This window comes from Triturus cristatus, chromosome 8 (genome assembly GCF_964204655.1).
Source record: "Triturus cristatus chromosome 8, aTriCri1.1, whole genome shotgun sequence".
Classification (NCBI taxonomy): Eukaryota; Metazoa; Chordata; class Amphibia; order Caudata; family Salamandridae; genus Triturus; species Triturus cristatus.
The window spans coordinates 37,513,394-37,657,572 of NC_140591.1; the positions used below are offsets into that span (position 1 = coordinate 37,513,394).

Sequence of the window (144,179 nt, forward strand, 5' to 3'; positions counted from 1 at the left end):
CGAGCTGTCCCACGCAGGCTCTCGCTGTCGGCGGTGTCGGCGACTTGGTCGAAGCAAACAAGCCTTGGCAAAAGCAATTGTTGTGGAAAACGAAATAAGCTGATGGCTCTGACCAGCAAGGTCAGAGGGATTGCTCCTTTGGAGGGGAGCAAGGGCCAGTCTGGAGCAACCAGACCAGTGGTGTAGTTTTGGAAGTTCGTCGCCAAGATGGCCACTAGCCAGCGGGCCAGCAACCGGTTAGGCGCGTCGAGTGGCAAAATGCAGAAGGGCCCCACGCAGATCGTGGAGATGCTGGAGGGCTCACCTTTGGTGCAGATGCTGCTCGGGTGTTGGTCTTCTCTGATCCCAAAGCACAACTTGGAGGGGGCCTCGGTTGTTGCGCTTGCAGCTTGTCGTGGTCTTTTCAAGATGGCTGGCTCCACGTGTCTCGGTGCCTCCACGGGTCTCCTCTTCTCAGGGACTGTGGATCGGGCTGTGAGAGGTCTGGAGGTCCAGGTCTTGTCAGTCTCTGGGCTCGGGCTCCGGCGGGAGGCGGCGGCAAAGCAGACGTTGATTCGCTGGATGGTGCTTGCGTTAGCAAGGTGGTCACTCCCTGACCACAGGGGAGATTGGCTTCAGTCCTCTGTGCGGCAGAGCGTCGAAGTTCCCGTCTTCTTCTTAGTTTCAAGTTGATTCCAGGATGTCTGAAGTCTTAGGACACAGCTCCTACCTTTAAGCGGATTCTAGGGGCCGGACTACCTGCTAGGTCCCTCCCTAAGGGTGGGACCAGGAAGGGGGGTGGTTACACCCCCAATCCTTTGTCCAGCTCGCCCCAGGCCCGGGACTGGTGTGCCCCAGGACCGGATTGAACTGCCATATGCACCGAGGCTCCTTGTGAGCCTCAGGCATGTCTGGTTTCTTTCAAGCCCTACCTGACCAATACACAAAATCCTGTCTGGGGTGGTGCATGCACCTCCCCTGGCAGGAAACCCTTTGTCCACACCTCCCAAGCTGGAAGGACTCCCAGCAGCAGGAGGGCAGACTTGTGTCTGTGGTGGCAGCATCCATTTTGTGGAGCTGAGGCTATGTCTGATTTTACCCGGGTTTCAGGTACTGTACATGTCGTGTCCCTCTAGAAGGGTGGAATGCTAACCCCGTCGCCAGAATTGGCGAGGGGTTAGTATTCCAATTCGTATGACACCTTACTCGACATGTTTTGATAAAGCCAAACCAAAGATAGCATTTAACCGCGAGGTTCATAATGCACTTAAGAGTATATGGTATGACGATATCTGGAAACAGTAGGAGGAAGTTGTTCCGACCACTGCAGACAGGCTCAGCTCATGCCAGAGCACCATCTCACATGGAACCAAGCACTCTGCCTTCAGGATTGTTAAGGCCTGCCATAGGAGTGACTTATAGGTTACCATGTGTCCCATTTAAGGTTAGGTATAGGTATACTACACCTAAGTAAGAGGTGGTTACACCAACTTACCCCAGCTGAGTGATCAGCCAGTTGTGTCAAATTTGTTAGGCCAAGCCTGGGGTGGCATAATACATGCTTCAGCCCCTGGCAGGCCTTGGATACACCAATGCCCTGGGTACCTAGTGTACACTGGTACAGGGGCTGACAGGGTGATCCACTTCCAATTGGTTATGCACCTAGGGTGCATAGTTTTAATTTAGTAGAGAGAACAGCAGGCTGGGGGTCTGATTGGCAGGCCCACAGCCTCAATATGTCAAAAACCAGTGAAGCAAAAAGCAAAATTTGGGGTGACCATAGGATAGCAGACCCTACTCTCCTACAAGGAGAAAAACCATACACTTGCAGTGAATGTGGAAAGAGCTTTGCTTGTTTATCAAATGTAAAGAAACACCAGCGTATGCACACAGGAGAAAGTTTTTACACTTGTAGTGAATGTGGACAGAGCTTTAGTAGATCCACAAATCTAAAGAGACACCATTGGACACACACAGTGGAAACACCATACACATGCAGTGAATGTGGAAATAGCTTTAGTAGATCTACGTATCTAAAGAGCCACCATCTAACACATTCAGGGGAAAAAGCATACACATGCAGCGCATGCAGTGAATATGGCAAGAGCTTTACTCACGCATCACACCTAACCATCCAACTGCAAAGACATACAGAAGGAAAACCATACACATGCAGTGAATATGGAAAGAGCTTTAGTGGATCTACGTATCTAAATAGCCACCATCTCACACACACAGGGGAAAAAGCATACACATGCATTGAATGTGGAAAGAGCTTTACTCACGCATCACACCTAACCATCCATCTGCGATGGCATACAGGAGAAAACCCATACACATGTAGTGAATGTGCAAAGAGCTTTACTCAAGCAGCAAACCTAACCACCCATCTGCGAAGGCATACAGGAGAAAAGCCATACACATGCAGTGAATGTGGAAAGAGCTTTAGTAGATCTGCACATCTAAAGACCCATCTGCGAACACACACAGGGGAAAAACCATACACATGCAGTGAATGTGGAAAGATATTTACTCATGCATCAGACCTAACCATCCGTCTGCGTTGGCATACAGAAGAAAAAACATAAAAATGCGGCAAATGTTGAAGGAGCTTTGGTAAATCCATGCATCTAAAGGGTCAGCAGCTAACACACAAACAGAAATAAAACACACATGCAGTGGATGTTGAAAGAGCTTTACACAAGCATCAGTCCTAACCATCCATCTGTGAAGGCATACAGAAGAAACACCATATCAATGCAGTGAAGGTGGAATGGACTTTGCTAGTTCAACATACCTAAAATGCCACCAGCAATCTCACATAGGAAAACCAAGATGAAATATGTATGATGTTTCAGTCATTTTTAAACCGAAATACACCCTCTGCAAACCCACAGATGTAGTAAATGAGGGAAGAGCTTACATGATGTATTATTCCTAGTTACAATTAGTGAATACACAAAGTGGAAATAACATTGTGTTGTAATGGATGTGAGAAAAGCTTCCATCCTTTTTTGCAATTACGTATGCATCGGCAAATGTACGCACACGTCGTCATAAAATTATAAGTCACTGTCAGCAACACATCCAAGAAAATAATTTTGGCTACAGTATATGTAGGAGGGTTTCATTCACTTTTCAGCATGTAGAGTTGTAAGGTGAATGAAGAAACAGCACCTAGACCATGCCAATGTCAGGTAAGGTTCAATTATTGCACTTTCTAGCTTTGGAAAAATGCAATATGTTGAAACTACTCTCCCACTGTGGAAGTTGCATTGTGCATGCTTGAAGGGGAGATAGTGCTTTGATCCTGTTACATAATATATTGGTAACCTTTGACATTGTTGACAATTCCATTTATGCACATGGGGATGGTGGATACCTTAATGAATTATGTAAACATTAAGGCCCAGGTATATCTCCAATGTATAATCTTTTAAAAATAAATTGTTTATTGAAGTAAAACTTCAGTTACGCAGAAAAACCAGTCAACATAGCAAATTGTACAAGTGGAGGCTGTACATCGATATTATGCAACATGCCTCGGAGTTGATAATGCTCCAGGAAACACATCTTGTGGGGAACATGTGCAAGGCCCTGGCTAGATGGGGCTATCAACTGGTGGCACACTCAGGGCTCACCACAGGTTCCAGGGGTGTGGGTATTATGAAGAAGCGATCTTTCCCAATGTCAATAGAACAACCATGCGCAGATAACTTAGCGAGATACACGGCAGCGTCGGGTGTATGGGAGGGCGAAAACTTGATTGTAATATCAGTGTATGCACCACCAGGCTTGCAGGAGGTCACATTAAGAGAACTGGGGAAAGCGATCCTATCGTTCCCAATGGGGAAATTGGTAACAGGGGGAGACTTTAATTCTGTGATGTCGGGGAGGTTGGATCGACTTCCCCCATGAGATCTAGTACCATCGCATGTGATACTCCCACACTTCCTGGAGGCAATGGGGCTAGGGGATGTGTGAAGGGTCCGTCATCCGTCGGATATGCAATTCACATTTCATTCTGGGGCTCATGGTAGTCTCTCCTCTATTGATTATGTCTTGACCCCGGCAGATCAGGTACGATATGTTAAGGAGATCCATCACTTAGCGAGGGGCATTTCTGATCATTCCCCAGTATGGATGCACATTGAAGTTGATAATGGAAGTGGGACCAAAATAGTGCCAATAAACCCCTGACATCTCCAGATCCCAAAGATTAAAAAGAAGCTCATTCAGGAACTAGACAATTATTTTAGAGAAAATGAGGGATTGGTAGATTCGGCCCAGATCCTCTGGTAAGCTTTCAAAACAGTAATATATTTTGGCATGCGGTGTCTCAGATAGCAGGAGCTAAAAAGGAAAAAATGCAGAACTAGTTAGATTAGAAGAAGAAATCCTAGCATTTGAGAGTGCCCTTACCACAACAAAAGATCGGGACAGCGTACACCTGCTCAACATTGAAAAAAGAAGAGTATAGAAGTGAGGCGCTAAACAAGGTGAAAACCCTATATGGACACACATTAGGAAGAATATAAGAGCAAGGAGATAAGGCAGGGGAAATTGTTGGCCTGGCTAGTTAGGAGGGAGCAGGCTAGTCGACTAGTTACAGAACTATTATCAGAATCGGGTGACAAACTGACAGACACACAGGAAATTGTAGATGAATTTGCTAGATAGTATGAACTATTTTATGGTTCTAAGACCACTAGGGAGGAAGTAGAAATGAAGGCATTATTGTCTGAAATGTATCTACCAATGGTAGCGGAGAAAGATAAAATTCTGTTAGATGCAGACCTAACGAAGGAAGAAATTGCACAGGCTATACGAACCCTTCAGTCAGGGAAAGCAATGGGCCCGAACGGCCTCCCGGTAGAACTCTACAAACTGAGGCCTGATGGTATAGCCCTTCACCTTTAGAGAATGTATGAAGAAAGTTTAGATAGAGGATGCCTCCTGCAAGATCAGAGAGTGGTGACTCTGGTGGTAATACACAAAGATGGTAAACCCAAAAATCAATGTTCATCCTACCGGCCATTGTTAAACTGGGAGGCCAATATACTGGCTAAGTTATTGGCCACCCAGCTGGTCCGGGTCATGATGTGGTTAGTCCACCCAGATCAATTGGGATTTATGCCACCTGAAACACATCATTGAATCTGCGACGGCTGCACGGAGTCATGGGGTGATTAGACACTATTAGGGAAGATGCGGTGGTGGTGTCTCTGGACGCTGCCATGGCGTTTGATACCATGGAGTGGGCATATCTTTTTGCCGTTCTGGAGGCAATGGGGTTTGGTCCACAATTCATCGACTGAATACATCTCCTCTATACCGACTCTCTTGCACAAGTGGTAGTTAATAACAAAAAGTCTGCCAGCTTTACCTTACACAGAGGGACAGGGGTGTTCCCTGTCCCCACTTTTATTTGCACTGATGTTAGAGCCTCTTGCGTACTGGATCTGTAAAGACCCTTTAATAAGGGGTTTGCGTTGGGCGGAGGAGTGGGAGGACCGGATCTCACTCTACGCAACAATATTTTATTGTACCTGGCCTCACCAGAGAGATCTCTACATATTTTTATGAATTTTGGTACCTACTCTGGTTACAACATCAACTGGTCAAAATCACTTGTGTTTGAGCTACACAGGAGCCACAGAGGGATTTAAGTATCTAGGGTCGTTTATTACACGGAACCCCAAATTGTATTATATGTCTAATTTGATGCCACCACTGCAGAGACTCAGACAGGATGTAGAGTATTGGAAGAATCTGACGCTGTCACTACTAGGAAGTAAAAGACACACAATTGATGGACGGAATGCAGAACAAATCAAAACATTCACCCCCAGTCAAGCGATCTGGGTTAAATCCATCATTCTTTTGCACACCATGCCACTCCAGTTTAGACCTGGCCATATGCAAATCAGTCTTGACCCTGTGCCTCATGGGAACAGTCCAGCCTGAACTGCCAAGCCAGGTCCTCCCTGGACCGGAAACAAGCATCCTAGGACGGGTTCCAGGTTTTCACCTTTTTAGGCCATGATCTCTGTACTGGGGAGAATGTATGACATTGTTCTGCATTCTGTCCATCAACTGTTGTTTTTGCATTTGTCACCCCGAGTTGGACGAATATGCTCAGACGTGGGTCCCCTGGTCTCCATGCCACTGGAATCAAGCTATCCTGGCTGAAGAGGGGTGATACCCCGAAACCGGTCCTAGGATGCTTGTTTCCAGTCCAGGGAGGACCTGGCTTGGCATTTCGGGCTGGACTGTTCCCATGAGGCACAGGGTCATGACTGATTTGCATATGGCTGGGTTCAAACTGGAATGGCATGGTGAGCAAAAAAACAATGGATTTAGGCCCAAATCTCTGTACTGGGGTGAATGTATGACATTGTTCTGCATTCTGTCCATCAACTGTTGTTTTTGCATTTGTCACCCCGAGTGGGACGGGAATGCCTAGACGTGGGTCCCGTGCTCTCCATGCCACTGGAATCAAGCTATCCTGGCTGAAGAGGGGTGAAACCCCGAAACTGGTCCTAGGATGCTTGTTTCTAGTCCAGGCAGGACCTGGCTTGGCAGTTCGGACTAGACTGTTCCAATGAGGCACAGGGTCAAGACTGATTTGCATATGGCTGGGTTCAAACTGGAATGGCATGGTGAGCAAAAAAATTATGGATTTAGGCCCAGATCTCTGTCCTGGGGTGAATGTATGACAGTGTTCTGCATTCTGTCTATCAACTGTTGTTTTAGCATTTGTCACCCCGAGTGGGACAGGTATGCCCAGACGTGGGTCCTGTGCTCTCTATGCCACTAGAATCAAGCTATCCTGGCTGAAGAGGGGTGAAACCCCAAAACCGGTCCTAGGATGCTTGTTTGCAGTCCAGGGAGGACCTGGGTTGGCAGTTCAGGCTGGACTGTTCCCACGAGGCACAGGGTCAAGACTGATTTGCATATGGCTGGGGTCAAAGTGGAATGGCATGGTGAGTAGGGTGACCAACTGGCATGGGTGCAAATTCAGGACAGTGAGTGTAAAAATTCAGGACAAAGGGTCAAAATTCAGGACAAAAATTCAGGACGGAAGGTGAGAATTCAGGACAAAAATTCAGGACATAGGGTACGTTTTGCAGACACATCAGAGGAGGTCGCGCAATAAAACATAAGTAAATAGAAAACCAACACAAGCACAAGTCAAAATAAGTTTATATTTGGTTGAGAGAACTTAGCACTGCATCTGTTGTGTGTGCAAGTGAAATTAAACACCTGTGTTTGCATATTAAAAAAAGAAAATTAAGAAAATTATCAAAGCTGAAGGTTTCTCAGATTTTACATGCACCCTCTCCCCAACTGGAAAAAAAAACACCTGATCTGATCAATCATCCCAAGGGGATTTGATGTGAAACCCTAATGGGGTTCGGAGGGCCAGGATAGACATGAAAATAATAACAGCACAAAAGCAGAAACTTTGCACTATTGGAGAAAAATAATTAATATTTGTACCGTTATCACTTTCTTGTGTGGCAATTTAAGAGGCTAACAGTGGATGCACCTGGGTAACACGCGCCAAAATGAAACCTCCACCCCCGAGAGCTTGGCCCCTAGTGACGTAACAGGAGCCCATAAACAAAAGCAGTTTGCCAGGGCCTGGGCTATGGCAGGAAGAGGCCCAGCAAATGCTGTCACTGATCTGGCTCTCACAATACGTGCACACTCTCATTACAATGTTTCCCCCTTTCCAGGGTGTCCAACCTCATACCTGCACCGGCCTTTTGCGGCCCTGCAGAGATGCTTGTACCAACAGATGCCACCGGGACTGTACAGCATGTGTGATCTTGGGCACAAGGCGCTCACGATCCCAGGCTGGTTCTCTCCATGGTCAGGCAGATTCATTGTCGTGTTTCTGAGCTGCGAGATAACAATGTCCTCCCAAACCACCTGCCCTGTCAGGTGACCTCTGACCTTCCGCTCCTTTCTCTAGGAGCAGGCACGCTCCAAGACTTTGACTCTGTGAGGGCCATGAAGAAGCATGGGTGGACCAAGAGGATGGCTGTGGTGGAGGCAAAAAATAAAAGCATTCAGGAAGATTGTGAGCATTGGGGCGAGAATGTAGCCATACGGCTAGGATGGTCGACCTCTGAGCTGGGGAACCGGGTTCGAGTCTCTGCAGGGACGCTCAACATTCTGTGATTCCGGGCAAATCACTTAATCTCCCTGTGCCTACTAAAGTGAATGTGTCCATCTGTAACGTAACTGGTGCTCATGTAAAGCGCTCTAAAACCTCCGGGCCTAGTTCGCGCTATATAAAACTCCACAAAAATAAAGATCGGCTGTTTTAGACACTGACAATATAGGCCCACTTTTCACAAGTCTGCGAAGCGAAAGATGCATATGTATTCTAATGTTTGGCCTAATTGAACAGAACATTGGCCCTTCTCAGTACCCAACTTGTACTGTTTGCAGCAGTACTGGGCATAAGGCATGGCTGCAAACCGTGCCCTCTGAGCACTGCTGCAGGAAGGGCCAGTTTGGATGCTCATGGCACTTGTTAGAGGGCATGGGTAGTGACCGTGCTCAAGGTCAACTAAGCATAGCCATGCCTAGACATAATAGTAGGGAAGAGATGTTTGGTTAAAGTGCATGACTAAAATGTATGGGTTGGTGGAGGCGCTCTGTTACCATAACTGATCATACTCTTTGTGAAAGGCCGTGTTTTTAGGTTGTGGATCATTAGTTGAATATCCTTTCAGCAGCAATTTCAAATCTCATATTTCACAGGAATAATGCCATACTGATTAATTCATTATTTTTATTATCTATATTAATATTTATTACAGTATCAACCAATAATAAGACCAGAAATGAGTGTAATGTAGTATACTAAAGTGGCAAAATGTAGTGTTTTCTACGCATATTTTAATGTTTCAAAAACATATGATGTTAAAAGTACATAACGTAAAGTTATAGAGTTCTAGTGAGATTTACAAATCACTCATAGTTGAATATCATGTAAGTATGTATAGAAATGAGGCTATACAAATTAGGATCTTGCCGTTCCTTTTGCGTCACACCCATCCTTTGCCCGAAGACGTGCAGGACATCCAACAGCAGGGAGCTCTATTTCCTGCGGCCATTAAGTGCTGAGAGCCAGCAGGGAAATGAATAGCATATCTCACCTTGACTTCCACTGCAGGGCAAGGCCTGCCCGGGACCACCAGGACTGGAGAAAGGGAAGTAAGCATCTCATCAGGACCAGTAAGATAGGGTTGCCTAATGAGGGGATTACCGCCCCGTACATCAAAGGGATCATTTTGAAATGCGTTGTCAGCTTCATACTTCACAAATCTCGAGAGGTTTAAAAAACATATATGCAAAGAACTGAGATTTCCAACTCTATAGATCCCTTTATGGAACCATAATACCTAACTGTCGAGTATTTATCCTCTGTACATAAACTTATAGGGCTGTATTCTCAAAAGATACATTCGGTCATAAACTGTCAAGAATTCCTGTCATACAAGGGAAACACGCCCTTATGTAAACAGGAGAGCTGTTACATAACTCAAGGAAAACACGCCCTTATGTAAACAGGAGAGCTGTTACATAACTCAAGGGAAACACGCCCTTATGTAAACAGGAGAGCTGTTACATAACTCAAGGGAAACACGCCCTTATGTAAACAGGAGAGCTGTTACATAACTCAAGGAAACACGCCCTTATGTAAACAGGAGAGCTGTTACATAACTCAAGGAAAACACGCCCTATAAAGGGAGGAACCGGGAGGTACAACGCTGTCGGATATTGTGTTCACACCGACGTACCTGCTTCGTGAAGAGCAGTGTTCCGGAGTGGTGCTCCAGTAAGGCAAGAACGGAGGTAGGTCGAGTCGTTACTCCCTGGGCCGTGTCTTGCCCCATCGTCACCTGTGAAGGACCCGGAAGCTCTACCGGTCAACCATTGAGCTTCGCTTTTTGACTCGGCTGAGTCCAAGCGCAGTGGCGCTTTTGCTGGTTGGAGTCGTAACTCCCAGCCCGACCAGAGACACAGGGACTGCCAGCTGTAACGCACACCAGGAGGTGTTTGCCGCGTTACAGACTCGGAAGTCCACAGGATCGATCGAGCGGCTGCTCTCGGTTCAGTCTTCTTGCTTGTGATTGGGGTATCGGTGACGCATCACCAGGAGGTGACTCCGCGTCCCGGTGCAGTCTGAGGAAGAGGTTGAGCGGCTGCTCCCTTCAGGTAGAGACCCCGGCTGGGTGTTTCCCTGACTCCTCGATTCTCCCCAACACTCTTCGTGCCCCTCACAGCCTACCGATTGGCATTGTCGGCCATTTCATTTCTGCCCTCTGTTGGCATACGCCGGGACCGGCGTATATGCAGAGGACGGTTAGGACCATCCGTGCTGTGGGCTGGTAACGTACTTAGCCTGGAGGATTCCAGTGACTATAACTTGTTTATTCTTTGTATTATATTTGCCTTCATTAAAACAACTAACCCTTCACTAGTGGTTGCGTCCTCATTGTCGTGTCTGTTAAACGATCCTGAGACGTTCAGGGCGTTACATCAACATAGGTTTATGACTAAATGTACCTTTTTTACACCTGCAAGGAATTCATAAAGGAACTCCTGACAGGTGGCTGTGCATTTATTACTGTGAATTATTTCTCCACCAAGAGTGCAGAGAAATCCCCTATAGTAAATCCCACTTAAGTTGTGAGAATTGAGTGTTGTAAGGTGTGAGTCACCTTAGTACTTTTTAGGTACACCCACAAGCATATACATTTGTGGGCACCCTCAAATTCTTCATGGTAGCCTTTCCACTCTGGAGATATTGGGAGTAACTCTACAACACGCCAAATGTGTGTTCAACGATGCCCCTGGTATGTATGTGGGCCGCATTGTACTGTCTCTGGGCGGGTGTGTTCAGGTCCCGCAGGGGTGTCATCATCCATGGGCAGAGTGCATATCCTTGATCACCTGTGACAGTGCAGGGAGAAAAGAGTCAATACTTGGTTCGGCAGGATGTGATGGCAGGCCTACCAACTCAGTGACGACTGTGCTGGCTGAGTATGGGGTGAGTGTAAGCCAGCCCTCAGGGAGTAGCCCCGGATGACCATGGAGTGGTGTAGTCATGTCTGGCAGGTGGTCGTGTAGTCTGACATGTCGAATGGGGCTTGGTCACGTGTGCATCCCCACTGATGTGCTTTGTGTGTTGTTGGCTGTGGGATGTGTGGTGTGTTGATTTGGTACTTACCAATGAGCAGTCCAGTTCCATATGTGCCATCCTGGAAGTGCTGGTTGATGATGGACTGTTGGAAGATGAAGGAATCGTGCACACTGCCTGGGTAGTTGGCGGCGACATTGGTGAAGAGTCGCCGGTGGTCCACTATTGCCTGCACATTGATGGAATGCGTGTGCTTTCTGTTGCAGTAGTGGTGTGCAGTATCCACAAGGGGTACAAGTGGAACATTTGTGCAGTCAATTGCCCCTAACATGGCCAGGAATCTGGCTATGGCGTAGAAGCCTTGCTTTGTCTCCAGCTGTTCCTGCGCAGTGTTGGGGAAGTGAAGGTATTGAGGTATGAAGCGGAGGTTGGCATCCAGGACAGGTGTGATGAACTTTGATAGGGCTGGCTGTGAGACACCTACGACTATGGCAGTTGTTGGTTGGAATGTCCCAGAGGCCAACAGGTGCAGCACAGCCAGCAGCTTTGTCTGAGGTGGGATGTTGGTTCTCCGCTGTGTTTGTACCATTAGCCTGTGGGCGATGTGTGTCATGATGCGGAGAATGGTTGTCCTTTTGAGCCTGCAGTGGGCAATGACATCCGCGGGCGTTAGGACTGTGAGGGTAGTGCGTTTTCGGTAGGTCCGCTATCTTACTCTACGCTGCCTCTGTGGTGATCCGGGGGGGTGCGGGTCCGGGTCCTGTGGGTGGTGGTGGTGGGTGTTGTGGCCCTGTTGGGGCTCCGAGCTGCATGATGAGTAGCTCCATGGTGTCATTTGTTCTTCAGGTATGGTTGTGTGCAGGGCTCCGTAGCCAACTGCAGTTAGGCGTCCGTCTTTACACCTGCTTGAGGCAGGTGTTAAATACCTACGGCCACTGCGGCTTATCGCCAGTTTTTGGTTTGCTCCGCAGTTCTGTAACTTCGTTGTGAAAGTGGTGTTGTTGTTTTTCATGTGTTTTTGCACGGGTACGCCTACTCTGCATCTCATTAGAGTTAGTTGGTGATGTCCGCCGTGGTGTTAGATTTTGGGGCAGTTATTGCGGGAATACTGGCGATGTCTGCGGTTTGCACCTGCTTGTGAATGGGGTGATAAATATATATCCACTTTTGTTGCGTTAAGGTGGAGATAAATCGGAGATAAGTCCTTGTAAATATGCCCCCAAGTGTCCCTGGTATAACCAGGATTGCAGGAAGGCTAAGGGGGTGCTTATCGGTACATTAAAACATAAGGTGTGTGCGAAGATTGCATCCTGCAGAGCTGAGTATAAAACTGCCATTGGCAGAGCTAAAAAGGAGAAGGAGGGTTCTCTCTGGGCTTCCTCACATATTGCACTGATGGATAAAGACCCCATGGCCTTCTGGAGACAGGCAGCATAATGGCTAAAGGGGACAAGGCAAACCCTGAAATACACTGTCCAGCCCGAGTGGGCTGCCCATTTTGGCCTTCTTTATGGTAATGGTACAAACAAAGGTATTGAGATGAGGGTTGAGTCTCTGGGAGAGGAAGGTGAAACTTTGGTCATCTCCATGTTGGAAACTCTAATAGCAATCTCATCTTGTGTGCCAGTGCGAGCCCCTGGTCCAGACAGAATACCTAATGACCTGTTCAGAGAGGATAAAATGCTCAAGGGTTCGTACATAAACTTGGTAACAAATCTGATCCTGTCTGGTGCCCCTATTACACCATCATGGCAGACTGCAGAAATAGTGCCCATTTACAAAAAAGAATGCTCACGTAATAAGAAAGCGTGGTGTGAAATAGTGATAGTGGTTTTAAAAAGGCATCACATTGACAACAATATAGTAGTTGAACTCCATAAATGATTTTTACAAGTTATGAGGAATTCATGTTGTGGGATGGTCGATGGCATTTCGAACCCAATTATTGGGGTTCATCTTCAGGACAGTGGTGAGCAAGTTGATATGAAATTAAAACTGCCCGGAAGGTTACTGTGTAGTTCCTCGAGGCTCCAATGTGGGAGACAGGGGCTTCAAGTAGGCTGTATCGATTGAGAGCCAGATGAAATAGTATTAAACAAACAGTTGTTGGGTAGCGCAGCTGGGCAGTACATAGATCCGCCTGGAGAATATAGATTTCTTTTGAAGGGCGACAGGGCAATGAATGGGTGCCTGAGGCCGAGCAGTCAGAGACGTCCTGCTGCAGCTGGGGCTGGCCATTAAATGCTTTGTAAACAGGTCTTAGGAAGGATACAGGACTGGATGATGGAGTCCCAAATCCTGAGTGATTTCCAGGCAGGGTTTAGTACGAAAGTCAGTACCCTGGATCATGCCTTCCGTCTTGTCTATATTTACTGGAAGGAAGTAGTCGTTAAATTATATGTGGCCTTTGTCGATTTGTGACTGCATTCGATCTAGTCCCCCAGGCTAGGCTTTTAAAAGAGATGGGCCTCCCTGCTAATCTTTTAAACATTTTAATTAGACTCCATTCATCCAACAGCGCACAGGTCAGGTGGAGTGTGAAAAACCAAGTAACAGAAACTTTACCTGTCCAACGTGGAGTGAGTGAGACAGGGTGTGTGTTGACGCCCACCCTTTTTACTCTTTTTATTAATGGAGTTGTTGATTACGTAGACAGGGACGGCTGTGATGCCCCAAAAATTGGTGTGAGAAGAGTGGCTGCACTGTTGTTTGCAGAAGACACGCTTCTAATATCTAAATCGCCACATGGTCTCCAACAACTCCTGAATGATTTTATAAGGTTTTGTGATGAAAGGGGCCTGATTTTAAATGAGACAAAAACCAAGTACATGATTCTTAATAGAGGAAAAATAAACCAACAACTAGATCTGTGTGGGCTGGTAGCGCCAAGTTGGAACAAGTAGAAGTCTTTGATTACTTGGGCATCCGCCTAACTCCATCGATCGACTGGGGGGCACATATGGAAAAAGTAAAGTTACAATTAATCTACCAATGTGCCCACCGCTTCCTAAGATCGCTGGTCGATCTTCCTGTTAGCTCCTCTTTGAAACCTCTGTACTTGGACCTTGCCCATAGGCAGCTGCAACATAAGTCGAATTGCAAATTGCTAATGTTCTGGTTTAGGCTATGGACAGTGGAAGAGCTGGAAACTTATTGAGAGACTCTGAAGGATCTCCTGAAATTCTCCAAGACATCATCGATTAGGTGGTTCATCTCCTTACGCGATCTACTGGGGAGGCTGGGGATGGAGACCTTCTGGACTAATCCGGAAAGTATGGTTCAAATCTCGGGAGCGAAGCTGAAAGAAATGTATTGGGAAAAGACACTGGCAATGGCCTTGACAGAACCAGCGAATAGTTTGACAAAAGATTTACTGCTTTTTAAATCCGTCCCATTGTTTGAGTCAACTATAGATGAAATCATTCCTACGATGGCAAGCAAATGTTTTTTACAGTTCCGTTATAAGACTGTACCCACCAGACAATTTTGCTTTAAGTGGCGTTCTAGTGCTTCTTTTGATGTCTTGTGCCCTGCATGCAAAGCCTGCCCAGAATCAATTGTCCATTTACTTTTCTTCTGCCCCCATTGTTTATCCCTGAGGAAAAAACTGATTTTTCCATTGTGAAGACTTGTTGGTCCGGGACACTATCTTGAGGTAATGAGAACATTGTGCATTGATACCCGTAGACCAATAGTCTTTGGCCTCTCAAGATTCTGGTACGCACTGTGGATCAGGGGTGGGAAGCTACTTGCATGAAGCACTTTATTCTACTAGGAATTGCTGCATTTTGCTCTTTGCACATCAACCTAATGAAATTGTTTTTAATATATTTATTCTCAAATGTTTATGTTCCTGCTTTTATACTTGTGCTGTGTACTTTTTAGGATCCTGGTGATCGTAATAATGTTTTTGATGATGATGATATGGCATTTAAGACAATTCTTGTGTTGCGGCTAACTGATAGAAATGGGAGTGTCCCTCCCCTCTACTGCTAGAGAGCCCGTGATCATCGCAATTATGAATCCTGGAAAAGATGCCCAGGAATGTCCATCCTGCAGACTGCTAACGCTATTGAATCTTGATAAAATTCAAGCTTAGATCATTGCAAACTGACTCAACACACCGATGAGGGGCTTAGTGTTGCCAATGGACATACTTCCATGTCATTTCCAGTGTATATCAATGGCTGTCAGAGTTGCTTTGATTAAAATGCTAGCACTGCACAGATGTTTGTACCTATTCAACAACATTCCTGTTAGACCTGGCTTTTCAGCAGGTTTATCCCCAGACTTTTTGCTTCATGGCCTCCTATTGTTTGACCCTGTTTTTGTTGCTATAAGACTCTGAGCACTTTACCACTGTTAATGAGTGCTAAAGTGCATATGCTCCCAATGTAAATTATGTTTTACTGGTAAGTCCCTAGTAAAGTGCAGTGAGAGTGCCAGGGCTTGTAAATCAAATGCTACTAAGTGGACCTGCAGCACTGATTGTGCTACCCACAGAAGTAGCACTGTAAAGGTATCTCAAATCTGCCACTGCAGAGTCTGCATGCAAAATTTTACTGCCATGTCGACTTGGCAAGTGCACTCATTTGCAAAGCCCCAAACTTCCCTTTTATTACATGTGAGTCACCCCTACGGTAGGCCCAACGTACCCCTGTGGGCAGGGTGCAGTGTATGTGAAAGGTAGGACATGTACCTGAGTGTGTGATATGTACTGATAGTGAAATATAGTGTATTTCGTTTTTCACTATGGAAAGGCTATCTGTCCCACTGGATAGAATGGAAGTTTATTTATAACATCTTATAAGTATAACTTCCCATTGGGACAAGGTAGAAAGATGGGAGTTTGGTATGCCTGAACTAAGAATATAAAAATGCATCTTTTAGTAAAGATTATTTCAATATTGTGTTTTGAAAATATCACTTTTACAAAGTGGGTGTTTTCTTGCTTAGCCACCCAATGTGCCTCAGCTGGGTTGTGAATTGACTCTCTGGCTTTGGAGTGACAGGGGCTAGGGATGTGCATTCTCTTCAGACAGACACTGAGGGGGGGGGGGGGGGGGGTGAGGTGTGTCTTGACTTTCCTGGATGAGTCAGGGCTGGGTTGAATAGACCTGAGCTGCATTTAGAGTAGTGGGAGCTTTCCTTGCACCTGAATGTGCCAGGTTTGCCTTGGACAATGCTGTCTCCACCTCCTGCCAGGAAGCTGGGCCAGAGAGAACAGAACTGCTTTGGACAGAGCACAGACACTCTGCCACAAGAGAACAAAGGGAAAGGTGGTATAAATATTGGGGCCCAGACCCCAGAACTCGTTTGGATCAAGGAACCTGCCAAGAAGAAGAGCTGGTGAAGCTGTGAGGAGAGACTACCACTTTGCTGTGTGCTTTACTGTGTTGGCCTGCAGTAGCTGCTCCTGTCTTGGGCAGAGAAAGGACTGGACTGACCTTTCTGCAACTTCTTTGTTTGAGTTTCTCCAAGGGAATGAGGTAGAGCTTGCCCCCTGGTCAAGAAGTCTCAGGAACAGCAAAGACTTGACCTTACTCTGGCTACCGCCTCTGGGACCGCGTGTCTCAGTAGCCACAGAGGGAAACCTCAACCATACGCCACCACCAAGACCGCCGGAGGTTCCGTGACGTGAAGGCACCGCAGAGGGCACTGCCGCACCGCAACCCTGGTCTAACCTACAACAACTGCCGCCGCCACAGAGCTGCTGCTTGCAATGCACTCCGTACCACCTTGATTCACTCCGCCACCCTGGTCTTACCGACAACGCCATTGCCAGCTGACAACGCAGCCGTAGTCTACACTGTGGTCTGGGGGCATCGCTCATAAGCTACATGAAGCATCGCCTCGTTCCACACTGCAGCCGTGGCCCACCGCCGCCAGCTCCTATTGACCGGCACCACCGCCTGCACTGTGACCTGTCAGCACCGCAACAAGCATCACCCCACTTTGCACCGCCGCCCCTGGACGACCGCCACCGAGCCACTACGTGCAACGCAACCTCAGGGCACTGCACGCTGCACTTTGCGCCGCAACCGGCCCACACTGACACGGTCGGCCAGAACCAAAGGTACTGTTTACAAGGCTTCTGACACAGACGCTGGTCCGCACCGACACAGTTGACCGAAACTGTTGGATTTGGTTGTTTTCAGCACCACAGTAGCACCGGACAGACCTGCCAACTTTAAGGAACTGCATTTTAATGTTATTCTTGCAAAGTGCATTTTTTGATTATTGTATGTTGGATTTTTGTTGCTTTGGTCTTGTGTGGTTTAGATAAAGATTAACTATTTTTCTAAACTGGTGTGCTGACCATTTGTAGTGTTTTCACTGTCTTACTGTACCTGTGCACAAATGCTTTACACACTGCCTCTGAGAAAAGCCTGTCTGCTGGTACCAAGCTACCAAGGGGGTGAGCAGGGGTTGTCTAAGGGCATAACTCCCTTACCCTGACTAGAATTAAACCATTGCCAACTAGAGACCCCCATTTCTAACAATTCCCATTCCTTTTAGTTAAATGCTTTTTTGTTAGACTAAGGTTGGTATGGGGAGAAAAAAGCCCTAGACTGAACTGGAGATAGCTCACAATGCCATATGATAAAGAGGGGTTTGCGGTCCCTAACTTCCGAGAGATAATATCATGCAGCACAGTCCTGGTGTGTGTGCCTTGACCACAATTACTGTGCGCCCCATCTTCTGATAAAAGATAACCAGGTAGAAGTGGGAGATGCACTTAAGCTTCCTAAACCATTATAGCTCATACAAACCGTTCACTGTACTAACTGATTGTGTGGGTCATTATAGAGGGACTGGTGTGTTACAAGTTTACTCCCTGACCAACCCGATCCTTTACAGTCCTGCAGTCTCTTTAACACTGGATTAGGGGCTTAAATCTAGACTAGAGAAGGCTGGTCTGGTGAGACTGGGTCAGCTGTACATAAACAAAACATTTATAACACTAGAAAAATTTAAAGGAACCAGGTAGACGACTGACATATGTTTAATTATCTGCAACTGTGGCATGCTGAGTCAACTAGGTGGCCCTTTTTCCCAGACAAACCTATAGAGTTTCTCTCATTCACTTGAATGATCATGAATCCTGGAGGTAGAAGTTGCATTTCTAAACTGTATGAATGATGTGCTACAGCTATTATCAATGCCCTTAAAACATGGGAATTGGATTTATGGAGGATATTAAATCTGAAGTGTGGAAATAATGCAGAGCTCAAACTAAATCAGTTAACAATAGCTATAAACTGCTCCATTTAAACTTTTTGAAGAGACTATAATGTTCCCCCAGATTCTTACACAGAATAGACCCAGGTAGGCCTTCCTAGTGAGCGACACAGTTGGGAGCATCGCCCCAGTTGGCTCATACTCTGTGAAGGTATCACAGACTATCATGAAGATAGTAAGTGCAACGGTAGATTGCGCTCCTTTAATAATTCTTTGAGAATATGTTAAACCCTTCCCTAAATCCATTGATGGCGGTGTTGATTCTACTAGCTAAGCAGAGACTGCTTTGATTTTGGATGATACAGTCTACCCCCAAAGTAGTGGATTGGTTACCAGTGGATACACACCAGTAGAGTACGCGTCGATGCAGATCTCACAGGTGCGACAAAGGAAACCTGAACCCGCTCACACACTACTTAGCCCTCCAGTCTGAAGGAATTTTGACACTTAGTGAGTGATGCATAGCTGTCAAGCTTTCAGTTCGCTTGTGTGTGACATTTCTATGGTTTCAGTGTGGGCTAAGCGTGACATGCAACTGTCCAATGTATGACTGTTTGAGTGACAGTTTCTTGCCAGTGAATCAATTAAAGACCAGTATTTGAGTGTCTCTGGGCGTTTTCAGTAACTGTATCCAGACAGATCACAGAGTAATGAACATATGCCTAAAACAAGCTAGACCTATTGGTGTCACCAATGCTTATTAGCAGAATAAGATCAACGAATAGCAACGATTTTGTTAACAATGACAATTTTAATGTTTCAATTGTAGAAGTATTAGACTGTAAACTGAACAATTCTAGGTCTCTGGAAGGGGTTGTTTTATTTGAAGTGTCACAATTATATCGCTTCTCCCCTTCACACCATTTTCTTCTACAGTTTCCCACTCTATTAGCCAATTATTTTGCTGCAGACTGTGGTGTACCACACGATGCTGATTGTATACAGCCTGAGCCTTGTGCTTGCCGGGGAAGAAACCTGCTCTTGGACTTAACTTCTGGTCCGGCTGTAGCCTAGTGTCACAATACTGCTTCACCAGAAGACCATCTCTCCCTGGCTTTTAGCTGCTGGTGGCATTATTGCGCTAGTAGGCAGGCAGGCACACTTTTCTCCCTGTGCCTATCTCATACTCAGGATCATCGACATGGCAAAGGCTAGCCGGTCAGCCACTGCTGCTGTGATCAGACAAAGTGAACTGATGGGGGGTGAGTTCTTGACTAATTTCACTAGTATTTATTCATTAGAGGTGAGCAAGTCAACAAATAAACAGGTTATGCCAAGCCAAGGGTTGGCTCGGACTCTGGGAACCTGTACCTAAGCCGAGCCTTAACATTATTTAGCATATAAATCATGCAACAAATATCATGTTAGAATATGATACATTGGCTTCAAAATCCCAAAAAGTGTATTTCTTTAACATGCAGAAGTGTTTCAACTTATTATGTCAGATTATATCTCTGCATTGAGAAGTATTTATTAAAAAGTAAGAGTTTTTAAACATGAACTGAGAAACAATCCTGCCCCGACCTGATGGCAATTCCATTAGTGGACTAAGAGGGAAGTTTGTTGTCATGTGTACCCTATATGTGGAATAGATTCTTATTATAGGTGGAGTAACATGATAGTCTTTTACATCAAACACAAGTGCAGTCTTTTGTACAGTGCACATCTGAGGGTGACTTATTTGAAGGCTTTATCATACAGGATAATGAAAAAAGAAGGAGGCTCAGTAAAATAAACCATTTGTCTAGGATCACACACAATGTGGTTAACCAGGGAAGCTGCACAGGTCCCAGATTTTCCAGTTTCACACTGTGCAATTAAGCCACAAAATGGGTATCTGAGGGTGACAGGCAGAATTGCAAATGTTATTTTTGCCGGTTTTACATAGCGTGAACTCAGCACAAGGACATACGAGCACTTCATAACCGGTACAGATAACCTTACACAGTGTTTTACGGCGCAAGAATATTTGAAAGGAATTTACAGGCTAAATCAACTGATTTAACTCAGCACCACGTGGTCTGCCTAGACAAACTGAGGCGGGCATTAAAGCCAGGCCTTTTGCCTCTATTTAACTACATGAAGAACAAAAACAACAGCAGAAAACTCATGACTCCTCCCTGCCCAGCTCACAGTGTTAATAATACCCCACTTCATTTGCCTCTAGCAGGCTGTGGGACCACCTCAGGCACTGCTAGCCAGCCGATTTAAAGCCTGCTGACTGCATTTATTAGTTGCATCTGCAACAAAGTCCAAGACGGCATCATTAAATATAAACAACTTTTATATTCATACAATACTTCAGGCAATTGTATTGTGTAGGCAAAGGAATTACAGAAAGATATGGCCAATGATATTCCAAAATGATGATGTATTTTTTATCTTCTTATAACCCATTAACAGCCGCATCAATATAAATTAAAGAATAAGTGCTTGATGCGCTGGGTAAACACATAGTGCTCGTGAAACTCATGAGGATATCACACGGTGATACACATAAATAAAATTTAAAAAAGCAGCGAAAAGAAATATTAATCCTGTAATGAGCATGGATAAGGGTTCATGTGTATTCCATTGCACAACATACATTAAGAAGTGTCTTTTTCAGCCGGGATCTTGTTGATGGTGTATCAACCTTCTGTGATTTATCAGGTCATCATCAGGAGAAAGAGCACAACAAATCTAACTGCTGCTGAGAAGAGACAATGAAAGAGGAGGAAGGGGCAACAAGAGTGAGGGGGGGAAGAAATGAATCCAGGGAAATGTATATATGATTTTGGTAACTTAGTAAAAGACCATTTCACTAGTACCTGTGTGAGTTGCAGCGGGAACAGTAAAAAAAGATGTACGAAAAGAATGGTAAAAAGAAATCATTTTGTTGGTACTGAAATTGAATAATTAATGTGAAATGTGAGCAACCAGTGTCATACTAGAGTGAGAAGTGCATAAAAAGTCATGATTAAGGTAATGGAACGCCAGCTATTGTACAAACAATAATGTCAGGAAATGAATACTTCAGCAAAAAAGGTTCATTATAAAGTTGAGAAAAGCCTCACTGGTACACATTAATGGTGGAGGGAGCAAAGCGTCCGTAAGTGGGACAGCGCTAAACAGTCAGTGTGGTTAATAGGAGACCTAGCCTACGGAATAAGGAAACAATTATTCAAGGCATCTGATTAATTATAATGGCTTGTGAAGAAAAACTAAACCTGTAAGGAAGAAATTCCTCTATCGGGAACAGTACCATGTCGAAAGAGGAGAAATTGTGTTCTTTGGATGAGCGTGCCGATTGTGTATAAACATGGCAGACACGCCAGCATTTAGAGGGTGACGCATGAGACTAAAACACGAACTGTGCCATACAAAGTGTACCGATTATATCCGGTCAGTCACAAAGTTGGGTATCTTACAGCCTGAGGAAAATTGACAAGAACTCTGACCAAGAAATCAAAACAACCCTATGATATATACATTGGATGGTAACAGTTTTTGTTATACAGACTTGTTAGCGCTTCGTGGAGGGTCCAGGAGCTATAATGCATGACTAATGCATTTTAGTGTGGTGATACAGACACCAGCAGTAGAAGGCGTTAGTCTGACCCCTGATACGTGGTACAGGGCAGGGGTGCAGTCATGTCGATGTACAGGGGTCAGTGATGCACTGTATGAAGTCCAAAACTCCTTGCAGCGGTGCTATTGTCATTCCCCTCCCACCTCCAATGCCCTCTGTCCATGATTCTACATTCCCTTCTGCCTCACTCGTCCCCTCATCAGAGTCCGGGGTCTACTGCGGCCACCAATGCTGCTAAGCTTTGCTGTTCCCCTCAAAGCTGCTTTGAAAGGCCGGGAGGCTTAGGACGGACACACATCTCCTTCCCCGGACATACACAGGGGTGAGTGTTGGGGGGCTTAGGACAGACATACATCTCCTTTCACTGAGATACACAGGGTGAGTGTTGAGGGGCTTAGGACAGACACACATCTCCTTCCCTCTGACATACACAGGGGTGAGTGTTGGGGGGCTTAAGACAGCCACACATCTCATTTCCCCTGACATACACAGGGGTGAGTGTTGGGGGCTTAGGACAGACACACATCTCCTTCCCCGGACATACACAGGGGTGAGTGTTGGGGGGGCTTAGGACAGACACACATCTCCTTCCCTCTGACATACACAGGGGTGTGTTGGCGGGGCTTAGGACACACACACATCTCCTTTCCTTTCACATACACAGGGGTGAGTGTTGGGAGCTTAGGACAGACACACATCTCCTTTCACTGGTATACACAGGGGTGAGTGTTGGGGGGGGGGGGTGTTAAACTCGACCCCCCAGCATCCTTTCCATTCGGGTTTCGGTTTCTTCTCCTCCGTCGGCCGCAGCTGGTTTCAGCCTCGAGACCTGGTCAGAGTCACTGCAGTCTGTGTTACTGCTTAGTCCGTTGTCTCTTTCAGTTACTCTCAGCCGAGCAGGCACGTGATTTCCTCTTCCGGCACAGCGAGGGCAGAGACAGCACCAGCAGTGAATGCAGTCACTTCCGGCCTCTTCCTCCGGCTCCTGCAGCTGTTGGGGTGGAAGGATCCTCTGTCTGTGCGGTGACCTTCACCCTCTGACCCCAGACATCACCCACGGCCTCGGATTATCATCTTCACCGTCCCAGGCCGAGGGAGAGAGGGCTCTTAGCAGGTGTCTGCGCAGGTAGGAGTCTTCCTGTCCACCTCTCCCCACCCCTCTTCTGGACAACCTTAACTCTCCACTCCCCCACTTCAAGCTATGGCCTCTCCCCGCCTGGAGCCACTTCACCTCTGCCCTTCCCACCTCACCTGTGCAGCCTCTCCCCTTCACACCTCTCCTGTGCAGCCGCTCCTCCTTTCCCCTTCCCACCTCTCTTCTCCTTTCCCCTTCCCACCTCTCTTCTCCTTTCCCCGTCTCACCTCTCTTCTCCCCGTCTCACCTCTCTTCTCCCCGCCTCACCTCTCTTCTCCCCGCCTCACCTCTCCCTGTCCCATATCTCATGTCCCCCTCTTTGCCTAACATCTCGGCCCAGAGAGACCTTACCTCTCAGCATGGACTCACTGAGGAGATGCCTGGGGAGCAGAGAGAGTGAGGCCCTCAGGCCTCCTCGGGGTCAGGGGCTGCTGTAGTTTGAAGAGGCCTCAGTCCTGCTTTAGTTGATTCGGTATCTTTCACCCTGACCTTCCCGGTCCTGCCAAGTACCAGGCATCAGGGTTCATAGCTGGCAAGTTTCCAGTTTGATTATGTCTGATATTTCAATGTTCGTAGTGTACTTATGCATGACATTTAAACATCTTAGGTGTGACACTTTATTGTGAGGTGAACAAAGCAATTATTGCCATGTAATGGGCCTAATTGCAATAAGCATTTGCAAAGCCAATAGCTTTCGCCTATGCGAGAGTTATTGACTGTCAATGTTTTTTTAGACATGTTGCACAGCAGCGTGGGCTGCTGTGCAACATTGGCCTAAAGGAAAGAAAATAATATGACGTGGCCAGTGTCGACCGTATCATAGCCCTATTATTTTCTTTACTTTCAGGCACTTTGCACTGCAGTGTGGTTGCTGCTGTGCAACTTCATGTCATAAAACCACGTTGACAAAGCGACTTTAGCTCGCATTGGCGAAAGCTATTGGTGTTGCCAATGCTTGTTTTGTTTCTGTGTAGGTTGGTCTGCCTATCTCAAGCTGGCCTTTCTCACCTCCTGTCATTGAGACCTTGCATGGGTGCTACAGTTCGAGCAGACTGACATTTTTCCTGGAGATGGGAGATAGCTGCACAAAAACAAACCTGGTGGAAGTGTGTTGAGGAGGGGAGTCTAATTGGTGAGTGCCTGAGTAACTCTTTAAGGGTGAAAAAACACTTGTCTGGAAGGTGAGAAAGTTGTCACTTGGATATAGAAAGACAAGCTCTGCTGCTCAGATAACAGTCACTGCTGTCAGGCGCCAGAAAGCCTTGCCCCTGGGGAACACTGCTCCTCCCAGTGCTGAGGTGACATGGAGAGCAGAGGAATGTGATACTTGACCTCCAGTGTGCACCTCAATGATTAATACATGTTATAAAAGAATACCTCCTTGTGAGGAAAATAAAACAGCCTGTCATGTAAGCAAGCTCTGCAGAACAGCCAACATCAGTGGATACGTGCAAACTATTGCTGTTGTCATTATTTATTTAATAAAAAGGTGACACAATGAAAATTACATCATTACATTGCTGTCCAATTCAAAGACAGCCAAATAGTGGTAACATTTCACGACGAACGCCATTTATCTTCCAGCAGGAATTCTTTTTTTAATCAGTCTTTAATTAGCTCCTTTCTATTTTCAGATGGTTACGTCTGCTGTCACCCTTAAGGATAGTTAAAATATGCCCGAGCAGTGCTGGTGTTCAGATCATCGGATAAGATTTTGCACATGGGTGTTTGTATTTATGTAGCGCCTACTAGCAGTGACGAGGCGCTAAGTGCAGATATTTTTCCTATGCTATGTTTCTTCGGTACATTGTCTCCGTCATAACGGCGCACCGCAAAAGCAAGCCAGGCGCGAGCCCGGCCTCTATAATTCTGCTCATTTTCTATAATTTATTTCTGGAAAAAAAAAATTGTGACGCCCCAGGCATCATGTCATATGGTATGTCATTATGTGACCGCAGCGTCATTATGGCGAGTCATTATGTGACCTCAGCGTTGTAGCGTCATTATGATGAGTCATTACCTCCTCCTTTGCCTGTGAGCGCCCTGTCTAGACAGGGTCTCTGCAATTGCACCACAGCCCACCCGTGAAGCAAGACTGCAAGCAGTCATCAGGAAACATTGACCGGTAAAACAACCACACTATCGTCTTGTTCATTTCTAAACGTGCAGTGCACTGGTGACTTACAGCACTACTTAGTAATTTCATTTATCACTCCTCGGGTCCTGCCCCCGCAACTCCTTGTTCGCTGTCCACAGCCCGCAATCATTTCAATCCCAAATGTGCAGTCCATCTGGAAGGTTCACGGCCTCATGCTAGAGTGAGGGGTCAGGAGGTCATACAACATATGGTACTGTGGAACCAAGTTTAAATACTGCCCCATCATTGGTTAGCAGCTGACCCATGATACTCGGCAACTCCAATATAAAAGTAGGCAGTGTGCAGTGATTAGAAGGACACTATGGAAGCAGGAGGTGCACACTGCTTTGACTTGAGCCGTCCTGTTGAGCTTGTCATCTAGGGTGATCCCTAGATTACTTGCATGGTCTGTGGGTGTGAGTGTTTGTCCTATCTCCGACCACCAAGTGGAGTCCACTGGGGAGGTCTTGATGCCAAAGACCAGTACGTCTGTCTCGTCAGAGTTGAGCTGCAGGCAGTTGGTTTGCATCCAGTCTGATACCATGGTCATGCAGTTGGTGAAGTTGGTTCTGGCGGTGGCTGTTTTGTCCGTCAGGGAGAGGATAAGTTGGTTGTGATTGGCGTAGCAGATGACGGTGATGATGTTGGCAAGCTGTGTGATGTATATGTTGTTTTGTTTGTTTTAGTTCGGTAACACAGACCAAATACACCGGTCTCTGAGTAATTCAATGTTTCATTGTTCTCCATTCATCATATAGGCTCACATTCTTTAGAAAGTCCTTAAAGATCTCACAGGATTGTTTCTTCTACTTTCCCTTGGCTTAGGCCCTGCAGACTCCTCCTTAGCTCCAGAGACCAACTGGGGCTCCACCTCCAGTGTCCACAGATTAAAGGAAAAGGTAAGTGTTATTTTAACACGGGTCAAATAAAACTAAATTTCAAAATGATTGAATAGCCCATTCCTCCCAACTTCTCATCTATTGCTGTTCTTCACAACTTTTCCCAACCATGTTCTGCTTTCTATGGTACGCTTGTATTTCTTTGCTTTTATTTCTCCTGTCTGCATCATCCTTTCTTCTGCTTTGTTTCTTATTCCTTCACACTCTCTTCTTCTTCCCTCCCCATCACACGAATAAGGCCCTTAGGCCATCAAGACTGCCTTCTGAAAGAAAAGAAACCCATGTGATTATAGGACACACCCTGTAAGCAGGATTCTATGCATGAGTGTCGTGGTTTCTCCCTCAGTTGTTCTCCAAGGGCTCAGTGCCAGTCTCTATGTCCATACTCTCCCCTGCCTTTTGATTCCCCAGAGTACCCCTATCATGCACCGGGTCAGCCATGGTCCTCCAATGAACCATGGCTGGGCACAGCGTTTCCAGGTGGAGTGCAGGCTTCCTTCTCTATCATTTGTCTGTATTTCAAGGTCTGCCTCTTGGCTCTGTGGTCCTCCTCCCTCCAACAGTAGCTCCTTGGTTTCTATTCCTCCTGGCTTTCATCCATGCTGTAGCTCCTCATTGTGTTCCTTGTGCAGCAGGGTATTCTCCTTCATGAGTCGACCCCTCGTTGGTGGTCCTCCGCTTCCCAGATATGGGTGTCAAAGATTGTCAGAATGAGAGAACCTTTTATAATCCTTTGTTGGTTTTCCCTTTGTAAAACTTTCCTCTGTATTGCTCTTTCTGTCTTCTAATTTTTCCTTCTTTTCCTCTTTGCCCGTCTTTCTTCTCTTTCCACGCTTTCCTCCTCTTCTTCTTTCGGATGTCCTCGTCCACTCTCAGTATCCCGAGGGCGTTGTTGGGACTCCTCCTGCTTAGGTAAGTACCCCCACCCACTGCGGAATTGAAAATAGCTGATTTTCTCCTAATTACCAAAACGGATAAATCATGCATTCTTCTGTTAGCTCTCTGTAACCAAAAATACAACACTGTACTTTACTCTGCACGCTACTACCAAGACATAATTAAAACCACACGTTGAAAAACTAGCACATATTCCACCCATAAGCTGGGGGCTAGTTTTGCATATGTTTTACTCTTGACACACAAACATGAAACCAATATATAGGCATTTTCATTAACACTGAGACTAATGCCTACATATTTCAGACCCTGACCACACTACAAATGGGTTACTTTGCCTGGACACACATGTACCTTTCTTTCTGCAAGGCTATGGCAAAAGTTAATTGACAACAAATGACTGCCCACAGCTCAGAAGCCCTCTCAAGGCCACAAAAGCTATATTTTTGTCTAGATTACCGTACTGTCCTTTATCAGTTCCTCATACTCAAAAATATGATGCTCTGCTTTACTATCCACGCTGTGTGTTAGCAAGACATAATTAAACCCAAAATTCATACTGAAATCACACTTTAAATCAACAAGAGGTTTAATGTCAAAAACAAAACCTGAGGTGCACCTATACATCTTTTATATGCGACAGTCATTTCATGCCACCAGTTCTGGTCTCTTAAACAACACGTACGCTCCATCAGCTAGGCCGCAGAATATTTGGTGCTGGGCTTCGGTTTCACTCTGGCAATGCCGTCTGCAAGGAATCCGGCCAGATACTTGGGCAGTGGATTGTCAGCTGGGGGTCATTAGTCTCTATGTGGATGCTGTGTTCGGAATGTTCATCAGGCAGATACTTAGGCTGTAGATTGTCAGCTGGAGGTCCTTTGTCTCTATGTGGATGCTGTGTTCGGAATGTTCATCAGGCAGATACTTAGGCATTGGATTGTCAGCTGGGGGTCATTTGTCTCTATGTGGATGCTGTGCTTGGAATGTTCATCAGGCAGATACCTAGACAGTGGATTTATCAATTGAGGTTCTTTTGTCTCTGTGTGGATGCTGTACTTGGAATGTTCCATCATGCTGCTTGTATCTGGAAGCCACATTACACTTTAACCACTTGTAGCCCGCGGGTAAAGCAGCTGAGATATCCAGGGGATTAGTGTTGTTTAACCAGGTGGTATGATAGCTGTTATGATGAGCTCGTGCCAACGGGAGCTCGAGGACGCCTCGCGCCCTCGAGGTCTCGTGGTCACTCATAACGTGGAATGCGGGGTTTGAACGGGGAGTTGAGAGACGGTTGGGGCTAACGGCGGAGCAATGTTGCCTGCCAAGTGTTGGTTCGCTGTCACCTGTGTTTCCTGCAGTAAAAGTCACTTTTTCTCACTCACGACTTGAGTGCTACTTACGTTCACAACAGTTCTGGCAACGATCGCGGCTGGTCACCCTGCGGACGTGCAGCAACCATTTGAAACGCGGTGGTATAAGGTTTTGCAGTGAGCCAACTGACCCTGTCTGATCGTGGTCTTGGCGCATCTCAACACAGTTACGAGCCTGTTCCTCATGTGCATGAGCGGATGCAATTTCACTTGTGGGAGATCTTCGCAACGTGACGCGGAGAAACAACGGATTTGTTAGTACACGCCCTTCCCTCATCGACGTGGTATTGGTTGGCAATGCTGTAAGAGATTGTGTCAGTTAACCCTCTGTATCCTATTTTCTCAAGAGTGACACAGCTTCTGCTTTGCGTTGAGCCTGCTAAACCTCAAGGGAATAAGCGTCGGCAGAAGGAATACTACATCTGCCATTTTGTTTCTCTCAGCTGAAGTGCCGACACGCCCATAAGGTCACGCCCTGTGGTCATACTCTGAAAGTTTGTTTCTTCACAGCCTTGTTCAACAGTGGATCGATGTAAACGCGTCCTACGGTGATATGCACACCTGGTAAGATTGTTCTTAGTGCATACACAAGTTTTGACGGTGATATGCACACCTCAATTTCATTCTCTCCTTAGTGCCTATTGTAACTTTTACGGTGATATGAACACCTTTGTAACTCTCTTTTGCTTGCTTGTGGGAGACAACCTTGGTACTACCACTGTGGTAATAGGAGGTGCATTGCTCATTATTGGTATTTATATTCTAATATTTATTATCACTGTTGTAATGTGAGGTGCACATCTCTTTACTTCCACCACTTATTTTTTTAATCCGTTTTTTTTTTTTTTTTATTATTATGGCACACTCCCTTTGTCACGCTTTGATATTAATCGCTGTTATTTATGGAAGGTGATAATTTAGTGCAAGTTCCTGCTGCTTCACCCCATGTCTCAGTAATTCCACCATCCTGTTTTTTGATGCAACCTGGCACACCACAAATGCCTTGGGATGATTGGGTCCTTATGTTTAATAATTATTTAGAAGCACTGAACGGAAGTGAGTTTAAGCCACCTCGGAAAAAAGCCTTACTGTTGAGTGTTGTTGGTAAGGAGGGTCAGAGAGTTTTTAGATACCTCACTCAAGCGACTGATACTAATGGAGAAATTGTTCAAGATGTGTATGTTGAGGCTAGACGGAGACTTGAATTACGTTATGCTAAGGAGGAAAACTTAGTTATGTCTTGATACAAGTTCTATACTCAACATCAGAAGGTAGGAGAGAGCATTGACAAATTTGTGGCTAGACTACACGAATTATCCACCAAATGTAAGTTTGGAGCTATGACAGAGGAAATCATTAGAGGCCAACTTATTGTTCAATGTGCCAATAAGAAAATTGCGATTCTCCTATTAACATGACCAGAGAATCTGGATTTCATTAAAGACACGGAGGCTATCATTATGCATTAATCCTTTAATGCAGTCACAGACAGCCGCACTACATCACAAAGAAACAAACAGTTCTAGAATGTAGTGACCAGGATACAAGTAGCATGAGACGCAAACAGACTGCCTCTTTTAAATGCAGTAAGTAAACAAAGTTCAGAAGTAATATCCAACTTGGTCTTGAAATTGAAGGAAGTGACGAGTCCGAAGAGAGGTAGGATGAAGGATAGATGATCATGTAGAATTATCTGAAAGGAAAAGGAGAGTGAAGGTATATCAAAAGGTAATATAAAAGTAAGGACATAACTTGATGTGCAATACAAGTAAACATCATCAAAGTACAAGGCTTCAATTATAAACATATTATAAAGGTACATAGCCTCAAGTACATAGTTCAGGAAATATAACAACCAAGGGAGTGGAGCAAAAGGGTGGGATAATGATAGCCTCCGTGTCTTTAATGAAATCCAGATTCTCTGGTCATGTTAATAGGAGAATCGCAATTTCATTATAAGACCGGAGGCTACATTATGCATGTTGGTAGCCATGAAGTACTACATCCGACATGTGTTCAATAGTTTTACAGTAATGGTGAGCGAAAGTTGAGGCATTAGACCAATCGGCCGCTTTAAGAATATCGTCTAACTTTCCTCCGGACCAGAAGGATTTGCTTGCCATAGCACCTCTGAGAGAATGAGCTTGGAACTTAGAAAGATCAATTCCAGCTAGATTCATTACATCTAGAGATGGAGGAGGAAGCAACTGGTTTAAAGGGTTTAACAAATGAGATAAGGAGTTGTTTGGCATCTGGAGGGCGAAGGTCCTTTGTTCTCAAGTCATATTCTCTCATACAGTCTAAGACGCACAATTTCTTGCAAAGGTCAAAACGAGGATAAAAAATAGAGTCTGACATGGTTTTAGTTCTTCTAAAAATATCAAATTTAACTCCAAACATATCGTAAGATCTATGAGAAATATCCAGGCATTTCACATCTGAAACTCTACGACAAGAGATAAGGCATAGGAGTGTAGCAAGTTTGAAAGAAAGGTATTTTCTGTTGAGGTAAGCGTTATCTGGCCAAGAACAGAAAAGGTCTAGGATAGTTTTAACATCCCACATGGATTGGTATTTGGGTCTGGGAGGTCTTTTTAGTCTCATACTTTTCATCACTCTACAAATAATATTGTTCTTACCTACCGTTTTACCATTGACTAGGGAGTGTCCGGCGGAGATTGCAGATCTATAACAATTAATAGATCTATAAGATAAACCCCTGTCGAATTGTTCGAGGAAGTTAACTATATTGACGATAGCAGCCTCCAAGGGATCCAAGTTCCTCTCCATGCACCAACAAACCCATTTTTTCCAAATGTTGTTGTATCTATAATGAGTTCCGGGTGCCCATGATTCTCCAAGGAGGGAAAGAGCTGATGACGAAAGGCCAGACAGTTCGTTGGATTGCCTGACACTTTCCAAGCAAGAAGGTTCAAATTCCCTGAAGAGATTAGGTGGTGATCTTGTCCGTCTGCGTTGGTGACCAGACCTTTGTCCGCTGGAATGAGGAAGGGGATGTCGCAAGGAAGTTCGAGTGTGGTGGGGAGCCAGGCCTGAGAGGGCCAAAATGGGGTTATCAGGATCAAGGAACATTGGTCTATTCTGACTTTTTGAAGGACCCTTTGTATCGTGGCAAAGGGAGGGAAAGCGTAACCTCGGAGGTTTGACCAGGGTTGAAGAAAGGCATTCACCGCTAGAGCTCCCGGGTCTGGCATCCAGCTGAAATATTTTGGGAGTTGGAAAGTTAATCTGCTTGCAAACAAATCCACATCTAGTGGACCCCAAAAGAGAGAGAGGGTGTTGAAAACCTTCACATTGAGTTTCCAAACCGTACGGTCTGAGAGGAATCTTGAGTTCCAATCTGCAGAGAGATTTGACTTCCCTGGAAGGTATTCCGCCTTCAGGGAAATCTTGTGTTCTAGACAGAACATCCAGAGTTTTTTCGCTAAAGCGGATAAATCTGCTGATTTGGTACCGCCAAGGCGGTTGATATACGATACTGCGGAGATTTTGTCCATCTTGAGAAGGACAGATCTGCCTTGGAGAGAGTGTCTGAAGCTCATTAGAGCGTATAGTCCGGCTGTAAGCTCTAAGAAGTTTATGTGGTGGGAAGATTCCGCAGAGGACCAAGCGCCACCAGTGTTTTGATCGAGGAAGCGAGCGCCCCAGCCGTGGAGGCTCGCATCTGATTCCAAGACAAATTCCGGGACAGAGCCGAAAATTGCTTTGCCATTCCAGGCATCCAGGTTCTCTAGCCACCATGAGAGTTCCAATTTCCCTTCTTGGTCAAGAGTCACAGAGTCCTCGTACCAGAGTCCAGATTTGAGAGCTTTCCCCTTTATTCTCTGAAGGGCGCGGTAGTTGAGTGGCCCAGGAAAGATGGCTTGGATGCTGGATGAGAGGAGACCTAGAAGGCGGGCCAACTCTCGTAGGGTTATAGAGTCTTTTTTTAGGACATACCTGATTTCCTTGCGAATTTTGGCGATCTTCTTGGTAGGGAGAAGGAGGAGACAGTTCGTGGTATCTACGGTGAAGCCGAGGAATTCTAAAGATTGGGAAGGAGTAAGGATAGATTTCTCTCTGTTTATAATGAAACTGAGACTTTCGATAAGGTGGATGGTGGTAGTGAGGTCTTTTTGAATTTGGGAGTAGATTTGAGACATGATCAGAATGTCGTCTAGGTAAATGATGAGGCGGATACCCCTCTCTCTCAGAATCGAGACGATAGTTCTCATCATTTTCGTAAAGCACCAGGGAGCGGATGAGAGACCGAAGGGGAGAGCTTTGAATTGGTACAGACGTTCTTTCCAAGTAAACTGGAGAAAGGGTTGGTGTTCTAGTGCCATCGGAATGGTAAAGTAGGCGTCTTTGAGGTCTAATTTCACCAACCAGTCTCCTTTCAGTAGAAGGTCCATGAGAAGGTGAATACCTTCCATTTTGAAATGTCTGTCAGTTAAATATTTGTTCACCTCTTGAAGATTTATCACTGGTCTCCATCCTTTGTCCTTTTTTTGAACTAAGAAAAGGGTGCTTATAAATGTTTTGGAGGACCAGGGAACCTGTATGATAGCTCCTTTTTGAGCATTGAAGAGATTTCCTCTTCGACGATCTTCTGGTGGTCGACTGAAAGGGTTAAAGGATTCGGGGGATGGGACTGAAAGGGGATTTCTAGAAAGTCTATTTTGAAACCCTGAACGGTCTCTAGAACCCAAGGATCTTGAGTTAGGGACTCCCAAATGTGGTAGAATAGTTTTAATCTGCCCCCTACTTGGGAAGAAGAGGGAAGAGGAGGAAGACTTACTTGCGGGACTTGAGAAGTTTGGTTTTCCACGGGCTCTGTAGCCTCTATTACGAGGTCCTCCTCTGGCTCGACGGGTGTAGAATTGTTGATTTGAGGGGTAGAAGCCTCTACCAGAACCTCTGAAGGACGAGAAGGGCCGCTGGGAATTGCGGCCGGAAAAACGGCCCCTTCTTCCGGCCTGTCCAAAAAGGTTTGTGCTGAAGACACGCTTCATATTTGATTGAGCCCTATCTAGGGCGGTAAAGGTGGCGACATATTGGCCGATTGACTTGATCATGTCTTGTCCGAAGAGAAGACCCTTAGGGTTGTCAGAAGGTTCTTTCTCTGCCAGGTCGCTGAGTTTGGGATTGATCTTTGTCAGGATAGTTCTCCTCCTTTCGATGTTCAGACTCGAGTTCGCATTACCAAGGAGAACAATAGCTCTTTGGCTCCATCCACGAATGAGGTTGGTATCGAGAGGCGTATTTGAAATGTGTGACTCCTCTGCTAGGTCTAGGATCCTGGTGAGGGGGCCGAGCACGTCAAGGAGGTGGTCTTGGCAGCCCTTGAGTGCTCTCTCCAGGCCTCTTCTAGGGTATTTTCCCAGTTTAAATAGGAATTTTATTAGGTCGGGGTAGAGGTTGGGGGTTTGAGAGACCTTGTCATGAATTGTGGGTCTCGGGCACTCTGATCTGAGAGTATTTCTAGTTTCTCTTTCCAGAGAGTTCCTTAGCCATCTCCTAATAAATTTAGAGACGTGTTCCTGAGGGAACCACTTTGAGCTGTTAGGGTGGGAAATAGTTAGGGGAGAGAACATTTCTTCTCCTAACGGATTGAGTATGATGTTATCGGAAGAAGAGGGGGATTCTCCTTTGCCAAAATTATCAAGATCTTGGTTTGGGTCGTCAAGATCCAAAACAAATTCATCGTAGGGGTTGTGGAAATTTTCTTCCTCTGAATCAGAGTCTGCATCATTCTTCCCGTCATAACGGGTTGTGCCGCTAGGGGCACCCATCAAATTTATGCCGCGAGGGGCACCGTTCTCATTTGAGGCGCGAAGGCCTCCCAACATAGATGAGGTGCTAGGACCTGCTAGGTCGACTGAGGTGCTACGACCTCTTGTGCTGTAATCATCAGGATGTTCGCAGTATTTTGATTTTTTATTCTTTTTTCCTTGAGTTAAGGTGTCGTAGGTGGAGTCATCGTGACCAGAGGGGAGAGGTCTTTTGGAAGACCTCACTTCTTTAAAGGTAGATAGCATGCAGTATCGCATTTCATTTTGTAGGAATTTTTTGAAGGAATCATTATTGTGGAGGGGTGAACTGGCGGTAGCATCGTCCGATTCAAGGTCTGACATTGCTAGTAAGGGGTAAGGTAAGTTGAATACTAAAGAATTATTATTATTTTTAAGTTTTATCTATGTAATTAAATAATTGGATTGATATTGAATCTCCCCTTTTTTTTTTTTTTTATATATTTTTTTGTTTTGGAGGAGGCAAAGTTGGAGAAATAATAGTTAATAATTATTGCTGGAATTTGAATTGATTTCCTTGTTATTTGCGAGTGTTTCCCTTGAACTGGGTAAAGATCGTTTTTTGGCAGCAGCTGATCTGAGCGGAGTAACTGAACCTCTCGCTCGAGATCAGCTGTTGCCAGGGGAGTCGACGGAATTAGATGAAAGAGCCTAAGATACAGGCTTGTGAGCGTGCACCGTCCTTAAGGTGCATTCCTCAAAGTAGCGACGCGCTCGCTTTGGTGTGCGCGAGCGCGTCGTTTCATCGTGCTCCGGTCAAAAAATAGGGAATAAATATCCAAAAGTGCTCCCTTAGGATATACGCGATCGAGCGCGTTGCAGCGGGTAAAGAAAGGGAAAGACAAGCAAGGTAACGGAGACAGGCTTATCTATTTAAAATAAATAAGTGTAATAAAGTACAAATGCGGGTGCAGGAAGGACGACAACCTCAATAGGAAGTCGATGGGAGGGGGGTTAGGGGAAAAAGGGGGGGTAGAGCCCCTAATCGGTTGCGCAAGCGGTGTGGTATTTGGGACGAACATAAAACATGAGAGAAATTGGCACAATGTTCCGCATCGAAAACGGAGGGCACATAAGATGAAGGAAGGTCTTTCCTTTTCTTCTTTAAGAGCAAACAAAGTCTTAAGGGCAATAGTAATAAGAAAGGTATAAATGTTACTTATCTGTCTGTGAGCCGCATTTAAAAGAGGCAGTCTGTTTGCGTCTCATGCTACTTGTATCCTGGTCACTACATTCTAGAACTGTTTGTTTCTTTGTGATGTAGTGCGGCTGTCTGTGACTGCATTAAAGGATTAATGCATAATGTAGCCTCCGGTCTTGTAATGAAATCCAAGACAGGTTATGGGCTGCCAAAAATCCCAGTCTCAAATATGCTATAAGTATAGCCACAGTTTTAGAACAGTCCAATTTGTGCATGAAGGAATTAGGGGCATATGTATCAAACTCCCCTTTAGCGAATCTCAAATTGCGAGAATTTGCGATTCGCAAAATCAGATTCGCTAAACGGGATGTATAAAATTAATCGCTAATCATTTGCGATTCCTTAAATATCGCAAATAATTCGCAGAATCCCGTATTGCGATTTCTTAATAGCGAAATTCGCTAAATAAGAAATCGCAAAAACGGGAATCTGCAAGCCTGGTGCAGGCTGATGACATCACAAACAGGAAACTGTAGTGATTGCCTGCACCTGCTCACCTGAGCCACACCCAGAGGCTGCTTGTGGAGTGTGAGGAGGCTTTCCTGGAGACAGCAACCAGCAATGGATCCCAAACAAAACCAGCAGGGCAAAGATGCAGAAAAAAGAAAGAGAAAACACAAGTTTTCAGAAAAGGAGCAGGAGGTCCTCATTGAGGAGATGGTCTGCAGCCATGAGCTCCTGTTTGGGAAGAAGGCACTCAAAGTCCCAGAGGCCAGGAAGAGGAAAATCTGGCTGGAAATACAGAGCAAGGTGAATGCTGTTGGAGTCACCACACGCACCATCGAGGAGCTGCGCAAGCGGTGGTATGATATGCGCCAGAGGTCCAAGGAGAGGGTGGCAGCCAGACTCAAGGATGCCAGTCAGACTGGAGGAGGACCATCCACTGCAGAGCAGCCAACCCCCCATGAGGAGCTTGTGGAGTCAACCCTCCTGCCTGAGAGCGTTGGTGGTGTGGCTGCAATCGACAGCTCCGACCCCTCATCCAGCAGACAAGGTAAGATGCATGCCAAATCACCCTGCACTCCTCCCCATCCCTTGCACACTCCCCCAAATGCGCATAGTTAACTCCCAACATGCCAATCCAGCCCAGGTCTTACAGCACACCCAGCAATGCATCATGGTACTCGTAGTACTGTGTCTGACTGTGTGTCCATGACACCATCACAAGTAAATGCAACATATGTGTTTTGGGGATCATTGAATAGAAATGTGTCAGAGATTAGCCGTCAAAGATTTGTAACTTTATTGAGTGCCACATGCAGACAGTAACACAAACTCATATAGTCCCCTTTACATCCACAGCACACGCCATGCCACAAGAAGACAGCGCTGAGGGAGAGGAGCCTGCAGACCCTGCGGACTCCAGCGATGAGACAGAGCAGCAGCCAATTCAGCGCAGGAAGCGCGCACATGTGCCCCCACTGCCTCCATTTGAGGATGAAGTCCCAGCAACAGGCGATGACACCGACAGGAGAGAGGGGAGTCAGGGTGTGACAGACATGCCCCGTCATGACGCACCAACACCAAGGCAAAGGGAACAGGCCATTTCCAGGTCAAGGCCCAGGAGCAGCACTGCAACAGAAGGAGAAGGCACCGTGTTCTCCGGCTTGGAACAGTGCATGTTGCAGGAACAGCGCCTGCAAAGCAAGGCAATGCGGTCAATTAATCGCCAGCTAGGCCGCCTACATCAGGACAATCGCAACATGGTAGCGGCAATACGAGAGCTCTGTGCCACTTTGAGGGACACCCAAGCTGCCAATGACAGGGCTGGACGACGTGCCAATGCACGGCTACACAATTATACCAAGGCAGTCAACCGCCTCTGCACTACCACCAGCGCACTCACACGCAGAAGCGTAACCATGCAGGTGGACATGGCACATTGCTGCCAGGACATAGCGCGAGGGCTGGCGCAGGTGACCACTGCTGTGGAACAGCTGCAGACAGCCAATGCAGGTGGCAGCGCACTAATGGCCTCTGCTGAGAGTGAGGACACATCGAGTCGCAGCAGCATCACTCCAACCTTGCCAGGTGAAAGACGCCGCAGTGGCAGACAGGTAGCAGGCCAAGGGCGCACCATGGGGGTCAACCACCCTGGACGTCACCGACGGAGGTGATCATCTGCGGGGACACTGACTGCAACACGGGTGCATTAACCCGCAAAAGGCTGTTTGCCCTATTTCTTGTGCCTTCTCTGCACTGTGTGTACAACATGTGCTGGGGACAATTACTATTTCTTGCATGTGAAGTGTGATTAAACACTTGACACATCATCAGGCTTTGTCGTCTCATTTCCTCCATACTCACCTAAAAGTAGTTTTGTGTGATCTCAGTCCGTCTCTGGCGTCCAGCAGCTGCCCCAACTCCTGGTGCTGGTCTGGCAGGGGGAGCAGGGCGCTCGTCATCCGAAGTGTCTGTATCGGTCACATCAATTGTGGTGCCTTTCCTCATTGCCATGTTATGTAGCATTGCACAGCTTGACACGATTTTACAGCAGGTCTCAGGGCTGTATTGCAGTGCGCCTCCACTCTTATGCAGGCACCGGAAGCGGCTCTTCAGGATTCCGAAGGTTCGCTCAATTACACAGCGTGTAGATCTGTGTGCCCTGTTGTAGCTCCTCTCACTTGCATTTGCAGGATCCAGGTATGGGGTCAGGATGAAGTCGCGCACTGCATAGGCACTGTCACCTGCATGGTAAAAAACACAATAGGTGAGTCAATGTCCCCCCCCTCAACTGATGTAGTGGATGTATTGATGTGTGCAATGTATTTACCGAGCAGGTACCCCTCCCCAAACTCTCCAGCACTCAGACGTCTGTGTATTCCGCTGTGTCGGAAGATGAAGGAGTCATGTGTACTGCCGGGGTATTTGGCTACGATGTCGGTGATGTGATACTTAGCGTTGCACACAATCTGTATGTTGAGGGAATGGTAGCATTTCCGATTCCTGTAGACATATTCAGTTTCTGCTGGGGGTGTGATGGCCACATGGGTCCCGTCAATGCAGCCGATGACGTGGGGGAAACGTGCAATCTGGTAGAAGTCCAGTATCGTTTGTTGTAATGCCTGTTGGGTGGTGGGGAAGTAAATGTGATGTGGGAGCCTCAGTAGCATTGCATCTAGGAAGGCATGGAAGAAGCGCGAAAGTGCACTCTGTGACACACCACCAACCTCCGCTATGACCCGTTGAAAACTCCCTGACGCGAGGAGGTGCAGGGAGCACAGGACCTGCACATGTGTGGGAATTGTTTGTGTCCTGCGAGTAGGGTGCTCCAAGTGGGGTTTCAGCTCCTCAATCAGGTCCATTATGGTCTGTGGGTGCAGTCTGTACTTGTCATAGATCTCCTCGTCAGTGTTCTGTAACAGGGTGATGCGCAGCCTGAAGATACGTTCCTGTCTCATTCTCCTGTGTGCAAGGGCCCGAATACGCAGCCTCCTGGCTATCACGTACATTGCAGCCATTGTGGGTGTGTTTGTTGCATTGTGGGCTGGTTTTTGTACCTTGCACCAGTTTACCACCTGCAAGCAATTGGTGTTAATAGCGATTTCTTAATTAGCGAATTTCGTGAAATCGCAATTTGCGATTTTTTCATACATGTGTTTGCGATTTCTTAGCTAGCGATTTCTTGTTAGCGATATTCGCAACGCTAAGGAATCGCAAATTAGGTATTCGCTAGGAAATTCGCAGTTTTCTTGTTTCGCAGCCTAAGAAATCGCTAATTTAGCGATTTCTTATTTTTCAGTTTGGAAGTGTGTCATACATATGAAATAGCGAAAAATCAGTCGCAAACGCTGTTTTTTGCGATTCGCAGCGTTTGCGACTAATTTTTGCTTTCATACATATGCCCCTTAGAGAAGACTGATCAGAAAGTGGATGTTTCTGAGGTGGGTGCTGTGAATAAATCCTCTCAACCCAGTAACTCTCAAGGTAAACATTTTGTTCAAAGGGGAAGTCCCTACCTCCTCCTGTTTCCAACAAGTGTTGCAATCGTTGTGGCAGGGTCAGCCATAGTTCAGATTCTAAGTTTTGTTTTGCACAGAATAAGGCATGTTTGAGGTGTGGTCTTTTTGGTCACTTCGCAAAGATGTGTAGGTTGACTCAAAGGGGTAAAGTGGCTTGTGTAACTGAAGATGATGCTCAACTGATTGAAATTCCTGACAGGCTTTTATGTGTTGATGGATGTGTGCCTGAAGATGGTGAGGATGATCCACCCAGACACAACAGACCCAAGGCGTTGTTTAAGGTCAATGGTAAAGAAGTGTCACTCATGAGAGACACTGGTTCCAAATACACGATTGTCCACAAAACATTATTCACACGCTTGTGTGGAGGTAACGTTTTGTAACCCAAGGATATCACACCCTCTGGATATCAAGGGGAAACAATTGACATCTTGGGGTTTATGTTATCTCAGATTGAGTTTGGAGGGAGATCGGTTTCTGGGAAAGTCTATGTTTCAGAAAGTGGACCTGCCATTCTCGGTTGGGTTCACCAATTTGATTTACACATTAAAATTGATCCAAGGGCTCCCATACAAGTCATGGTTGTTGATGATGATTCTCTTGAGAATATTTTGAATTCCTTCAAGCATGTGTTTAATGAGAAACTAGGGGCCAGACGTACGACCAATTTGCGAGGAGCTAATTCCTATGTACAACAGTGTATTTCACACTGTTATCGATTCCCAAGGGGGTTGCAAATTGAGAGGCTCATGAATATTAATGAGCCTCTCCCAATTTGCGACCCCCATTTGGAATCGCAGGTCCTCCCAGGTATGGTGGCCTGCTGGGCTCAGCAGACCACCATGTCTGGGACTGCTTTTAAATAAAGCATTTAAAAAAAAAAATGCAGGCCGTTTTCCCTAAAAGAAAACGGGCGGCATTTAAAAAAGAAAAAAATGAAACGTTTTTGTTTCATTTTTTAAGGGCAGGTAGTGGTCCCTGGGACCACTGACTGCCCTTAAAAAATATTTTCCCCTGCATATGTACAGGGGAAGGGGTCCCTTGGGGACCCCTTCCCTTTTGCGACCCCATTACCACCCTCTTGAAGAGGGTGGTAATTTGCGAGTGTTTTGCGACCGCAATGCAAAACATTTGTACATGGGATTGCGCTCGCTATTAGGAAGGGAACGCCCCTTACTAATAGTGTCTCGCAATTCCAAAATTGCGAGTCACAAATAAATTGCGACTCGCTATTTTGGAATGGTACATACCCCTATTGGTTTTTGCATGCATAAATGGGTTCGCAAACCCGTTTGCGCATGCAAAGACCGTGGTACATCTGGCCCTAGGTCTCCTTAAAGGTTAGGTACACAAGATTGTGTTAAAGAAAAATGCTAACTCTGTACAGCACAAACTTAGAAGGGTTCCTGTTGTTGTAAGAGAAGGTGTTAAAGCATTATTGGAGGATATGCTTAAAGAGGGAATTATTGAACCAGTTGAGGCCTCTGAGTTGTTATCGCACGCAAGGCAGATGGCCGCCTGAGATTGTGCTTGGACTTGAGGTCGCTCAATCCGAATATCGTGGCAGACACCTTCCCACTGCCAAATATCAATGAACTTGTCATGTTATTAAAGGGTGGTACATTTTTTTCAAAATCGGACCTTAAGAGTGCATGCCATCAAATCAAGCTCCACCCGGACCCAAAACCACTCACAGTTTTCATCACTCTAGAGGGGACTTTTCAATTTACCCGCATGCCATTTAGGATAGGATAGTATTTGTAAAGCGCACTATACCCGAAGGTGTCAAGGCGCTAGGCAGACACAGTAAGGGAGAGAAGCGCAACAGCAGATTAAGAGGGGAATAACCATTTTTTCAGGAGTTTCCTGAAAGTAGGAAGAGAGCTTGCATTGGCAATGGCGGAGGGTAGTGAAACAGAGCTTGGCAGCAGCCACCGAAAAGGAGCGGCCACCCCATCTGGATCTTCGAAATCAGGGCAAGACCAGTTTGTACCATATGGATGATCTCAAAGTCCTCCCTGGAGTATACCGTTGAAACAAGGATTTAAGCTGAGGTAAGCCATTGCTATGCATGGCCTTATAGACTGTACTTAGGACCTTGAATGAAATACGCTCCCTGATAGGGAGCCAATGTAAGGAACGGATCCCTTCTCTGACAGACTGATGTTTGGGAATGTTTAGAATCAGTCTTGCTGCTGCGTTCTGTACCACCTTGAGCTTGTTCAAAGATGCAGCTGTGATATTAAGGCATAGGGCGTTACAGTAATCAAGACGAAAGGTAATCCGAGCGATGATAGTGGGCCGATGTAGTTCAGAGGGAATGAGTAGAAGAGCCTTTCTGAGGGTTCTTAGAATATAGAAACATGTGCCAACTGTACGATTGACTTGGGCATCAAAAGTCAGACCCTCATCAAAGATTATCTCCAGATTTGTAGCTGTTTTTACCGGGGCTGGAAGAGGCCCGCATTCTGTTGGCCACTAGGCCTTAGACCAGGTGGAGTTCTGTGGTCCAAAAATTAGTACCTCAGTCTTGTCTGTATTAATCTTTAGAGAATTGCCCTTCATCCAGCACATGATGTTTGACGTACATGTATTGAACTTCTCTGCAACTAAATGCAGGTCATTGGTGATAAAGACAATGATTTGGGTGTCGTCCGCGTAGGAGAGCACCTGAAATCCGTAGGTTGTCACCAGTTCGGCCAGAGGGGTCACATATAGATTGAAAAGAGTAGGGCTGAGCGAAGAGCCCTGAGGTACCCCACATAGGAAAGCAAAAGCTTTTATTCTGAAACCTCCAAAACTAACTGTGTGCTTTCTATCAGTTAGAAAGGACTGGAGAAGCTGCAAGGCTTTTCCTGTGACCCCCACTTCCTGCAAGCGTTGGACCATGCTCACTGGAGAGACAGTGTTGAATGCTGCCGATAAATCGACCTTGGTCTACCTGCAACCGAATGCGGTCAGTAGCTGCAATGAGGGTAGATTCTGTACGGAATCCATTCTGGGAGCAATCTAAGATTTCCTGTGAGTCAATATACTTAATCAGTTCAGTATTAATGAATTTCTCCAGGATTTTTGCCGGGGCAGGAAGGAGGGAAATAGGATGGACTTCTTAAGCTCCAGGGGATCGGCATTAGGTTTCTTAAGGAGCGGGAGAACAATTGCTTCCTTTCGGAGAGCTGGGTAGCAGCCGGACGCGAGTATTCCATTGAATACCTCGCACAGGAAATTAGCTGCTAAATCTGGGGCCAGTTTAAGAATGGAGGGCATGCAAGGATCGGAGGGCGCTCCGGATTTAAGGCCGAGGAGGAGATCTTTAATTTGTTGACTTGAGATAGGGGAGAAGGAAACATTCTTCCTGATGACCGGTGGGGGTTTCACCGTTCTCAGTTCAACACTGTCCTCCTTGGTTTCCTCACTGACAGACACATTGTCAATCGAAGGAGCAAACTCGTGGAAGATCTGCAGGACTTTCTCTTGAAAATAGCTTGCTACGTTTTCGCAGAAATCTTGGGAGGGAATCGTGCGTTGTTGCTGGGGAGGTTCGGAAATTTCCTTATCTACCTTGAAGAGCATACTGGAGGAGTTGTCTGCTGACATAATCTTGCCAGTTAGGAAACGGGATTTAGCCTGGAAGATGGCGTCCTTGTAGTTCCGTAGCAGTAAGCGCTGCTTAGCTTTCTCCCGGGGGCAGGGGTTAATGCGCCATTTGCGTTCTTGTCTACGGCATTCATGCCTCAGGGCCGTGAGTTCATCCGAGAACCATGGGGCGGAGGCTTTAGTTCTTTTAATAATACAGTTTTTGAAAGGGGCAACTGTGTCCAGAGCCCTGTTGATCCAGTCCTAGAGGCCCTCTGCTGTGTAGTGGGGAGTGTTGTGCCACCCGCCAGGGGTCAAGGCCAAGGCAGCCTCCCAGCTGGTGGCTGTGATCTTATTCAGTTTCCTGCAGCGACGGTACCTAGAGGGGGGACCCTCATTCCTTCTGTAGGTAGCAGGGGGGGAGATTTTAAATTCAACCAGGCAGTGGTCTACCCAGCTGAGGGGTTGGACTGTCTCAATCACCAGGTCATTGTGATTATGAAAAATGCCATCCAGAGTGTGGTCGGCTGTGTGAATGGGAGAACGAACCTGCTGCACAAACCCCATGGAAGACAGAAGATCTACAAGGTGGACTGTGTCTTTGTCTAGGTGGCAGTGGTAGCGGAAAGTTCAAAGATTTTACGCCAGGTCTCCATAAATTTGGCTCGCAGGCCCGGAGGCCGATAAACTAAAATGCCCGAAAAACAAAAGTTCTCGGTCAGTTTGATCCTAAAAGAGGCAGCTTCCAGTGTGGAGCCCGGAGCTGCCTCCACAGCGTTGAGTGTACATCTGAGGGAGTCCCTGGCCACCAAGGCTAGGCAGCCTCCTCTTCTATCCGGGTGGTCTTGTCTAAATATAGTATAGCCCGGAGGGACAGCATCTACCAGGTCAGGGCCTGAATAGTTCCTGGCCCATGTCTCAGTATTCAATAGACAGTCTAGATTATGAGATTGAATTGTCAAGGCAGCTTTAGTTTTATGTTTAATCATAGAGCGAGCGTTCAGCAACGCACCACAAAGTGGATTAGGCCTGCTCTCCGCTATTATCTTGGTCTGCATCTTGTCTTCCACCCCCTGCGTCGTTTTAAGGCACTCAAGATGGGAAGCCCTACTGTTAAACGGCCTTAATTTACACTGGTAACAGGGTGAAGCATCCCCCTTATTGAGATCCCACTTCTCTTTGCACCTCATGATGTGGATTGGGGCGCAGCTCAAGCAATTGTAACGTAGAGTAAGTTTTAGCCTGTGAGTCCTCAATCCTCAGGAAAAAATGGGTAGCATGCCTGGCCCCTGGCGCCGGCCAGGCGCAGACGGGCTTGCCTTTGGCGCACCAGCGGCGCACCCGCTTCGCTTGTCAGCTGCACGCTTGTGGTCTCATGGATTTAAATGCCCCCAGACCCAGAAGTGCAAGACTACCTCCGCAAGGTGTCCGGCTCGAAAAAGCACTAAAAAGAGAAGAGAGACTCTCTCTGCACAAACAGGAAACCCATGGTGGACCAGAGAGCCCAGGAAAGAGCAGAGTGCGTCCCCAGAGCAGGGGTGCTCACCAAGTAAAGTGCAAAGTGGAGCGCAGCATATACAGGTAAAAATAATTAAAACAGCTCTAGAGCACAGAGATTAAAACTCTAGAAACTTTGGTCTCTCGTCAGCAGCCAGCGTGTTTCAACGTATGATGTCTCACATTTTTAGGGTGTACCCAACATATTGTATTTCCATGATGACATCCTGGTCTTTGGTGCAACTGTTCAAGAACACAATTCAATATTTAAATCAGACCCTACAGAGAATTGCTGATGTTTGAATAACCCTGCGCAAGGATAAGTGTTCATTTCTATCTGAAAGTGTTGAACATTTAGGTCACACACTGTCATTCGAAGGTGTTAAACCCAAATTAAGCCTTCTCGGAGCCATTGAACAAGCCCCAAGGCCCATTGACAAAGATCAGATAAGAGCCTTTATGGGTCTCATTGAATACTACGTCAAGTTTGTAAAGGTTTTGCTGGCAAGACTGAGAATCTCCAAGCCCTTTTGAGAAAAGGTCAAAGTTTTGTGTGGGGAACTGAACAACAAGATTGTTTTGATAGCATCAAGAAAGAGATCTGCAATGCTGGCATCTTATCGCCTTTTGATGTCAAATTACAGCCAATAGTAGCTGTTAACCCCTTCCATGCTGCGCAGATTCCGCCGCTGTGCTGACGGAATCTTGCGCGGGCGTGGTCATGACGGAACGGTTCCGTCATGAGCACAGCTCAACCGTGGCTCATGACGGAACCGTTCCGTCATGAGCACCGAAGGGGTTAATGCAAGTGATACAGGTTTGGGTGCTGTCCTCTCTCAAAAGCATTGCGGAACGGAGAGGACAGTACCCTTTGCTTCCAGGACACTGTTCAAGTCGGAAACGAACTACTCAGTAATTGAGAGGGAGGCCTTGGCCGCTGCTTGGAGGGGAGGGGGTGGGGGGTGGGGGGTGGAAAACGTTTTTTTGCGATTTTGTATGGGGTGCTAAATTCTCATTACATTCTGATCATAAACCTCTCATCACTATACTTTCTCCTGGATGGGCTGGCAAACGTTTAGCATGCTTAGCCAGGTTGGCGGCCAGGCTACAAGAATATCGTTACGTTCTTGAGTACATTCCTGGCTGGCAGAATAAACAAGCTGACTGTTTATCTAGGTTGTCTACAGATAGTGCTCAGGCGGAAAACCAACATGATGGTTCTGTTGCTTCTGTGGAGGATGTGGTGTCTGATGGGTCAGGTGCATTTTCCCAGGAGGATTGGAATGCAGAAATGTCTAGAGATGATACTCTTGGTGAAGTAATGTGCCTTGTTTCTTCTGGCAGAAGAAGAGACAGTTGTGTCTCTATACCTGTGCTACCTTTTCTTAAATTGTTGGATGAATTGTCTTCTTGTGGAAAAAAAATACTCATGAGGTGTGACAGGTTTGATCCTCCTTTTGGTGTGAGAAGCAAAATTATTCAAATGGCACATGAGGGCCATCTTGGCCAGGGTCTGACACAACGCCGTGTCAAGGCTCAATTTCGGTGGCCGGGCATGGATAGTCATATTATGAATTTTGTTGTCAATTGCAAAGTTTGCAAGGAAGCTGAGAAGAGACTCAAGGTAGGCAAGGAAGTGGCCATGGGTCGCCTCTCCAATCCTGGCAAACCCTGGCATAGTGTTTGCATAGACTTCATAGGCCCAATGTCTGACCTGGATGAAGATTGTAAATTTGCCCTGGTTTTGGTGGATGTGTTTTCCAAGTTGCTTTCGGTTGTGTTTTTGAGGGGAATCGCCACTATTTCCACCATTGTAAGTCTTAACAAAATTTTTCAGGAGGAAGGTACCCCTTCTCTCCTTATCACTGACAATGGTACTCAGCTTTTTTCCCAGGATATGGTATTTTTCTCAAAAAACATGGCATCATTCACCATCGCACCACTTTATACAATCCCCAGGGCAATGGCATGCTCAAGAGGGCCAAAAGAACTGTGAAGGGTACCATACAAATGGCAATATCTTCAGGTTTGGATGTCAAGAAAGCTGTGCAAGACCTAGTGTGGGCCCATCGCACAACCATACAGGAAGCTACTTCCAAACCACCTTTTGAGATTGAGAGGCAAGCCTCCTGGAAGCAAGATGATTTTTTCCTGGTTGAAAGAGCTGGTACTTGGAGATGGTTTTCTTAATCCTGAGGAATTGAGGTGTGCGTGCTCCAAGGCATGTGTGTTAGAAGGTGACTGGGTTAAGATCAAATCTGGGCGCACGGCTAGGGGTCTATCGAAATTCAAAGGACCGTACAAAGTTCTACGTGCTTTTGACTTATATGTCATTCTTGAGAATGGCGAATGCTGGAATCGGCGTAGAGTTGCTTTGTACCAAAGAGGTGTTGTTTGTTCAAGAGAGGAAAGAGAGAGAGTTGTGGTGGCTACTTGTTCATGGATGATATGGTGTTTGGCCAGCGTGGACAAAGTCAACAAGTCCCTGCTGCATCAGGGGGATTGGTCTTTTCAAGTTGTATCAATGAAAGAAGCACCACTGATGTTAATTTTGGGAATGGTGCAACCTCAAGGGTTGGTAGAGTTTGTAGACCACCCAAGTATCTAAAGGATTATTTTCCTAATCTTTAATGTGCTTGTCTTTCTTCATCTTGTTTCTCTTCAAACTTTTATTTTGGTTCCTCTTCTTTCCTTGGCTTACCTGCTCTTTCGCTTCTCTTGTTCCTGGTTCTTTCTTTTTTTTTCCTCTTTAATTTTCTGTTTTGTAATTGAACGGGATGTGTTATGATGAGCTCGTGCCCACAGGAGCTTGAGGACACCTCACGCCCTTGAGGTCTCGTGGTCACTCATAACGTGGAATGGTTTGAACGGGGAGTTGGGAGACGGTTAGGGGCTAACGGCGGAGCGGTGTTGCCCGCCAAGTGTTGATTCTCTGTCACCTGTGACACTGTTTCTCACTCACAGCGTCTTGAGTGCTACTTACGTTCACAACAAAGGCCAAATTGGGCTTGGTTTCTACTATAAAGTACCAGATTTCCAAACAAAGGTTGGGATCTTGCATTAAAATAGATACATTTCAGTGAAGATCCTGCCAAACAGCACTCTTCCTCTACATACAGCTCCTTCATCACCCAGCTTCCCCCACTCACAGTTGAGGCATGAGAATGGGCCCTCAGTAAATCCTGGTAGCACCTTACAACAAAATGCATGTTTATGCATAAGGATCTTACCCATAACCAGCAGTGCTTCCCTTGAGACTGACAGGGGTCCTGGCCCCTGGTCCTTTTCGGGCACGGACGAGCGCAGACTGGCTTGTCTTAGGCACTCCTGCACCCACATTTTTAAACCCCCTTGTCAATAAAGTTTAGACTGCTTATCTGCATTTGATCCACACTGATTCCTTTTTGACCTCCGTAGGTCTGTTTAAATAAATGGGCACATGTACCGCTTTTTCCTGTCTTTCTCTTAACAAAAAAAATTACATTGTGTCCTTTGTCGATGCCTGTGAACACCTCTCGGCCTTGTCCATAACACACACAACGTGATGCACGAGTAGACACTTTGTAGAGGACGTTTCCTTATTGGCACATGCCAACCGAACCTCCTTAAAACTTCTGTGGCTGTGTTAAAAACTTTAATATGAAGGGCTTGGTGGTACCCACAGGTTGGACAATTGGGCTGGTACCCTTGACAAAGTAAGTGACTACATCTCGGGAGGCGGGAGGGGGGTTGGACGCTACCCTCTTTAGGTCAAGGATATATTTGGTCAATTTTCCCTTCATATTTGCTCAACTTGCCTTATGTCTGTTTCATTACATTTGCCCGCAGTGTGTGACTAAAGGATCTGCCCTCTTACATTGCTACCCTATGGGGCAATTTCGAGCCCCCTATTGAGGTACTGACATTTCCTCAGTTTTTGCCACCTTCATCGTACCCTTGTTCATCATCTGCATGAACAACACTTTATTTACAGGGCTCGAAAAATCCGAAAAATTGTACTAGTCCTGCAGGTCTAGTCCCTTGGAAAATCCCCTTGACCTCACTGCAACCTACTTGACCTCCGTCTCTGAAAACGGAGCAAAAGTGACAAGATAACAAGATTTAAAGGCATCTTTATTGCTCATTCCCTTTGTGAGCAATAAAAATGCCTTTAAATCTTGTTATCTTGTCACTTTTGCTCCGTTTTCAAAGACGGAGGACAAAAGTTAGTTTGTATTCCTACTCGCCAGAAAGGGCGAGTAGGACCTAAAAATAGCCCGTCCTCATCAATTCTCCCTCGCAAATGCGAGCGGGCGAGTGGATTTGTCGAGCCCTGATTTAGGGATAACATATCCTTTCCGCGTGTTTGCATTTAGTCAGACATTCTTTGATATGCATGCTGTCCCTGTTTTACAGGTGTCTTGGTATCATTCCCTCTTGTAGGGTAAAATTCTGTCTATACACAGTCATGGTTAATAAGATTGCGATGTGCACTTAAGATTGTTTGAACACACCGCTTTGGCATTTATGACCTTGAATAAGGTCATTTGTGTGGTTTTTTTCATATTTTGTTCCAGAATTCTGACTATTCTCCTAGCGAAAGCCACGCAACACTCCAGGGCCAAGATGGCTGAAACCTGTAGACTGTTATTTAAGGGTAAAGTGTTTAAGTCCCAGTTTATATCCTTTGTTTTTTATTTTTCCTGGATTGCCGAGGAATTTATTAAAGTCAGTGGGGAACCGAAAGTATTCTTAATGATATCACACACCCTTTAAGCTTCACATTTAGAAGTGCTCACTCCTTCTGGAGGTTGAGCCCACTCTGACACACTAAGGGGTCCATTAGGATGGAGGGCGGATGTCCTCCGCCGGGCAGGCGGTAGCAACCACCGGACCGGCGGCGGACATCCACCCGCCATCGAAGCACTGAACACCGCTGGTCCGATTAGCGTTGTGGTTGTGACCGCAGCGGTGTGATTTTCCGGCCGCCACTTTTCCGCCGGTTGCAGTTTGCCTGCTTGCCTGGTGTGCGGAGCTGGACCGCTACAATTGTGGGGGATCAGGGCCAAGCACCGCCGGCACGATTATGATGCCGGCGGTAGCCAGCTTTCTGCGGCGGTGGAACCGCCATGGAAAGGCATGCGGAGAATGTCTCCGGGGGTCCATTGCGGACCCCCAATGTGTTGGTGGGGTGTGTGGGTGCATTGGGGGGGTACCCATGGTATCCCCTACATGTCCCAGTACCAGGTGGCAGGCACTGTGCAGTGCCTTCAACACACTGTAGGGACATGCAGGACATGCTTGTTTGGACATCGTGGCGGTGCTGCTGGCAGCACCGCCCACCACAATGTTAACCGCCGCCATCCCACCGCCGTGGTCAGATTTCCACTGTGGAGCATAATAATTGGACCAGCGGTTTTCCCGCTGTCCTGGCGGGCGGTGTTTTCCCGCTACCATGGCGGTCAGAGTGATTTTCCGACCGCCATGCTAATAGACCCCTAGGTGTCTAGAGATCCAGCCTGAGGATGAAGCATGTCATTAGTTGATTCTAGTGACCTCTGATTGATTTAGGCTTTTTAGACTCCACTCTTTTGTGATTGTTCATTTAAAGACTCACCTATCTAGAGAAGTGTAATTCGACCCTATGTTATTCGGTGATTTTTCTGGTTAGTTAGCGAAATTAGGACTTTGCACCCTATATCAGCACAGCCCGGGATGCTCCACTTTGGTGCAGCAGCTGCGCTTTATAAGGTTTGGTTCCTTCATTCATTCATATATTAAGTAATTTTGTCTTTAAAAAGGAAAATTCCAGTTAAGATGTATTCATACATGTATCACACAGTCATTCAACCCTCACTCCTATGGTTGATATATATGATCTACTACATAGATCAGAAAGTGTATAGCTGCCAGCAAACCTATGCTAAACCCAAGCTCTAGTAGTATGTTACCTGACTCTTGTATTGAGAAGCGACCACTGCCCACCTGTCCATGCTCTACGAGATCCACAACACGCATTAAAAATGCAATAGGTCTTGTCTTTGATTATGTTAAAGCCATTTGCTTTGCAAATGGTATTGTATAGCAAAGCAAATGGCTTTAACTTAATGAAAGGCGAGACCTATTGCATTTTTAATGTTTTCTTTTTTTTTACAAACTGACAGCTGCCAGAAGATGAGCTTTGAAGAAACAAACTGTTCAGTGGAGCTGATCTGGTGTCTTTGGTTTATGTACTTTAAGTTATACTTTGATCCGTTGTCATGGGCCCCTAAAAGAAGAGGAAAAGACACACAATTGGTGGACGGAATGCAAAACAAATCAAAACATTCACCCCCAATCAAGAGATCTGGGTTAAATCCATCATTCTTTTGCTCACCATGCCACCCCAGTTTACACCTGGCCATATGCAAATCAGTCTTGACCCTGTGCCTCATGGGAACAGTCCAGCCCGAACTGCCAAGCCAGGTCCTCCCTGGATCAGAAACAAGCATCCTAGGACCGGTTTCAGGGTTTCACCCCTCTTCAGCCAGTATAGCTTGATTCCAGTGGCACAGTGAGCCCAGGACCCACGTCTGGGCATACCTGGCACACTTAGTGCGAGAAAGCAAAAGACACACAATTGATGAACGGAATACAAAACAAATCAAAACATTCACCCCAATCAAGAGATCTGGGTTAAATCCATCATTCTTTTGCTCACCATGCCACCCCAGGTTAGACCTGGCCATATGCAAATCAGTCTTGACCCTGTGCCTCATGGGAACAGTCCAGCCTGAACTGCCAAGCCAGGTCCTCCCTGGACCGGAAACAAGCATCCTAGGACCGGTTTCGGGGTTTCACCCCTCTTCAGCCAGGGAAGCTTGATTCCAGTGGCACAGTGAGCCCAGGACCCACGCCTGGGCATACCTGGCGCACGTAGGGCGAGAAAGCAAAAGACACACAATTGATGGACGGAATGCAAAACAAATCAAAACATTCACCTCCGATCAAGAGATCTGGGTTAAATCCATCATTCTTTTGCTCACCATGCCACCCCAGTATAGACCTGGCCATATGCAAATCAGTCTTCACCCTGTGCCTCATGGGAACAGTCCAGCCCAAACTGCCAAGCCAGGTCCTCCCTGGACCGGAAACAAGCATCCTAGGACCGGTTTCGGGGTTTCACCCCTCTTCAGCCAGGATAGCTTGATTCCAGTGGCACAGTGAGCCCAGGACCCAGGACAAGTTTGGACCGAGCCATATGCATAAAAGTCTTGATCCTGCTCCAATGAGAATAGTCCATCCCGAACTGGAACACAAGCAACCCAGGACCAGAGGAGGTGAACAGGCTTCCCTGGTGACAGACCAAATACTTCCAGCAATAAAGACCAACATATTTTCAGTCGTCTGATTTCTGGAGGAGGCAGAGGGATTGGAACCAGTGGATTTCTTGAGAACCCGGCTCTTCTTTACTGAGCCTGAACATTTCCCTCCTGATTTTTTATAGAAAGGGTACATAGGACAATAACTTGTAAGCCTCCTCCCTCTGAGGCCGGTGAAAGCATGATTCCCCAACTAATTGGACGGAGAGCTATTTGACACACCTAGAATAATGGTACTCCTGAATTATACCCCACTGTGTCAGAAACAACAAACAACCTAGGCTGCAGAACGACACCGCTTGTAACAGAGTGCAGGTCTCCTCTGCCACCCAAACTGTGGCCCAAAGAGCGTCAACTGTCCCCCAATGACAGACAAAGACCTGAGGATGAGTGGAGAGATCTGTCCCACTGCACTCTCATGCCCATGAACTACCGAGAAAAGACAACAGGAGACGGTAAGAAAAGCAGAGAAAAGATGGATGCCACAAAGTTAAGAGACAAGAGGGAAAGATCACATGACATGATTACAGGCCAACCATACCACACCAAGAGATGACTAGTCCCGAACATAAATGTAACACAACTGAACGGTGTACACAACGTGCTAACAATTCAAGCGAGTTGATTCGGGGGAGTACTTGAAAGAAGAGCCCTCCTGGCTCTTAAGAAGCTGGCCAAAACCATAGTGAGCCACCAAAAAAGATGGGTCACTTAGTATTGGTTGAAACAACCTCTTCTCCCCCATCACCTGTAAGGAGCGTAGAGGAGGAAGGTCTGGAAAGAGTTGCACCTGAGTGGAACATTATCCGATTATTGTTGGGGTAGTTAAATAGGTTTAGTTTAGATGAGTGTATTAGGGAGGAATAGGACACGTTGGAACGTAAACTTTTACAACGCATTACAAGGCAATGCATTTTTAGAAACTACACTTACAACGCATTCCATTACAACGCATACCATTACAACGCATAATACTTTTAGGGCAACAATAGTGTAAGTGTTGGGGTAAAAAATACTATTCCCACTCCAGTGAGTGCAACATTAGGGTATGTGTTGGATAGTGTAGCGGTAAAAATTACTATTTCCCATTACTTACCTTATAATGCATTTTTGTGGCATGCATTGTAGTGACATGAGTTGTAATGTCTGCGTTGTAATGGCATGCGATGCAAAGGATGTTGCGTTTATAATGGTTGTTTCCCATTAGGGAGGGGATTGGGCAACAGGCCTTTTCACATGTTGAGGTGGGAGTGGTTCTATGCTTAGTAAGTACTGGAAATGTGGTGAAGGGGGTTGTTACAAATAGGAAAATATTGATTTTAAGTCAAACCTTCTCTTCACCTCAGAGGATTCAAGACATTCAGGCTATGAATCTGATGTTTCTGAATGGAGCGATCATTCCAGTTCTGACTGTCTTGTTAGGTCTGCATTCTCTTGGGTACACATGCATGCTGACGCATGGCAGCCCTCCGGTGGAGCCTCCTCCGGCAGTGATTTCAATGCGTTGGAGATCTGTAGGCATGCATAAAGATCTCAAGGGACACAGCAGCTGGAACACAATGGTGGAGCGTAAACTACAACTTGCATCAAGGAAAACAGTTTCACCCTCTTCCTCCAGTGGCCACAGTTTTCACAGATGCCTCTACAGTTGGGTGGGGAGCTCATCTGGAGCAACTGGAGATCAGAGGCTTGCATATCAATCTGTTGGAATTTCAGGCAATATGTATAGCTCTCAATGCTTTGCTTCTTTGCCTTCACAGTCTGTCGGTCCAAATTTTTACTGACAACACAACAGCGATGTTGTACACCAACAAACTAGGAGGAGTGGTGTCGTCTCTTCTTTGCAGAAGCTCTGCGACTTCGATCCTAGGTTCAGGACCTCCAGATTTGCGTAGTAAGAAATCGCCTGGTCGGAGTTCTGAACGTTCATGCAGACCATCTCGGCCAACATCATCTGGCAGACAACGAGTGGCATCTTCACCTTGAGGTGATCAAAGTCCTCTTTACGCTATGGGGACTGCTCTTGTGGGTCTATTTGGCATTTGCACACCAGGTAACGCTCACTGCCCAAAATTCTGTGCCCTCCAGTATCCGAAGCAAGGCACCTTGGGCGGTGCATTTCACCTTTTGCACTGCTCCACTCCTGTACGCATTTCCTCTCATACCTTTAATTCCTCGAGTGTTGAGGAAGATTCACTTATACCGGTCCAAGTAATCCTAATCGCCCTGGACTGACCGAGAAGGCTGTGGTATGCGGACCTTGTTTACCTCTCTCTGTGCCTTCTGCTCTGTCTCCCTCACAGGTTAGACCTCCTGACGCAGTCACAGGGGCAGGTTCTACACTTCAACCTCCAGAGCCTCCACCTGCATGCCCGGAGATTGAGCACAGGAAACTGATTTCTTTCTCTACAGCCTGAGTTGGTGGACATCATTCTCTCTTCCTGCCCACCAAATCTGTGTACTCTGGTAAATGGCGTAAATTTGTACAATGATGTTCTGATAAATAAATCCATAGATCCCATTAATCTGACATTCTTTCTTTTGCCCTCCACTTCAGTTGGAACAGTTAAAGGTTACATGTCCGCCTGAACGGCTTTCCTACACTTACCAGATCAATCATCACTGTTTAAATACCTAATTGTTTTGCGATTTCTAAAGGGTCTTACAAATAAATACTCTCCTTCTCTTTTGATTATGCTTCAACGGGACCTACATTTTGTTCTTACTTTCTTAATGTGTTCTCCCATTGTACTCCTTCACAGCTGTCCCTTGAGGCTGTTAACCTTCAAAACGTTTTTTCTGATTGGCATTTCATCAGCAAGGTATGTCATCGAACTACAAGCGGGGAGTATAAAACCACCCTCTACTACCTTCTTTCCTAACAAACTCGTATTACGGACCAGGACTGTCTTTCTCCCTAAATTGGTTACTCCATATCACTTAGGTCAATCTATTACACTTTTCACCTTCTATCCTCTTCCCCATTCTATGAAGGAAGAAGAAAAACTACATACACATGACCCCTAAAGGGTGATCAGCTCTATATTGACAGAACCAGAGATATCACACTTGATGATCAACTTTTCATAGGATACATAAGGAAAGTGAAAAGGAAAGCGATTCACAAACCAACATTCTCAAGATGGATCATCCTGTGTATCAAAATATGCTTCTCTGTGGCTCAAAAGGAGCCACCTGAAGGTATTCATGCTCTTTCTACTAGAGCTACATCACTAGTCTGCCCCAGCTAGAGGTGTTCCTATAGCAGATATATGCAAAGCAGCATCTTGGTCCTCCCTTCACATATTTGCAAAACACTACTGTTTGGATTCAGGAGTGAGAAGGGAAAGTCACTTAGCTCACTCAGTTTCACAGGACATCTTGGTATAGTTAGTAATGGTCCCACTATATGGATCAACATCTGTAAGATTTGATTGAAGGCAATTACATGAGAACGTTTCCAGTTTACGAATCGAATAATAATTAGGTAGACTACATCTTTGTTTCTTAAGTATTGTCATTTTTATGTTTATAACTATAAACAGAAATGTTAAAAAAAATAATAATAAATAACTAGACTACAGATGTAATATTAATACTGTTGAGAACCATACTTTAGGCAAAATACCTACGAATTACAGGAAAGATTAAGGACTATGGAAGATAAAGTGCTGGGGAGATTGGGATAAGGGGATGTGTCGGCAATATGCAGAACCCTCATTAATAATATGCCAGATGGGTTGTAGAAATCCAGGGTCAGAAGGGAGACTCGCTTAGGCACGATGGAATATGTTGCCGCATCTTGCGTTAATCTGACGTCTTCATAGTCGACAACATTACTGGTGGCTCTATTGATAGCACCTATGATGTTGTCGTAGTGCTCCATCTGGAATGTAAGCTCATGCTCAGTTTCCCCAATGTTAACATCCTCAGATACAAAAGTGTCCCAGTGCCCTTGTAGGTCGATAGACTGTGCTAGTGTTGCCATACAATTTAAAATTTGGTCATTATGGCACATGTACATGCATGCTACTGGAGAGAATTTGATAAAATTGTGCTTCAAAAGGAACCTAAACCCTTATATTGTATGCTGTAGACTTTTTATATCCTTCATTATGCAGAAACCCAACTATTACATTTATCGGGACACCCTACTGTTTAATTAGACACTGTCTTTGCTGCCCTTAACCCTTCACAAATAGTTTCTCCATATGGTACCGTCAATCTTGATCTGGTTTTATTTTGTATACCTCCTCACTGTAAAAAAAATCCTTTGACTTCCTCCCGTGCATGGTCTTAGGTTACCGATGTGAGGACTTTTTCTAACAATACATACATTGTATTGAGTTTTTAACAATAGATTCAGATGACATTGCTTATATAATCTGTCATCGTGTATACATACCATCTCTTCAAACAATGGCCAGCTCTGTCATCCATAAAAACCCTCTCTAGATGGGCTCCCTACATTCCAAGACCCTGCCCCCTCGGCCATCATAGAAGTCTACTGGTTCCATAGGGCATTATTTAACTATACTATTCATAGTCCAGTACTGCCCACAACAAGAGTCAAGGAGGATACCCCTGTACAGGCGCCAACCCAACCATATTTTATAATTCATGCGTTGGTTCAGCCACTTCCTCCAGCTAAGGGAGATCAACATCTTTCCATGTCTTGACGACACCACTTGGCCATCACCAGGGCGAACCATAGCAAAGCCCGTTTGTATCTGTTGCTGTGTCAGTTGTAATGTGCAGGAGGACTAGCTTGGGATCTCTAGGGAGCTGCCAGCCCATCACCGTCCCTGGGCACAGGAGCACCCCTTCCCAAAAAGGAACCAACTTTTCACAGGTCAATATGGTATGCATAAGGTCTCCTCTCTGAATGGAGCATCTCAGACAGTTCGGTCATGAGACCAATCCCATCTTCCACAGCCTAGCCCTATGCAGTTATTTCAGCTGTATGGCCCTAAACTGGGATGCAGTCACAGCTTCCTGGGGGAGTGCCCGTGCCTCCCTCCAGTTGTATTCCATCAGGCGGCCCATGTCCTGTATCCACACCTCCCGTAATTGGCCAAAAGAGTCAGGTGAACAATTTGCCATACAGCTATATACAGCTGAGATCTTATGACCTCAATTTCTTCAGTAAAACCTTGGCCTCCCTCATGTTATAGTCCGGGAGCTCCTCCAGGTCTTTTATGTGAGGGTAAGAGTGCACAGGAGCTACAGATATCACAATGGAGGTTTGCACTATTGAGCTCTAAAATTATTTCAGTGTAACTCTGGACATGACATCCCCCAACTTCGAGATTGCATCTCACCACCAGAGTCCATGTAAGCCCAGACGTCTGCCCCAGCCAATGCCCCGACTACAGGGCTTTCTCCCTCATCAAATGACTCATCCAGAGACCTAACAGCTTCATTCCAAACCCAAAGCCACTCTCGTGGCCAGAGGGAGAGAAGAGGGGGTCTCTCCCCCATAAAGTAGGTGAGATACCTCTGTTCTCCACATTACCCATTTGTTAGTAGCAAAGGCTGGGTCGCCCCGGGTATGAAACCATCATCCGCTGCACATCCTCTATAATGTATACCCTGAGGAATTTAAATCCGTCAAGTCTGAGAGCCCCCTGCCCTTACTAACAATGAAGGGGGCATCCAATGAGAGAAACTGAGGATTTACCTTTGTTGATGAGGACAATGAGGATTTTCCAAAGATCTAGAGGACCCGGGGTGCTGACTGCTGAGGTTTATCAAGGAATGTCAGGACCTCATCAGCATATAATGCTAGTCTGTCTGACACCCCTGAGGCCCATTCAAGACTCCTAATAAGTGCGTCAACACTTAGCTAATTGGCCATCCACCATGATATCGCTGTTATTTTATTTCCTGCTAATTAATTACATGGGGCAATCAGCCACCCAGTGCAGCATGCACTCCCCTACCCACCGACTTATGTATGCATGTATGAGATTTATAAAGCACTGGATTCACCCCCCATAGGGGTATCTCCGTGCTGCGAAAAAGAGAGGGTACAGGATGAGCACAAATCAGTCCCGGAATAGTTCAGTTTTCAGGAGTTTCCTGAAACAAAGAAGACTGGGGTATTTGCGCAGGACCTCCGGCAGAGTATTCCAATATTTCGGGGCAAAGTATGCAACAGTTCTGCCACCTGTTCGTAATTTCCTGTAGCGGGGGACCACAATCAGCCCTTTACCTTCAGATCTAAGCAGTCTGCTTGGACAGTAAACTTTAAACTTGTCTGCCAAATAGCTAGGACTTCTACCATAAAGCGCTTTATGGGCGAGGCAGCAAAGTTTGAATTTGATTCTCTGGCCTATAGGAAGCCAGTGAAGCTGTTTCAGCAACGGCCTAGAGGAGGTACGAGACGGCATTTTGAGAGCCAAGCGCGCGGCAACATACTGGACTATCTGTAGTCTACTCAGAAGAGATTTGTTTGCTGATACTAACAGAGCGTTGCAGTACTCAAGGCGACCAATGACCAGTGCCTAAATCAAAGTACTTCAGACCGATAGGGGCAGCCACTGGAACACTCTGCACAGAAGCCTCAGGGTGTGGTAGCAGGTCCCTGAGGTGGTCATGACTTGATCCCTCATAGATAACAAGACATCCAAACGTACACCAAGATGTTTTGCAACAGATGAAGGGGGCAGGGCCCAAAACAGCCGGTCACCAATTAGGGGACCAGGTTGTTTTAGCCGAGTCAAACAGCAGGATTTCGGTCTTGGCTGCATTTAACTGGAGAAAGGTCTCTGTCATCCAGGCTGATAAGGCTAGCATGCCCTTAGCAAAATGGTGTTCAACTAGCTCTGTATCCTTATGAAAGGACAGGAGCAGTTGCGTGTCGTCAGCATAAGAATAGGGAGTAAATCCGTACTCCCTAATAATCTTGGCATGGGGGCCACATAAACATAAAACAAGGTTGGACTCAGACATGAGCCCTGTGGCACCCGCTTAGTAAGCTTCAAGGTTTTGGAGCGAAAAGGGCCTAGATTGGTTGTCTGGGTGCCCTGATCTAGAAAGCTAGTAAGCCATTTAAGTGCCTGTCCCTGCACTCCAGACTCTCTCAATTGATAAATCAATTTCTGATGAGAGACAGTATCGAAGGCTGCTGTCAGATCCAATAAAAACAGCAGCACAGCCTTGTTGTTATCCAACACTACTTTTATATAATCTGTGACACCAATGAGGGTATTCTCTGTAGAATGATTGGGTCTAAACCCAGACTGGGAAGGATCGAGGGTACCTTGAGATTCAAGATAACCCATCAGCTGAGTGTTGACCTACCCTTCCACCATTTTGCTCATTAGCGGCAGAAGCGAGATGGGGCGATAGTTGGCAATCACTTTGGTGCGTAACTGAGCTTTCTTCTTGATTGGTAGTACTTAAGTGGCCTTCCAATCAAGAGGGAGTACTCCTTCACGCAGAGAAGTGTTAAGGATGTCACAGATGTAGGGGGCCAGGAGAGCTAATAGGGCAAATACATGTGCTGGCAAAACGTCTAGTGGGGATCCAGATGTTGCTGCTCTTAGCATGGCTTCAGTCTGAGGTGTCTGTATCGCATTAAAATGCTGAAGGCCTTCATCATCACTTCTTAGGGCAGGGGGTCACGAGTTGGGAAGATCCCCGGGATGGGGGCGCTGAGGAAATTGATTGTAGATTAGGTTTATATTTTCATCGAAATATGCCATTGCCTTTGAAGACTTTTTTGTGAGTGCAAAGGAATTTGATTTCTAAAACAGCTATTAATCTGGAACGGAATAAAAGCGTTATCTGACCACATCACTAGACAAGGGGGATCATAAGATATGAGGGGTGAATTAGTGAGTATGATTTCCAGGGTATGCCCTGCCGAATGGGTTGGGCCAGTATTGATCTTCACAAGGCCCAAAGAGGCCATATCGGCCAGAAAATTAGCAGCCTCTGTGTTCTCACTATCTTCACTATTAATATTAAAGTCCCCTGGTAATAGAAAGTGTTTGGAGGTGATAGTGTGAGGGCCAATTTTCTCCATCAGTTTTACATTCAAGTCTTTAAGTGGCCCTGTAGGGGCGATATAAGAGGGCGCCCTTAAGACTGTCCTGGGGGCTCAAGTCAATTTTAAATGTACAAATCTCCATATCATTATCAGAGGTGGAGTCAATGACTGCGACTTTCAGCACCTCTTTGTAAATTATGGCAATGCCACCTCCCACTTTTCTTTCTCTGCCTAATCTCATAATCCGGTATTTGTCAGGAAGGGCAAAGGCAAAATCTGGTAATGAGGTGAGTTTAAACCAAGTCTCCGTTAGGAAGCCTAGATCTGGGGAATCAGAGCTCAGCAGATCCCACAGTTCTGTGGCATGTTTAGGTAAAGAGCACACATTCGTTAAAAAACCACTCCAAGAAGAAGTCAGGTTTGTAGTATTGGGTCTCACTTGACTGTGAGGGGACGCACCCACCCCTACCAGTGTATCAGAGCTAGTATTGCTGTCCCGACTCGGGAGACACATGTATCATCACGGCTGTGAAAATGGCAGTGTAAACAGGCAAAAGGTCCTTCGAGATTAGCAAAAGTGGAGGTTAAAGGGCATGGTGTAATACATTGTTTGACCTGAAAAGGTTGGGAGGCCGTATAACAGCGCCTAGAATCGTTATCTGGAGCAAAACGGGCAGGGGTCCTGGCGACGTCCAAGTGCGGATGGGCGCAGACGGGCTTGCCTTATGCGCGCCTTTGGCGCTCCAGCAGCGCACCCGCTGCACATCGGCGCCATCAGCTGCTTAAATGTGAGAGGCTGGGGAGAACCGTGAAAAAGACTGGAGCGTCACCTCTCCAAAATGGGCGTTAGAGAATGGCCACAAGCGGAAGTGAACTAAAAAACTATCCGGTCCTCCCTCCACTCAACCAGCCTGGAATGCTGTGGTGCAACAGGGAGGAGCGGACTTAAACACACAGGTAAGCAGCACAAAATAGTGTCGGTTAACACCCAAGTTAAAATACCCTACACATCCTAGTCGAGCAGTAAGACCGCGTTTTGTCTAAAAACAAACGTGCAAAAGCTGTGTTGTGCAATTAGTAAAGGGAGGTCCCCCACAGCAGAAGTCTGCCACCAAGGAAAACACGGGTACCTTATCTATCTTATCCAGAGTGGGGCGATCTGCCCTCCATCTGGTTTGCATAATGAAATCCTGGCACAAGGCATTTTGGTGGTATTTATTTGATGAAAATTAGCACTGTGTCCTACACACCGTACAAAGTGGGTAAAATATTAAAGCATCGTTTTTTAAATGGAAAGCTCTCCTATCAGTATAAAGAGTACGAGAGAACGAAGGCTGATGTTTGGGAACACCGCCAACGCCGTGCAGGCCGGGAGGCTCGCGGCAGTTTACAGCAGCTCAGTTGCAGACCACTGCCCCTCCATGCTTCACGGTCACAAAACTCCCTAGCCCACCAGCGGCCCGCTACCCGCATTCCAATTCGCCTACCACTAGCGTGATTCAGCGGGGGAAGAGAAAAGCGGGTGAAAAGCGGTGAGAAGCTGTGAGAGGAAACATCAAGGGGGTGCTTAGAGACCTCCAGCTCCGGTGCCTAGTGCCCCAGTACGGACCTCAGTCCTGCCCCAAGCCCACGTAGAGGAGGTAAGCGAGCTGGTGAGCTCGTAGGCTCGGGCAGCCGTTCGGCTGGGGGACCCCTGTGGCCCTCTGCTCAGGGGGTGGCCAATGGGGCGGCCGGTGGGCTAACAAGTGGGCCAACTAACAAGTGGGCAAATATGTTGTGATAGTCGCAGAAGCCGAGAAGGGAGGTCCCAGGAGCTCTGCAGAGGCAGACCGGTTACCCACGGGGTCGCATCCTCTATCACCAAACAGGCTTGGCTGTGGGACACATCAGCCGCTCTTGCCTCCGCTCTTGCTAATTATTGTACACCTCCAGCACCCCACACCAACAGCAACTGCAATAGTGGCAGACCAGATAGGCTCCAAGCGGCCTTGAGCGCCGACTTCTGAGACCACGTCTGAGACTACTTCAGAGTAGTTCCTACAATGTCACACATAGGGCCATGTGGGACAACAATCTAACATTTTTAAGACTTTAAAACTACATGCATCACAACCAGCAGCATCTGAGTAACACAGAGTAGGCTAAGAACGGAGAACAGAGGGCAGGGGGCAGTGAGACCCTAGGTGGTTTGTGTCTGTAGGTACAGGAGCAGAAGCGGTCCAAGTTAGTCCAGTGTAGCTTGCCCCTACTCCACAGCCTGTTACCTCGCTTAGCCCACAGAGTTTCTCCACGTCATACAATCTCCCTTCCTATAGTCTTTTCACAGGGCTGTATGCCTGTTTTTTTTTAATCCCATGTGCTTTCTCCAGCTCAGAATTAAACCTGAGGCTGAAGGCAAAAGAGATGGAGAGCTGAGGCATCTGGTGCGGCAGAATAAGGGGAACATTGATCGGCTGTAGAAGAGACAAGGCAAAAAAACTTGGAAGACTAGCGCCCAAGACCGTAATGAGATCAGGGAAAGTAAGGCAGCAGGTGGTAACGAAGCCTAACAAAAGGATACGTAAAACAACTATCAAGGCAACTACCAAAGTAAGCAAAGGGGAACAGTCGAGGAAGGAGGAAGACTGCTCCCTCATCGCACCACTTCATTCCAGCCAACAGGCTCCTATAACCACTCCAACAGCTAGTGCGACTACTTCGACTAAATCTAGTTGCCAACCAAAAATATACACCAAATTCTCTTTTATAAAAGATGATGGAGCAGTGCTGTGCTCGATCAATGATAAAATAATCGGCCTCGCTTCCCCCCTCCAACCAATGATAGTACAACAGAATATGGAATGCGGAGAGATTGCAATTACCAGTAATGGTCAAAGTATAAGGAAACAAGAAGAATTAAGGGAAGAAGAGATGGTGAAAGGAATTGAGGAAAAGGGGCAAACAAGCCAGGAACCCTTGCACCAGCAAGAGCCGGTAAATCCCAAAACTCACGTAAAAGTCAAAGGGAGTGAGAATGAGGCTCTAGGATAGGCTATGAGCCACGGAGCAGCTACGATAGAGAGTGGAAAAATGAAAAACCACGATCCCAAAAGGCATATTCAGGATGAAAGTTCGGATAAATGGCTTGCATATTTCAAGGAAAAGGAGGAGGAGGTGCAAGCGAGCAAACACCTTCATAAAACCATCACCCCAAAGGGAGAAGTAGGACACCTTGAGATCTCCCAACAACATCAGTCAATTGGGGTACAGGTAGAATTTAAACCGGAGAGGCAACTAGCCCACTCATCCATACCCAAGGTCATTGAGGGTATCAATGACCCCAATAATTCAACAGTTAGAAAAGAAGGAATACAATCGCCTGACGAGCTCCAAACAACAATAACAGAGCCACAGGATCGACCATCTCAGGAACAGCTGCGCCGCCAATTCTTGCAAAGTTCTATTCAAACTCAATTCAACCAAAATTCGCAAGGGCCACAAGCATCAAAAATACAAGATTTGGACTTCGAGACATCTTATCTTACATCGGAAGAACGGGCGCAGCTGGTAGCTTGGTACACCCAGGTCTCTCGAGATGAATCACAAGGAAAAATTAGGAAATCACCAGAATATAATACTAAACAAGCCAAATTGCAGGAAAAGGAAGACATCTGGACCTCACTGTTGCATACTATGCAAATGTCTGTAAATGCCATGCAATATCAAACCGACAAGATGGACATCCAACTGTCAGTCCTAAACTCACTCTTTATCTTTGTCGCAAACATTGACACCAAACTGGCAGACTGTAACAATTTGATTAGGAGGGCCCAATCAGAGTCCCAGTTTACCCAGGCCAGCTGCACCTGTAACAATTGTAGATACATTTTCAACTTTATGAACAGCAATGCCAATCTCTTAGCTGACATAAGAGGCTACGACAGTCCCTGCCATGAATAATTATCTACTAGCCACAAATTCAATAAACCGGGACCAGGGCCAACTCAGTTATAGTTTAAAACTAGAAGCAGGGCAGTCCCACGAGGATTTGCAGCTAAAAGAAAAATATACTAACACACCATTGTTTCAAAGGGTTTCAACTCCCCCAAAGGGGGATTTCTCCCTGGTAAGCAAATCTCCGCAGGAAATTGATTTATCAGCAAACACACAAACCTCCAAACAGAGGAGAAAACAGAAGAGGAAGGGTCGGAAATGAAAGATGACCCAACCAGTACCTCCCACCCGTGAGCGAAGCCGAAGCCTTGGCAATCTACCAGAGGTAGATTTACGGGACGCCTCAATTTTGGAGAGGGAACCGCATGATTACAATCATGAGGCAGTAGAGAATACCACTCAGGAAGGGCAGCTAGACGCTAAAGAAAGTGTTCTCTTAAATAACACAATAAGCAACAAAATAGACACTAAGAACGAGCCCTGTGATGGAAGCGGAAACAGATACGGGGACCCAGCCACAACATCAGTTCCTTGCATAGATATAACATGGGCAGGCTAAACGAGCTCACAAAACCCTGCATTAAAACGCCAACCTATAGAATCACTCGGCAAACAAGCAGCTCAACAGGATTTATCAACCATTATGTTTCATCCTGAAAATAAATCAAAGGGCCAGGCTGACATTTTAAATAGGGGAAATATCTTGCGTCTCCTGAAGTCCATCAGTAGTTTGAAGAACCTAAACTCCAATGACTTTGAGTCAATAGAATTTGTGGAGGCAATAGATCAACTGGGAATTGAAACAGTCTGGCCTCGCCAGACTTAGCCGAGAAAGTCTCGAATGAGCCTGCCCAACTGAATGCCTGGGGCATGAAATTGCGGCCCTTCATCAAACCAAATACCCAGGGCTCCTACTAGTTGAACTAAAGAACGAACCAAAATTCCGCCAGGACCAACTTAGCATTTGATCACACTCAGTATTGCGAGGAGCCCCCAGCAAAGCCCCCAGGAGTACAGAATCCACTAAGCAGCTGAACCTTAGGATAAATAAATCCGGAATCACAGCCCCACAAGAGTGGGGATGGCTATCCAGGACTATAAATACCAAAAGTCATAATCTTTGACATAATATGTCTACTACATCAGACACGAAAATACTCTGGAACTTTGCTCCTGGAATATTAAAGGCATGGGAGACAAGACCTCGGACCAGGAGCTGCAACTATATTTTCAAAAATTTGACATAATTTTGTTGCAAGAAAATTGCTGTGAATTACCAATTGAACTGCAAGGATTTAAATTACATCATTTACCAGCCACGAAGAGTGCTAAATTTGGCCATCACAAGGGGGTCTTGCCACTTCTAGCTCTATAAGGAGCATTTATGCAGTGAAACCCCTGCCCTTCAATCTAGTACCCCCCAACGCAATGCAAGTGCTTAGAATAATGACAAAGGGGGCGAAGAAAAACCAATATGTGTTACTAATAAAGGTGTACCTACACCCCCCTGATAAAACCAAGGGCACCAATCAGTTGGGGGATGAATTGACGAAAATACTTACAGCGGAGCAAACAAGCAATTTGATTATTATCGGGGACTTTAACCTACACCTGCTGAGCTCAACAGTCAATGATAATTTATTTATTTAGAAGTTTTATATAGCGCTGGCCAGACCCGAAGGTATTGAAGCGCTTTACAACATTTGTAACGGCAAAATCACACAATATAGCAGTAGTATACATATTGACTCATGGCGCATCAGAAGTTTCGGTGCGCTGTAACAACATTAAGAGCAAGGAAGTCACACAAAATCGCAGTGGTGTGCATCTTGACTCGAGCCGAGCCTCCTTTATGGAGGGGGGATAGAGGGAGGAGTCGGGATGGGAATGAGGTAGAAGTCTTAATGTCAAAGTGTTTCTGTGCTGCCATGTGCACGCTTGTGCACTAGGGCGGCATCTATCCATTCGGGAGGGAGCGATTGAGGAAGATGTCTTTGAGCTGTCTTTTGAATTTCGGAAAGGAGGGGGGTAGTCCTGATGTGGACTGGGATGGAGTTCCAGATTTAGGGCGCATTGCCCGAGAAAGATCGAGATGCAGTTTTTTGTTTGCGAGTTTTCGGAGGGATGAGGAGTAGAATGTTGGAGCTCCTGAGGCTCCTTGTCTGACCGGCCTTCTTGAGTTTGGAGGCCAGGTAGGCGGGTTTCCCTGTGTGCAGGGCTTTGTGCGTGAGGCAGGCAGTTCTGAAGTTGGCACGCATTTCGATTGGGAGCCATTTTAGCTCTCTGAGTGCGGGCGAGATGTGCTCATATTTCTTTTCTCCGGTGACCATTCTGGCTGCAGAGTTGATCTGAGGGGAGCTAAGTGAGATTTAGCTGTACCTGTGAGGGCTGTATTCCCGTTGTCTAGTCTGGACAGCACCAGGGATTGAGTAGATTGTTTGAGTAGATTGTTTGAGGTCATTAGGCGGGATGAAGGGTTTTATTCTGTTGAGTAGTTTCAGGATGATAAATGCGCTCTTTGTGGTGTTCTTGATGTGTTTGGCCATGTCTAATTTTGGGTCCAGGGTGATTCCCATCGATTTTACGGAGTCAGCCAGGGTGAGATTGCCATTGAGAGCATCGATAGCTTGTAGACATTCTGCGATTTGGGGGTTCTCCTCTTTGTTGGAAATTAGGAGGATTTCCGTTTTCTCTTGGTCGAGTTTCAGATGGTTTATTGTTAGCCAGTGTTGGACTTCTCCTAGAGTGTCGTTGAGTCTCTGAATGTCATCAGTGGAGGAGGTTTCAAGGTAGATCTGGGTGTCGTCTGCATAGAGGTGGAAGGGGATGTTGGTTTTTTTGAGTATGGTGGTGAGGGGTTCCATGTAGATGTTGAAAAGTTGCGGGGAAAGAACTGAACCTTAGGGGACACCCCTGCTGATGGGGCATAGGTCAGACAAGAGGTTTTTGATTTATATTCTTTGGGTGCGGTTCTGGAGAAAGGAGGTGAACCAGTGTCTGACCACCTCTACTACACCTACCCTTTCTTGAAGTACCTTAATGCATAGCATATGGTCAACCGTGTCAAAGGCTGTCGATAGGTCCAGGAGTATGAGAAGGCAACATTGGTCTGTATCGAGTGACTTGTGTACATCGTCTACGACATTAAGGATCGCTGTCTATGTGCTGCAGCCTTTCCTGAAACCCGATAGATGGGGGTCTAGAAGGTTGGTGCTGTCCATGCATTGAGTCAGTTGGAGGAGAACACATCTTTCCAGGATTTTGGCTAGGAGAGGGGGATTGGAGATGGGTCTAAAGTTGTTTAGAACGTTGGTGTCCAGGCCTGGTTTTTTCAGTAATGGCGTGACTTGGCTGACTTTGAGGCAGTCAGGTATGATTCCGGTTCTCAGGTAGCTGTTTATGATCTTGGTCCAGAGCAGGGCTCGGGAGAGTTTGAGCTTTTTTGCCAGTTGGGCAGGTATAGGATCCAAGGCGTGTGATGAGGGTTTGGAGGTGGAGATCAGTTTGACTATCTCTGCTTCGGAGATGGGGTTGAAGGATTTCCAGTGCTTTGGGGGGTGCTTGGATGTGATATTTTCTGTCCCTGGGGCGAGCTACTGTGGGGGAGACTGCGATTATCGTCCAAGGAGAGCTCAATCTTGGTGATTTTGTCATTAAAGAAGTTGGTGAAGTTATCACACAGGTCTTTGGAGGCCTGATCTGGGGATGTCAGGGGCTTGGAAGTTTGTTGCCTAATGAGGTTGAAGAGTTCTTTAGGCCTGTTTTTTGCTTTGTCTAGAGCATTGCAGAAGAAGGAAGTTTTTTCGTTCTTGCTGAGTTTTTTCTATTTTCTGTGTGCTGATTTGAGTTGATCACGGAGGATTGTGGACGGGTTTTTTCGCCAGAGTCTTGCAGCTCTTAGTTGTCTTCTTTCTGAGTTGATATCTGTGTTAAACCAGGATCTAGAAGGAGTGTTCCTGACTCTTTTTTGTTTCAAGGGGTCGATTTGGTCCAGAATTGAAGTCATAGTTGTGTTGTAGTGAGAGGTGAGTTCTGATGAGGAGAGACCACCCGTGGGGATGGGAAGGAGAGAGCTTACCCTTTCCTCCAGTTCGGCCTGGGGAATCTGAGTTAGATTTCTCGCCCAGTGTGGGGGATCCTGCCTCGGGGGCTGGCTTAGGGTCATTTGGTTGAGGTGGAATAGGATGAAGTGGTGGTTGGACCAATCAGCGGGCAGGATGTGGTCTCTCATGACTGTATCGGGTTAAGCAATAATGGCATCCAGGATTGATCCTTCGTTATGGGTTTCTTCTGAGCAGTGTTGGGTAAGATTGCTGATAATTACACAGAAGATGACCCATTTGCATGGAACATACCAGCACAAGAAAGCAATACTTGCGGAAGATGCACTAAGCGCAGAAGCTTCTTGTGATCCTAGAGCAGCTTGGCTTCCGCGCACTAAACGGTAGATTCCCAGGAGATCGTCCACAGACGGCAACATTCCACAATGCACTAGCAAGTACAACAATTGATTATACTTTTATCTCTCTTCCTATGTAAAAGTAGAGGACTACCACATTGGAACCTTGGACCATAGCGATCACTTGCCACAAGAAATCACAATAAAAACGTTGGCAACAACTCCATCATTGCCAGTAAAAGTACAATGTCCAGCATATACAAGTAATGACAAAAGAGTAAAATGCAAAACTAATGCCCCGAAAGGCCTTCTTGCCCTTGCAAAACAACTTCTTGAAGAAGTCCAAGATGCAGAGCCTAATACAATAAAAAACTGGGAGACATTCACTAAAATCTAGGAAACATACATGGAGGTAAAAAGGAACAACAACAAAACTGTAGAGCAGTCTGTCCTCAAAACCTTCACCTTTGGAAAAAATGCACAATTAAAACATCTCAAGGCATCCATAAATCGTGCACTTCAGAAATTAAAAAGATGTGGTCAAGACCTCAGAGCCCTGAACAAACTGAGGCAATTAAAAGCCACACGTAAAAAGCTAACTTGGCACCTCAAAAAAGAAGCAGAAGAGCCTCTGTGGGCAAAACTCATGTTCGATATTAAGACCAACAACAACTAACGATTCTGGTGAACAATCCATTCTTTGTCCCAGGCATCAATTCACATTTGACAGAAGAGGCCTTGACAACTTTCTTCAACTTCACTTTAACAGAGATCTAGGGACTCAAACCGGCACAGACACACCTTCGATTAATTTAGAAGTATTATCGTCCCAAACTGATCTCATCCCCACACTGGAACAGTTATTAACCATTACGGACAATCAAATTTGTAAAAGAATTTCGAAGGGCAAGGGAGAGGGCGCACCAGGCCCTAATGAGATCCCACCAATTCTGTTCAAACTTGACCAAGAGTACTGGGCAAAAGCTCTAAAACCGATCTTTGAAGCAATCCTGCATACATCGATGATTCCAGCATCATGGAGGGGTTCTTTTATCTCCCCAGTCTATAAAAAGGGTAATAGGAATGACCCAAAAAACTACCGGTTAGTAGCTTTACTGGACAGTGATGCCAAATATTATGCTGGCCTAATGCTACAAGAACTAACGTCTTGGGCTGCAGAAAATGCAGTTCTACCAAATCAAATAGGCTTCTGTAAGAACATGGGAACCACTACTAATATCTTAACCCTCATATTGATGATAGACGCCACAATAGCACTCAAATAACCCATGTACAAATGCTTGATCGACTACAGCTCAGCATTTGACCACATAAAGAGAAACATACCATGGCAAAAGTTACAAAAGCTGAACCTTCCACCATTACTCTTAAAACAGTTAATCCTCCTACACTCCAACCCGCGGGTGCAAGTAAAATTAGGCGTAGGAGATTACTTAACAAGGAAGATCCCTACGACCTCCAGATTGAAGCAGGGCTGCCTGCTAGGCCCAACACTTTTTAACCTTTTTATGGCAGATTTATCAGCCAGGCTGGACGAATGTAACGCACATGCCCCAAAGCTGGGAGGCTTGGCCTTATCAAATCTATTTTACACGGATGATCTTGTGCTCATTAGCCGGACCCCAATTGGCCTGCAGCGCCTACACGATGTAAAATCCTGTTACTCAGAAGATAATGGACTGAGCATTAACCGAGAAAAAACAAAGATCATCTGCGTGAATACACATCGAGCAAAGTAATTCCATCACTGATACCTGGCAACATACTAGCTGGAAGCTGTATAAGAGTATATTATTGACAGCAAAGGGAATTTTGCCACACAACGGGGGGCCATAAAAAAGAGGGGGATAGCGACAGCTGTGGCACCAAGAAATCCGAAATATAAGATATCTGGCACAAGTTTCTCCTCACTGACTCGGGTGATACAGGCGAAACTCATACCGTCTATCACCTACGGAAGTGAGGCCATGAGAGGGACAGATGCAGAAATACTGGATGGAACTATAGCAAGAGCACTACGAATGATTTATGGTTTGCTGCGATGCACATCCCCTGCACAATTGAGATTAGAGTTTGGGATTCAAAGACAAGAGCTGGCCCTCAAAGGCGCATACATTAAATGCTTGTATAAAATTCGAAAGGGGAAACTAGAAGCCCTAAATGCCCACTTATGGAAAGAACTGCAAGCTAAGGAGACAGGCCCAGCCAGATGCTACTTGGAAGACTCACTCGGTAACTAGGCCTATGCGGCCTCTGGGAGACATCTGGGATTTACGTAAGTCTCAAAAAGCTAGTCGACAAAACCACCAAAAGAGTGTCCCTTATACAGGATAAAGCCATCCTGTCAGAGAGAGCACACGGCTGGTTCACTATTCAGAGTTATACCAAAGCTATGCCTCAAACGTACGTTCATATCTGCTTGTCCAAGGCCACCAAAGAGAAGTTCCTGCAATACCGCCTAGGTACATTACCATTTGCGTTCCACTTGCCACTGTGGCTTGCCCCCCCGATGCCAGCAAGGGAAGGAGCGAACAAAGCAAACACAAGGAGATGATGGACGGAGCGCTGAAACGTTTCACTCACCCCAGTCACAGATCTGGGTTTAATCCATCATCATTCTTTAGCTAATTTTGCCCCCTCAGTTCAGACTAAGCTATATGCAAATCAGTCTTGACCCTGTGCCTCATGGAAACAGTTCAGCCCGAACTGCCAAGCGAGGCTAGCTTAAATCCAGTGGCAAAGTGAGCAAGGGACCCCCGTCTGGGCATACCCTGCCAACTTAGGGCGAACAAAGCAAATACAAGGAGATGATGGACGGAGCGCTGAAACTATTCAGACCCTTACCCCCAGTCACAGATCTGGGTTGAATCCATCATCATTCTTTAGCTCACTTCGCCACCTCAGTTCAGATCCAGCTATATGCAAATCAGTCTTGACCCTGTGCCTCATAGGAACAGTCCTGCCCGAACTGCCAAGCCAGGTCCTCCCTGAACCGGAAACAAGCATCCTGGGACCGGTTTCTGGGTAACACCCTTCTTCAGCCAGGCTAGCTTAAATCCAGCGGTAACGTGAGCAAGGTACCCACGTCTGGGCATACACTGGCAACTTAGGGCGGAAGAGTACGTCACACACCTCCTAACTATGTGCAGGGAGCTACTAAGGGAGCGTCAAGTATTACTCAGACCACTTTTTAACAGAAAAAACATACGGTCTTGTAGACCAGCAGTGATAGCAAGTTTCACTAGCGAGGACGTTCAGCTGAGTTGCCTCTGGTAAAATTCCTGACTATCATGGACACAAAGATAAAAGACAAATTAATCAACACACGACAACAGAGTGGCACCTCAGGTGGAAGAGGCTCTTATCAAAAGTGCAGTAGATGAGCCAACCTAGCTAAAAATTAACTGTTGCTGCTAATATCGTTTTTTAATTGAACAAGATGGCTCTTGAAATCCCGCTATTGCTACTTTTGCTTACAAAACACACCCATTTTGACTGTATTCTGTGGGCTCGGGCCACAATATCCTAGTGACGCTATATTCTTTACATTTTAACACATTTTTTATCAATTTAAAAAATGTTTTTTTTTTTAAATTTAGGCGAAACTATATTAATGTATATTAATGTAAAATCGCGGGAATTTGACTCCTTTTCTTATTCATTCTACTTTTATGTAAATTATTGCAATGGTAATCAATCAATCAATCAATATAGTCTTTATTTCGATTGTTCAATCATAAAAGACAAGATATTACAATTTTTAAAATGTATAAAAAAGATAATTCATCGCTTGACAATTTTTCCACTTAGCATTAAACAATAAAATCGACAGTGATCATAGTTCTTCATAAAATATTCAATAAATATATATCCATTATTAAAACTCGTGATTGTACATAATCAATACTAAAATTGGTTATTAAAATACAACATGGCGTTCAACAATTATCATTTCACATAAGCTGAAACCACCATTTATACATAGCCCTTTTTTTAGCAGGAAGTCAATAGGATTTTTAGACTAATATGTGGTCCCTCATTGCATTAAAGTTTGCTCTACCCCTATTGTCTTAGCGCGAAGGGGCCAAGCCCAACTCAGAAATGTTGCCATGCTGATTACAATAAGGTCAGTGGTATCTGACCTAAGAATCCTTAGAGCTTCCTTTGCGGTCCTTATACCCAAGACCTTGCAAACAGGTTTGAGCCATTTCATCCTTGGAAGATGGTAAGCTGGGCAGACAAAATGTGGGCTATGGTCTCAACATGGTCCTGGCAGAAAATACATTTATCACTTGATGATGTGAACCATCTACTTGTGAACGCTCTTACTGGTAGGGAACCTACTCTAAACTGATGCTAAAGTTTCCGATCGAGTGGCCTGGAAATAAGGTCCCAATAACCTTCCAATTCTTTTACTTCTAGGAATTCCCTAGACAATGTCGGCCTTGTAATTGATGAAAACTTCTTAATTTTAACCATGTCCCAGTAAGCTGCCCTGTAGATCTTCTTAAGGGGGAATACCGCAGCGTCTGGCTCCTCCCACAGGATACTCATCCCCATGTCGGACAACATGATTTTAATATTTTTCAACTATGGGATCTCGTGTAGGTAACCCAGCTTCCTTACTTCTAGTAAGGCCTTGGCGTATAGGGAAAGCTCCGGGGTGGTCCAAAGTCGCCTCCAAAATGCCAGTGGTCTGAAACGTGCTACATCCTCGATGTTGTAGCAGCCCAGATCTAAGAAAAGGGGCAACACTGGGGAGGAGTGCGGGAGGCCAACCAGTAATCTAACAAACTTATTTTGTGCCAGTACAAGGGGGGTTAGATTGTCATAGCCCCACAGTTCAGCACCATATAGTATTGCAAGGCAAATTATTGAGTTATATATTTGCAAAACAGGGGCAATGGGTTTTGTTTGGGAAAACATATGCTCTTTAACCAGAGCACCTGCTAATTGTGCATGTTTTAGGGCCATCATCTCAACTTGGGGTTTCCAACTTCGCTTTCTACTTAGTGTGATACCCAGATAGGTGAATACATCAGTCTGGTCCAGGAGCACATTATTCATGTATACTCTCCCTATGGTAGCTTTTGAATTATGAAGAACCATAAACTTAGTTTTCTCCACATTAACCTTTAGCTCATCATCGCTGCAAAACACCTCAAACCGCGACAGGGTGGCCTGCAACCCCTGTCTTGTCTTGGATATTATCAGGGTGTCGTCAGCGAACATGACCAAGGGTATTTTCATACCTGCCAATGTTGGAGCGTCAGTGGGGTGGTCATTAAAATATTGAACCACCCTGTTTATAAATAGGGAAAACAGAGTGGGGGCTAGTTCACACCCCTTACGTACCCCCTTGGATCCCGGAAACCTTTCTGTAACTTCCACGGCTTCCCCCAGCGGACCTGCGCATAAGTTGAATCGTGTAATTTTACTAGAATGGTCACCAATTCCAAGGGCATCCCCATTTCCACCAAAGCACTCCACATTTTTACACGGGGAACAAGGTCAAATGCGAATTTTAAATCCACGAAAGCGACATAGATTGTGCCCCCTCCTATGATAACCACCCGCCAATATATTAGCACAAACCTGAAGACCTGGTCGAGAGTACTTGTGTGTGGCCGAAACCCCGCCTGTAATGGTGTTAGGATGTCTGTTTCTACTATCCAGGCCTGGATTCTGCCAAGTACTAGTCTAGCTACAATCTTCTGAGCAGATAAGTACTAGTCTAGCTACAATCTTCTGAGCAGATTCTATCAGGCTAATTGGCCTGTAGTTTCCTGGTTGTGAGCGGTCACCCTTCTTATATATCTGTAGGATTTCGGCACCTAACCAGGTGTCAGGAATCCGGGCACCACTGGCTATAGCATTCGCCAGTAACTTTATATAAGGGACCCAGAACTCTTTTTCCTTAATAAGTCTGCATGTATGCAGTCGGGGCCAGGGGCCCTGCCTCTTGGGATTAATTTTAGTACGGATTCAACCTCTAGACTGGTGAAGCACAGGGGTTCACTCGGCAGAGGCCATTGGGGGATCTCCTCATTACAGTTGGAGGACTGAAACTGCGCTTCATAATGTGCAACCCACTGTAATGGGGCGACGTGATTAATAGGTATTTGCTTCGATTCACCACTACCCCATTTAACTAATTGCCAGAATTGTGTCATATTCCGTCCTCTACAAGCCAGCAGCAGTTCATGCCAATGGTCTTCATCCCATTCCTTCTTCGCTAGCAACTGAACTTTCTTATAGTGTGCTCTGGTCTTTCTAATGTTGCCCAGATCTTTGGATCTAATGGCCTTCGATAACATTTTGTAAGCAGTTCTACATGAGCTATTGTACCATGATCCTGCCTTCACAATCCTATTGTTCCTTGGGATACTTTCTTTGATAACATTTTTTTTTAGATGCTTAAATAACTCTTCGTGGACATGACAAATAGTGAAATTGGCTGTGAATCACAATCTAATAATTTGGTTGTTGCACCAGTTACCAGATCCCTTATCTGTTCCATTTCTCCCTCATTGTTTGCAATCTTTGCCCACTGGACTCTCCTCATATCGTTGGTTAATATGACCTCTTCTATGCTGTATTCAACTTTCTTATTGTTTGAATTGCAAAAACTTTCATCATGTAATTTTAAAACCAAAGAATTATGATAACTTTCGGTCCATTTTAGGACCTCCATATCCAGAACAGATGGCCAAAGTTCTACCTTGATAAGAATGTAGTCTATCCGGCTACTTCTTAGTCCATTATCAAAAGTGTTTGCACCCTGCCTGTCTGACTGCGTCATCCCATTTGCTGCCATCATTCCCTTTTCTAGACAAAAGCCCTTCAGTTGTAATGCGGCTCAGTCCATTTTTTAATGGGGCCTAATTCTAATTGGGGGATGTTCCATTGTGCGTCCTCCTCTTCACTAAACTTTCCGTCCTCCTGATCCAGGGGCTCAAAGCTACAATTAAAATCTCCTGCTATGATCAGGTTGCGCTTACCCCGTGCGTTATCCAAATAGCCATCTAGAACAGTAACCACACCGGAACCCCTGCCACCCGGCTGCCCTTGTGAATAAACGTTGATAATCGTTATGTCAAGACCTTTGGTCGATCGAACTCGTATGGCCATAATATCCGGGCTGTCTATATATATTTCGTCCACCCTTATTCTCTCCTGCTGTCTAACCCAGCAGGTCAACCCACCAATCGGTCTTCCTCTCTGTCCTCCTATAGCAGCCTTAGAAAAATGTAGGAAGCCGGGATGATAGACTCTGTCCAGGGACCAGGTCTCCTGGAATAACCAGACATCAAAACCATCAATAAATGATGTCCAGTCTGTAGACACGATTTTTGATGATAACCCTGCGATGTTCCAGGAAGCCATGGTCATGTGGGTTTTTAAGGAACTATTACTAGGATTATCATGGTCATTAATTAGCTCGACATCATATACTGGGTCTTCTTCCCATAAACCATGGCTGGAGATGTTAATTAGATTGTGTGCATGCTACTGATCTTTGCGAGGTTATATTCACCATGCCACCAGGTCTAGTTTTCAATGAAGGGCAACACCCCACATCTACACTAATGGAAATACAAACCGGTTTAACCTGGGAGACTTCCTCCAAATTAGACAGCACAACAGGGATGGCAGAGCCCAAACTCATACCATCCTCCTCTTCACCCATGGGTTCCTTTAAATCTGGTAATGGGGAGATATTAATTGTTCTCAGTAAATCGACTTCTTCTAAGGTAGTAAAGATTTCAAATCGATTGCTTGTGTGAATGGGAAAGTCTGATTGGTTGACTACTCTTCGTGGTCCCCGCCATTCGTTAAACCTAGGTGTGCTCTGTGGTTTATAAAATAAACCTAGTGGAAGGATATGTATATCCTCTCCTTCAGTAAGAGAATACCCTGCCATTTTCAATATATGTTGGACCAGTGTTGGTGATCTAAAACTAAGGACCACGTAGTCGCCTGATAGGGACTTGTGTGACTTACCAATCCAGTCAATTCTACGTACCATTTTTAACTCGGAGAACAGATGGTTTCTTATCCCTGTCCTGTTGCTCATCATGTGTAGGGCCTTATTTCTTAGCGTCGACCAGTTTTCCCGAGTGCCAGGTGGGAGCTTAGGGACGTTAGCAAGTACCACGGTGTACTGAGTGGCCTCAGGTGGAAGATGCAGGGAGGTGTAAGGGTTCATGTCACTTACTTCTATTAGCTCTGTGGACCTACTCCTAGTACCACATTCTCCTTGCTGCGGCTTCAGCTTCATGGATATACCATTAATTAAATTGGTAGTGCAGTTGGACTTAGAACATGTGGCTGTCGCATCGGTAGCTAACTTATTGCACCCATTAACCGGGGTTCCCATTCGCGCTGTATCGCGTACCCTTGCCTGTTGATTTTTCTAACCCACCCTTCTCCTGTACATTGGATCCTGTTCTATCTTCTTCAGTCTATCATCGACCGAGATCAGTTTTTTAAGTAATGGGTCGATCAGAGCTGAAATTTTTGCTCCTATTAGTGGACATAGCTCATCTAAATTGAGCTGTGGGGGTGTGTAAACTAGGTGGGCTGTGATAGTGGCTTGGTCTGTAGTGCTATCGTTGATGAGTGCTGCAGGTTGGAGAACACCTATTTTGCCGGTGGTGGCTAACTTGCGTTTGGCGGTTCTAGGGGCTGGTGGATTTGGCTTTACTGGTCCGCGGCCTTTCCTTTTTTTTGGTGGCGGTTTGCCACCCATACCCCCTATGAGCTTGGTTCCCCTAGTGGTGACCATGGATGCACTTGGTGGGCTTTCCTGTCTGTGAACTATGGTTTGGATTATTGGCGCTGGATCAATATTTGTCGTAAGGGGCTGTGTGCTGTGTATTTCTGCATCAATGATGTTTCCTATTGAGTGTTGAGAGGGCTGTGTTATGGAACTGCAGCTACCATGTGGAATCGCTGGATCAAGTGATAGCCTTCGCTCCGTTAGTTGAATTTCATGCATCAATGCAGATTCTGCCCTACTTAGGAACGCATCAAGGGTGCCCACAACCCCTCCACCCAACTTCCGTTTGTTCATATTTGCAGTACTGTGGCCTGTCGGAGTGTACAGTTATGACTTATCAACGATACTCTAGTAGAATATTAGGTATAAAACATAGGCTTACAGTTCAAATGTCAATGGTGTAGCCCGGCCCGGCCTGGCCTCCTCTGGCTCTGACGGGCCCACCCTTGACGCGCGCGCACTGCGGGAGCCCTGGCCCCCTTTTGAATGCCTCCGATGGGGGATGTAGTCCCCTGGCAGCAGATAGGCAGTGGCAACACACGGCAGTACTCAGGCGTTGGCGTGGCCAGCACCCTCTGATCCTCCGACACCTCCAGGGCTCTGGAGCTCCAACCAGTCTTTATTAGCCACAGTCGGCACTCAGAACAAGCATTGGCATAGCCAATAGGTCTCGCTTTTGGGACCTTATAAGTATTTAGTTTTGCAGCACAATATCCTTGGTGCAACAACATTAACTTTTGCATGGCTAAACACTTATAAGTTCTAAAAGGCGAGACCTATTGGCTGCGCCAATGCTTGTTCTTGGGTTGTTTGGCAGTTCACCTCAAACCTTCCCAAATAGGAGCTGAAGTGGATGAACATTTTTGGAAAGGTTTGTTAATATTCATCATGCGGCGCCAAAGTTATTAGCGAAAGAAAAAAGCGCACTTACTACGGAAACTCTGCCCTAACCATAACAAATGGTATTCCCAGGCCGGGGTGAAATCACTAGAAATATTAAAAGGCCATTTAACAGGGCACCAGTCGGGGGTGCACGCAGGTGGACGGAGTCCACCCACTATTTTCACAGGGTGAATACCATCCACCCTACCAAGAATTTGGTCCCCACTGAATAATGTGCTGAACTCGTCCCAGTGTAAATTCCAAACACCGGGACACTTTCAGCAGCGCCTGCATGTTGTCTGCTTTCTATCTGCAACAATGAGCAGGCTGGGACAGGGCTTGCTTCTTTTAAACTCCTGCAGGGCTCATAACATAATTTGAGGGGTCATCAGGCCTCCTTTTGTTCAAGTCTCTTGGCTGGGAGCAGTCAGGAGCCTCACACCTGATGCAAATGAAGCATAGGGGAAACAAAGGCTCACACCTTCTCGGCACTTCACACATACTTAAGAGACGCAGCTTTTCAGTTGTTCAGTCCCTGTTTAAGAGATATGCATGCACTGTAAGAATGTCAGATGTGTTGGTCTTTCCCAGTATTTTCACAAAGCAATTGCATTTATATAGAGCTTACTACACCTGAGGAGGCGTTGAAATAATTTAAGTACCACTATTTTTTCTTGTATAGCCCTACTCATCCCAATACAGGGTGTCCGAGTGCTTTATATCAACACATGCATGTTACATGTACAATAAATTATATAAGTTTGTAAGTAAATGTAAAGGATGTGCTACATAAAACTGGGGGAATGCAAGGTGTAGAAGTCGCATATCATCCATAGCTCACTGTGCTATTATCCTCGCAAAGTGCTCAAACGTACACATGATAGACCTGCTAAACATATATGCGAAGGCTTTAGAACTGATGTCACCTCTTGTGAGGCCAATTCCTTTAACGTTGTGGCTTGTGATGCCACTTTCTATGATGTCAATTCCTGTGATGCCATGTGTGATGTCATGCACCGTGATGACGTGCACCGTGATGTCTCACGCCATGATGTTGCACGCCGTGATGTCACTTGAATAGTGCCTAACTAGGTTAGTCCCCCTACTTCTTTTTTTAGGACTTGTGACCTGCCATTCAACCTCTACCACCTCCTAGAGGACGTGAACTCCAAATAAAAGCCCTATGCCCGCACATTTGTACACGCATTTTACTTCTAGACATGGCACACGTACTGTGAGCTTTAGGCGATAATGCTCTCAGATTCGAGCTAGAGTTAGCTTTCTTCTGCCAAGTACTTGTAAACTGTGCTTCAGCTTTCATAAATGAGCCCGGCATCCCGCCCGCAGAGACCCGGATGTCCCCGCCGCCCGTGTCCCGGTATTTCACGTAAGGGCGCAGAGACAGAGATTAAAGGCCCCGAGTTTCATTCCATGACTGATGCAGGCTCGAGCAGCGAGCGCCAAAGCTGCCACTTCAGAGCTCGCGCATATGTTTGCAGAGCGGCTTAGAGAGCCCTGGGCTTTCCATGCCCAGAAGTGATGGTACGGATTGTATGAGTGAGACACTCCAGGCTGAGGCCTTGGCGTGGAAAGCCTCCCGCTGGCTGCAATGAAACGAGCACGGGACATTAATATCTTTCTGGATATAACCTCCGAAACCTCGCTTGAGTGCCATGGTTCACCTACGGCTCGTAATTTACTTGTCGAAGCGCCCCGGGGCAAGGCTGCTGCAAATGTACGGCGTCAAGAATGTATCATTGATTGAAGTCACGAGCGCGCCCTATTGGAGCATTAGATCTGGAACCATTTGTGCAGAAGTACAAATCAAACGTGGCTTGCCAATTCGCAGAACAGCACAGGCACCCCGCAGGAACGTGCGGAAAAGCATCAGCTGTAGACGCCAGAAGGAAGTAACAGGGAGAACAAGACAAGCCCGGCAGAGCGTGGCGCGCGTGCGCTTGGCGGGGGCGGGGGAGCGCATTCCAGGCAGGGGAGCGGACCCTTTGAAGTGCGATGCCAAACGGATTGCATGGCGGCACGATGCGCGTAATTGTGCACGTGCTCGCCATGCAATCCGCTTTTCGGAGCACATTTGGGAGCCCCTTACAATAGTCTCGCTTTGCGATCGCTTACGCGATAGCAAGGCGAGACCTAAAAACGATCCCCTTGGACCGCAGCTCACAAGGAGGCATAGGGTGGCATGGGGAGACACAGATAGGCTACTCGTGACTCCTGCCACACAGAAGAGCCACTCACGGCTCCCGCCGCACAGGAGAACGACTCGCAGCTCTCTGATGTTGTTCCTGCCGCGATTAAATGGCACTTTTACAGCCGCACGGAAAAACCTTGCGGCTCCTGCTGGCTCGTGGGAGAGATCACTGCTGCACAGTAGAACAGACTGCGGCTTTTCTTTCACCCACTATAGCATAAAGCATTAGACAGTGGGTCAGCTCACTATTGCTTGGTAAATTGCAGGTAATTATCATCAACAGGTCCACAGAGCCAGGTCAGCAGGTCCAGAATGCGGCAACAAGGGACTCTGTGGGACTCTGTGGACAGTCCGTGGCACCCACCCGCCACTGGCGGTACCGGCAATAGGGGGCACACGCGGCTACTGCAGATCTCGGCTCAGTTCCGGCGCCGGGTGTACTTGCCAGTGTTTGTCGGTGAAGACACACGCTCGCGCGGCTCAGTCCCAGTCCCGCTACCACTCTGCTCTGTGCTCCCCTCATGTGACTCGGATCGTCCAGTCAGATCCCCATCCTATCAGTATAAATCCCATGCTTGGTAGAATGCACACACCCTTGATCCATGGTGCACAGGTCTGTGTGTTGGCAAATGGCAGCCGTAAGTGCACCAACACTGGCTGAGAGAAAAACAGTGCCATATTTTCGTAGATATAACACTGTTGTTCACATTCCCCTTGACGCAACTCTGTGCTACAACGTTGGTTGCTGCATTGTGTCAGAAGTTAGCAAATTTCTCCCTTAGTTTTCAGACTCTCCCAGATTTATGCTTCAAGCCAATTGTAAAGGCGTACTTTGACAGCACATTTATCAGGTAATATAAATGTTACACTGTCCTGTGCATATTTATGCACATCTATGAGGTCTGCTTGCCACTGCTGATGTAGGGCCCGATTTCTAATTTGGTGGACGGGCTTTTACTCCCTCAACAAACTAAGGGCCTGATTTAGATCTTGGCGGCAGTGGTCCGGCTGTTGCTTTTTAGTCAGTTTAACCGCCTGCCGCATTTAAATGTCAACGGATCAGTAAAAGAAAGGCCGCCGAGTCCCGCCAACTCCACGAGGATTGTTCGCCTGCTTCAGCTGCGTGGGAGGCAGAAGCGACCGTCGGCGGGAGTTCAGCCAGGATTCCCGCCAAGCTAATTACGATGTGCCTTTCCGTCAAGGCATCTGTGGCGGGAAAACCTCCCACTTTCACTTGACGAATCGAAGAAAATTAGGTAAAACTTACATTATCCTGTTTCCGACTACTGTTTCTTAACTTGAACCCTATTGTCCAGGTCCCTCTTTCGTTGCTACAAAATAACCACAACAACAATCCACTCCGTTGTCGCGGGGATCAAAGGAAAGTATTTTTACACCTGTCTCACTATGAATCGTGTGTTAACATGTGTTTTAGCCTCATGTATTTTAAATTGCTCCTACATGCCATCTATTCCTCGTGTGTAATGCATTAGTGTTCATTTAACTACTTATTAAGGTAAAATGAACACAGCTATATTGACACTAAAAATTTCTTTATTTGTGGTGGTTGTGGGTGTTGTGTTTGTGGTGCTTGTTGGTGTGTATTCATTAGTGTCTGTTGCATGTGCGCTATGCTATATGTACAAAAAGGGGCATGACATAACCTACAAATATTTTTAAACCAAACAACCTATACGTGTAGTGATACTATAAAAATGGTACTTACCAGTCTCCACTGCATCAGGGACCCACTCCGTCACGAAACCGTCGCTAGAACAAAGCCAGCACAATGGTAACATCTAAATCGGCTTGACACAAACCCGCCGGCCTGATGGCGATGGAGTACTGTTATCCACCAATGGAGGCCATCACCTTGACAGCGGTGCGCCACTTATGCAACGGTAAACAGTCTGTCAATGCAGACGGCGGTTCGGCCAGCCCACATGTAAATAAGCTGGGCAGAATTCCGTCAGCTCGACAGTCTTCTCTAAACTGCCATTACGGAGGGACAGCAGTAGTCCCGCCAAGATCTAAATCGGGCCCTAAATTTCTCCATTTCCCTGACGGAGTCCCAGACAGCCGTAATTAGAATTGAATGCTAATCCGGTGGTCATTCTTTAGGCACTGGCAACAACTGCCGTCACAGCGATTCCTGTCAATGCTTTTTTAAGTTTGATGCACAGCTCCAGCAACATGATTGAGCTGCCTGTCAAACGTATGTTTTTTTTTTGTTTTCAAAAAGTAAATCCAAAGATTTTTTATTTTTTTTTAATTAAAAAAAAGAAAAAAGTCTAAAAATGCACTTGACCATTTTCACTGCCAGGGATTTCTAAAACTGACTTGTATTTTCAATCCTCTAAATTAGATGGGCAGACATAGAGGTCAACCACCAACACCCCTTACTCCATCAGGCTGTCGAAGGGGTGTAACCATGCGTCCACTGGGGTTACATCAATGGTCCTCCTACAGTCAAATCGAGCAGGCTTACCATTATCTTGGCTGTGAGAATTTCCTTAGTGTCAAGATATAAATCAAGCCCTGTGATGAGTGTAGAATTTCTTTGAAAGCATTCCCAGACGCTGTTATGGAATGTGTGAGTATCTTCCCCTTGTTATATGGTTCCCTACAAATATATCAGGACTGTGTATTAGACCAACACAAACATCACAATATAGACACTCAGTCCACATATATCATCAGTAAGTGTTAGTGAGTTTCGGCAAGCTCACAGTACCACTACCAACTCCTAATCCAACCAGGGTAATAGATGTTGTTGGTAACCTTGAACATTACTCACTGATTCTCAAGGAATTTGTAGAAAAAGATCTAACCCTTTTATTTGGTCACTCTTGCATACCCAAGGTAAACAAAAGAAAGATATGACAATGCATTTTCAAACATTTATTGAAATGACTGTAATCTTGTAAAGAAAGCATGACCTGCGATTTTTCGGAAGATGAGACATGTTACTGTAATCCGCTTTATTAGAATGCTAAACAATATGAACAAGGCAACCTTGTTAATTGCCGCTAATGTTTTATTACTCTCATCTGTATCTAATAATACTCTAAAGAGAGCAGAGCAGGAGCCCCCTCTGCCAGATCTGTTGGGATAGTCTAACACCCATACCTCAGTCTTATATGTCAGGAAGCTGGTTGCAGTGCAAAGGTTATCTTCCTTAGCAGGATGGAGGTCGGAGTCAGCAGGGCTGCATCCCAGTCAAAGTTTGCAGCAGTTCTGTGATAGCCCCAGCATGAAAATGCTCCTCTCACTGAGTGTTAGAACGGAAGCGGTTTATATATAAAATGACTGTTCTTAGCAAGCTGTGGCAGAGGCACAGAGCCGCTCATTTGGTTTCATCTAGCTAAAATAAAGTGTCTTTTAATGAGCACAGATATAAAGGAAAACAATGGCGGTGTGCTCTTTATATACGACCCTGGGACTAACTGTACAGAGTAGAGGCTGTCCATGCCGATCAGAAATGCACACACAGCACATTCACGTGTTAGCAGGAAAGTGTGGCAAAAGTCACCACACGAAAGATATGTCAACCTAAAGAGTTTAATCTAAAATGGAGACTACACGTGAGCCACGCAACCAGTCCAGTGCATGTTTTCATTTTTGTGAACTTTGTTTCCTTTCTAAAATGTCTCTACCCCTCCAAAACTACTAACTTACAAGGGATTGTAATAAACTATTTTAGAAAGCTTCTGCAGCCTGGCACTTCTTGAATAAAAAATGGCCACCATCCTGAGACATCGTTCTCTCTTAATTTAATTTTTTTTACCTTGGCATCAAGATGCTGAGATATTTTATGTAAAATTGAAAACTTATTTTATTGATTATGAATAAACGTGTGTTTTAACCTTAGTGTTGTATTGGAACCTACAATGCTTAAACTGATAATGAAAATGCATATATGTAGGTATTTCACTGAGACACAAAATAATCCATTTTGCTCAACCCTCTCAAAAACATGTTGCACAGAAGCGCTATGTTGGTTTTATTTGCTGTTATTAGAATTACTTTTTCCTTCCTCCTCCAGAAGGATTGACAGAACAAATTCCAGAACACATTTTTTAGCTGAAAAACTGTTTATTATCCAGAGTTATCCTCCTGTGCAAAATGCACATAATACAGTTGTTGAAGCATTCTTCCAGCTCATCCTTGGGACTGAAGAATATTTTGTTCTTTTTAAAGCTGTAAAAGCCTGACATTTTCGGTCTTAGCTTTTTATCTATCTCTTCAACTGTTTCACATCACTTGCTTTAGCACAGAGAGGTTGGCTGACACACTGGCTTGGGTTCTGGCATATTTGTTCTGATCAGAAAGTAAAATCCGTCTTCTAGGCATTTAATGCAAAGATGCACACCAGTCTCCATAATGTGCTGAATTATATTTTTCTGCAATGCAAAACTATTTACATAAATGAGAGCAGCCACACATTTCTTCACGTTTTCATTTACTACTTTATATGATACCAGAGGCCCCATTTTTAGACCCCAATAAATAAAATTGGTCTTTGATAGTACTTCTTATTCAAATTATGTTTTATTATGAAACAAATGTCCTCATTGTCCTACTTGTAAATGCTTGCCACTTTGTCTGATGGGCTCCACACTCCTACAAAGTGCAGTAAAACTTGTACAATCTTCTTAAAAGATTCAGCAGGTTCATCCATTTCTTTCACGCTGTAGATGACTCTCACCACTTCCATAATTGTAACAGGATGGAGCTTGTAAAACCAGGTTCATATGAACTTTTCATGATAATCAGTACCCATCCATAAGACAGTCATGATTCAGTTGACTGAAGTTGTTAATTTCACAGCCATCACATTGGTCACACCCTGCCTTTAGGCACAATTTTGTGGATGTTGCTATCAGTCTGAAGAGTGCAAGACACCTTTTTACAATTGCATCTGTTTACTTTATGAGATGTGGATTGTTTTGTCTGTCCTTTTTGAAAAAGTTTGATAATGCTTTATTGAAGAAAATCCAATAACATGCAGTAGTAAAAATAAAAAATAAGTAAGCCAAGAACTGTAAATATAGCAATTGAATTTTAACTTGAAATATGTAGCAAACATGCTAAAATGCAGAGGACATTGTACATAATACAAAGTGCAGAAACATAGTGCCGTAAAACAAATAGCATTTTAAGAATTTTTAAGAATATAAAAAAAAGAATGAAGAGGGAGAAAAAAAGGGAAGAAAAAGAGAAGGAGAAATATTTAATAAATTCTAAGAAATGCAAATATAAACGGAGGATACTTATTAGAGCAACCATACATATCTGTAAAAACATCACAGGGGTTTGAAAGTGGTATTGGTAATCGAGGAGATGACATCTTGTCTGGATAAGAATGATGTGAGCAGCAGCCTTAACAAATCTCTTTTAATCCTCAGTTGGGTAGTGTTGGCATTACCTCTATCCATTCTATGATTGTGACAGAGTATGTTCCACCAGCCGACAAATTACATTTTGGTGGTATCTTTCCAATTCGACATGATAATTTATAATGCAATTGTGATAAGCAAGTTAACACATTTTCCAACCATAACTTGAGATTGCAGTATAGAAGTGGAGTCTCCAAAAAAAAAAAAAAAAAAAAAATAGGTTATTGAAAGCTACATCTGTAGACAGCATTTTATCTTAGCCCATATTTATAACCAAAATATTTTAACCAGAGGACATTCAAAAAACATGTGTAGGAGATCGCCATTATCCTAAAACAGGACCAGCACCTACTATCTTTAGAAAGTTTAAACCGGGGGGTGTGGTTTCAGCGCCAAGGAAGATGGCCTCCTTTCCGTGAGGTTTCACGGTGGTGCGGGGAAAGAGGTTTTTCAGAACGGCATTACTCGAGGTTTCGCAGCCCAAAATTGCTGCGAGTCAAGATAAAGATCTCCTCCATTTTTGTGGTGTTCCAATTTGGTTGGGGTGAGCTTTTTGTTTTCTTTTCTGCCACTGTGAGTTTTAGTCAGATTGCGGCCGCCATTTTGAGCGTTTTTATCACTCGACTTTCATTCTGATGCCAACGCTTCTACGTGCTTCAATAAAACAAACGCTGTGGCTAATTGTTTGTTTGCCTTTACACCCCTCTGCTATTTTTGGAATCCTAAAACAATTATAGCTTACTTTATGAGCTTTTGTTGTGCTACGCTGATTTGTGCTGACATTACTGAATTGCCATAACCTCTTCTTACTAGATGAAGAGCGCCTTTGAATTTCATTTACACCTTCATGCCCAGCATTCTTGCATGCCAAGCTGATTTCTAAGCACGAGGATTTTTCCCTTATTTTAGGACTAAATACCCATGATATCCATGTTCTCTATGCTCAGCTCTTGTGTAACACATGTGAACAAATCAACAAATTGACGTTTTTGGACTTCCGGTGACCTGTTTTAGTGAATGAAACACTTTCACCACATATTATCCCAGATGTCTCCACAGTTCTAATTTCAACTCCTACTGGACTTTTTCTTGTGTACCTTTTTCACAATGCAGATGTCATAACCTCTACTGGCTGATTTGAAGTGAATCTCTTCTTATTTTCTGTCCTTCTTCCTCAAATATTTGGTGCTTATTTTACTATATACACGAGGGTAATAAGTTATTGGTGTATGGATTATGGCAAAAGCACGAGTTACATGTGGTAGAGCTCCTCCTCCTGATCCTGCTACCTTGGTGAATTATAATCCTTTCAGTATTCTACAAGACAACATGGATGAGATGGAATCAAGTTCCACTCCCTCCACCACAAATGGTGCAACATCCGCTTCCAATCGAATTATGCCTAAACCAGTCTCTAAATTACCCTCTGTATCGTCCTCAGTAACAGGTAAACGGGTCAAAAAAGATCAGCCTTCTCCTACCAGTACTCCAACATCTATATCTATGGAGTTACTTCTCGACGAAATTCGTGCTCTCAAACCTTACATGAAGGAAACAAATGTTCACCTCCAAAGTCTTGAAGACAATTGGTCCCATACCAATCAAAAAGTCACTCATTTGGAAAATCGAACAACGTTCTCTTGTTGATGTCTGGAGACTATGCTACACTACCCTTCAAGAATATACCTTTTTCTCTCCTGTGCATTCCTCTCAATCCTGTATAGATTACCTGTTTACCTCTAAAGCCCTTATGCAACAAATTTCACATTCCAAACTAGGCTCCATTTTGCTCTCAGACCATGCTACTATATCTCTTTCTTTAGACGTACTTCCTCCTATAGTGGGATCTAAGCGATGAAGAATTAATAACTCTCTTCTATTGGACCCCACCTTTACCCCGGCCTTTCAACTGTTTTCAAATACATTTTTTCTAGAAAATGAATCCTCACATGCCTCCCCAACACTACTCTGGGACACCTTCAAAGCTGCTTCTAGAGACTTCATTATTTCTTTTGTTGCCCAGAAATGAAAATCTTCTTCCAAAACAATACAAACACTCATTTTGCAGATTAAACAGTTAGAGTACTCATTTCACTCTACTAAATCCCAGTCTGATTTAGACGCACTCCTTAAAGCCAAATTTTCATTTAATACACTTTCAACCAAATCTGCTAATCTGATCTTGCTTAAATTCAGTGCTAAATATTATGGTGCTCAAAATAAAGCTGGGAAAATTCTCGCTAATTATTTTAGGATTAAAAAAGAACAATGAAAATTGAATACATTTTAACTTCGACTAACACTAGAGTTCATAAAAATGAAGATATTCTTTTAGAATTTACCCAATTTTATAAATCCCTGTACACTCCTGAATCTTCCTCTCACCAAGATGATATCCATCATTACTTGTCTTCTATCACCCCTCCTTCTTCTGAAGTAGATTTTTCTTCTCTAGAAGATGATATTCAGTCTAAAGACATTTTGACCGCTATTCATTCTATCAAAAAAGGTAACGCCCCGGGACCTGATGGGTTTATGATTGAATTCTATTCTCATTTCTCTCAGATTCTCCTTCCTAAATTATATCAATTGTTTCAACATTTTATCTCTACCCAGAAATCGGAGGGATTTTTTCAAGAGGCCTTAATATGTCTCCTTTCTAAAGAAAACAAAGATCATACTTTATACAAAAATTATAGACCCATCTCTTTAATCAACTTAGATTATAAGATTTTTGCGAAAATACTTGCCTTTCGCTTTGATTCCCTTTTACCTCATTTGATTAGAAAAGAACAATGCGGTTTCATTAAAGGAAGACATTTATCTTATAACACTCGATTGTTTTTTGATGTTTTGGGCAAATCCAAAACATACAAAAATTCATTAGCAGTAATTTCATTGGATGCCGAAAAGGTATTTGATAGAGTTAGTTGGCCTTTCATTTTTTTCAACGCTTGCTTGGTTCGGATTTGGCCCAAAATTAATTAATTATGGTTCTTTGTTATATTACGCTCCCAAATCTTTTATTTTAACCAATGGTCTTGTATCCCCTTCTTTTCCGTTGCATAGAGGAGTCCGTCAAGGTTGTCCCCTTTCTCCATTGTTATTTATTCTTGCCCTCGAACCTTTCTTAATTAAAATTAGATTAAATAAAGTTATTACAGGTTTTCCATATGGTGACCAATCTTTAAAACTTTCTGTATATGCAGATGACATTTTATTATTTATTTTGGATCCTCAAACTTCCTTACGATCTTTTCTTGCAGAAGTAGATGTTTATGCCCTAGTCTCTGGTTATGAATTAAATGCTGATAAATGCGAAATCCTTCCTTTAAATAATGTATGCTTTCATGCTGATTTTTCTGCCTGATCTTTTCATTGGAATTCAAATAAGATTAAATATTTTGGTTTATGGTTCACCACTTCTATTAAAGATACTGTCGCTCTAAACTTGAAAGAATTACTATCAGTAGTATCTGGGTCCACTTCACGATGGCACCCTCTGTACTTTTCATGGTGGGGTCGACTAGACACAATAAAAATGATGTTAGTTCCTATCATATTGTTTTATTTATCTAATATCCCAATTGATATTCCTAATGTGTATTATAAAAAATTGTATGCTATTCTATCCAAATTCCTATGGAATAACAAAAAAGCTAGAATGCCCCTTTGTAAACTTAAAAAACCTAAATATATGGGAGAAGTTAATTTTACAGATTTTCATTCTTAACATTCTGTTTTCTTTCTTAAACAATCTGCTTTTCTTTTATCTGATAATCAATCTGACATTATTCTTTACCCTTTATGGGTAGTAGTTGAAAAATCTCTTTTTCATCCGTTTTCTTTTGAAGAATTTATCTCATTTACCCACACTCCCTCCACTTTATCTTATCCCATTCTTAAAAATTCTCGAAAGCTTTTCCAACCTCTTTTTTTTCCTCTTCAGAAGACGACCGTTCACAATTTTTAAACTCATATAATAAATATATCAAATTTAATAATAAATGTATCTTTTGGAAGGATTGGTTTGCTTATGGCCTTAAATGGACTCATCAGCTTTTTCAATGGTGCCTGTATCCCATTACCAATAATGCAATCTCGTTTCTCTCTTCCCTCATCATATCAACCCAGATACATATCCTTGATTGCAACAGCTCAATCTTCTTATAATGTTTTATCATCTAACCTTCCACTTGTTTCCCCATCTTCTAATATAACTTCAAGTTTATGCAATACGCCCTCAGCCTCTCAAATCTATAAAGTTTTAACTAACATTCCTCTTATATGAAATAAGTTAGAAGTTGAGCATAGTTGGGAATCTGATTTAGGTGAAACTTGCTCCGTTTCACTCTGGAACAAAATCTGGGCTAAGATACGGAAGTCTTCTAGAGCAGCTAACACAACACAGACCTTATTTTTTGTTTATAATAGACTTCTCATCACCCCTGCTAAACTTCACAAGATTGACCCTAGCATTCCCTCTACTTGTTGGTCTTGTACCAACTCATCCGCAGACCTCAAACATATGTCATTTGATTGTCCACTCATTCATACTTTTTGGACTCGAGTCTGGCAACACATTAATAAAATTTTCCACGCTCATATTCCCTTTTCCTTTACTCATATTTTTCTGAAGAGTACTTCTGCAGTTTGGTCATCACAAACCACCGAGATACATATTATTGATTTACTTCTTGCTGTTGCTTTTCAGCAAATTACAAAATCATGGAAAGATACCTCTGCAGTTTATTTTCAGGCATGGTGGTACGGAGTTTGCTATAATCATAGGTTGGATAGAGCCTATGTTTATCCCATCTGACTTGCAATTAAAAGAGACCATTTGGTTACGTGTCACACATTTTTTAAATGTATCTGCTAAAAGGATGTCCTTACATGAACCCTCTGTTGAAAAAGTCCTTAAGCCACCTTAACTTTTGTAGCCTTTGTTGTTTAATTCTGTTCACTTCATTATTATATGCTTATATGATGCATTAGGAACATTTTTTATGTAATATTGTTTGCTTATACAGTTTTGTTATGTACTTCCCCTTTTTCTCTTTCTTACTCTCCTCCTTTTCTTTCTTCTCTCTTTTTTCTTCCTTTTTCTAATAAGATGTATTTCCTCTCTTTTTCTAGTTCTATGATATTAATCTTGTGTTATCTATATTATGTTATTTTTCCTTTTCATTCCTCAAATAAAAACCTTTAAAACTTTTAAAAAAAAGAAAGTTTGAACCGATGAAGAGATATAGGGGTAAAATAAAGTCTGTTGTAAAAATAAAATATTGTTAGGGTTGTGCTAGCTGAAAGAGATGTGGTATGAATCTAGGACCATATTGTTATCCAGGTATGGAAGGAAAGAACTTGCTGAAGGGCAGTTTCTCATTGTAATTCAATAGTAGACTTTGGGCTATCAGTAAGGTAATTATTTAGAGTTTTGTAGATAAAGGATGCTTTAACGTCTGAGGAAAAATTCTGAATAGAAGAAAAGGTTTGCGTCTTGGAATGCAATAGGGTGAATAGTTGAAGGAGAATAGTTTTGAGGTGTTGCTATTGAGCGGCATACTAATAAGATATTCCAAATGTTTGTTGAATATCCTGAAATTCGAGATGGGCCCCATTAGATAATATATGACCAATGGGTATAATCCCTTTATGTATCCATTCTTTTCATGAGAGAGCTTGATTATTTAATTTTGTTGTACCATATAGGAGTTTGTTCAAGATTTTCTGTGGGAGAGATGGCACAAGTGAATAAAGGTGTAGCAAAGGAAAATAGAGGGAGTATTGGTGAAAGGAAGGACTTAGGGGATTGTGAAATGCAAACTATGTCCTGAATCAAAAAAGGTGTGATTTGTGAATGCTATAATTGACACCACATGGTAGTTGGATCATGAAAGGTGGGAGTTAGGGAAGTCCAAATTTGTTTGAGAGTAAAAGCAGAGTGATACTGCCTAAGATTTGGAAAGTTAATCCCTCCATTATCTTTGGATTGTTGTTGTTTGGCTAATGAAATAAAGGACTTTATCTTATTCCATGAAAACCGTATTAATAAACTATTGATAGATTTAAAGAATGTTAGTGGAAGTGTAACTGGGAGCATAGACAAATAGAAATTAATTATTGGCAGCATCATCATTGATTGTATATAGTCTTCCCCACCATGACAAATATAGGGGAGACCAGCATCAGACCGATGTGACATTTTTGATGTAACCTCATTTAGATTAGTTTTGATAGCAGCTGTGATGGAGTTGTAATATAAAATTCCTTAACATTTGCTACTTTTGGAGTTCTAAGTAAAACCAGTGTCTTTAAACATACCATGAAAACAATATTTATTCAATGACATAACTTCTGATTTATCTATGTTGAGGTTCTATCCCAATGCAGCTGAATATTAATTTAATAAACAAATAATGGGGCGATTGTATTTTGAGGATCTGAGACAAACAGCAAAAATATTGTCCTCGTAAGTAGTACTTTCAATCTCGATGTCTTTGTGTTTTAAAACTGGAAAAGCTAGGGATCTGCAGAATCCCCCCCCCCCGCCCCCCAAGAAGGGTTCTAGAGATAAAAAGAAATGAAAGCGGAGATAATAGGCAACCCTGTCTGGTGCCTCTATGCAAGGGAAAGTGCTGTGACAGCTTGCTATAAACGAAAATAGAGTTGGAGGGTATAATCGAATATATTTTAGGATGTGGGGTCTAAAGCTGTGCCATTTCAGGGCTCCAAATATGAAATCCTAATTAACGAGGTAATGACTTTTTCCACATCTAAAGTTATGGGAGCAGTGGATTTGGAGCTATGTGAATAATGTTGAGAAAGGTTCTAGAGATGTTCGAAATATACCTTTCCCTCACAAATCCCGATTGTTGTTTACCGATTAGGCCTGGAATGACTTGATTGAGGCATAGAGTGAGCACTTTTTCAATACATTTACAATTGGTATTTATGAGCGAAATAGGTCTAGAAGGTCAACAGATGGATAGATCGCTCCCCTTCCTAGGAAGTAGGCATAACATAGCCTCAGAAAACGTGCCTTGTGCTCGGTTAGTAAATATTGAGTTGGAAGTAATGGGTTTGGGATTAAAAGATGTAAAAATTGAGAATAAAACTCAACCACAAAGTCCATTGGGACCGGATTGGTTAAAGGTTGTTTTGATCTCCATTTATTGCGGTGTCTAAAAAAGAAAGATCTACCATATGAGCAACTGGTTTAGGGAAAGAGTGAAAACAAAATCTAAGTCTTCTGCAGTGGGGTAAGTCTCTGGTGTACATCATTTTGTATATTTTGTATATTAATCTGAAACATTCTAATATTTTGTAATCACTAGGATATCTGGCCCCATGTTTATCAGTGATGACAGTTATCTTAGATTTTTGCTTCAGATAATTGGCCGGTAACCTGCCGGCTTTATTGTGGCTACCAAAAAATTTCACATTCATTTTGAATAATGTGCTACATGCACTATCCCAGGATTGCTTATTATACTGTAATTTAGCCTGAATCAATCTGGATATGGTGTTTGTTTTGTTAGAGGAAAAATATTTGTGTTCAAGGGTTTTAATCTGTTTTGACAATTGTAAGTATACTTTAAAGGGCTCTTTGCTTTTTATTTGTGATGTTACCTATGATAAAGTCCCGAGCTGTCACATTAAAAGCATCCTACGTAAAATTCATTTGAGTATTTGAAAGGAAGTTAACCATGAAGAATTAAGTTAAAAAACAGTAAATTGTTCAATAAATATCATGTTTTGTAATAAGGCATTATTGAATTTCCATCTATTGAAATAGGGAGTGTCGGTTGGGATGCCTAAATCAACTATAAAAAGGGTGTGGCAAGATATAATGATAGACCCTATTTCTGTATGCAAGACAAACTGGAGAACATTCTGTGTAAGAAATAAGTAGTCTATCCTGGAATGTGAGTGGAGATCGGGGAAAGAAATTGCGAATTCCAAAACATTTGGATGGGAGATTCTCCAAGCATCAACTAATCCCCTGAAAGCTGTTGATTTCTGAAAGGCTTTTTGCATTTTAGTGAGGATGTATCTGGTCCGAGAATGACGAGCTACAAAAAGGTTCATTAATTGATTACAATTTCCTCCTACTATAAAGTTATCTGAAGGACACAATGATAGAAGAGAAGAGAAACTATCCCAGAATTGTGGGTTAACTCCATAAACATTAGAGATGGAAAGCGGAGTGTCATTAATCTTATTAGTCAGTAGGATCTATCTACCTGCATCGTGTATGACTTCGTTCATATTCTGAATGTTCAAGGATTTGTGAAACAGGATTTTTACATCCTTGTTGTTGTTAAAAGCAGGGAACAAAAAACATGTCCTACCCAATATCTTTGTAAATAAACAATGTCCTGTTCTTTAAGGTATGTTTCCTCTAAGAGAGCAATTTGGCAGTTCAGTTTTAAGAGATGGGCAAGAACCCTCTGTTTTTAACAGGATTACGTAGCCTTTAACATTCCAGGAGACGATACATAAACTATTAATTTGAAATGTCTAAGGAGATGATTAGACAACAAAAACATAAGTAAACATATGTTATGGACAAGAAAAACCTTAGGGGGATCAGTAAGGTGAAAACTGGTGGAACTGTAACAACACGGGGTTGCATGCTGATAGAGAAGCTGCAATAAGATGTAGGAAAGAAAGTAAAAGGACAAAGAGATTGTGAAGAAAATTAAGGAGTTATAAGAAAGAAAGGTGAGTACAGAGATGAAAGAGATCCCCGGTAATAGAAGAAAAGAGATGACAAAAAGCCATATTACTTTAGCCATGACTGTCGGCAAAAGAAAAAGAAAGGGTATTCTTGATATAGAAGGGGGTGGAATGTGGGAGCAGAGGCCAATCAGAAGCAAATCCCCGAGGAATAGAAGATAATAATGCACCTGAGGGAGGAAAAAAGTGATAGAAAATGAATATATAAAACCAAAACTAACAAATAACATTTGGACTTGCCAGCAAGCACATGAACAATATAATAATGACAGGACGTGAACACAAGGGCAGGGAAACACTGGAGGACACGACTTCTTTATCCATTAGTCTAGGGCTAACTGGGGACTTCCACAGAGTAAAGTAGATATTAAGGGTCCCATAGAAACAGATCACATTTTACTGAGTTCCATAGATTCTCCTTTGTGGGTGTGTATGGACTGTCTGTGATCTGCCAGTTTATCAAAAGTAGTTGTTTTGTCCTTATAAGTGACCTTAAAGAAATAAGAATGGATAAGGCATATTGAGCATTCATGGAACGCAGGACTGTTTGTTAGTCCAAAAATGATTTCCTTTGAGTGACCATTGCTCTGGCTACATCATCTCTGAAGATCTTCTGTCAAGACCATAGCATTTGTTTATATTGTTTAGTGGCTGATTGTACTCCATTAAGTCAGAGTATAGTAGAAAAAAGGAGATAATCCCTTTTGGTTTGGTAGACGTAGGAGCTTTTGATGAACTAATACGATGTTAAGTTCGGTGGATACTTGTAAGCCGATAGTCCTGGGAATGTGAAGTTTTTGAAAAGTAATTATATCTGGCCCTTCAGAATCTCCTGGAATGCCACAGATGCACAGATTGTTTTCTGAATCTTCTTTCTGTTTTTTGAGTGGAATGACTTCCATAGTCAGGCTAGTCCAGTTTGGATATGATGTCTTGAACATCGCTGACTCGTCGTTCAACTTCAGTAAGCATAAAATCAAGGTGAGACCATTTCTCCTCCATTCTCTGAAGGGCAGCATTTGTCTCCACTACGAACAGTTTCAAAAGTTTAAGTTCATCCATAATGTCTTCGAACGGTAAAGGTAGTGGTGATTATGTTTCGCATTCTGGGTTGACACGGTCCTTCTTCACTGTTCAGTGATTTCAATATATTATGTACAGATTCTTCACCAGAATCCAGATCCATACTATTACTAGAGAGGGTGATCTACCAAACCAAGAAGTCATCAGTTATAGCTTAACACATACTTACAAAGTGTAATATTTTTTAATCAGTTACACTAAATGTCCACAGGGTATTCTATAGAAAGACTGGCAAGTGAATAATCCAGCTCCATTATGTTTCAAGAAGGGAACATTTCTTAGGCATACATCACATTACTCAGCATTTTTTATCATTTTCACAAGTGCTCATTAAGTTTAGGGTAATTTCCTTTGCACTGCATATGTATGTTTTAGCAATACCCCAGTGAGCAACAGCTTTAAGCCACTTGCTGAACCTGAGCCGTCTAGCCACTGCATGGCTGTTCTTATCCTACCCGATAGTTGGATCAATACAGAAATGTTGACTGGGAAGTTCAATCATTTTGGAGATAGCTCGTTTGCCGTTGTGGCCATAGGGAGTGTTTTCCAAAATTGGATCTGGGATTTCAGGGCTGTGAATGCCCTTGGGAGGTACCGAACAGTTTCACCCCGCACTCCAGTCGATGCTCCTCCAGCTGAATCTCAATAGGGGGCAGTGAGCCGCCCAAGGGAACCGTGCAGGACTTTTCCCAGTTGACCCATAGCCCGGCTATTCTCGCAAAGGAGTGTAAAGTGGCGTGGATGATGGAGAGGTCCGTATGTATATCTCGAATGCAAAAGAGTAGGTTATCTGCATAGAGGGAGACCACATGGATTGTGCTCTCCAGTGGTATCCTACAGGCCTCCCTCTCTTCCGTAGTGTAGCAGTCTGAGATTCTATAGTGAGGACACATAGTAGGGGGAAGAGGGGGCAGCCCTGTCTAGTGCCCCTCTCCACAGGGAATGCTGAAGAAACCAGCTGGCCTAACCAGATTCTGGATTTAGGGGTGGTGTACAGTAGCTGCGTATATATGCACTGAGGTGTTCGCCGACCCCCAGGGCAGATAGCACATGAAATATGTAGTCCCACTCCAGGGTGCCGAAAACCTTTTCTAAGTCTAGAATAAGGTTAGCCGCATAAGGGAAGCGGCAGGGAGACCTGGTCCATCAGATGAAAGAGGCTGCTTATATTTTGGGAAGTACTCCACCCGGGCACAAAGCCTTTTTGATTGGGGTGGACTAGGTTCGGCAAGATCTGGGTATAACGTTCAGCCAGAATCTTCCCCAGGATTTTGTAATCCATGCCCAGTATAGCGATAAGGCAGTAGGACGCAAGGAGTGTTTGGTCCTGATCGGGCTTAATGTCGATACAGATTTGCATAAGGAGGGAGGTAGAAACATGGCGTACAAAGCCCCTCGTATACCTCAGCCTGGTGGGGGAAGAAGGGAACTGATGGCTCTATAACATTCAATTGGGAGACCATCATGGTCGAGGGTTTTATTCCTAGCCAGTGAGCGTATGGCCAGTTTGATCTCTTGGGTGGTCAAGTGCTGATCTAGTTTCTCTCTACTGATGGGTGTAACTCTACGAAGGGGGCACTAGGGGAGGAAGGAGCTGATCTCAGTCATCCGTGGGCACGGAGCCTCAGCATAGATTGAAGAATAATACCTGAAGAAGGTTGCTAGGATAGCTTGTTGGGTGTGAAAGTAGACACCGGAGGGCAAGGTAATCTCAAGGATAGAAAGGGAGGCCTGGCGGGTCAGCCAAGCTTACAACCAGCCTGCCTTTGTATCCTCCAAATGCATTTGGGCTTCACAAGTTTTCAAATGAAAGCATCGTATTTGGTTCAGGAGTGCTGCGTAATGAGTCTTTGCAATATGCAGGTGCCGGCTTCTTGGAGGCGTCCAGGACCACCGCCTTGTCGAGGTCAGAGATCAGTCGTTCGGACTTGATTATCTCTCTATCAAGTATCTTGCGGTCGCCTGATATTTCCCGCATGCAATGTCCGTGTGTGACCACTTTCAAAGTGTCCCATTTGGCCCCATGCTGTCATACCACTGTTGTCTGAGAAGTATTGGGTGATGTGCTGGGCATGGGTGACTTGAAAGGAAGGATCTTGCAGTATCTCTTTGGGCAGTTGCTATGTAGGCACCGGGACAGATCAAACCTATGAGAATCATGATCGGATATGGTGCGGCCCAGATAGTCGGACTGACGTATAGCATCTAAAAGAGTGCCCAACAGGAGAATACGATTGAGGCATACATACCAGTCCTGCACCGCCAAATAAAATGAGCAGACCCATTTGCTGGGGTGGGTAGATCGCCACATGTCGATCAATGGCGAGTCCATTTCTGAAGGTGTTCCGCTTGCAGGTGAGCGGCGCACGGGGGACCGGAGCGGTCCAAGGAAACAAAGAGTGAACATTAATAGTCGCCTGCCAGGATCCACGAGTTTCCCGTTGTGTGTGCAAGAGTTTGTGATAGTGTGGCCCAGAAGGCCTCCTGGTTTATGTTAGGGGCATAAATGCTGCTGATCGGGACCCTGGAGCCTTTGAGGTGACTCTCTGCTATAGCGAAGAAAGCTTTCTTATCCACTAATGTGTCAATGGCTTGGAACGGGACTCTGGGGTGTATCTAGAGGAGGGTGCCACCCACAGATGCGAAATAGGTTTTGACTACAATGGGTCCCCTTAAGCACTGCAGGGTGAAATCCTGTACCACATCTGAAGGTGGGGTTGTGACCTGGCTGTGGGAAATGGCAGAGTAGGCTCTGTGGGCAGCCACCTGGCTGCACAGAGAAGGTGGTAGTCGGGGCCTGATATCTGAGTGGGAATCGGGATGGGAGAGGGAAAGAGGCAGGGGAGGGAGGAGGGACATATATGGAGGAGGTTTCAAGTTGGGTTTAGGATACAATATCCAGTTCAGACTATGATGTCTGTGGTGTGACCAGTGGGGGGAGGTAGGGGGTCTGCGAGCCAAGGTGAGACTTGTCTGTCGCGGCCGAATCGTATTGTTCTCCGAGGAGACTTCGCTGTCTCTGTGATGCCATCACCTGTATCGCCTACCACCGGTAAACTATGTGCTCCAGATGGGGTGGTTTTGTGGGTTTGGACGGTGGGGAAGTGCCCCTTCTGTCACATTGGCGTCTCTGCTGCCTGATTGTCTAGTAGATGCCCCTCCTAGGCGTGACGATGCTCCAGCCGGATATTGGTCTAGCCGGTCCCAAATGTCTTTGGGGTCCATAAAGAAAAGAGACTTGCCTTCTGAGCGCAGTTTGAGGCGGGCTGCGAACAATAATGAGTATTGTATTCCAACCCCACTGAGTCTCTTTTTTTGCACTCAGGAATGAGGACCTTTGATGCTGCATGGCTGGAGTATGGTCCGGGAATAATATAACAGTTTGATTGTCCAGTTCCAAGGGGCCAGCCATGCTTGTTGCCCATAGGATGGCATTCCGGACCCAGTAGCAGAGTAGTTTGGCAAGCGGGGAGGAATCGACGGTCTTGTCTGGACCCTGTGTGCCCTCTCCAGGGAGAAAAATTATTTGAGGTCTGAGGCGGGGACAAAGGATGAATGGAACCAGTTGTCCAAGAATGGTTCTCGGCCCTCTGGGGGGCCAATGATGCGAACATTACTTCTTCGGGTGCAACCTTCTGCCTGCTCCTCCAGGGTCTTCTCTTGTTCTGAAGGTCGACAGTGTCCACTGGACTTCCAAAATCTCCTTTTCACCCTCTGACACCCGGTCGGACTGTTTCCGTGGTCGTTTTTGAGGAATCTTAGTTGGGTCATCATTGTTTCCACCTTCGATTCCATGGTGAGGCGGGAGCTCTCAAGGGCAGAGAGGACCTTATCAAGTTTGCTGTCAGCGGGTGTGAGATCTGCATGGGATTTTCCGGGAGAGGAGTTTCCAGCACCATTGTCTGGTGCCCGGTGTGCGGCTTGGGCACTGCTGCTCTATGTCTGATTATGGTGGCTGCCTGAAGGGGGAGCTCCCTCAGAAAAGTCCAGGAGGACGGGGTGCATTAATGACTAAGCCCCCTGGGTGAGGGAGTTGAGCGGTCCACTGGTGAGACATGAGTCAGTGTAGGGCCTCTTAGTGGGGCGGCTGGAATGGGTTTTGTTACTTCCCAGAGGAACCAGTCTGGACGCTATGAGGTGAGTGCTGCCCAAACCAGCCCCCAATATGTCAGGCCGCGGTGCGGGGCTGGCAGCGTATAAGGTTGGAGGCAGAATATGTTGGAAAGGCAAGGGGGCCCAGCGAGGATTTCCCCTCCTTCTTCTATGTTGGGGGGCCCTCCCTTGTGTCCACCCACCCGTCTAGTGAGGGTAGCAAGCACCCCTCTCCGGAGCAGGCTGCAGGCGGTGAGCATGGAGAGCGAAGGAAGGATCCGTAGCGGTCTGGGGAGTCAATATGGGGACTGGGAGCCTCCCCAGGAGACAATTTGTTAGCAGGCCTGGTGGTCTGCTATGCCAGGCTCCCCTCCACCCTCCTGTCTGGGTGGTCGGAACTGCCTGATGGGGGATAATGAAGCCTGGATCCCCGACCGGGGGGGCGGGGGTTGGTACAAACGATGGGCCAGAAAAAGGCCACCAGGAGCTTCTGCTGGCCAGGGGGGAGATTTCACCACCAAGCTGCTTTGTCAGGCCCTGCTGGTATTACACTGTCTTCTGCCCCTGGGGAGCCGTTGGTGGACAAGGATTGGCCAGGCTCCCACGCTGGGAGGCCCCACAGCCACTATCTTCAAAGGCGGCCTCCCGCAGCCAGGGAGATCAGGCCTCCTCGCAAGGCCACATGGTCCAGACACCAGAGGAGAATGAAGTTGGTATGAGGCCTCTGGTATGAGGGGTGCCGCCTCTGCCACACCCTCTTGACTGGCACCCTCGTGCTAGGGTCTGTAGTCAGGTCCGGGTGCCATTTCAGACCCCCCCTGTTCCCAGGGGCAAGGCAAAAAATGGCTGCGCGTCCCGTCTGAGGAGCCCATAGAATCACGACACCGGCCACTATGCAATGCAGAGGGAGTACTGATGGGCCAGTCACCTTTAGATGTTTAGGGTGGCCCCCAGCCGTCGAGGGGCATGCTCGTATCCCGCTGTGGTGGGCCATCTGCGTGACCACTCACCAGGAGTGCCACCGCCACTGCTTCGCCCTCGTGGCTGGCGCCTCCCCGTATGACTGCCTGCGGCATAGGTCGTTGCTTCTGGCACCCCTCCCAGAGGTAGGTAGTGGGATGGTGGGCGATGGCAGGCCCTGGGGGATGATCACACTGGATCAAAGCAGCCAATGATGCTGAGCTCAAAGGAAGAGCGACTGCCTCTGAGTTCCCCTCAAGGATTTGTTTTTTGTCCTGAAAATTATTCTGTTCTTCAAATGGCTATGGTATGTTGTATTTTATTTCCCTTGTAATAGTATTCTCTCCTAAGCTATGAACACGATGAAGTGAAATGTAATAATTTGTTTTGCTGTGGAACTATTCGGATGAAGGTGCACTCTGGTAAATACTGCGCTGTTATTTTTGGAGCAGGATCAATTCTGATTTTCTTAAGAATGATGATTGAATCTAGTGGTGTAGTGAGCTAAAAACATGGACTGAATTGCTACCTAGAGTAATTACCAGTGACTGAAATGTATTCAAGTGTTTATTTTTAGGTCGCGCCTAGCGTTGCAGCGCATGCACTGCTAGCTCCGCGAGGCATGCTGTAGTAGGGTTAGATGTGGAAGTGCTGTGGAAGCCGCGCCCACTCTGCCCATATTTTTCATTGGCTGGTGGCATTGTCTTTGACAAACGCTGGCTACTGATTCAATATGAGGCTTCTTCGCCCCTCCTTGTTACCGCCCTGTCTCCTTTTTTGACCGCCCATCAGGACTGGATCTTTTACTTGCGATGTTACACGGTCGGCGTGATTGTAGTCTGTGAGCACTATTTTCTTTCATGACTAATGTATGTACGTGCTTACGGAGGTTTGATACGTTAAAATGTAAACTGGTGTTTCAAATCGGAACGGGTCAGCAAATATAGGAAAGCAAAAACTGGTTGTTATGAGCTTCTTTTCTTTTCAATTTATTTATTTTTTCAACTAAAAACAGACAGAGCTCATGCGGGTGACCGGCAAACCTTGTTCAGGCTAGGAAGGGAGACAAGTCTTACTCGTCAACAGTTTGGGTGTGCGAGGTGCTGTGGTTTTCCACTAGTGATTTCAAAAGTAAAAGTGAGAGGCCAGCAGTTGGGTGTGATACGGTTTCCTCTTTCATAAAAAAGTTAGCGCACCCTTCCACTGCGCTGGCTTCAGCACTTGTGTCGCTCGGAAGCGTCGCATAAACTTCGGGGGTGGACTGTACATAATTGTGCATCTTGTGTCATTGTGAAGACCGCAGATCCAATACTGTCCAGCTTTGGCATCCGTAATTTTGCGGGCAAGAAGTAGCGCTTGCAGTTGTCTCGCAAGGACTTAACCACTGCTGATACCAGACAATCTCCAATAAGACGTCAGTGGGTAGGAAGATACAGCAAACCATCTGAGTAGTTTTTCCTGCCATAAAATAATGTCAAAGTAGCTTGAAGAATGTTGCCATCGCAGCCCTTCCACGTCTTTCCGTCACGTTGTATTAAACGCAGGCATCAGCACACACGACTATAGCACAACAGGTGGTAAATCACAATGTTTAGCCTCTTAAAACGTCCTCTCCTGATCACGAGGCCTAACCCGCCAGGGGTTTACTCTTACATGCCAACAGTCATGTGTCTGCACCACTGTTAAAGCATGTTTGATTCAGACGAATAAAGACAATAATAACGTGCTCCGCACATTAAACGCTTACATTCAATAATGAATTAAACTTGGCAGAGCAAAACCCAAGAAAAAGGATACTGGAAATTCCTGCAGAGAAGGAGCAGCAGTCGCTCAAATAACAACAACTTAAACCGCATGCTTCTTTCTGTCCTTTGACTCCGGCATTCAACAGAAGGAGAAGAAAAACGTACTCTGCCCACATAGGGTTCCATTCAGTAGTGCATTATGTGGCCGTTTGCAGCTGTTTCCTATTATATGCTACAGATAAGCGACGTGTAACAAGCGTCTAAGGCACCTAACATACAATACACTGCCTTAAAGAAGCACACACCACCACCAATACCACCAGTACCACCACCACCAGTACCAACACCACCAGTAGCACCACCATCAGTACCACCACCACCAGTACCAACACCAGTTACATCGGTGCCACCACCAGTACCACCCCCACCAGTGCCACCACCAATACCACCATTACCACCAGTACCGCTAGTACCACCACCACCAATATCTCCCACCAGTACCACCACCACCAGTACCACCACCATCAGTACCATCACCAGTACCACTGCCACCAGTACCACCACCTCCACCAGTACCAGCACCACCAGGACCACCAGTACCATTACCACCAATAGCACCACCAGTACCACTACCACAACCACCCCTAGTACCACCACCACCACCACCAGTACCACCAATACCACCACCACCACAACCAGTACCACCACCATAACCAGTACCACCACAACCAGTACCACCACCATAACCAGTACCACCACCACCAGTACCCCCACCCCCACCAGTACCACCACCACCAGTACCCCCACCACCACCAGTACCTTCACCACCAGTACGCCCACCACCAGTACCCCCACCAGCACCAGTACCGCCACCACCAGTACCACCACCAATACCATCACCACCATTACCAGTACCACCACCACTACCAGTACAACCCACCCACCAATACCACAACCACCAATACCACCACCACCACCACCACCTCAGCGCCTCTGGCTTACTAGTAATAACAGGGGCACTGTACGAGGCCAGAGCTGCAGCAGAGACCATCCCTCCCTCCATGTGTGCCATAAAGCACAGCCCGCCCTGCACCAGGAGCTGAAGCCAGGGCCCTACTACAGCTGGAGTGTTTATTAGGCCAAAGATAGCAATGACATTACGCAATGCCCCACTGCACGCTCAAATCACGGAGAGGGCACAAAATAGCCCCCCCACTCTTCCTCCTGAGCTGCGACAGTGTAATCACAGTGCGAAAGGTGTTGGAGCGCTTTGTTAGTGTTTATAGCTCGGATCATATGTAACTCTCACTTCACACTTTGTGTCTGTGCAATTTACAACACTTACACATCTTCTTCACTGCACTATTTATCATTACTTTGAAGACTTTGCAGGCCGGTCTCTTCCTCTGATATTTACAATCTAACAAGCGTTCAAGAAGGCCCTTTATTGCACTGGAAAATGTCTTTGCGAGAGTTTAAGGTATTAGTATTGTAAATGACAATGCCTTTTATGTTTTAAAACCCAAAACATAAATAAAAGGCATTGTCATTTACAATGGCAATAGCTCAAACTCGCGTGAATGCGAGACCTATTGCAATGCAAATGCTTGTTTTACATTTCATCAGATACAGTGTTCACTTCGGTGGTTATAGATTTCTACATTACAAGTATTTTTGTATCCACAGAGAGAAGATTCCTGAACACATAAGATGAAGAGTACTGAAGAAAATATGACAACACTGGAAAGCTATCTGAAAAACCAGAAATGATGTCAAACAGTAACTGGAAATAGAACAACTCAGTAGGAGACAGAGAATCACGTACATAAACAGACAAATCCTGCAAGAACCTAACGTGCAATCCGACGACTTAAGGAGGCTGAGGACATTCTTGCTGTGGGACCTAAAACATCAAAATAAATTAAAATCACAAAAATTAAGCTGGCCCAACACGTCCAGATGCTAGATGCCACCCTTTATCTTAGATAATGATCAGGTAGTTAAAACAATGATCCCCCTCTATCATGATAATATAAATGCTGTGGTGTTAAGTCCATCATAATCCCTGTTTTGGCTGGACCTTTCAATCCTTAGAAAATGACCATAGGTTTACAAAATATGAATCTTGAAGCAGACCAGAAACCTGAAGGTTCAAAGAGCGAAGTGTTCAGCTACTTGCAATGCAGAACATTATTCTAGAACATAAATACTTTGTAATGAGGTTTGTTTTTTATCTGTATATATCATAAATTATTGTCCAAGAATCAGACTATTTAGATATATTGTGAATGTCTTATTCTTTGCACTTATACTCCAAAGTTCTTAACGCAGACTTGCGACACATCCCCTGATAGAAAGAGTATACATATAGTTAGTGGTTCAGCAACCACAATAATCAGTCAGCAAACACATTAACAGGATTTATGACAAAAAATATAACTAACGCTTAGACTCTAAAGGGAGAATAAAATACAACATAAGACCAGCTTTGGCTTCTCCTCGGTACTAAAGTAGCATTGCCAAACATGAACAGGGGAAACACATGACGACTGAGTAAATGTGGCAAGAGTGTTCATCACAACTAAGAGTTCATTAACAAACAAAAACAGAAGAAATAGAAATTAAGATTCTGTGTTTGCGAGAAGAATTGTAATAAGTTCTCATCCCTACACTGCCACCAGTAACAAAGCTTATTTAGGTCTAATGTATGCAAGATGACTTTTAATGAGTCACCGGGTCTATGGGGCAAATATCAAACACATACAGCAGAAAACACAGACACAAGTAGTGAAAATGGAAAGAGCTTTACTCTCTCAGCAAACCTAAAGATCGAGCAACAAACACAGACAGAAAAGCCATACAACTGCAGTGACTGTGGAAAAAGCCTTACTTTGTCAGGAAAACTAAAGATCCGTCAGCAAACACACACTGTGGAAAAAACATATCCTTGCTGTGAATATAGCAAACACTTTACTGATTTATCAAAACTAACAGCCCATCAGCGAAAACACGTAGGGGGAAAACTATACACTTGCGGTGAATGTGGTAAGGGCTTTACTCGAACATCAACCCTAACCGTCCATCTGCGATGGCATACAGGAGAAAAGCCATACACTTGCCAAGAATGTGGAAAGGGATTTAGTACATCCTCACATCTAAAGAGCCACCACCTAACACATACAGGAGAAAAACCATGCACTTGCAGTGAATGTGGAAAGAGCTTTGCTTGTTTATCAGATGTAAAGATCCACCAGCGAATGCACACAGGGGAAAAACCTTACTCTTGCAGTGAATGTGGAAAGACCTTTAGTAGATCGACAAATTTAAAGAGACACCATCTGACACACACAGGGGAAAAACCATACACATGCAGTGAGTGTGGAAAGAGCTTTAGTAGATCTATGTGTCTAGAGAGACACCATCTGACACATACAGGGGAAAAACCATACATTTGCAGTGAATGTGGAAAGAGCTTTACTCAAGCATCGTACCTAACTTCCCATCTGCGAAGGCATACAGGAGAAAAGCCACATACATGCAGTGAATGTGGAAAGAGCTTTATTGAAGCATCAGAACTAACCATCCATCTGCGAAGGCATACAGGAGAAAAGCCACATACATGCAGTGAATGTGGAAAGAGCTTTATTCAAGCATCCGCACTAAGCATCCATCTGCGACGGCATACAGGAGAAAAACCATACAAATGCAGTGAATGTGGAAAGAGCTTTATTCAAGCATCCGCACTAACCATCCATCTGCGACGGCATACAGGAGAAAAACCATACACTTGCAGTGAATGTGGAAAGAGCTTTTCTGATGCATCAACTGTAAAAATCCACCAGCGAACACACACGAGGGAAAAGCCATACACATGCAGTGAGTGTGGAACAAGCTTTACTTGTTTATCAACTATAAAGATCCACCAGCGCATGCACACGGGCAAACCATACACATGGAGTGAATGTGTAAATGTCTTCACTTGAGCATTAATCCTAACCATCCATCTGCAAAGGCATATGCGTGTGGTGAATGTGGAAAGAGCTTTAGTAAATCCATGCATCCGAAGAGCCACCAACTAACACACATAGCAAAAACTATACACATGCAATGAATGTGGAAAGCACTTTAATCAAACATCAGACGCAAACATATGTCTGTGATGGCATACACAATAAAAAAACATACAAATGTAAATGTAAAATGTAAATGTATGGTTTTTTATATAGCGTTGATCACCACTACGGGTATCTCAGCGCTGTATTCATACCGCTGAAGGAACCCTTCCTGGCTTTCCATGTGAGGTGTCCACTCCTGGGCACCCCCATGGTGAAGGCCAGGCATCCCAGCGCTGTTGGGGCCGTTGTGGAGATTAAGCAAGCTATTGCCCAGAGTTGCAGCGTGGGACCCATGATTAGAATAGGCACTGAGGCAAGAATATCCGGTCCGCGGAATTTATAGCCCGAGACCCTGCCGCGACGGGAATCGAATGCTGGTCCCGGACCAGTGTTCTGCATCGAGGTCTGCCGTGCTAACCATTGAGCCACACTTCTCCACAAATGCAATGAAGGTTGAAAGAGCTTTAGTAAATCCAAGTGTCTGAAAGGTCAGCAGCTAACTCACGAATGTATAAAAAAAACACATGCAGAAGGTGCAGAAAGAAAGAGCTTAACTCGAGCATCAGTCCTAACTATCCATCTGTGAAGGCATCCAGAAGAAAAAACATAAAAATGCAGTGGAGGGGGAATGGGCTTTCCTAGCTCAGCATAACTAAATGCCACCAGCAATCACACATGGGAAAAACAACAAAATATGTAGGATACTTCAGTCACTCATAAACTGTATGAGACCTCCTGTACACCCACAGATGTAGCAAAAGGGAAGGGCTTTCATGATTTATTATGCCTAGTGGTCAGTTAGTGAACACACAAAAGTGGAATTAGCCTTCTGTTGTAATGGATGTGGGAAGAGCTCCCATGCTGTTTTGCACCTACAAGTGCATCGGCAAATATACACACAGGAAAACTCGTACATATGCATCAAATAGAGGGTGTTTTATCTGTCATTAAATTATAAGTCACTGTCCGCAACACATCCAAGAAAATTATTTCGACTACAGTAAATGTGGGAGGGTGTCATTCACTTTTCAGCATATAAAGGTGTAAGGTTTACGAAGAAACAGTGTCTGGACTTTGCCAATGTCAGGCACTTTCTAGCTTTTGGAAAAACACAATATGTTGAAACTTACCTCCCACTTTGGAAGTTGCCTTGTGCATGCTGTAAGGAGATATAGCTCTTTGATCTTGTTACTCAATATATTGCTAACCTTTGACATTGTTGACCATGGAGTACATTTTTCTACTCCATTCATGCACATGGCAATGGTGGATGCCTTAATGAATTATGTAAACATTAGTGTCCAGGTATATTTCAAGTTAAAACCTTTGTTATTTTTGAAGAATAATATTAGGTAACCATGTATTATGGTGCTACATTTCCATCATGGGGTTCTGATTATATCATGAACCACAAGACCAAAGGCTATGTGGTTTGTAAATATCACCAGGTCCCTTAGATAGGAATGTAGGGTTATAAATGTTAGTTTGTATTTTTTATATTATGTGAATATTTGGTGGCAATTGGGTTGATAAATGTATTGTTATTGCTTGCCATAGCGAACTGAACCTGCCTTATATCGAAGATTATATTAAGGCTCACCCGGCTACATTTTGGCTTGCAGTCTGGAAGAATCCCGCAGCTCATCTAACCAGGGAAATAATAACAGACTACCTGAACTGTGATAAGAGAAGGGAAATACACTGGCTCGCCGCTGTTAGGATTAGCTTGAACACTGTAAATCTTGGGCACCTATTCTTAAACCCCACTGATTCTGAAAGCATAAGCAAAAAAAAACTACAGAAGGCACTATATGCACTTTATAGTAAAGCCAGACACGAAACGGGGGCACAGAAATTCTCTGTCGCTAAATACATGCTGATCGAGAATACTTCCCATTTACCATCCAGTTACCTTTTAAAACCTATTGACCGTTGGGAGAGGAGTTTGCTTTTTCGATTAAGGGCGGGTACAATGACATTTTCGCTCCGCTTTACTCTGGGGTACAACTCTAATCCGGATCACTTGCCATGCCCCTGCAATGATCAATGTAATCAATCAATGTTGCATTTTCTATTTTTTGTAATTTTTATGCAAAATAAACTACATTTTTTAAGGCCATACCTTCGATTTGATTACAAGGCAACCTACAGGACAAATATTATTTTGGAAGAGGAAGAATTAATCTTCCGTGAAGGTTCTTTTTTTTAAAATTTGTTTTATAAAGCTGCAGTGCGTGCTCGTAATTCCACGTGTACCCCTTGAAGTTTGTCTTGCTGACTTTGTTCTTTTAAAATTGTATTTTTTAACTTGGTAAAGATACAGTTGGTTGATTACTGTTTTTTACATATTATTTTTTAATTTGCATAGTAACTTTTGTTGGAAATTACTTTTTTATGATATGCTTCACTTCTAAACTTTCCCCACTTTTAATTGATCTATGTATTACTGTTATATGCTGCTATTTTTATTGTGCTTTTATGGATACATTGTATCCGAATAAAGATCTTAATTGATTGATTGGTATTGTTTTTCAAATGGGAATGTTTAGTAAAAACTGTAAGTGAAGTCTGCATATGGGTGAGATTCATTAAAATAAGAATGGTTAGGTATTAATTTTCATGATTGAAATATTGAATCAACAAAACACAATTGTTAAGCTCTGTGGACTGATTTGAGGCTATCCACTTGCTAATGAAACCCATATTTCCTAGGGACCCATGAAATTTCTCCAAAACCCCATGAGATCCATACAAGGGCATATTACAGGATTACCTGCTATGTGTTTTCGTCTATTAAAGTATGATGTAATTTGATTGCTCAGATCTGGCAGTTCTGTATGCTTTTAAATAGAAGAGTACAATGTGTTAGATAGAATACATCAATCTTTTTTATGCATGTTTTTTTCTTTTCTTTTTTTTTTATAATTATGATGTGTAGGGTGACCAGATGGCGCTATCTCGCAAAAACCTTTCAAGTTTTGGACTTACTTTTAACAATCATCTTTATGAGTCTGTTAGTTTCTATTGAAAAAGAACCATAATTACATTACCTGCAATGCACTGATATATTAAATGAAATGCAGACCTCTCAAACAGCATCCACATGACATTGATTCATCTGGCCATCCTCATTGTGCCTGACTATTTGTATTTAATAGAAAAATATAATTCTGAATGCATTTTTTAAGTTTATAAAAATGTTTGATTTGACTTAATGTTGGTAATCTTGTCATGTCTTTAAACAACAATCCAGTTTAGAGCATTTTTCTCTATTTTGTGCAAAGATTACACTTTCTTTAGCTTAGATATTGTTTAATTTCTTCTTTATTGGCCAATACTGCTAATAGGATTTCATGTTAATTCATATTTCCCATATTAAACAGCAATTTTTACTTTTGTTGCATTTAGTCTGTAGAAATAAGAAAAAAGAGCACACTTGGACACAAGAATGCTCTTGAGGACTTAAACGCATTTCTTTTATTTCTTATAAACTCTGGGAGAAGCAGTGTGTGCTTCCCAGGTTCAACAGATTAGACTGTAACATACTCACGCAAGATGGGGGAAATAAATGAAGCTTTTTTTTTTTTTAGAAAAGCCGAACACGTTATGGAAATCCGTAGATAATTTATACCACTTCCTAAGCATTCTCCTTTCTTTGAAAAACACTAAACTAAATATGAAGCATGCATCATTCACACCATGAACGTCCATGCTAGCTTGATACAGTCTGCTCTTGTTTGATATTTATTTGTTTGTTCCAAATGAGGGTCCAGTATGGAGATCTTGCTAACTCTGCCACACCGGACATCTTTACTCTCAGTGGAAGGTGGCTCTGTGGAAGGCCTAATATAATGTACAAATACTTACTTTTTGTTTCATTGTATTTGATTGAGAAAGTTATGGTATACAGTAAATATTTCATGGTGAAGAGACCTCCTTTCTGCAATATGGCTTTTGAAACTAATGCAAACGTTAAATAAAAAGTTTAAATCTTGTCAATAAATGAAACAGTATGTATGTTGATTCACAGAATGTAAAATGTTGTGAATGGTGGAAGAGGCCATGACTTTCGAGTAAGAAAATCTTAAATTAGTCATCCACCAGTAACATTTATGTGTAGCAAAGTACGCTCAGCATTTAATATTTTGTTATGCTGTTTTCTCATATGGATTAGTTATTGGGAAAGTTATTTAACCATAACTAAAGAACAAGGGGTTACATCTGTGCAGTGGAGGGTGCAAGAGAGCTGCTGCCCAAGGTGACCTCACTGCACTTAGCTTCTGCGGCCAGAGTCTATAATTCACCTCTATCTTACAGCTAAAATGCTCAAAAACACTGTCATACCTAAATAGTGCGTCTGCTGATTCCGGAGAGCAGTAAATCTGCTGCCTGGATGGACCGATAAGCGCTGAGCCAGGGAGGGAACTTGGTGTGACCGTGGAGCAGCGCAGAGTACAGGATGCGTCAAGTAAGTCCTGCCGCTCATGCCAGCTGCGAGGTCTGATGAAATGATGAGGACCATGTGGTAACTCCATGTAGCAGCAATACACATCCATGTGGGTTCAAACAGAGAAAGGGTCATTATTAAGTGGCCCTCCGGCAGAGGCCTGCACTGGTGACAACCTGATCGGACCTGGAAGAGCTTGTGGGTGGGCTTCACTGGCCCACCCATGAGCTATTCCAGTGGCACGGCCCTCCACCATCATCTGGACTACCTCAACATGCCAATTGAAAGTGGGAGACAAAATACATGAGAAAAAAGCAACAAAAATTCAATGAGGTAAGACTATGTTATCACTCTGGCCTACTGTCTCCAAGTACGGTGTGGAGTGCTAATTCCAGCATGCTCATTGGGAGCCCCAATTCATGCTGCACATTACAAAACCAGAATCTGATATCAGTGGATTTGCATCTGTCCTCCCCTTGCACGTGCTAATAACCTACTTTACCTGACAGAGTACCAGCGCATTGCTGGGTGTCATTCACAGTGACGCCAGCCAATAGATGGATAGAGTGAGAGATAGAATTAAACTAAAAACAAAAGGTCTTGTTTAATGCCAGACCTATTTAGTGGCCCAATTCTTAAAGAAAGTCAGAAAAGAGCACCCATGGTATGTCTTTGAATTAGTGCAGATTTATGTATTTCATGATTCAAGAATTTGCAGAAGTAGACCAGGAAATTGTACTCCTAGAAAATATTTGTGAACTGTATTTTAGCACAAGCAAATGTGCATGTGTAATTTTGCTCATGCAGAAATCTGTTGAGCGTTTACAAGTTTACTTTCCCTCGAACCTCTTTTTCCCAACCCTGGAAGAAGTTTTACTTCTGAGTCTGACCCTTGTCAGGAGTAAATTTCCAACCTTTCTCTGTATGGGAAAAGATTAGAAAGAGCTGGTGAAAAGCCTTAAAAAGTGCAAGTTAATAGACTCAAAAGGGCATCACAACTCTGGAAATATTGCTTATAGCTACCTACAGCCCCAGTATGTAGATCTGCAGAAAGGAGGCAAAATAAGGAAATTGCTAGCATTCAATCCCTACTTTTAGCCCTGGTACAAGAGGCTATGATTAGAGCTTTTATATAATGCAATTGCTGTCACATTTGTCGCTGCACTACATGGCACCTAAGGAACAACTAAATTTTATTACAGGACAAGTAGATTTATGAAGCAACCTGCCCCATCGACAAGTAGATATTTGATTAAATTCCACACCCTTGTAGATGGGACAAACAACTCATTGACTGTGCTCGTAGACCAACTAAAGGAGAGAATGAACAAACAAGCAGAGAGAAGTCATATGATGGAGCGAGGGATAACTGAAATCAAAACTAAAAATAAACATTTGGAAGCCCACTCAAGAAGAAACAACCTACTGGCACTGGGTATCCCCAAGACCATGAATATGGGCAAAATAGAAACTTTTGTGGAGACGGTACTGGCAGAATTATTCAACAAATCTGCTTTTTTCAGAGGCCTTCGTTGTGTAAGATACACTTTTTGAGCGCTTATGCAGTGCCCGCCACCAGGCGATCCTACATGTGCCATTATTGTGCGCCTCTTAAACTATTGCAACAGGGACACTGCGCTTTGCTTGGCCCAGGAAAAGAAGGCTCTCCTATACCAGGACTGCACAGAATTGTTGTTTTCCTGACTTCACTCTTTCCGCAACGCCTAATATGTTAGATTGCAAATATGTGCATGTTTCACATGTGTTAGAGACAATTGGATAGTTTTGATATAATGCTAAGTTGCAATCATTTGTCAATTGTTTCCTGTCCACCTAGCTAGACTCCAGGGCTGCAGGAAAGGGTTTAGGGCTGCAGTAACAATAAGTCTTCAAGCATACACGCCTTTTTGTTCTTTCATATGGCTTTCTCTGGGGGATTGAGATACTTCACCGACCAACACTTGTACATGGTGTCCATACTCACCTGCCAATGATAGTGCAGTGTACGAAACAGTCCCTTACAACTCGTATAAAGCTCCTCTCTTGGAATGTAAGGAGGCTTTTCTGACAGCGATGAGCACCTGCAAATTCCTTACCTCAGAATTTTCCCCAGTTGTCAAACTGGATCCAGACATTTTTTGAGCAATACCTCTGCATGCCGGTAGGTGGTGTTGATTGGTTCCGCATCAGCCTGAAGTGAACTGCGCGGTGCCTATATAGATGCCACCCCAGCACATTGACCTCTGTTCTTTTCTTTCCATGCCAGTCAGTGTAGATCTGGAGAGGGTTACCTCTGACCACTTTTCAACACCTTTTTTTGGCGTTTTGTCAACTCTTTTTTTCAACACTTTGTGTTCCAATGTGTGTATGGATACCCCCCCAAATAACTGGTGGGTATTAAGCTGTGTGGTCTGTCTGTTACAGACCTCTACCTGCTTTGCCTTTGGTGCTGTGATTGGACCACGACCCCAAGACTTATGAGGACTGCCATAAACCCTAAGGCGCTGAGTGAGCATTCCTTAAAGCTTTAAGGTTGTGGTCGCAAATATAAAGAAGTCGAAGCGCTCTTCAATTTCACCAAGCTGATTCAAATCATCAGACGTGGCATGGTAACGACATAACTGTAGGACCCACTAAGAGCCTACCTCTGGGTCGGGTCCATGTCTCTCTTGGGTTTTCTGGAGTTGAAGCGCTGCCGCCCAACTCCGAGATTTTTATGAGATCATGCACCTCAGTTTTCAGCAGGCTGCGCAGTTTCAGGTCTCATGGGTTCGGTGCCTGTCGGGCCCCTGGATCTGGTTCTGAATCTGAAACCATTCTGATCATAGGACCACGACCTTACCCAGAGCTCGTTCCGGCGATGTTGTACCTAGGTGGTGCCGATCCCATACAGAGCTAGATCTGCATCGATTAACGTCCACTCTGGCCGAAACTTGACCTTCCAAGTCTGAGCCAGGGCCTACTCTTTTTTTGACAGGCATGGGGAGGAGTATTATTGGGGGGGATCCGAGGATCCTCATGGTTATACCAACACCCTTGATGAGGCCGGAGATAACTGGTATGAGGAACCTTTGGATGCCAGTGGTTTGGACACCTCCCCAGACACTGGCCTGGTCTCTCCTCCTAGTGAGGCTATGGGGAAAGGGGCTTCCTTTGCTATGGTCATTGGAAGGTGGACCTATGCTGCCCTCCACCTCCACAAACGTCTTGGTGGAGTTCCATTAACTGCAAAATGGTGCCTCTGAACCATTCTTCCCTTTTAATGAAGCTCTCATTGATATCCTGCTCGGGGCCTGAGCCAAGCCCTGCACACGGGCACCTGTGCACAGGACAGTTGCCCGCCATCGCACCGCTCGTGGGAACCAGCTTTCCTCACCCAGCACCTCTCCCTGGAGAGTTGGGTACTCCAGGCCTCCACAATCCTGGTCAACCCTGGTGCATTCCTTATCACACCTCCAGATAGGGTATCCAAGAAGCTGGATACCTTTTGGCAAGAGGATGTTCTCTTCCCCCAGCCTGTGGTCGGTGAACACCATGTACCTTTAGGGCTGATATAACCACATGGTTTGGGATTCGGTTGCACATGTGTTGTCTATGGTCTAGGACAAGGCCCGAGCCACAAAGGCTATTGGCAGTGGCAGCAACGCAGCAAAGTTGACAATTTTGCTGTGGACTGGATACAACTGACTCGCTAGGCAGAGCGATTGTGTTATCAGTGGCACTCAGATGCCACTCCTAGCTGAGGTCTACTGACTGTTTGGGGATGTCCAATTATGCCTTATAGACATACTGTTTGATGGCACCATCCTCTTCGGCAATGAGGCAGATTCAGCACTGGAGCACATTAAGGACAGCTGGGCCTTGGGCCTCTCCATGCCCCACGCCAACCCCATTCTGCCTTCCGCCCATTTTCTGGATACAGTAGGGGCTACCAGCCATGTCCATTCCCGCCACCCGACAAGGCCATCAGGCTCCCCCAGTCCTTTTGTGGTCTCGTGGGGCACACAACTAGAGGTCTACCCAGTCCGCCACCCTCCCCTCACCCAGCAGCTGCAGCCTCCAAACCACTTTAGGTTGCCCTCGTACTACCACGGACACCCAGTTGGTGGCAAGATCCGACCTCACATGCCCTGCTGGCAGTATATAACATTGGACAAGTGGGTACTTCAGATTGTTCAGAAGGGTTACTCTTATCTCCTTCTTTGAAACCCAGCCACCAATGACACCATCTTTGGACCAGCTGACGGAGGTCTACCTCTACCTGCTCCATCAGGAAGTTCAGGCTGTTATGGACAAAAGAGTCATCGAAAGGGTGCCGGCATCAGAAGTAGGTTGTGGTGTCTATTCCCACTATTTTCTGGTGCTCAAGAAGGACGGAAGCCTCTGCGCTATTTTAAACATGTGCCCTCTCAATTTTTTCCTGTAAAAGGAGAAATTCATCATGCTTACATTAGCCCAGGTTCTGCCTCCCTTAGACCATGGAGACCGGATAGTAGCTCTACACTTGCAGGATGCCTACGTCCATATTCCTGTCCTGTCTGCAGTTCACGGTGGGTCACGATCATTATCAGTTCTCTGTGTTCGCCCTCGAGTGCTCACCAAGGTGATGGCAGTGATTGCAGCACACCTGTGGGAATCTAGGGTTGTAGTCTTCCCCTATCTCGATTGAAGGTGGGCTCGCCCTAGGCAGTCATCTCCTTCTTCCTGCATTCGCTGAGGTTCACTATATTCTTCTCTAAGTCAACCTAACTGCTTCTCAGATGGTCCCTTTCATCTGAACTGTTCTGCTACAATGCAGTTTTGGGCCTATTCTCAATCAATCAATCAGGGGTTTATAAAGCATGCTACTCTCCTGTGAGGGTCTCAAGGCGCTGGGGGGGTGGGGGTGCAGCTCCAGGTCAGTTGAAGAGCTTGGTCTTGAGGGCCTTCCTGTTCACTGGGAGCTCGTTCCAGGTCTTGGCTGCGATGTAGGAGAAGGCTCTCCCACCTGTTCTTTTTCTGCAGATGCGGGGCATCCCTGACAGGGCGAGGTCGGCAGAGCGGAGGTTCCTCCTGGGCATGTGGAAGGAGACTCTCTTGTTGAGGTATTCGGGTCCTATGTTGGGGAGGGATTTGTAGGTGTGGGTGAGGAGCTTGAAGGTAACCCTCTTCTCGACGGGGAGCCAGTGGAGGTCGCGTAGGTGTTGGGTCATGTGTTCGTACCGCGGAGTCCCGAGGATGAGTCTAGTTCTGGATGGTTTGGAGTTTGTGTAGGAGAGTTCTGTTGATTCCAGCGTTGAGGGTGTTGCCGTAGTCAAGTCTGCTGGCTATGAGTGCGTGGGTGACGGTCTTTCTGCATTCGGGGGGATCCATTTGAAGGTCTTGCGGAGGATGTGCAGGCAGTTGAAACTGGTGGAAGTGATGGCATTGATCTGGCGGGTCATGAAGAGGGAGTAGTCGAGGATGATGCCGAGGTTTCGTGCATGGTCAGTAGGGGTGGGAGGACTCTCCAGGGCGGAGGGCCACCAGCTGTTGTCCCTGGCGAAGGGTCCAAGGATGAGGACCTCGTTTTTCTCAGATTTGAGCTTCAGGCAGCTTTCCTTCATCCAGGCATCGACGTCCTTCATTCCTTCCTGGAAGCAGAGTCTGGTGTTCTCGGGATTCGTTGTGAGTGAGAGGATGAGCTGGGTGTCGTCGGCATAGGATACAATCCTGAGCCCATGCTGTCTGACGATGGCGGCGAGGTGGGCTATGTAGATGTTGAACAGCGTGGGACTGAGCGATGATCCTTGGGGTATTCCGCAGTTGATCGGAGAGGGAGTCTGATCCTCTGTGTTCTGCCGGAGAGAAAGGATTGGATCCAGTTGAGGGCGGCTCCATGGATCCCTGTGTTGTGCAGTCTGGATGCAAGCGTGTTGTGTGAGAAGGTGTCGAAAGCTGCAGAGAGGTCCAGAAGGATGAGGGCCGCAGTGTGTCCCTGGTCGAGTAGCATGCGGATGTCATCGGTGGCAGCGAGCACGGTGGTCTCAGTGCTGTGGTTGCTGTGGAATCCAGACTGGGAGGCATCCAGGATGGAGTTCTCTACGATGAAGGCGGTCAGTTTACTGTTTACGAGTCTCTTGGTGACTTTGGCCGCGAAGGGGAGGAGGGAAATGGGCCGCTAGTTTTTCAGGTCCGTTGGGTTGGCCGAGGGTCTTTAGAGGAGGGGTTTGACTTCTGTCCACTTCCAGTCATCCGGGAAGGTGCCGGTTCTGAAGGAGGCGTTGCTAGTCTGTCCTAGTTCGGTTGCGATGGCGGCTTCGGACCTGTGGAAGATGTGCGGTGAGCAAGGGTCTGTCGGGGCTCCTGAGTGGGTTTTCTTCATGGTCGCGGTGATGTGTTCGATGGTGGCGGGGTTCCAGGTCATGATGGTAGGCTTATCGGTGGGAGAGGGGTGTGGTGTCCGGCGTCTGTTCGCTGAAGTTGTTGTAGAGGGCCTTGATCTTCCGATGGAAGTAGTAGCTGAGTTTGTTGCAGAGTTCCTGGGAAAGTGTGACGTCCGTTGTTTCACTGGGGGGGGGGGGGGTGGTGAGATGCTGTAAGACGTTGAACAGTTCTTTGGCGTTGGTTGCGTTTGTGTGGGTCTTGTACCTGATGAAGGTCCATTTGGTGTCTCTTATGCGCTGGTGGTATTCCTTCAAGGCGCTCCTGCAGTTGTTCAGTGCTTCCGTGGTTTCTCCACAACAAGATCAAGATATTCGGGCAATGATTTTGATGTTTCATCCTCTGTCACGTGAGACTAAGGGTGCTAGGTCTCATGGCCTCTGGCTGGTTACACATGCCTGTTGGCAAATGCAGGCTCTGCAGTGGAACCTGTAGTCCCAGTGTGAGAAGCATCAGGGGAATCTCTCCAACCTGGTTCAGATATCGGTGGCAAGTGCAAAATATCTGCAATGGTGGCAGATAAAGCGCAATTGGGTCAGTGGGTAGACCCTCTCCTTTCCCCACCCAGAGCTAACCATACTGACAGATGTGTCACTCCTGGGCTGGTACGACCATCTGTGGGTGGTCAAGATTAGAGGACTCTGTTCTCCTTCGGAGTCTCTGCTCCACATCAACTTGCTCACGCTGAGAGCTATCTGGCTGACATTGAAAGCCTGTATTCCTTCCACCAAGGGAAGGCTTGTTCATATGTTCATTGACAACGCCACCACCACGTGGTATTGCAACAAGTGGGCTGAGGTTGTGGACCCAAGAGACCCTTCATCTCTGGACATGGCTGGAACTCAAGGGCATTTCCCTGGTGGTTCAACATCTGGCGTGCTCTCTGAATGCCAGAGCGGACAAACTCAGCCATGGACGCCTAACGGATCACGCATGGCAGCTTCACCCAGAGGTGGTGCAAGGTCTCTTAGGAGATTTGGGAGAACCTTGGTTAGATTTATTCTTAAAAGCAGGGAATGTGCAATGTCCACACTTCTCCACACTGACGTTTCGAAGGCAACTCTTGCTGTCGAAGAGACATTTTGTCTCGAGTGGAGCTCAGGCGTCCTATATGTCCTTCCATCAATACCACTCCTGCCCAGAGTTCTCAAGAAGATCAGGAACAACCAGGCCCAAGTCATTCTTGTGGCTCTGGATTGGGCAGAGAGAGTATAGTATCTCGAACTATGGAGCCTGAGCATTGGTCCTCTGATAAGGCTGCATCTTTGCGAGGTTCTACTGTTGCAGCAACAGGGCAGGGTCTTGCAACCAAACATGCACATGCTCTGCCTTCATGCGTGGAGAATGAGCCACACCAGTTGAGAGTTTATGACCGTCCTCCTGAAGTCTGTGATGTCAATCTGGGAGTCATGCATGCCTCAACCAAGCTAGTATATGCCTGCCATTGGGACATATTTGTGGCCTGGTGTGTTTCTAAAAATGTTGATCCCCTTTCTGTAACCTTGTCTGAAGTTTTGTTGTTTGTTCTCTCACTAGCCTGGCTGGACTTTGTTCTGGTTATCGTTATTAGGTTCCTTTTGGCCCTATCTGCATTCCTACGGTTGCTGGATCAGTCCTCCTTGTTCAAGTCACCCATTGTGACTCGTTTCCTAAAAGGACTACTACACATGTTCCTGCCAGACCACTTCATTATGCTGCAATGGGACCTGAACTTAGTTTTGACCTTCCTGATGTGCTCGCCCTTTGAGCCCTTGCACAGTTGCCCTTTACGCCCATTAACCTTAAAAACTGCCTTTCTAGTTGCCATTACATTGGCCTGGAGGGTTAGTGAATTGCAGGCACTTTCTGTGCACCCTCCCTGCACTTCTTTTTACCCCCAGACAAACTGGTTTTGGGAACACATACCTCTTTTCTTTGAAAGTGCTAACACCGTTCAACATAAGCCGGACTATCACATTGCCTACTTTTATTTGTTCTGCGTCATCCTTCCAAAGAAGATGAGCGACTCCACAGACGTACCCAAAAAGAGCATTGTTGTTCTACATTTATTGTACCAAAGAGTTCCTGGTGCATGATCAATTCTTCATTTTGTTTGTCGTGGAGAATAAACGAAAGGACGTGTAGAAATGGACCATCTCATGATAGATTGTGCTCCTCAATAACGTCACTGAGTCTGAGATTGCAACAGAATCTCAGGCAGTTCTACAGCCTTTCAGAACTTTTATGATGCAATTTCACAATCACAAATGCAGTCTGTTAGAAGTCGAGTTTCTGGGTGGCAGAGGTATGTAGCCTGTCCAGCCAGGAACCACAATCTTAGTTAGGGTAAGTCACAACCCACCATAAATTATACGTGCTCGCCCTCTGGTAGCTTGGCACAGAGCAGTCGGGCTTAACTTAAGAGGCTAAGTCTAAAGTATTTGTGCAACACTTCAAACTGTAACACAGTGAAAACGCAAAATAAGACTCCACACCAGGTTCGAAAAATAAAGAATAATTCTATAAATAATACAAGACCAAAACGGCAACAAAGAGATATGAATTTTCAAAGAATAAACTATAAAACAGCACTGGTTCACGGCAAAGTTCATGAATCAGCCGACTGTGATGGAGCGCGGGCCAGATACAGGGACCCATTTAGGCCCGCTGAACAAAAGTACCTCGATCCCGGTTGTGTTGACATCGAAGAAGATGTGAGATGCAGCACAAGCATTGGGCAAGATGCGTCGATTTTCTCCATGCCTCGGCAGTGGGGCGCTGGTTCCGAATGTGTTGCTACTGCTCCTGCAGCAGAGGATCCGTTGATTCGGGGGACGATGTGCTGGTTCAGAGTGCAATGCACCAGCTCCACTCCATGCTAGCACGAGGATGCACCGGTTCTGTCCCATGCAAAGGCGAAGAAGTGCTGTGTCCGATGAGGCTGCGTGAATTGGCTTGAAGAAGCACCTTAGGCCTCACTTCCAAGGGTCCAGGACTGGGGTGACACCACTTGGCAGGGCAGACTCACAGATGACTGGGTCCAGGTTCAGCTGTAGGTAAGATAGAAGTCTTTTATGTCTCTGAGACTTCAGATCACGAGCAAGCCAGCGAGCCTTTTGAGTCACTCTGGGTTCAAGTGATGCTGGTCCAGTCCTTCTCACCAATGCATGAAAACAGCAGGGCAGTGCAGCAAGGCAGGAATCCAGCAAAACCATAGTCCAGCAGAGGGTCAGTCCTTTCAGCAGCACTGCAGTGCTTCCTGGCAGAGTGGTCACAGGTCCGAAGTGTACTAAAGTCATGGTGTCAGAAGTCCAGTACTTATATTCAGTTGTGCCTTTGAAGTGGGGGAGACTTCAAAGATGGTTTTGAAGTGCTCAGAGGCCCTCCCTTCCTGCCCTGGCTCCAGACTCACTATCGGCGGGGGGAGGGGTATGCAACCTTTTGTGTGTGGACAGGACATAGCCTATTCAGGCATAAGTGTGAGGCTGTGCCCAGCTTCTTCCTCTCATGTCCCAGAATGACCCATCAAGACACACCTAAGCTCCCTTTATGTGTGGCTGTCTAGAGGGAATACACAAAGCCCAGCTATCACCCAACCCAGACTGAACAGTGACAGGTATCAAATGGCTAAAGTAAGAAAATGCCAAAATTCACCATTAGTTTCAAAGCCAAGGAGTTTATTGTTTTAGGTGGTTAAAACCATACATTTTTTACAATGAAATATTTTTTAAAAAGATTTAAAAACAGCACTAATTGTATCTAAGTGTGAAGATGAGATTATACAGAAATAAAAAGAGGCTATAGTTACAATCTGTCTAAAAATCCAGTGTGTGAACAATGTGCTTGGGACAGTAGTTTAAGGCGAGTAACGTGCAAATATTGATGCCCCCGAAGGGTTTTAGGTGGGGGTTAAAACTAAAGCGGGCTGGGCCTATGTGGAATACTTGCTGCCAATGAGAATAGTGGGGAGTAGGCAAGGGGGCTCATTTTCCCTGTCAGAGTGTTAGACTTGACAATGGATACCCCTGCTGCCTCTGTTCCTGATTCAGGGTCTTACCATGAAATAGTCCGTCATCAGTTTTTGAGAGAAGGTAATAGATTGAGAAGTTGTAGGATGGGGGTCGAGTAGATACTTAAGCTACTTGATGTTTTTACCGCAGCTCGATAGGGTTCTTGTATCGGTGTGGAAGAAGAACAGTGACGAGTCCTCCAGGCAAGTATGAGTTTCCTTCTAAAGGTAAATTGGTTTCAGGAGAGACCTCCTGGGGGCATTGAGCATAGGACAGCAGCACAGAAGGTGTAACCAATATTCTTATAATTGTAAAAGTCTGCAACCCCCTACTTGCCCGAGTTGGCCCATGGGTTACAGTCTGCTACTGGTAGGCTTAACAAGCACATAATTAAAATGTCTATAAAGGCCTGTTTGTTTCTGACTTCTGAGAGATATGGCTGTGGCTTCCCAGTTAGGTAGGAATTGTTCAAGGGGGCTAAGATGTTTGAAGGCTTTAGGGAGCGGTTGTTCATCAGGTGTGAGGTTGATTTCAGCTGCCTGTTGATAACCCTTTTTCAGGCAGTGTAAGGAAAAGCATCTGAGTTCAGCGCTGGATCTTCAATTTGTAGAGAGGCTATTGCTTTTTGAACTTGTCAGTGTCAGAGGTTCCCAGGTCTCTCAAATGTTTCTTTCACACAAGTTTTAAATGAGTTTGCTTCAGCTGTTAGGATCCTAATGTAAAATCTCTAGGTGTCAGCTTCGCAGGAAAGGCTTTGTCTTGAGAGGCCCAGTTTCAAGTGCAGTCTGGACATCCTGATGTATCTGGGCAGTGGAAATACTCTCTTGTAGGCCATGCATTGAGCATGTTCTAGGCTGGGAGCACAGGCTGTTTACGTTTTTATTGAGACAGATCAGGCTGTATATGATGGCTCTAGCTTTCATTTTCAGGGCGGCTAGGTGGGCCATGGATCTGGAGGTCTCATTGAACCATACACCCAGGTAGTTGTATTTCGTAGTTGTTTTAATGGTCGCTGTCCCCATGCCTCATGTTAGAAGTTTCTTCTTTTTGTAGTGACCAAAAATCAAGACTGTGGTCTTGTCCTGGTTGATCGTGAGAAAATTGGCTTTGTTGTATTCCTGAAGTTTGCTCAGAGCTAAATGAATTCCGACTTTTGTGTGGTCCATTATGACGATGTGGTCAGCATATTGTAAGATGTGTAGTATTGCATGGCCAAGTTGTGGAGGTATCGGGCAACTGCTTTCCAGAAATTTGCGCAGGTCAGCAGTACATACGTTGAAAAGGAGAGGTGCAAGGACGGACCGCTGCATCACGCCATCATCAGTTGTAATTTTAGAGGTTACAGTGTGGGGGGGCCTGTTCTCACACTGACCCAGGTATTTGAGTACAGGGAGATGATGGCCTGATCAATTGCCGGGGTACCACCCACGTGTTTAGTTTCCTCCAAAACATGTTGTGGTCTACCTTGTCGAAAGCGGCACTGTAGTCCATAAAACAGCTAGAGTGGAGGCTGACTTTTTTGGGCTGCTCGATGACTCAAATTGCAAGTGCAGTGTTGTCAATTGTTGAGGCGGCGGCAGGAAACTCAGTTTGAAAGAAAGGCAAGATGTGACTTTCTGCGACCCATTCATCTAACTGTTTGAGAAGCGAGCGGGCATGGGCTTTGGCCTCTAGGTCCATGAGGGCTATGAGTCAATAGTTGGATGAAATTGTCGGATCTCCTTTCTTGAAGATCGGGCATAAGATGGATCCTCTCCATGAATATGGGGACTGCGCAGCAAGGTAAGCTTGGTTAAAAGCTGGGTTAACACCTTGGCCCAGTCCTCCAGAGTGCATTTGAATGGAAGCCAATTGGGGCCTGGTGCTCTGTCATTTTTCATGGTTTTTATGTGTTTACAGACTAGGGCCTGTGTGGCCAGAACTTGAATTTCTCCTGGTGTTTGGTCTACAGTCCCCCGGCTGAGGGCGTCGCTTGGTCCTGTTGGGAGGCTCTTGTATAGTGCTTTTACGTGTCGCACCCAGGACCCTTCTGGGACAGCGTTGTACTTGGTACAGTTATGAGATCTGAGTTTGTTGATGTAATTGCAGGCCAGACTTTTTTCTAAAGCGACTGATATATTTTTAGCCATTCTTTTTGTTCAGAATTTTTTTGCTTCCAAATTTAATTTGGAGTATATTTTGCACAGATTAATAATATTCTTTGCGGAGTTTGCTGTGGGATTTAGTTTGTGGGCTTATGTTGACCTTCTTAATGCTCTTCGGGCAGTAATGATGGCCCTGTTGTGCGTCTGTCGGGGCTGCTCCTTCACAAGGATTTTAGAGTATTGTTGAGAGGCGCTGGGTCCCAACGGATGGTCTCTTAAATTATTTTTTAGGCCATCTCATCTGTAGTTTGAGTCTCCCAGAGAGTTGGTGTTGGACTCTGTAATGACATCTTCCAGCCACTTGCCCACCTTGGAGCTATCTGACTCTATTTGATTCTCCTGACTAGCTTGAATGCTTCGGCCCGCGTAGATAAGCCCACTTCTGGGAGTCTTGCGACAGTTGCAGCATTTATATTGAGCTTTCCAGTCAAGGGTTTGTGGCCACTTTCAGGGCGGTCGGGTATCTCCAACTTGACTAGATGGCTGGCGAAAGGAACTGACAGGAAAAGGCAGTCGATGGTTAAAATCCCTTTGAAAGTAGCAGGGAACTGGGCATGACAGTCTTGTTCCTGGCAAATTTCTTCAGCAGACCGTAGATTGTAGTTAGACAAGAGGTTGTTTATTTTTTCCTGTTTTGGTTTTACATGCATTGTTATCAGTGCTACCCAGTCCACAGATATAAAAGTCTCCTATTAGCAAAATTTAATTTGTGGCAAACTCCAGGAAGAGATCCTCCAGACTGCCGTATAGGCATTTAGCTGCAGGCAGTTTTGATATTTTAGTTGTGTAATGGTAACTGTATATTAAGGAGAAGGGGAAAATCTTTGCTGTTACTTGATGTGCCAGAAATTAATACTGCTTGCCAAGCTAGAAAGTTCCGGTTTAGGGGCATGGCCTTGATCTTGCAGGAGTGTTTAATGAAAATTGAGAGGATCATGATGAAGACGCAGAGATGTGGTAAGTTGCAAAACACGCTTTATTCATCGAACTGTTCCACCACAGGCAGAGCTAGGTCCCCGTCCATTAACCAGCTCCCAACCATTGTTCTGGCTCAGCACGGAACCCCACGCAGTGAGATTCCGGTCAGGCACAGCATTCTATAAGCAACACGTCATAAATACTACATGGGTTTCCCCTTTAAAAACAAAACTAACAGAAAATGTAACCCAAACTAAAATGGGTGCAGCAAAAAGATTACGAACTGAAAAAGAAAAAAGAAAAACAAGCAAAAGAAACATTACAGTACACACCTAAAGTAATAAGATTACGTTTTCCAAAATACATTAATCTCTGAAATGGAGAGGAACAATCCTCACCCTACAACTACGTCTTGTGCTCATCTGAACAGTTCATGTATGAATCTTTTGACAATCCACACTGTGTCCAAGGCACCCATCGACAACATTTCTGGACTTGACCAACAAACACTTGTTTCATCACTGGCCATTCTCAAGCTTTCAAGAACTGCCATTTACTTTCACAACCTTGATGGGTGGACCAAATTTGGGACCCCCTTCCTTTACATGGAGGGTTTTCTTTACGCGAACAAAGTCTTCTCTCTGTCTCAAACTAACACGACTCCTCACACTCGCATCACACCACTGTACACCTTTAACCCATTTATTCATCCAACTAGGACAAAAACTAGTTGCAGCTCTGCGACCACGTAGCAACTTAAAAGGTGACACACCGGTGGTGGCATGAGGAGTAGTGTGATAAAACCAAAGCATGGTTTTGACAGCATTGGCTACCACACAATTGTTTACAATCGCCACTGTATACATTCCCCCAAAACCTAATTCATAACCATTGGTTTGGGGGTGGTACAATGAGCTCCTAAAATGTTTAATCTCACTAGTTTGTAGAAACAACTCCACCTCGCTAGAGATAAATTGCGTCCCATTGTCTGTCACAAGAGAGTCTGGAAAACCCTCCTTCATGAACACATCTTTCAAAAATTCAACAGTTCTGGAGGTCACCTCTCTCACAAAACTTACCTCTGGCCATTTGGTATAATAATCCATGATGACCAGGGCAAATCTTGAGTATGAATCAAGCTTGTGAAATGGTCCAACAATGTCAAGAACTAACTTCACCCATGGTGCAGACGGAAGCTCAATAGGAGAAAGAGGTGGAGTGTGCAACTTCACAGACTTGTCACAACTAGAGCAGACAACACACTCCTAGACCATATTATCCACTTCACTATCCAGAGGGCCACCAAAAGGAGATCCTGACACTTTTTTTTGTCATAGTCGCAGCCGAATGGGCATGCATAATAATGCCAGCTCTCAAACTCACAGACCGGACTGATTTGTCACACCTCATTAATAAACCACCTTCAATGGTCAAATAATCTGCCACTTGAACATAGGTTTTGAATTCGAAACTAAGGTTCCTCTCCTTGGGCCAGCCTTTCTCAACATATCCCATAACAGTCATCATTGAGGAATCATTGTTCTAAGCTTAGCGACACTCACTCTCAGAGATAGAACACAATTATGGAAGATCACCAGCAGCTACAATAAACTCTTCCTTGTCACCCTGATTCGCCTCAACGTCCTGTTCAACAGTTACAGACGAATGTGATAGATAATACGCACATCCATTCTTACATCCAGGAATGTATTCCGTCACAAAATCAAACTGCAACAACTTTGAGGATAAATGAGAAATACGAGGTGTGAAACTTCTAGCATTCTTCCCACTCAGAATGAAAATCGGAGGCTTGTGGTCCGTTTGTAAGTGACATTTCCTACCCCAAACAAAGTTGTGAAACTTCATCACAGCCCACCAACAGGCTAATAATTCTTTTTCAATGTCAGAGTATTTCTTTTCTGTCTCTGACAACACCCTGGATGCTAAACCAATGTTTCTCATTTCTGTACCTTTAGTTTGACTTAGTACAGCACCAACACTGCTTGCGCCCTTAGTCAAAGTACACTGAAAATCTGGATCAAAATGTTCAATACCCTGGGTGAAATAAGCTGTTGCTTCACCCACTCAGACATCTTGGCATTTATCACTCCATTGAAAAACTGCCCCCTTCATGAGCATCCGTGACAGAGGTCTCAACTTGGTGGCAAACTCTTGTACGTATTGTGAATAAACCTAAAAAGTAATTGAGACTGGCTTTGTCTGAGGGAGATTTGGTTTAAATAACATATGGAATGTGTTTACATAAACATAGGAGATGACACCTTTTAAGTATATTGTACGAACCCTTGGGTTGTAACGTGGGATGAAAGCCAGTTTGTGTTGTTCCAGGGTGCTTGCACTTGAGGGCTCGCCTGGTCCCGTGGATAAGGGCTGAGAATGTTGGATCCTTAATTCTCCAAAGAGGTGGTTCATCAGGTCGAATAAGGGCTTGCATATGGCCCCGATCCATCTTTGGCCATTGGGTGCCTGGTCTGTGATGGTGGCTGTGGGAGGTTAGTTGAGCCAGTTGCTGCTTTGCACTCCAGTTGGAGTAGAATAGCCCCTGGGCCTGATTGTTGAGTAGTAGAGGGTTGGGCCAGAGAGTTTTTTTGGCTGCTGCTGACAAAGATGAGAGGTGTTCTGTTAGTTAGTTCGATATTTGGCAGTTATGTGTTAGTGCTTATGTCTGTTTGTTTTTCAGGTACCACTCTGAAGGTAGGGCCCCCAGAGGCCTGTGATTTGAAGGTTGGTGAGTGGTCAACATTGTATCAATGTGTTACGTGCTTGTTAGGGAGTACAGAGGGATGACATCTGAGCTCTGTCCCACCTGAATGGTGCCTTAAGGAGGAGGATTACTCCTTACTCCCGCCGTGCTCTCAGTGTGAAGATCTCTGCCGGGTGCTCCTTGCTTAAATTTATTGACTCAGTGGTAGGTGTAGGAGCTTTTGCAGCCCTGGATTTCTGGTCGACTGCCTTAAGTGACCTGGCGCTGTGCGGCTCTTGAGCGGCTTCGGTTGGTTTTTGTGGGGGATGGTTTGCCCCGCTGTTGGCTGGTTCGTGATCAATACAATCTGCTCTTGACTTCAAAGGTTGGATTGAATATGGGAAAAGGCTTTGTATACCCCTTTTCTTGGCCCGCCATATAGATGTTGGCGACACCTGAGATCAAAGATCTTTTTTCAATGCGTTGTTTTTTTTAGTTTCTTTTTTGTCCTTCTGGAGAAAATAGGATTTATTGAGGGAGGAGTAGGAGTTGTTGGGGGTCTCTTTGTGAGACTAGCTCATATTCTTTGGTTGAACTCGAGGGGAGGTGTGACCACAGAGCAGCAATTTTGCGCTGGCCCCCCTTTGTCCATCGTCCCTAGGGAGGGCGCTTCTGCAGTGAAACCAGAGACGTGCATCAACTGTTTGGTGGCATGGTCAGGTCCCTTGTTTTGGGGGGGCATTGTTTCCCTTGTTACTGCTGGAGAGGTGCTGTTGTCAGTTAATTTAGGTGTGGCAGTTTTTCCCATTTTTTTTTTTTTGCAGATTTTCTGGTGCAGCTGACTTTGCTCTTGATGCTGTCTATGAGTGAGCATAATATTTCGGGGAAAGTACTTCGTTTGTTGATCATTGGGGAGCATGGGTATGTTTTGTCTGCTTCCGCTAATCCGCTGAGGTTTCCCACTGAGATTAATCTAGAACCCAGACCAACTAAGCTTGAGGCAATTGATTGGATTAGATCTATCTGAAGTTCCATCTTTTGGGATTGCCATAAGAGTGGGCTGATGATTGTGTCTTGCTTGGTATGTAAGGAAGCCAGTGAAACGGAGGAGGGGCTCAGAGGTCCGGTAGAGGGATATGCGTGTGCCCTTGTCTGAGTTGGGCTGATGGGGCTATTTTGAGCTCTCTGCAGATGCCGGTGTGTGTGCCAGTGAAACTTTGATCTGGGTTTCTAGCATGGCTAGGAAGCAGTCGGATAGGTTGCCTAGCTCCTGGTGTGATATACTTTCCCTCCTGGTCGTTTTTGTGGGCGATTGCATGAAGTTTGTCTCAGATGTTTACTTACCGGCTGAGTGCCAATGATGTCTCCTGGGACATTGCCGGAGAAGTGGTTCCACTTGCACATGTTTGCACCTGGGGGGGGTTATTGTTGCCATACGTGAGCTATGGATGCTCGGCAAGACATGTGCGATTCACCTGAACTGCTTGGGAAGGAAGATGGTGGACTAGTGCCGCCTCGTCTCGCAGCACCGTGAAGCTCCTGGCTGGCTGCCCCAGTACCTGTCATTACCGCTAGCCGCTGAATAAAGGCTCTGAGGTGCCAACATACCTAGATGGCGATACGCTAGAACGCTTACTTTTTATTTCTTCTCCGGCACTGTAGCCGATTCCATAGCGTGGATGCTTGGACCCAGGTGTAAATTTCAGCGGCTTTGACGAACGGCGAAGCGAGTCTACTGCTGTTCGGCTCCTGCAGATCGGGGCTCAGTTGGTCGTGCCTTTCTTTTTCCGAGCTGGAGATAAGGACTGACATGGCACCGCCAAAAAACACAGTGAAAGCAGCCCACGTTACAAGGACTGCGGTCTTACAACCCCCCACTCTGTAAAGAAGGCTGGACGGCGCTGAACAACAAGAACGGAGCTAAAGCCGGCCCAGCTCGAGTGGGCAGACCTGCAATCCGGTTCCTAGAAGCAGGTAAAACCGCGGATTTAATTGCGGAAGGAGAGCTTCTCATACAAACTGCTGATGCAATAGCTATAGCATCTATATTGGGTGGCGCTGCGCAGAAAGATATACAGGAGCCAGCAGCTAACAACAGACTGTCTCCTGATGATCCAGTGGGGAGCTTAGAAGTGGAAACCAAACGTGACTATGCGGGTGAACCACCCAGAGTGTTGGACCATGGGGGGGGGCTTTGAGGATATTGTACTAGATGCTAACGGCGATAGCCCCAGTAGTACTCTCCAGAGCTGTAGTCTGTCTAGTCCCGAGGGGGATCACAATGGTATAAAAAGTTTATTATGTGGCCAAGACAGTACTCCCAAGTATTCAGATCTGGGCACTAAACCAAAAAATAAGTGCTTAACTGTATCTGATGCTATGCCGGAGGTCATGATTGTAGGGAAGAACCAAAGGGATCCACAAAAGACTCTTAACAGTACTGGGAATAAAAATAATAGCAAAAAAGATCTCAAGGAAGCCAAACCTCGTAAAAGATCGATGGACCTGCAAGGGGCTAGGTGGTACAACAGCTCTGGAGGTTGCTGGAAAGGCGGTACAGAGAGCAGCCTATTAAGAAAGTGGGTCCAAGCAAAGGGAGAGGTCAAGGCTTTGATCTCTCGTCTGTCGGGCTCTGGTTGGTCAAGTGGCTAATGTGCGGAGGACTCTGTGAATTGTGAGAATACTGAAATCATTGGGGAACAAGAGATACCCTTAACTAACTCTGTGGACTACTCTAATGGGGACAGCTCTGAAAGCTCGCCCAGTCCCAATGAAGAGCTAGGTAATGTGACCAAGCCAACCTCACCAGATTTGGTGCAAGTGACAGATGAGCTGCCTTCCTCTTCTAGAGAGCCGTCTCTTGCGGTAATACTGCAGGCCTTACAAGAACAACGACGAGAAGCCCAGGATCATCATGCTCAGATTAGAGCGGACTACCTTAGTATTAAGGTATCATTGTATGAGGTGACAGGTACTGTGGCCGGAATTACAAGAGATATGGCTGAGTTACAAAACAGGGTAGCAGAGACAGAGAAGTCAGATACGGCTATAGCGAATACGGTGCAGTCTCACGACCTACAGCTCATGGCCTGCCAAGCTAAGATTGAAGATTTAGAAAACCGGCAAAGGCGAAATAATTTAAGACTGTCTGGGGTTCCAGAGGGTAAGGAGGGCGCTGACCCACGAGCATTCGTGGTCCAACTTTTTCAAAATGCCTTTCCGGATCTGTCTGATTGGGATTGGGACTGCCAGGTGCAAAGGTTCATCAGCCTAGAGTAGAGGGCTGCGAGAAACTTGCTTTTAGCTGGAGCGAGATCTTGGGGGAAAATATTGCTACAGAAAAGGTGAAGATAGCCCTTGAGACTATTGCTCGCTCTGTACACTCAGTGAACTTACGATTGCAGCAATTACAGACACTTTGCTTACTTTATTACACCCCGGAGAGGATTTCCAGATGGTCTCAAGGGGCGGCTGGATTGGGAAGGGTCTATGGTGGATCGCGCCTTAATTGTCCTAAATGTGGGCTATATGCGGCTGGTATTACTCATATGTTCGTTATGTGCCCTGCTCTAAGTCCTTTTTGGGATCAAATATCAGCAGTAATTCAAATTAGACTGAGGCGCAAATTTATATTTACGACAGCTGAAAAGATGTTAGGACGCAAGGAAGACTGTGGTCGGTATAGTTCTATAATGGCAATCATGTTGGTTGCTGCCCGGCTGGCGATAGCTAGAGTTTGGATCTCCCCCAAACCCCCCACAGTGATGGAATGGTGGTTAATTGTTAAAGAAACGGGGAAAGGGATAAGGCACTAGCTAAAGCAAGGGGTATTCAGGCCCTGCTAAAATATAGGGCTATATGGGGCAGCTTGGAAAAATCATATGGCTAATAAGAGGGGGAATCCTGGCTGTTGGCTTTCTGTGATTCCTTTGATATTTGCTTGCTTATAAAAAACAAAAAAATCTTTTTTTCTGAAATGCTTGTTTTCTTTTTACCGACTCTCTTATGTATATTTGGATGTGTAACTTTTTGGGGGAATTCCCACCTACTATTCTATTTTGCCTTTTCTCTTTGCTTGTACCTCTTTTTGACAATAAAAAAAAAAGAAAAGAAAAGGATGCTCGGCAAGACTCCTGTGTCCCAGGACCCTCCCAAGCTTGGAAGATGAATGCCTCACTTTGTTTCTGGACTTTCAAATGCAATTACCTGGATCAGTGGCACTTTGTCAGGGGAAAGGTGAAGGAGTGGAAAGAGCTCAAATATATATACATTTTACTTTTAATATTAAGCAAACACCTAACAAATACATTATATTTGGCGTTTGCTTTCATTTGTAACCTCTCACTTTTTCACAGGCCCCCCTACTTTGTACTTGGAAGTGCCTCTCTGTCTTCAGGTGAAGGCCCGCTCTCTACCAAACGTGGTTTATAGAGAGCGAGGACTGCCAATGGTGAAGCATGACACCTGGTGGTGTGTGAGGACAGTCCTTCACATTTTTGGAGATATCTGGCACCCCACATAAGTAAGTGTAGCATTCCTGGCTGCATATATAGCATCAGATATCTATTCAGGGTAGCTTCTTTTGTGTGTACAAGAGCTCCAATATGCCATGATACTCCCGTCGTAGTTTTAGGTAGGAACAAGACCTATCGAGTTTTGGCCCGACTGGAGGCCAGTCTATGTTTATAGTGTTTGTTTTGATTTTAGGACTTATCTAGCACTGGTGAGTCCAAAGGGACCGGTGAGAACAATGTCTGACTCTCCCTTGGTAGGACCTTGCTGAAGTATTCACTAATCAGCCTCTCCCGCAATTTAGTCTCTTGGTCTCCTGGTGTGGTAAGAGGGAGGGCGCAGTGGGCTCAGGCTCCTGAGGATTAGTGGCGTATAGAGGTGAAGAGGGGTCAGCTGGTTCCCTTCTTCAGGGGTAGAGTTTTTATTTGGGTATGGTCTCAGAGCTTTGCATGGGTCCTTACTTGTGTCGATTAAGTCAGGCTGCGCTGGCGTGGTTGACTTGACCCAGTTGAGACTGTGGCAGCATTGCCTTACTATCCCAGTCCTGTCCTGTGGAGCTTAGTCAGGATGGATGAAAAAGGCACAAGCATGCTATATTGGCAAGGGCTTCCTGCACTGCGCTGGGTCGGGGTGTTGTTGGATGTTGTCCTACAGCGTTGTGAAAAAGGTTGTTCAAAGTAATTCTGGATAGTTACAGATAAATATGACAGTCTTATGAAATGGTGCTGCAGAGTGATAGCCCCATTATCATGTCTCAACTGAAGGCAGGTGCGTGGGAGCCCCCAGGGGGCTTGCAGACCACACCAAATCCCGGTCAGGTCGTCTCCGCCTCCCCCTGGCTCTACACTCCGGTGACCGCCTCTCTACCTGCTTCTGCTTCTTATCCTGCTGTGAGGCCTGTTTAGAAAGTGGTAGAGGAAGGTGTTTGCCAACCAAAAACAAAGGGCATACCATGCTTAACCTTGGTTGCTGTTTCTAGTTTGCTGAGGCTCCCGCGGCAAGGGCAAACAGTGGAGTCAAGCAGTCGTTTGTGTGCGACCGCCTCCTGGATGTTAATTCTGTAGCTTGTGATTGCTACATAGGGGAAGGGCAAGCTCACCGTTTCTGGTATTAGTGGGCTAGAAGATTACAGGCGGGTTTGCAGACTTCACCGACTCAAACAGGCTCTAACCCTGTTACTGGCCTGTTATTCTGCTGCCTCACTACCCCACGGAGGTGCACACTGCATCTTGAGAGCCCAGTCCTTAGGAGATGCGGGGGCAGTGATCGTAATAACTGTGAGGCAGCAAGTAAGAGAAGTTGTTGCCCTGAGCGGCAACTTCTCTGGTCCGCTGTTGTCCGGTGTCGGAGCTGGCTTGTAGGGCTCTCGGATTCCCTGCCTCTTTGGTGCGCTGATGTAGCCATCAGCACTGGTGCCGCTCCCTACTCGCTTCCTGAGGGTTGAAGGCAGCGACGCAGGGGCACGAACACACCATTGCCGGGCTTAACATGAGGTCTGCTGCTGAAGGATCCAGGCAGCGGGGCCCGCAAGAGACTCAAGCTGGGGGTGTCAAAGGCAGGCAGGGCCCGTAGGAGACCTGAGCTGGTGGATCAAAGGTGGCAGGGTCTGCGTGCTCCACCGGCAAACAGCAATCGGCTTTCCGGAAGGGCGTGTCCTCTGAGATTGCAATCGCGACACTAGACAGCAGACACAAGAGTGGGTTGCAATAAAATGTGATTTTAAATTGTGAGACCAGAGACACCAAACTTGAAAAGTCTATCTCTTAACAATTGGGAATTACACGTAAGAGATGTCATACACTAATCCCAATGTTATCCTATGGACGAGATAGGCCTTGCAGTAGTGAAAAATGACTTTGAGAGTTTTTCCCCTACTAAGATATGTAAAACTTAAAAGTACATATGCTGCCTTTTAAATACATTGCACCCTGCCCTGTGGGTTATACAGGGCTCATCTTAGTGGTGACATGTATAAAAAGGGAAGGTTTATGCCTGGCAATAGGTTTATCATGTCAGGCCGAAGTGGCAGTGTAGACTGCACATACACGCTCTACAATAGCAGGCCTGAGCAATGGTTAGAGGGCTTCTTAAGTGTGTGACACGAGTACTGTAGGCCCACTAGTAGCATTAAATTTACAGGTCCTGGGCACAGGTAGTGCACTTTACTAGAGACTTATAAGTGAGTTAAATAAGCCAATTGGGGGTGAGCCAATATTACCATGTTTAGAGGAGAGAGCACAAGCACTTTAGCAGTGGTTATCAGAATTAAAGTGCTTAGTCCTAAAGCCAGCAAAAACGAGGTCAGAAAAATGGAGGGAAGCAGCTAAAACATTGGGGGGGGGGGGGAGACCACCGTAAGGCTGTCAGCTCTAACACAGTCCACCAGCTTAATCTGGACAACTACTTAAATGAGATGACGCTGGCGTGGCTCACTAATGACCAGACAGAATATTTAGTATGCCCCACCTCTGAAGAAGAAATAATCACCACAATCTGTAGCATGACGAGCAATAAAGGCTCTGGCAGCGATTGTTTGCAGGTCGACTTTTACAAAGAATACTCAACACTTATAGCAGAGAGATGACGGGAGCCGTGTCCGCCCTAGGAGTTCATCCTCAGTAGCCCTTGTTCTGGAGTCCGTCTCCAGAAGTGCCTCAGTCCTTATCCTGCCTCACCTCAGAGAGAGGAAAAGGCACTGTGTACTCTGCATAGCCTCTCTGCCCGGAGACAATTTACACACTCTGGTTCTAGTGATGGCTGCGCTTGTTAAGATTCTATTAGAAGCGACCTGGCTGATCTTTCTAACACGGTGCAGACTTGTTGGTCCGCTGGAGCAGATTGCCTCTTGCAGCTGGAATGGTGGACCAGCTGGAATCCAGCCGAACTGTAGATGATGCACTTACTCTCTCCACAGGTGTTCTGCTTCTTGCAGACAGAATATACTTCATTAGTATAGTATTTCATTATAATATGTATAAATGCTTACTCCGAGCAGGAAAGACTACAACTCCCATGCTGCCCTGAGCTGGCCTGGAGGGGGGTCTACAGTAGAGCTAATAATGCGAGTATCTCCACCGCAGTGCGGCACGTGGTCTTCCAAGAAGTGGAGACTACAACTCCCATGCTGCCCTGTTGCTGGTCTGCAGGAGGCCAGGGTCACCTTATTAACGCCCTAAGCCCTGGTCCTCTTGGCCATAGTCGGGAAGCGCAGCCCCAAGGGTATACTGTGACCACTGCGCCTCTGGCCTGGTTGCCCCCTCGCTCCTCTACGCTCCTGCTCCAGAGCTCCTTGCTGAGTGTGATCTTCACCGCCGCCGATAGCAGCGCCCCAGCCGCCGCAGGGCCGCCCGCTCAGCCTGATCTCGTTTTCCCGCCGCTTCCTGCCTGCGGCCCCGCCCCCTCGCCAGACGATTGGTGGACACGACCCCGCCTCCCAGCTGACCCGCCCTCCCGGATCCCTTCTTATGTCGCCCCCTCAGCGACCGCGCAGCGGACGCGCGCAGCGGGAGCACCGACTGAGCGCTTAAGGTGCGCCAAAGGTAAGCCCGTCTGCGCCCGTCCGCGCCTGGACCGCGCCCAGTGCCAGGACCCCTGGCCCCCGCAGACCCCAGCCCACCCGCCGGACCTACGACGCCACCGAACTCTACGCACTCAACGCCGGAAGAATCCCGGGGTGCTACCGAGCCACCCCGAGACGCACCCACGGACCCTTCTGCTGCAACACCTGCAAGTTCACCTGCATACGGACCTGCACCACTCCAGCAGCGCTCAAGACCTTGACGAGCAACAGCAGCAGCCACCTAAAGTGCATCCTGCTCAACACCCGCTCCGTCCACAGACACGCCGTCGAGCTCTGGAACCTGCTCGACACTACTTCACCAGACGTCGCCTTCCTCACGGAAACCTGGATGAACGCCTCTTCAGCACCCGACATCGCCATCGCCATCCCAGACGGCTACAAGATCATCCGAAAGGACCGCATCAACCACACCGGAGGAGGCATCACCATCGTCCACAGGAACACCATCCGCATCACGACTAACACCGACGACACCCTCGCAACCGCCGAGCACCTGCACTTTCAGGTCCACATCAACCCCAAGACCACCCTCAGAGGCACCCTCATCTACAGACCCCCGGGACAACGCACACAATTCAGCGAAGACATCGCCGACTTCATCAGCCCGCATGCCCTCTGCTCCGCTGACTACATCCTCCTAGGGGACCTCAACTTCCACCTGGAGAACAACAACGACCGCAACACCACCACCCTGCTGGACAACCTCGCCAACCTGGGACTCAAGCAGCTGGTGACCACCCCCACCCACTACGCCGGACACACACTCGACCCCGTCTTCTCATCCAGCAAGAACATCGCCTTCAAAACACGCCACCGGACTCCACTGGACGGACCACAGCTGCGTCCACTTCAGCTTCGGAAGGACCACGACCCACCACCACCAGCAACAGGTTGCACGCAGGAGCTGGAACAAGATCACAGCCGACCAGCTCACCCTAGCCAGGCGGCCACCAACCTCATGAAGTGGATCAGCGACTGCGCAGACTAGCTCGCCCCCCTGAGGACCCCGCCTAGCAGACCCGGCAGCAAGAAAGCCCCATGGTTCACCGACGAACTCAAGAGCTCCAAGAAGAACTGCCGAGCCCTCGAGAGAACCTGGCGCAGAGACCCAACACCGGACAACATGACTGCCCTCAAGCTCGCCACCCGAAAACACCACCAACTGATCCACGCCACCAAGAAAACTGCCTTCAAGGAACGACTGGACAACAACGCCCACAACAGCAAGGAACTCTTCAACATCGTTAAAGAGCTCTCCAACCCCAACGCCGGAAACAACGACATCACCCCTTCGCAAGACCTCTGCAACTCCCTCGCCTCCTACTTCCACAACAAGATCGCGGACATACACAACAGCTTCAGCACTCAACCGGCGAACGCCACGACCGAACCACCGCCCCCCACCACCACCCGCCGCGCCTGGACTCCGATCAGCACCGAAGACACCGTCCGCACGATGAACTCCATCCACTCCGGATCTCCGACCGACCCCTGCCCTCACCACGTCTTCAACAAGGCCTTCGCTGTCATCGCACCCCACCTGCGGGACATCATCAACACCTCCTTCGACACCGCCACCTTCCCGGAGAGCTGGAAGCACGCCGAACTCAGCGCCCTACTCAAGAAGCCATCGGCCGACCCGACCGACCTCAAGAACTACCGCCCCATCTCGCTGCTCCCGTTTCCTGCAAAAGTCATCGAGAAGGCCGTCAACAAGCAGCTGGCCGCCTTCCTCGAGATGAACAGATCCCTCGACCCCTCGCAGTCTGGCTTCCGGGCCAACCACAGCACCGAGACCGCACTGATCGCAGCCACCGATGACATCCGAGCGCTGCTCGACAACGGAGAAACAGCGGCCCTCATCCTCCTCGACCTCTCCGCGGCCTTCGACACTGTCTGCCACCGTACCCTAGTACAACGCCTCAGCAACGTCGGAGTCCCGGAGAAGGCACTGGAGTGGATCATCTCCTTCCTCGCCGGAAGGACACAGAGAGTCCGTCTCCCTCCGTTCAGATCTGAAGCCACTGAAGTCATCTGCGGCGTCTCTCAAGGCTCCTCGCTCAGTCCAACCCTCTTCAACGTCTACATGAGCCCCCTCGCAGACATCGCACGCCAGCACAACCTCAACATCATCTCATACGCCGACGACACCCAGCTGATCCTCTCCCTCACCAACGACCCCGCCACCGCCAGAGCCAACCTTCACGAAGGGATGAAAGAGGTAGCCGAATGGATGAAGAACAGCCGCCTGAAACTGAACTCGGACAAGACGGAAGTCCTCATCCTGGGATCCTCACCCGCCGCTTGAGACGACTCCTGGTGGCCCCCCGCCCTAGGCAGCGCACCCAAACCAACAGACCACGCACGCAACCTGGGCTTCATCCTGGACTCCTCCCTCTCCATGACCAGACAAGTCAACGCCATCTCCTCGTCGTGCTTCAACATCCTGCGCATGCTACGTAAGATCTTCCGGTGGATCCCCACCGAGACCAGAAAGACGGTCACCCAGGCCCTCGTCACCAGTTGTCTGGACTACGGCAACTCCCTCTACGCCGGAACCACCGCCAAACTCCAGAAGAGACTCCAGCGGATCCAGAACGCCTCAGCACGACTTATCCTGGACATCCCCCGTCGCAGCCACATCTCCGGACACCTGAGAGACCTGCACTGGCTCCCGGTCAACAAGAGAATCACCTTCCGCCTCCTCACCCACGCACACAAAGCCCTACACAACCAAGGCCCAGGATACCTCAACAGCTGCCTCAACTTCTACGCTCCCAAACGCCAGCTTCGATCGACCAGCCACGCCCTCGCCGCCGTCCCCCGCATCCGAAGAGCCACCACAGGGGGACGGTCCTTCTCCTACCTCGCCGCCAAGACATGGAACTCCCTCCCCACCCACCTCCGCCTGACCCAGGACCACCTCGCCTTCAGGAAGCAACTCAAGACCTGGCTGTTCGAGCAGTAGCAGACCCCCCTCCCCCAGCGCCTTGAGACCCTCTGGGTGAGTAGCGCGCTATATAAATGCGATGATTGATTGATTGATTGTGATAAGACCAAACAAATAATCTTTTGAAGAGCGCTCTATCATAATGGTTGGAAAAGCAAGGCCCAGGGCAGCCCTCAGGGGGTGGTAAAGAGCTCCATAAAAGTGGTGCATCATGCAGCAGTGAATTGTACTATCGTTGTCATTGATAATCTTACTGAAGAGGTGAAAACAATGTTAGGTAAAGGGAAAATTGCGAGTCATTCTGAAATAGCCCACAGGTAGCAGAAATGTTTAAATGGAAAACCCATACAACTGCTATGGCGAGTAATCCACCGCAAAAATCCCCTTATACCCAGATGCTTCAGCTCGATAACCCCATAGCAAAAGATGGAGCTAAAATTGGAGGTAGACTGCAGGAAACTGAGTCCCATCATTGCACGCCAGCACTTTGCGGGCACGCTATTCCCCAGTGGGCCTCGCGGCAGGAGCCCCCTACATGTCTGTTTGGCGCCCTTCCGAGCCCAGAGGAGGCTGGGCTGGGCCCCGCTCTACCATGTAACATGTACGGCTGTAGTCGTACAAGAAGTCCAGGTTCGATCTACAAGATGGGGAAACGGAAATCAACAATTTCAGCTAATGGAGGTGAGCCTACGAACCCTTTAGACTCTTTTCCTCTAAAAGCTACTAATGCACTGGATACGGAGATTTCATCTGTCAAACGTACGCTACCTGTGGGGGAAATAGGTGTGTCTGTTATTCGGACCGAGCTTTTAAATAAGGAGGACCATACCATGTCAGTAATAGATCCTTTACTCACAAATTTAGAGCCTATTATTACTCGGTCCAAACGTTTGATTTCCAATATACCCAATGCCTCACTCTCCATCAGAACCCCCCTAAAGAAGAAAAAAGGCGGGGTAGGTCAGCAAAAGAAAAAAACTGTCGCTCCTCAAGAATCTAATGCTTTTTATTAATCTTTTACAGATTCCTTGATTTTAAATATAGAACAGTCATTTACCGTTTTACTCCAACCATTGATAGACAGACTCTCCAGAATTTGTAACTCAAAATTAGGCCTGGGCGGTAAATTCCGTTCCGCTCGCAGAATTTGCGGAATTTGGGTAATTTCGCGTTCTGCGGAGAACGCGGAATTGCCAAAACTGTCGTGTTCCGCGGCTTTGCGTAATTCGCTTGTTCGCGCTTTCAAAATGCGTGTTCGCAAGATATTTCTCCCCGAGCATGCAAACAGCGTTCGTGAACAGGAAAAAAGCATCGCGAACGGGCGGAACAAGCAATTCCGCGTGTTCGCGGAACTTTTGCGTGCTCACTGAGATTTTTTACAGTTTCACGGAGCTTTGCATAGAGCGACTGCGCAAATTCCGCCCACCCCTACTCAAAATTCCAATCCCATGGTCTCAAAACCAACTAGTGACAATAATAGTGGTATTCCATCTCAAGGAACATCTAAGGATACTACCCTGCCCCCCCTTAAGACTCGACAAAAGACCAGACCAAAGGATTGAATGGGCAAAAAGGGGCGCAAATGACAATCATACAAAGTTGGCACTTCCCCCGGCAGCTTGCCCTTATGTTGTAATACTAACAAATGTTCCGAGATTACACAGCACCCAAATGGAGACCATAGATCAATTGATGTCTAAAGCAAGTCATTGGCTTAATCGATTTGTGGGGGGTAGGGAGGCGATGTTGCCATACATTTTAAGGCCAGAAGAGTGTGTTGGGTGGGGGACTCGGACAAATGTATTGAGGGTGATTGTGTGGTGGTTAATTTCAATTCTTCTCAAATGGTCCGGTATTTATTACAACGACTCCCTACTGGCCCAACACGGCTCGCACAGATATTTGCCTTATCGTTGGGATATTTTTACAAACCCAATACATTGAGGCTGCGGGGTAGACAATCTCACGCATTGGACCCCGCTCCCCTCCCCCTGTTTAAGTTTCCCCAACACTCTCTGGGTCTGTTTCCCGCCCCCTCCCCCTTCCCACACATAATTGATTCAATGACTTAGAGGGTTGCGATTGACACAAATCGAACAGGAGCATGTCCACTCCTGTTCAAAATCCCCCATACAGGTTTCCGAATCTCACATGCCATATATGATCAGCCCAAACCAATCACATTCATGTCATGGAATATTGCCGGTCTGAGCAGTAACATTTCAAATCCAGATTGGATAAATATTGTAACCATGTATGACCTGATCTGTTTTCAGGAAACATGGGAGGCCAAGCCGATTAATCTGAACGGTTATCGTTCCTTTCACACAGCTGCCCTTCCATCAAGATGAGGAAGAGCCAGGGGAGGGATCTTAACTTTACTTAGAAATACACTACGATTGTAAGTCGTGTTATATTATAATGTTTCCCCCTTTTATCACTTACTATTTTTAAAAGGTCCAGATGAAGACTATCGTTTTAGTTCATTTCTATAATAACAATTTTACAGGAGACATGAAAAAGGTTGTAGATCAGCTGGAGGTAGATGTTAGTAATTGTTCTAGCAATATAAAAAATACTCCAAAAATATTGTGGCTGGGCGATTGTAATGAACATTGCTGTCACCTATAAAATTCAACAGCATGTGGTTATACCGACGATGAAGGTGATCCCTTACATCATTTTAATCATAATCAGTACGGGGAAGCTCTGAATAGATTTCTAGTGATCAACAATTTAGAGATTTGTAATCCGGTTGACATCTTTTCTGGCATGTTGCAAAAAACCTTTGGCATACCCTCTCAGGGCACCACAATTGATTATATAATCACAGTGGAACACCTTTAAAAAAACGAATCTCTAATTGTGAGAATAATTATCCAAACTTTAGCGATCACGCTCCCATCACTGGTAAACTGAACTGGGCAGGAACTCATTCAGAACAGATAAGGCACATTAAACCCATGATAACAAAACTCATGGGATAACCCTAAAATGGGCTTTAGTAGATAAACCGTTCCTTGTTCCGAAAATAATCACAAAGAGCCAGAGTGACGTTCTAACGTGCCTAGAATCAGCATCCAATCCAACTCAAGTAACCATGGCATTTGAGGCCATATTAATGGAGGTCAGGCACCATTTATCCAGGAAAAAACCGACTGCCAAAACATCAGGACTTAGATGGTTTGATCAATCATGTACCAAGTCCCTAACAGCTCTGCATCAGGTCTGGGGTCAATGCCTAGAGATACGACTCTAGTGCGGCAACTTTGCTTCCAATATAATGAAGCCAGGAAGAATAGAATCAAAACCTTAAAGGAAGAAGCGTGGGAACAACTCCATAGGATTCCATAGATTTCGTATATTAAATCCACTCTCTCCTCCTTAGGCTTAGAGTGTCTTTTTTTGCCCCCAGGGACTGTCTGAGGATCTCAAAACGGGAGATAAAATGCTGTTTTCTTAAACAAAGGGCAGATGCTAGATTGCAAACAAATTGCAGAAAGGTATCGGTAAAATCAAACCTTGAAGGCCCAAAGGTTCAGGAAGGCACAACGTCATATTTTTTTACCGTGACAAACTCACGCCATAGATTATTTTTAATCCGAATCCGATTGAATTTTATCCCTTGTATGTTGGCACATCCTGTTGGAATTTATTCCATAAATGAACTACCATTTTGTCCCTGTGATGGTGTCTCTGCACAATCAAATTTACATATTCTTTTCTTCTGCAAATTTTACATGGAACCTCGCAAAGGATTTATCCTGTCCCTGATACGCAAATTTTATTTTAAACAATGTCATGTAGCAATGTTTTTTTTTTTTACAATCCCTGCCTAAGCCTATGGTTTGCTTCTCAGTGGCGTCTTTTTTAATTCAATTGTGGAAGATAGGTGACTATAATACTAGAGAATGGATTTCAAACTGTCTTTATTAATTGTCTCCTAATTGTGAATGTTATAACTCTGCTCTTATCATTTTTAAACTGATATATTTATATAATTTTCGTTTTTGCATTGATGTTTTAACTTGTATTCATCTGTACTTTTATGATCTTATATTATTAAGTATTGATTAAATTAAATTGACTGACTGAGTCCCTAGTCAAAGAATGTGTCTATCCTGTACTTAATACAGGTGGGAAGTCATCAGGAGTGAGTATCCCAGAGATTGCTTTCATGAACTGTTCTACCCCTCTCCCTTCCTTAGAAGAAGTGAGAGGTTGTGCCAACCAAGGAACTGTGAATGGGCCAGTGACATACACTGAACAAAATAAGCTTTCCACAGTTTGCAACTGTAACAAACAGACAAATCAACTAAGGCAAGGAGAGCTTACATGATTAATTTACAGATTGCATTATTAGTAGAAAAAATTGGAATAATGCGATCAGTGCCTCTTGAGTTGAGGTGGATGGATGTCTAAGAGAAGAGGGTGGATCTGCTGCCAACTGTTCTGGTGACACTGCTATAAAACAAAAGGGAAATGAATGCTTGCAGTCTGTGTTTATGGGTCTCAGCAAAGAAATAGCCAATATATAATTAATACACCAGCTTGGGAAACAGCAACATTGTAAGCACCCACCAAAGCATACCATCGCAGAGCAGGTCAAGTTGCCATCTACCTGAATTGCCCATACCACCTGAGGTACTATCCCGGTGGGAATTGCAAGCGCCCCGGGCAGAGACCAGAAGAGTAGAGTGGGAACAGAAGGGCACTGCTGCCGGGAAGGGTAGGAAGAGGGATAAGCACCAGAGGTGAAGTGCCCACAGGATCCTATAGGATACAGAGGAGCAACAGGACTATATTATACATGGTCGCACTATAGGCACTGCTATCCTATAATAAGACCCAACATTCTGGCTGCAAAACGTTGTTATTAAAATGATGAATGGGATTACAGGGCCCTGGAATTAGCCAAAGACGAACTTGGGAAAGGTCGGGTGAACCTGGACCAGTGCACTTCCCCTCCTAACGTGTCCCAGATTCAGTTCAACTATAATCCACTGAGGAGTTGCACACAAGATGTTAAGGATTAAATTTAAGGGTGTCCTGGTCGACGACCAGAAACAGAGTAGGGGTTACTGGAGGAAGAAATGCTGATGGAATTGAGCCTAGGAGGTTGGATTGACAGGCTGAGGGATTGTCAATCCCAAACCAGAGGCTCACTTTTAAAGAGGTCGATTACAGCCCCATCACACCAGAGTTTTAAGGGGCACATATGAACATAACTGAGACCAGAGAAGAAGGGACGCCATCCCAACCAGCACAAGCGCCTAGTGTTACAGACATCTCTACAAGATGAAAGTACTTTCATGGAATGTTGCGGGATTGAGGTCTAAACTAAACAATGTGGAAAAGGGAAACTTTGTAGATTGCTTTCACATCTGCCTTTTTCAGGATTCATGGGCACTGCAGTCGGTCTATAGAGTGGGCTTCCAGATCTATAGTACAGAAGCTTCCCCTTCACCAGCAGGGCGTCCATCAGGAGGGCTCATTATTTGGAAAAAGACGACACTGAAATGTAACGTTAAAAAGCTTAATGTCAAGACCACTAATATATTAGGTCTGAGCATTCCTCACTTAGCGGAAAATATTCCTTGTGGCTGTTTAATATATACAATCGTTTTTCAACCCAGGATCAGGACTCTCTCACTCTACTTATTTTGTATGAGTACCTGGATCAGTCTAATAGCACAAGCCAATGAAGCCATCTTATCTTGGCTGGTGACTTAAACGTGACATTTGAACCCATGGATGCCATGCAAAATGTGACAGAGGAAGAGAGGACTAGTCCCAGTCTGAAGACTACATGAACAATCAGAAAGGTAGCAATGCAGATCGCATCCTTAATAAGTAAAGCATAGTTTGAGAACTTATAATGGATGTAAACAATCTGATAAAGGGGCCAACTATAAGTTTAAAAGGGTTTCTAGCAGGAGCAGAATCGATTACATTCTCATAGACGTATCTTTATGTCCCACCTTAACAGAGATGACACTTATTGAATGTCCTGACAGGGACCATAATGCCCTGGTGCAGAAATGTCCTCCATTGTCATCATTCTTTGCAACAGACTGGAATGTGTGTTCTTCTTAGCAACAACAGGAGGTGGGTAAAATGGCCCGCAATAGAAAGCAGTGAGAATACTCTATCTCAAATTGTCACCGTAGTAATGAATATAATCATGAATATTAACAATCAAGAGCAAGATGTGTAAACCATTATATGCACCTTTAATAAGCTAATAGGAATAATTAAAAGGTTTTTCCACAAAGAGGTCATGGGGAAGGTAATTAATTCCAATGGTGCATCGTGGTATGATCAACAATGTAAGGTGGCCAGAGAAACCTTGATGATTGCCATAAAAGGTGGCACTAGAGATGCCACAG

General features: G+C 45.5%; 1 protein-coding gene across 6 annotated transcripts; it reads left to right on the plus strand.

Moving 5' to 3' along the window:
- The first annotated feature begins 22,889 nt into the window (after nucleotides 1-22,889).
- Nucleotides 22,890-109,536, plus strand: LOC146799910 (uncharacterized). 6 transcript variants are annotated; one of them, XM_085620843.1, is made up of 4 exons: nucleotides 22,893-23,082; nucleotides 26,054-26,127; nucleotides 27,004-27,039; nucleotides 103,716-109,536. In XM_085620843.1, the coding sequence occupies exon 4, from the start codon at nucleotides 104,744-104,746 to the stop codon at nucleotides 106,010-106,012; it is 1,269 nt and encodes a 422-aa protein (XP_085476969.1). In that variant the 5' UTR covers nucleotides 22,893-23,082; nucleotides 26,054-26,127; nucleotides 27,004-27,039; nucleotides 103,716-104,743; the 3' UTR covers nucleotides 106,013-109,536. The 6 variants fall into 6 exon arrangements, 4 of the variants coding, with proteins under 4 accessions (XP_085476968.1, XP_085476969.1, XP_085476971.1 ...); XR_014967598.1 differs by lacking the exons at nucleotides 27,004-27,039; nucleotides 103,716-109,536 and adding exons at nucleotides 53,544-53,770; nucleotides 54,087-54,254 and having other exon boundaries at nucleotides 22,906-23,082; XM_085620844.1 differs by lacking the exon at nucleotides 103,716-109,536 and adding an exon at nucleotides 36,711-37,681 and having other exon boundaries at nucleotides 22,906-23,082.
- Nucleotides 109,537-144,179: the final 34,643 nt, after the last annotated feature.

What these genes read in the sequence shown, in the direction of transcription:
- LOC146799910 (XM_085620842.1), top strand. Translation starts at nt 104,744, where the DNA reads ATGACTTTTAATGAGTCACCGGGTCTATGGGGCAAATATCAAACACAT.